At 38.0% G+C, this 144,179-nt stretch overlaps 1 long non-coding RNA gene across 4 annotated transcripts; it reads left to right on the forward strand.

The window, feature by feature from the left end:
* The first annotated feature begins 29,466 nt into the window (after positions 1 to 29,466).
* LOC109452868 (uncharacterized) lies at positions 29,467 to 98,334 on the forward strand. 4 transcript variants are annotated; one of them, XR_012493877.1, is made up of 9 exons: positions 29,467 to 29,836; positions 29,948 to 29,994; positions 33,430 to 33,483; positions 52,783 to 52,993; positions 54,375 to 54,617; positions 65,628 to 65,846; positions 78,237 to 78,389; positions 92,747 to 92,870; positions 93,093 to 98,334. It is a non-coding gene; the product is annotated as an uncharacterized LOC109452868 (long non-coding RNA). The 4 variants fall into 4 exon arrangements; XR_012493878.1 differs by lacking the exon at positions 52,783 to 52,993 and having other exon boundaries at positions 29,471 to 29,836; XR_012493879.1 differs by lacking the exons at positions 33,430 to 33,483; positions 52,783 to 52,993 and having other exon boundaries at positions 29,473 to 29,836; positions 54,378 to 54,617.
* Positions 98,335 to 144,179: the final 45,845 nt, after the last annotated feature.

The following is a 144,179-nucleotide window of genomic DNA, read 5'->3' on the forward strand; positions in this document are numbered from 1 at the left end:
TTTTAATTCCATTAGCATATTTAATCCTCACAACACGTCTTCGAGGCAGATACTATTATTATTTATATCTGAAAACATTTTTATAAGCCAGTAAAAACACTATACCAATGGTATGGTAAGTTATGTTGTAGACCCTTAGAAGAAAGATTCATTTGATATGAACCCCGAGAAGGAATTTATCTGCTGCAATGGAATCCCCATGGTCAACCAAGGGCCCAAATTTTGTGAATAACAAGAGTCTAGCAGCCATTTGCTGCCTGGGGTTCCTCACATAGTCTGTATACAGGTAAGAACTTCAGACTGAAGTCCTGGCTTCTTGCTCTATGTCCAGCTGGAGTCAATTATTATAAGGGAGTTCCCGGTTTTATCTTTTGACCAATGAACTAAGACCTGTCACATCCAATCAGAACTGCTCCATAATGTTCAATCAGGATGTAGAATGCTGACCAATCAAGGCTGCAAGATTTGAACCAATCAGAAGTGTACAAATTTGGATACCTCATTTACATAAAATGGACCTAATTGGGAACCTGGGTAGGAACTTTCACTTTAAAAGATGACTTTCCCTTTGTCTTGCTGGAGCACAATTTAGGTTACTAACTGCATGTGTACTCGTATCACTCCGGCTGCAGCTCCTTTTGCTCAAATAAATATTTATTCTTTATTACAGTATAAAATTAATTTTAGTTTATAATGTGTGCACTAAGTCTCATCTGCCTTTTATTTTCCTTGAATGCCCATCTGTTCTCTAGTTTTATGATGTAGGATAGAGACAAACAGAAACAGAGGAGGGAAAGGCAGAGGGAGAGATAAGAGAAAAGAGAAAGAACCAGGGAAGGGGAAGATCTTTAGGAAATTACTATTCCTAACTGATTACAGTTTGAGTATTTTTTTAAAACTTACCTTGAGAGAAAAAAAAGATAATTCTGTCATATAAGTGTATTATCCTAACTTGCTTTTGCCTAGGTTGAGACTAGTAGGTGCTGAATTAGAGATCCGGGAAGATTTAAAGCAGACTGAGAGTTTGTTTGTATTCTGCATCTGTCAATCAAGCTAGACTCAAAGCAAACTCTTTAATATAATATCATTCCCCTTCTGACTCACCGTCTTTGCACGGAATCAGGTACCAAGTCAAGGTAGTCGCTAACTTTCCACTTAGGAATATTTACCTGTTTGGGGAAAAATAGAATGAACATTTGAGACTCCCAAAGTACTATAGGAAGATGTCAATGAACAGCCCTTAAGATTAGAATGAATTCTACAGGGAAATTGTGATGGAATAGTCAATTTAGAAATTTGAATCTTGGACTTAGATTCAAAATTAAAAAAACAAAAACAAAACAAGTCCAAACCCTTGCAGAGGTAGGTATTTGCTTAAAGTTATTTTTAATCCTTAGCAACTGTGGGTCTAAGATTTTCACAAAATGAGAGGAAAGAAATTATGTGTAATTTTCTCATCTGAACTAGTCTCCTTTTGCCCACTGCTTTCCAAATTTCAGCTACTTAGCATGTCGGCCAAATCCTGCCGCAAACGTCACTTTAGAACAATCTCAATGGGAAACCACAGAGCCCCACTTCTTTAAAATTATGCACCTACAAATCCAGAATAATCAGAGGAAACATAAGACAGATTAAGTTTTACCTAAAGTGGAATTTAAGACATGCCACAAGTAATTGATTCTCTTTCTAGGATAAGTTAAGGACAAAGGCTTATTTGACTTTTTAAATGCAAGAGCAGACCACGATTTTAACATTAGGGTGACGTCAGAATAGTGAAGACCTTTTCTGGTATAATGGATCAATTTTTTTTTTGCTGCCATTGTATTGCTCCCTCTATTTTAGTGTTTGTCACTCTCTATTGCAATTCTTAATTTATATACCTGTCTCTACTATTAGATTACGAGGGAGTTCCTCGACAGTAGGAATCTTTTCTTACTCATGTTTGTAAAAGGTATTCTCAAAAGTGTTTGCCACAGTATGTAGTATATAGTAGGTAATCAACCAGTGCTTGTTGAATGTGTGAATGAATGAATGCATGCACACCAGGGCAAAAACAATACATTGTAATTAGACGTCCTGAATTCTATTTAAGCTCTGCCATTAATTAAGTTACTTTGTTGATTTCATGTTTCTTTTCCTTCAAAAGATGATCTGGAAAATTTCTTCCAGCAAACTTTCATTTCTGTAACAAGTGATTCACAGCATTTTATAAAATGTTAAGTGTGATGCACATATTGTGAACGAATAATACAAATTTTGGAATCTAACCACTATGTTTTGGAAACCTGGCTATCATGCACCCTCCAACTCCCCTTTTTTTCTCACTTTGCTAAATATTTTAACTGCTTTTCTTTCTGGCACATTTTGTTTCTTTTCCACTGATCTTAGAGGAAGAAAAGTGAGGAAAAGTCTTTGTATTGAGGATATTGAAAGTCAGAGAACTTTGTTCTTAATGCTGGTTTCTGGGGGCTTCAGTTCTCTGAGCTCATTTTCTACGCCAGCCTAAAATAACAATCTAGCCCCTTATGTGTATTATAATTCTACTACAATTTATGATAGTGAAGAGAAAAAAAAAACAGTGGGAGAAGATAGATGAAGTTGGATTTTCTTAGAAAATTTCAAACCACAGGTTGATTATTAGGTGATATCTATTTTTAAAATCATCTAGATTCTTACAACTGTGTATAGGTGACAATTACCCCAGAAATTTTCCATGCTTTTGAAAAGCTTATGTAATCACTTATGTAGCCATTGCAAAATTATCCCTTGATGTGAACTTAACCCAGAGGAAGAAATGTCCTTCTGCAGGCTTTCCCTCCTGCAGAGATGGAAGGGGGAAGGGATGTTAGTTGAAGATAGGAAGGGGGAGGAGGAGTTTGTGTAATGAGTGGAAAAAAATCATTGAAGAGTTTATAAACAGTTGCAGTGCATTGAGGTGATCACATTTGAGGCTGTGGAAAAAAGAAAAAATACTATAAACCTGATCATTTGTCCTCATTTCAGCAGAAAAGGAGATTGTCTATTTTGTGTCTCAGTCTTCTGTGTTTCAAAGATAGATGTCAAAATAAAAACAATGATATACTCACGGTATTTTCTGTCCTAATTTGCCAATTGAAAATCAGCTACCCCGAAAGCAGGATTTTGAATACTACAGATGAATTTATTCAGAACCTTCCTATTAGCTGCCATGTCAGAAAAGTTTGTTCTCCTTAATTGAAAGAGAGCCATAAAAGACTCAGTGAAAAATTTGTTACCAAAAAGGAGTTTCGGAGTCTCTGATTTGGAGAAGGGTTGATGGTCCATGGTCGGAAATCGAAGGCCGGAGAGATTTTTCAAAATTATCAAAAGCGAGTGTCAATACAGGAGTAGACATTAAGCTGTTATAAGAGAGCCTAGTTCAAGGATTTCAGAGCCAGTTGCTTGATGTTTCCCCCAGAAGAGTCTTAAAGCTTGAAAAGGAGACAAAGCCTTTAAATCCTTGTCCCCTTCGTGTGTGTGTGTGTGTGTGTGTGTGTGTGTGTGTGTGTGTGTGTGTGTGTTTGCTAAGTAATTTAAACAGAAAGACAAATAATGCCCCATTTCCCAGCTCTCCTGGATATTTTTCCCCTCTGGCAATTTCATGTGCAGCCTTTCTTTTTGCATGCTCAGGGCAGCTTGGCCTGCATAAGACAATAGATATGCAAGATAACAGGGCAGTTGCTCTCAGGCCTTGGCCTTTATCACGATTAACTGTTACACCAAAAAGCAAAACAGGGCAGCAGGGTTTTTCCATCACTGGCCTTTGCTGTTCCTGGGTGCCAGATGGCATTATATTCATGAAAAAAAAAAAAAATGCTGCAAGTTATAATGTTGACTAGGCGCTGTTACTTCCACTTGATCACACTGTTTGGGGCTCTCTTTGATGTACAAAACACTCCTAAGATAATGAAATGCTTTGGCAGCTGGCTAACGGCTGGGAAAGTGCAAACCCTGCACTGAACTCTTCCACCAGACTATTCAATGGCAAGGTAATGTCAGGCCCAAGCTGGAGAGGGAGCAAAGAGGCTAGTTGCCAGGCAGGCCCAGGACTCCTGGGCAAGCGACAGGACAGGGGCTGGTATTTTTCTCTCTTCAATAAAAGTGGTCTGTGCCTGTAGCAAATGAGAAATAAATCCATCAAGGCCAAGCTCAGGCTGATTTTGAACTGGCTGCTGGAATTTGCATAAGAACTGTGCACACAGGTAAGCAAAGACGGACTACCGATGTAGAGGTGATCTGAGGACTGTTGGCTTTTGTGTACAAAAACCAACCTCATCTTTATGCAAAAAAAAAAAAAAAAAGGAAAAGAAAGGTCTTATGAATTAAATTTGACTTTGCTGCTGCTAATCTTTTCACTGGCCTCATTCGCTGGGAAAATAGAGCATACATAATTGGATAGGGAGACATTTTCTTACCCCTCTCTCCCTTGGTGCTACTGCCAACTCCATGGAGGTACACCCTGGGTTCCAGCCCCTTTGGGAAGTCTTCCTATGCTTTTGCACCTTCTGCTCCACAATCCTACCTCAATCCCAACTGAATTGCTGACCACCAAAATTTCTCCCACCACCTAGACTCCTTTACCCAACCTAAGCAGAAATCCTCTCCATTTAAAATGCCTCCTGAAAAAAAAATGCCTCCTGATTCTCCAGTTTGCTCTTATTTATGTTGTTAGAATATAAACTTGAAGCAGAGAGACTCTACTTTTAGATCAAAGGTCAGGAAGGTACTGGCCAGCACATGGACCATATCCAGGCTGTCACCTAGTTTTGTACTGCCACCAAAGTAAGAAGAATTTTTATATTTTTAAATGATTGGGGAAAAACAAAACAAAACAATACAGAAGAAGAATATTTTGCGATACACAATAATTCTTTGAAATTCAAGTGTTAATGTCCCAAAGTCATGTTTTATCGGTACACTGCCATGCATTTATGTATTGTCTATGGCTGAGGAATTGAGTAGTTGCTGCAGAGACTTTAGATAGCCTGTGAAGCCTAAAATATTTGCTATCTGATCTTTTACAGAATAAGTTTGATCCTTGCCTCAAGCTTTTTGCAGAACCACAGAGTGGGTGCTTAATGCACTTTTCTGACCATTTCTAAAGTCTGAGAGTGTTTAGGTGGATGAGAAAGAAGTTCTCCACAATCCCAGTATTTCCATCACCTTTATCTGAAGTTGTTAGTGCTACCATTTGAGACGCTTTCCTTTTTTTCTAGCTTAAAATGGAACTAGTTTCTGAAGTTCTTGCTAAAGCTTCCTTTCTGCAGTCTGCTCTACAACAGTTGACTACTGTGCTGGTCTTGAAACAAGTAACTTCAGGTTTGAAATGTCCCAAGGGTATCTGTTCAACTTGAATGGAACTCTAAGGGGAAAAGTTAAGGTGGAAGGAATCTGACGATAAAGCTTCTTAGTGTGGCATTTTCACTTTCCAGGGTCCTTCTGCCAATCCACAGTGTTGTGCAGGTTTGTAGCTCAAGGTTGTATGCTTATCAATGGATCTGTCCATCTCGTAACTGGTGTCTTGTATTTCTGCTCAGAGTTCTGACCTTGTTCATTTGAACAGTGTGTTTAAAAAAAAAAAAAAGTCTTTGACCATGGTTTTGTTTCCTCCTCATCCTGTTTGTCAGGGGATATTGGGTGTGTGTTCTGTAGCTTCCTACCTACTCCACTTTATCTTATGGTGCTGGGGACATCTTATTGGCTTTCACAAGATTGTTGGCCACAGCTGTTCTGGGTCTATTAAACATGGAATCTTCCTTCATCAAAAGTTTGAGCGGTTGACTCTGTATGGTGGATTGTGGGTGACTATTCTTTTCTTTATACTTTTATATTGCATTTATTTTATATTAAAGAGAAAAAAAAAGGTAAAGGAAAGTCCTAAAAATACCAGTATGGTAGTAATCTTTACTTACTGATGAATGTCTCAATTCCTTCCTTCTATCTCTTCTTGAACTATGCCCAGATATGTACAGATAATATTTAAATCCATGAAACTAGATACATCAACTCTGTATATTATGATGTCATTTAAAAATTATATGTGAGAGAGATAGGCTCCATCTGAGGGTGTGTTGTGTTTGCATTGAAATAAAACAAACATAACCCAGACTTCCAATTTCTGGGACCAGCATCTAAGGGCAATAAGTAAAAAGACGAACAAACTAAAACAAAGACCTGAAATGATACTCATCAAATCATCAACAGTAGTTATTTTTTTCTGCAAGTAGATTTAGAGATAATGGGTACTTTTACTGTATGCTAAAATTGTTGGATTATTTAAAATATTTAATTGTGATGCTGTATTACATTTGTAATGACAAAAAAAATTTGAAACTAATTTAAGAGCTCCAATCCTACATATATTTTCCACAGACCTTTGACTATCCATTGTCCCCACCTACATCTGTTATTAATTAGCCCTTTACTCCCATCCTCTCCCACGGCAAGAAATCCTGACTCTCGGACTCCTAGATCACCCTTCATGCAACATTTGAAAAATGCTAGTAGTATTATGGCTCATCTGGGATGGGTAAAGGGAGTCAAACTTCCTTTATGGCTTTAGCTTTTTGGGTTATGCTTAGAAAGGCTTTTTTTTTTTCTTTTTCCTCTAAGGTTTTATATATATATATATATATATATATATATATATATATATATATATATGTATAAATATAAAGAGGGTGCCAAAAATATATACAAATTTTAAGAAAGGAAAACTGTATTAAAATTCTAATACTCAATATATACCAATAACAAAAGACGAATACAAGTCATGTGTGACTTCTGCAATTACAATAGGTGCTCAAAGTGGTTACCATCAGCGTCCAGACACTTCTGATTATAGTGAACTATTGCTTGAGCAATGTTGACCAAAGTGTCCACTTGTATATATATTTTTGGCACCCCTGGTATATAGAGCCCGCTATGTTTTCTTTCTAATATTTATATATATTGTGCTATGGTTTCTTTCTAATATTTTATTATTTGTGCTTATTATACAGTTTCTTACCCACTTGGAATTTATTTGTGTATAAATTGTGACATAAGAATTTGATGTAGGACGTTTTGACACCACCATTTTGTAATTGGCACAAATTAAAGCTGACAGTTACAAGTGCACATGGTAAAATAAGTTATTAACTAGTTGCTTCCAGAAGAATAAGTGTCCTTGGCAAATTTGTATTTGCAGTATTTGACTTTGGAAAAATTTGACTTGATAAAAATGATAGTCATAGAAGAAAACTAACAGTGGCAGAAGCTTTAATTAATGAGATTTGGTAAGGGTAAAACATTTTGCTATAAGCCATAAGATTTACATGAAAAAAAATCTTAGTCTCAGTGAAAATAATTTTTGATAAGATAAACATGGAAAAATGATAATTAGAGAAATGTTTTAATTATGTTTAGTCTGTGTTTAGCAAAAAAGAAAAAATAGTTTAATTTCAGAAAAAATTCCCAAGGAAAAGTAATCAGAATTGGTAAAATTATGATTATTAAAATTGTTTGTGTTGATAACACCAGAGCAAAAGGTTCTAAGGACCAAATCAGTGGAATCAAGATAATCCTTTTTCTGTGGAGATCATACTTAATCTTTCTAAATGAGTTTCTTATTATTCTGATGTCATTTATATAGGCATTGCTCAATCCTTACAAGTGGTTTGAAATGAACGTTTTTGATTTCCTGAATTCCCATATTTGGGTCTATGTCTGGACTCTGTTTTATTTCATTGATTTGCATGCCTAATGTGCCCTATTTTAATTATTGTGGATTTAAAGTAGTTAATAGTTGAGTAAGTCCCCTCTGCCCCCATTAGAATTATTTTTCAACATTTTCTAACATTTAATCTTCCAAGGACATTTAATATCAGCTAGTTAAATAGACGAGATATTTATTTAATAACTTGTTGACAAGTTGCATGACATAGACATTTTAATTTTAATCTCCTGCTTAACATTTTTCTTTTAATATTTTGGCTTACTCCTCTGTCATCTATCTATCTATCTATCTATCTATCTATCTATCTATCTATCTATCAATCATCTATTTATCTATCTATGTAATCTTTATATAGCTATATATCTGTATATGTAGGTATATACTGTATATTTAAGTATATGTGTGTATGTATCTGTGTTTGGTTTTTAGCTTTTAAATTAATCAAATTTATTTAATTTTTGGTTTCAAACTTCCTTTCTTATTTTGAACACTTAATGATCCTTTGTTGTTCATTTCTTTTGAAGATAATTTTAGTTGGTATATTATATTTAGTTTATTATCTATTTATGCCCCAAAATGATAAGGCCTGAAAATCCTAGCACTCTTGCTGCTCCAATATGGGATAATTTTGGTACCTACTTGGAAGTAAAAATAGCACTTTTGTTTTTTTCCTGAAATTCAATATATACTCTGAATGTTGATGAATAGCCAAGATGTGTAAATGTCCTTGCTAGCGGGATTTCCCTATGTCTTATTTTTTCTCTTTTCCAAAGAACAACAATCTATTATTTATCCTCTTCTTTGCTGTGTTCTCTATATTCTTGGATGAAACTCACAAGGAGCTTTTAAAAATCTACCTCTCCTCTGCTGTTAGTCGGTGACTTGAATTTACATCGTAATGTCTCTCCTAAGAGACACAATGCTATACTTTGCTAATTTCATACCATATAATGGATGTTTCTTTGAACTGTTATCTTATTTATGTATCATTTGTTTATGGTTTATTTTGGGGTTAATCATGTGGCTTTGGGTTCCAGTGGGGTTTTTGCAAACTACCTTTCATATACAAGTCCTATTCCATGGAGACAGAAATTAGGTCTAATTTCTAATTCCATCTTCGATGGATAAAATAATGTCTGATACATAGTAGGTAATCAGTAAACATTGTTGGTTGACTGACCTGTATACCTTTATTTCCAAACACAGCTTCCAAAGAATTCCAGGTTATCAGAATTAGCTACTCGTCTGCCCCGGATGTCATCATAACATATCAGCAGAAAATCTGTCATCCTCAAAGTCTCTGACTCTTCTTATTCCCAAACTCTGATATTGGTGCCCTCCCTATAATGCTTATGCTCAACACTTTTCAGTCATTTTGAGCTTTTTTCTCTCTCTTTGTCCCCCACATCTCCCTTCACATCCACCTGCAATTAGCCGCCAAATTTGTTGATTCTACTTTATAGTGTCTCCACACCGTTTAGTTCTTTCAGTTTGCACTGCAGTAGTTCAAGATCTTGTTCCCTCTTAGTTGGCTGTTACAATTTTCACCTAATTAGTATCTCCACTCTCTCATGTCACCAAAATCCATTTTAATTCTGCTTTTAAAACAATCATCCTTAAATAAGTTTGACCCCTGTCATTATGTTCCTATAATGATTTCTTGTTGCCTATAGAATATAGTTCAAACCCTCTAACCTGCTCCGCACATTCTTACAGAATGTGAAGGGCCCTAATCATTACATCCTGCCATCCATGTTTTTCTTTAGCCAGGGTTGTGTACTGTCATTCCCAGGACAAATCTCACAATCTCTTTGCTGCTGATCTCTGTTCCGTCTCCCTGTGCTCTTGTCACACAGGCTCTTTTCAGTTGATTGCCCTCTCCCACTGCAGTCTTTGCCAGCAGTGCCCTCCCCAGCTTATCTGCCAGCTGCACTTGGGAGTATAACTGTCACTCATTCTCCAGATCTCCCTCTAAAATCACTTTTCAAGGAAGCCTTCCATGATCCCTTCCCAGGCAGCCTTCCCCAGTTCCCACTCTTCCGCTAGTTAGATGAAACACTGTCATAGCTCTGGTACTAACAGACACACAGTTTATAATTATACACAGATTTGTGGGATCATTTGATTAAGGACTGTCTGCCCATCTTACTCTAAACTCTGTGAGTGAAGACATCTGGACCACTTTGCTCACCGTTGTCTCCCCTGTACCCATCACAGGGGCATACACTAAATACTTAGTGAATGAATACACCGATATCTATAAAAGTCTGGCCATGATCCTTCCCCATCTCCTCTCAGAAACTGTCCAGGACCCCCTACCCCTCGCCATTTTGAATTCATCTCTCTCTTTCCTCTAATCCCAACACACTTACCGCTTCTCCAGTAGGTGGTAGCTCCTAGAGAATAGTTATCTGTCTTATCCACACCATAGGTACCCCCTAGGAAGCCAGGAGAATAGTCAGGTTTTTGTTCAAGGATGACCACTAACACAAGGGTTTGCTTATCAGAGTGAGTAAGAAAGGGTTGCAAAAGTTGAAATGTTCATAAAATTTGAAATGTTTGGAGTATTGTATTGTGCTTCTAATGACACCAAAGTTTGAGTCGGAAGCCCATCTGAACCAGTGTCCTCTGATGATACCTTAATCTTAGCCAGTATTCACAAATGTGTGAGGATGTTAATTAGGGAGATGAAGGTGGAATATGTGATGAGTTCAGTGGAAATCCACTGAGTAAAAATCGATGCCCTAGTGCTGCCTGGTTAATGATAACTTCCTTCATTTTTATTTGGTTTTCTTTTGCACAGCTAACTTGATAACCTAGTTAATAAATTCTGGTGGATAATGACAATCAGGAAACAATGATTAACTAGTCTGTTTATGCTGTCAGCTGTACCTTAGCCAAGGACATAAATGCTCGTGGAAAAATTTGGCCTTTGTCTGTTTAAACCTGCTCTCACAAAGGAAAGGCAGTGCCTGAGTTTTACCAAGGCTGTAGGTTTATTGCTCTTAATTATACTCACAACAAAATGAGTTTTTCTTCAGCCTGGTTTTGCCAAGTATTCCATTTGGACTAATAGATGGTATATTTCAAAAAACCATCAAAAAGTGTTCAAAAAGTGATATAGCACAATTAGCTTTGGACTGCCACAGAGGGTTTTGAGAATTTCCTGGGGCCTATGTGTTAATTTGAAGTCACAGGAAAGAACATGGGAAGGAACAGGAAAAGCTGTGGTTACACTCAGAGCTACACAGGAGGTAAATATAAATGGCATCTTGCAGGGGTGCATTCTGGGTATTTTCTCATCTTAGCCATTATAAAGGAGGGGGGTGGGTAGGGTATAGGTTTTAATAACAGAATACATGTATCTTTCTTGCTCTTGAAGATTGTGAGAGAATTACTAAGCGATATTCATCTAAGAGTCAGAAAACGTATTACTCTAACCTTTGTGGGTGGCTCAAAGACACAAATTACTCAGTTTGGACTACATAGCACATAGTGTGTTTCTTAATTGTTTTCTTTGATAAAGAGAGGACTCTCCTGAAAGATAAGGGGCAGAAGAGGGAGAAGTCAAATTTCAATGCTCTAGAAGAAAAAGTAGAGGTCTTTGGGATTTCAGGTAACTTGCTCAGTGGGGAGTCAGGATCTAATAAATCAGAAAGAAAGACAATGAGATCGTAATCAGGTTCTGAGACTTTTGTAACTTGTGCATGTTTGCCAGTGTGGTCGTTCACTGTCCCCATCATGACTACCAGCAAAATGCTTAAAATGAAAATAATTTATGGGCAATGTGTCAGATATGGTGAATGAATGATTTCAACCAATTTTTATTGTGTGCCTATGCTATGCCATGGGTCCTTCCAGAGCTTGGGAATACAACAGTGAACATAGCAAAGATCTGCGCCTTCATTGAGCTGACATGCTAGTGGAAAGTCAGACAATGAAGGAAGTAAATACACTCTAGAGAGTATTAGATACTGATAAGAGCTACAGAGGAACAAAAGGGGGAAGAAGATGATGAAGGTGACGGTTACAATTTTAAATACGGAAGTCAAGAAATGTTTCATTGAGGTGACATTTAAGTAAATATTTGAAGGAAGGGTATAGAGCTAACCTTGTGGTTATCTGGGGGAAGGATGTCCTGGGCAGAGGAATACAAAGTGCATCCAAAGTGACATCCGAAATTAGGTTAGAAAAGGAACTTATTGGCTCAATGTATATGAAAACTCAAGGGCTCAGGCTGGCTTCAAGCATGGTTTGAAAAAGGAAAACATACTCTCTTTTCTGTTCTCCTTTGGTTTAATTCTTATATAGATTGGCCTTTTGTGGCTGCAGGATAGCTACAGTGTCTCTGGTTCTTACATCCTTGTACTTCAACTCTATGGGAAGGGTAAAGGTTTTTGTCTCAGCATTACCAGCAAAATCTCGTTTTGTCTCTTTTGCTCTGATTGGGTCATTGCCTATATGTAAACCAATATTGTGATCAGAGCAAATGCTGTGCGCTGAGTGTTTTATGCTCATGTTACTTGCTTTACTGAAATGGCATAGACAGAGAAAGTATACCAGGGGTGCCAAAAAAATGTATACAAGTGGACACTTTGGTCAACATTACTCAAGCAGCAATTCACCGTAATCAGAAGTGTCTGGATGCTGATAGTAACCACTTTGAGCACCTTTTGCAATTGCAGAAGTCAAACGTGACATATATTCATCTTTTGTTTTAGGTATATATTGAGTATTAGAATTTTAATACACTTTTCCTTTCTTAAAATGTGCATACACTTTTTTGGCATTCTCTGTATATGTGTCTTTTTTTTTTTTTTTGGTTGGGGGCATTCTCCTAAGGAAAATTGGGGAACCATGGGAAGGGCAAATGGCTGTTGGATAGTAAAAACAGTGAGAGCCCACTATACCATGTCTTTTAACTTAAATAAGATTATTTTAAAAAGATTTTATTGGGGAAAGGGAACAGGATTTCATTGGGGAACAGTGTGTACTTCCAGGACTTTTTTTCCAATTCAAGTTGTTCTTTTCAATCTTAGTTGTGGAGGGTGCCGTTCAGCTTCAAGTTGTTGTCCTTTCAGTCTTAGTTGTGGAGGGCGCAGCTCAGCTCCAGGTCCAGTTGCTGTAGCTAGTTGCAGGGGGCACAGCCCACCATCTCCTGCGGGAGTCGAACCGGCAACCTTGTGGTTGAGAGCCCACTGGCCCATGTGGGACTCGAACCAGCAGCCTTCGGAGTTAGGAGCATGGAGCTCCAACTGCCTGAGCCACTGGGCCGGCCCAAATAAGATCTTTGATAGAGCTTTATCTATCACAATCCAATTTCTTTTTCTCTAAAATGAAGAAGTTGAACTCATGAACTTTATGAGTTCTAATTTACAATCTATGACTAAGAGTATTTTTACAAAAGTCTTAAAAAAGTAGTATTATATTACCATATTACAAATATAATCCATTGAAGGAACGTAAACAAGTATATTCACCTTTCTTATGGATGTTGGTATTTGGCATAAGGGCTAGCATGAATTCTTGAGTATAGGCCTAAAACGCAAGTTTTTTAAAAGCTGGCATGATCAATCCCAGATGCCTTTGCACTCTAATTTACTATTTTCTCTACTTGATGAGCTATAGGAAGAGACAGACAAAGAAAGTGTGTGTATCAAGATTCTCTGATGGGCCAATTTCCAGCCTGGAGTTGGAAGACTCAGTTGAAAGACCAGCTCACCAAGCATATTTATCACAGCTTTCTGTATTTGAGACTGAGAGGGGAGAGTCTATGTACCCTTTTATGTTGGCCTCTGACCTTATGATAATGTGAGCATAGGATCTACTAAAGAGAGAAGACCCTTGGTATTTATTTCCTAGATTTATTTCCTATTTCAGGATTGCCCCACCCTTCCTTAGTGCTGGGTTGGAGGGAGAATGGCTGAAGAAAATGGCCCCTCCCAAATGCAGCATCTTGAGCCTCAGATTCTCCTAACACCTGGTATTTCTAAAAACAACAAGGGACCTCCATAAGTGTTTTGACTATATTTAATATCAGAGCTCAGCATTTTATATTAAACTTTATATTAAATTTGTGAATATGTGTGTCTGACACTTGGCCCTGCGTAAGAGAGACAGGTATCTCCTTCAAGCTTCCTGCATGATTTGGGCAACACCTAAAATACCTTTATGTACAATTTCCACATGTCTGAAAAAATACAATTAGGTGACCGACGACTTGCCTCTGTGAATATTCTCTTGAAAAGTTCCAGGCTTTTCAGCGCAGTGTACAAAGACTAAATCAGATTCAGAATATCATTCTTCTTCTATGACAGATTCAGGGATTTATGTACTTTTGGATTCCTTAATCAAATCAAGATAAATCCCTACCCAGTCTCAGAGGTCTTCAGGGCCCCATGAAGACCATTTGCTTTTCTCTAGACATCCTTTGTTTCAAGTTGGAAGGACAAAACTTCCGGACAAAGTGGGGTCCCTGAAACTCCCTCCTCATCAACTCAGATATTTTCCTTGTTGTGGATTTTACATAGTTGACTCATCAGAATGATATTTGTTTCTGAATATATTCCTAAAATAAAATATATGTAGTAAAATATTATAGTATACTGCGATCACATATTGTTTCCATACTCAGAGTGTTATTGTATGCTCTCATCCAATAAGAGCTGACCCAGCAAACTATACTATACGTGTTTGATCAGTGACAGCTATTCTGTACTTCCTGAGTTGAGTGTGTCTGCAATGTGTTGTTTCTTTCACTGTGGTCTCTCTTTCTGCCATTGTGTGTGTGTGTGTGTGTGTGTGTGTGTTCATGGCCAACAACAACAACAAAAGCAATAGCAATAGACTTCCTGCAAGGAAAGGTAGATATTTATAACAGATATTAAAATATAAGTTTTATCAAGAGAATGAGAAGAGAAGCCACAGACTGGGAAAAAATATTTGCAAAAGACACATCTGATAAAGGATTGTTATTTAAAACATGCAAAGAACTCTTAAAACTCAATAGTAGGACAATAAAAAACCTGATGAAGAAATGGGCAAAAAAGCCAAATAGACACTACACAAAAGATGATACACAGATGATATACAGATGATAAATAAGCATATGAAAAGATGCTCAACAGTATATGTCATTAGGGAATTGCAAATTAAAACAACACTGGGATATCACTACATACCTATTAGAACAGCCAAGATCAGGAACACGGCCAACAGCACATGCTGAGGAGGATGTGGAACAACAGGAACTGTCATTCATGGCTGGTGGAAATGCAAAGTGGTGCAGGCACTTTGGAAGACAGTTTGGAGGTTTCTTGCAAAACTAAATATGCTTTTAAAAATGTTTTAATTAAACTTATTGGGGTGATATTGGTTAGTAAAATTATATAGGTTTCAAACGTACATTTCTATAATACATCATCTCTATATTGCACTGTGTTCACCACCCAGAGTCAGTTCTCCTTCCATCACCATTATTTGATGCCCTTCCACAACCTTCCTCCCCCCTTACCCTTTGGAAACCACTAAATTAACACAAGATCCAGCAATTGCTCCTTGGTATGTACCAAATGAGCTAAAAACTTATCTCCACACAAAAGCTTGCAGATGGTTGTATATAGAAGACTTATTCATAATTACCATCAAGTTGGAAACAGCCAAACAAACATCTTCAGTAGGTGAAAGAATAAGTAAACAGCAGTATATCCACACAATGAAATATTATTCAGCACTAAAAAGAAATGAGCTATGAAGCCATAAAAAGACATGGAGGAATCTTAAATGCATATATATTACTTGAAAGAAGCCGGTGTGTAGTTACACACATGGTGCCAGGCAGAATGCTAAGCGTTTAAATGGATTGTCTCAATCCTCAAAAGAATACTAGGTAGCAGCACTTAGTACATCCTAGGCACTATTCCTATATATATTATATATATAATACATAATATATAACATATAACATATATATTATATATATATATATATATATATATATATATATATATATATATATATAATACTGATTTAATCGTGATGAGAACTTAATGAGATGGTGCCATTATCTCTCCTGTTTTACAGATGAGGAAACTAAGGCTTACAGAGACCGAATCACTTGCCCAGTATCACCTAGATGCTAGGTGGTATAGCCAGTAATTAAACGCCAGCACAGCATGACTCCAGAACAGTCTTTTAATCAGTGTTGTGTAGAGTTGCTCCATCATAATTTTATCTCAAAATATGTTCTAAAAATAAAGTGTATATAAAAATGTATTATCAGACACTGTGAATACATGTTTTTCCCCCATGTTCCTAGCGTACCATATTCTTGGCTAATGAGAACTGGCATACGGAGTGTACCACACACTCTTAATCAGTTTAAGTGATGTGTCCCACTGTGATTATGATTGTTAAAGTTTAGAAAAGCATGAGGCAAGTTTGGAGAGATGGCAGGAGAGGTAGGAGTCATCCAAAGTAGATAGTCATATCCAAAGACACTTTACAGATTATCATAATCTTGGTAAGTTTATATCATCTAGAAACTAGGAACTAGCCTCTGAGTCTGTATAAACTTGATTTGGTCACTCCCCTGGGAGGCTTAGCTTCTCTGGGATGGGTTCCTGGAGACCAGAACACTAATTTACCAAATATGCGATGAAAATTATAACCGTCAGGGGCACCAGGGCCTCTCGTCTTTGGGTAAGAACATGCTCTCCTTATAGACATACTCTATAGAAAGTTAAATTATAATTAAGTTGTTAGCTGAGTATGAGATCTGACTAAGGGAATGTTTTCTATGACACAAGTATTTCACGGTTCTGAAAGCTGGATGCATTCAAGTCCATTGCAGGGAGAAATCTCCCCTGAGGAGCAGCTAGCTTGGGCTCAAATAAAAAATAAAATGGCCAGTGTGCTCTCTGCCCTGGACAGAACTTGCCCATGTGAATTATTGGATGTGAATGACAAAAAAGTTTAAACCAAGATAGATGTTTATTTCTAAGTCATGTAAAAGTCTGGATTGATGTTAGGCCCAAGGCTGGCATAATGTTCCAATGTGTCAGAAATCCACGTTCCCTTTATATCTTGTTACTTCACCCCGCATAGCCTCGACCTAACTGTCCAAGATAATATAGTTGTGTTTCAGAAGGAGGCCAGAGAATGAGTTAGAAAAATAGCAAAGAGCACGCACACATGCTCCTCTTGAAGCAGGCTCCTGGAAACTGCCATATGACACTTGTGCGTATATCATATGGTCCAGGATTTAATCTCATGGTTACATCCTCCTGCAAGGAACTCTGGAAAATGTGTAGCCAAATGCTCTGCCAAAAATCAAAATCCCCTCAGTGTGGACAAAGTGGAGAAGGGATATTGGGGTGAGAGGTAAGGGCTCGTCATCCAAGACTGATCTCCCAGCGCTCATCAGGCCAGGAAGAGGGAGTGCTGTCGATCTACGAACACAGGTGTAGCTAATCCTGCTACTGCTTGCTCCACGCAGCTGCTCACCGAGGCTTACGCCCAGCTCCCACTCACTTAGAGAAGGCGCTGGGACTTCCCTCCCCTGAGCCCCTAAAGCTGGGCTGGAAGGGCAGTCCTGGGGGGACAGGTTCTTCCATTTCTGGAATTTGATACCTTTTATGAAAGAAAATCTAATAAGATTTCTGATTCTGGGACTTTATTCTTCTTTGAAAAACAAAACCTAAATTAAATACATAACTAGGATTCCCTCAGTGAATGAAACACCATTTAAATCTGCCTATTCGTCCCGATTCGTTCCTCCGAGGTGTTCTGGGTACCTTCCCTCGCTTCACTTTTTGCTTTCTCCTTGAGTCAGTTCTCTTTTCATTTTCTGTCTGAGCTAGTTCGGACTTGTGGCCTCTAATTTTGGCCTCTCACCCCTCCCTCCAAAATCCCTCTATACAAATACCAGAAAGTTCTTTCTGAAGTAGTAGAGTATTTGGGATAATAGTCTTCACAGTCTGACCCAGGTTTTCTTTTCCAGGCGGGCCTCTGACTATTCCCCAGCCTGGCCCCTAAGACCAGCCATACAAAATTCCTTGCTGTTCCCTAAATTCGCCAGTCCCACTTTTGTACCACTGCACAGATTTTCCCTCTTTCCAGAGCACTGCTGGTCCCACACGGAACTGCTTTTCATTCCAGTCAGTCAAACTACCTCTGGTTCCTGCAGCCTCTTTCCTTTGGGATCATGGGACCCTGGACATACCTTGATCTCGGTGCAATAGGTACACACTTCAGCTCACGTAATTTTTTTCTATTGACCAATGTCATTTACAGTTGGAATCCTCATTGTGCCCCTTGCTGCATACATACCTAAGCTCAGGAAAAGCAGAGAGCTTTCCTCATCTCTTCTCTGGGGCTATGGCTAACCTCATGTGACTTATATCACTCATACAGACCAAAAACATTTGGGTTAGGGAATGTGTCATTGGCTGTCACCTGTTTTTGCTGGCCTCCACTTGATGTCCGTTGTCCTCACTGTTCTTTTGGCTGTCAGTCCAGAAAGGTGGCGATAACATCACTCTCATTCCCGTCTTCGAAAGCTCCTCAGACTTAGCAAAATTCCCTGTCTTTGCACCCTTCTTGGGCACCCAGAAATACATGTTCTCAGGCTGTGTTTGGCAATGGGAATGTTTCGGGTACCAAGGGCTGCCTCTTTCTCAGTTACTCTCAGAAACGGTAGACCATTCTGTGAACTCAGTGAGGGTGTCTGAGGCTCAGTCCTTCTTGATGCAGTGTGCCTATATTTCTTCTCTGGGGTCTGAATGCCCCTACAGGGCTCTATGAGAGACTGAAGCACAGATTCCTGAATTCTTGGAGCTCTGAATTGCATTTGGAGGTCTTACCATTCTGTCCTCCTCTGCATATAGGCCCTTCTTTCAGGTCTGGCTGCGTGTAAGTTGCTCTGTTTGTTCTGACTTGTCCTTCTCCCCAGTCTGAGGAAATGCCATTCAGTAGTTGGTGAGATGGGTGGAGCACAGGAGGAGGTGTGTGGGAAGTCTAGTTCTAAACTTATCCTGTCCTATGGCCTGACTTCCCTCCACCCTGGGCTTTTGAAACTCAAACACTTGTGCTCTGCTTTTGCCATAATAGCCTTTTGGCAGTGAAATCCATATTGCTAAAATGGTGCAAGAGCAAGGAATTCTAAAGAAGAGATGGTTTTCATATTTCAAAATGTGATCATCCCACTGTAATCACATTATTTACAAAGAAATAATGTATTTTCATCCTTCACTGGTCTGTGAGCTTGTACGTTTCCTTTAGATTACCTTCCAAATCATGGCATAATCCTGGAGGAAAGATGGAAGAAGGACCCTGATTTGCCTGAGCTTAAGTTATCTAAGAGGCAGGATGAGGAGTCAACATGTAAATGAAATTGAGCAAGAGAAGAAAAAATTATGTGAGTTGAAATGTGTACGTAGTGCACTAAGATCCAGGTTATGTCTAGGGTCCCATGAAGGCTGAGTGCGGAGGAGAGAGTGGGAACTCAGTGTGTGGTGAATGCGGCAGGTACTTATATGCTCAATGCTAGCAGCTTCCATTCTCCCAGTGCCGGCAAGTGATAGGTGCAAGCCTGTCTTCTCAACAATCTTACAAGAACGGCACTGCCTTCATTTATATTTGAGGAAAGCAACCGAGGATCAAAGAGTTAACATCTTTTGTCCCAAATTGAACAACTAATGAGTAGCAAATGCAGAATTCTAACCCACATTTGTTTGATTCCCAAATCCTGAATTCTTTTCTCTGGCCACACTGTAATCAATTTTATTTAACTTATGAAGTGCTTATAGGCACAAGTTCCCACATATACTAATATATACATATGTATGTTTGCATATGCCTATGTATAAATGATGAAGTGTCTTATTTTCTAGGGAATTAAATGCATTTTCCAACCACTAGAAGGATAATTTAAATATATTCCCTTGCTCTGCTATTCTTAGAATTTTGGTGTTGATATGTTCAATGAGGCTTATTGATCCATCTAATATTTACTGCCTCATGTATCAATAAAAGCAGGATGTAATGTCATCATTTTACACTTGGAAACTTAACACTTGCAATCACGTTATGTTTCAGCCAAACAATGTATTTGTCATTTAAACCATTCAGGCAATGGTGGGGATGAAGGAAAAAAAAAAAATATGTTTGTCTGTGTTACATGGGGATAAATGCTTCTTTTTAGCATACTGCCTGGCAAGATGGTGGCAGTATTTTTTACAAATAGGATATGTAATTGTGTATATATTCCAAGCAGCTTGTTAATATTTTCCCCTAGGGTTAGACTTTCTCAGATGTCTAAAACACTCTGAGGGGTGAAAGGAATGCATACATTTTTACAAACAGACATTGTCCTTGTTTCCCAGGCAAACTCAATGCACCTTCTGTTGGGTAATTGGAATCCAAGAAGTAACATGGAGTGTTTTAACAAAATGTGTGTGAATGAGCTGTATTTATGATGGCATGGCAGAGATTTGGAAACCCAAACTATTTATGAGAGAAAGTGATTAAAAAGACACAATAAGAGATCAGAGTGTGTTGACTCAGTTGTAGAATTTGGTATTTAACACAGTAAACATAGGTAAATGTGAATAAATATTTCCAGAAGACTGGTCCCACACCCCTTCTATTCCTGGGGTAGAGTCCCATTGCATTTTATTGGTAATATATTTTCTTCTTTTTTGGGGTGGTGGTGGTAAACTGCACCATTAAAAATGTGCTATTAAAAAAGAAAAAAAAAGCACATCTCAGAGTGGTATTGTCTTTGTTTCTTTCTATTCTGGGTTAATTTGATAAGAAAGAGACAGGGAGCTGTGAATAAGCCTCACATTATTTTTTTTGAATAGTAATAGCCCCTTTTACAAAAGGCTGTGTGTGTGTGTGTGTGTGTGTAAATGTGTCTTAGAATACCTCAGCTCCTAGGGCTTTATAAACACAGTACCTTTACATTTGAGGCCACTATGCTGAACAGTGTCAAGAACTCAATGCCAAGGCCAAATGCCAGGCTGCCAGGAGGTCCGGTTGACTGGGTTGGGCTGTATAGTGTGGTAGCAGGAAGAGGAAAATGCAGCTTATGATTGACAAAGCTCTGTGAGCTTTCCATTTCCTCTCATATTTATTTTTGAAACAATTCTTTAATAATCATTTACTCATATGAATATATGCGTATAAATGCCTCCTGCCCTCTCCTCTTCCCAGTCATTCATTCCAGTTTTCCATTGGATTGATTGGTTGTCTTATCTCTCAAAATTCTCAGGTTACTTTTTCTTCCATGGGAGAACAGTGGGTTTTAGTCTTTTTGGAGTTATATATCTCTGAGAGTTCTATGGATAGTAAGATATTTCTCCTAAGAAAAATTCACAAATACTCAGGGAATGTTAGGGGTTCAGAGATTTCCAAAAAGTCATCCTTGGACTCCTGGTTAAGGAGCCCCATTCTCTATGATCTCCTGTTCCCATTTATCTCTAATGCTATCCCTCTGCTTCCTGTCCTGTCCTCTTATAACACCTTTCACTTGCAACTTGGCTGACTGCTCTGCGTCTGATGTGGATTGATCAAAGATGGGCTGTTTCTTTTGTATCATAAAGTGTCAGAGAGACAAGAGTGGGCAGGGTGAGTTCCTCCAGTCCTACAATCCCTTTGTAAGAGTCTTTCTTCCAGGCTATTCTGGAAGAAATTCCTAATACACTCTTGTTTCCACTTGGTGATGATGATACTCACACACAATAGTAGAAAATGATTATGGAGTTGTTTTTCCAGGAATGGCAAAAGATTTTGTATAATATTATAACACTCCTTAACATGGGTCCTCTTGAATTTATAGTATATATTTGCAAGGTAGCATCCCCATCAGATTGACTTTTTGGTGGTAGAGCTGCACAGAGTTGACTGGTTTCCACAGGAATCCTATCTCTGATTAGACGAGGTGGTAGAGCTGCACAGAGTTGACTGGTTTCCACAGGAATCCTATCTCTGATTAGACGACAGGTCTAGAACTGATGGGAAAAGCTAAATGTCTGGGTTTCTCAAACTAAGAAGTATCTTCAAAATATTGTAGATATTCAGGATCGTGTGCCCACCTACTCCAATTTGAAAAATGCTGATTGATGAAAATGCAGTCATATTTTAAGACACTTTTTCAGTTGCCAATTATAAATGAAAAAAATATCTTGTGTTAGGCAGAATATTGCCTCCGTCCACCCCACCCCACCCCACCCCCACCAACGGCATCCACCTGTTAATCTCCCGCCCCCGAGAATATGTTACCTTATGTGACCAAAGGGACTTTCGTTATACACCTTGAAACAGAGAGTATCCAGCTGGGCCCAATCCAATTACTGAATCATTATCCTTGGAGAAACTTTCCAGATTGTGGTCAGACAAAGAGATATGATAATGGAGGCAGGGTCAGAGAGATGCTACAGCGCTGGCTCTGATGACTGAAGAAGGAGGCCCCAAGCCAAAGAATGGGGGTGAGCTGTTGAAGCTGGAAAAGGTAAGAAACTAGATTTCCCCTGTTCACCCTCCAGAAAGAAGCCCAGCCTGGCTGATACTTTGATTTTAGCTCAGTAAAACCCATGTCAGACTTCTAACCTCCAGAACTATAAGATAATACATTTGTGTTGTTTTAACCCACTAAGTTTGTGGTAATTTGTAAAAGCAGCAATAGAAAACTAATACAGTTCTGTTGTTAAACAGTAAAAGAATCTAGAAACATGTCATTAATATGCAAAAATTTAAACATTTCATATAATTCATAAACCCTAAAAAGATATCTGTGGATCCTCCAAGAGTCCTTGGGTCCCAGAATGAGAAACCCTGCTGTATTTCAATATTTAAGAAGAAGTAGATGAGGGGATCTATAGATTATTTTCATTTGTGCTTTTCTTGGATGGCTTCATAAGTTCCTTAATTCATTGCTTCGAATTTGGTGGGGCTATTTTGTGAACTTGATATCTTCCCCCATGTGCCAAGCCACTTTCCCTTATATTGTTAAATTTCTCATCTCTCAGCAATCAGGTTACTAACAGTAGCCTATAAATGCTGTATCATGGCATCTCGTCATTCTTTAGTAATAACTAATAACTATTTTAGTAATAAGATTATAGTAATGCGTTTTCCAATCTCCAGAAGCTGTGTATTACTTTTTGCGTAATTCAAAGTTGTTCTGTTTAGGATTAAAATAGCAGATTGGTTTTCTGTAGTGAGATTCTTTTTATTTAATAAAAATATAGCTATTTTTTCTTAGTAATACCTTGAGCTGTAATTGTGTTATCTCTTGGAATATTTTATTTGTACCATGTGGAAAATATACCTCACTCAGACAGTGTTGTTGTCCATTCTGTCTAAATTTATTTGTAAACTTGTTAAAATACAGGAGGAAGGAAGAGAGAGAGAGAGAGAGAAGGGAATACGAGGTGAAGGAAGGATCTAGAGAGGTCATCTTTTTCTTCAGGCAGACTGCATCTAAGGGATTCTGAGCAGATTAATATCTATCCTAGGGATGGAAATGGAATTTTTCCCCTCTAAGGGAGCTCTAAATGTATTTCAGTCAGTTCATTTGCATGAGTCATTTACATTGATTTCCATGAACCATTCCTAGGTCTCTATTCCTCATATAACCCTTGACTTAACGAGATCGCTCTCTTTCTTGCTCTCCTCCCGCTACTTATTATTCATTCAATTCATACTGAATGTCTACTCTGGGAATCGTCATGAGGATCTCTGAGAAATAAAGTGCAGAGTCTTACCCCAAAGAACTCACAGTCTGAGGATGGCAGAGTTTGGGCCTTAGGGAAAGGTGACATGACTACACAAGAGATGTTTATAAGACATCACACAGTGAAGAGCAAATGAAGGATAATAATAGATAAGTGTGGGTAATGGTGATGTCAAAATGAGCATCTGCTGAGTACCAGTTACACAAGCCCTTTGTGGATGTTATCTGTTTTAATACTCAACAAATGTTTGGAAGACAGATAGTTTTATCCCCATTTATGTAACTACAGAATATTGAACTCAGTACTCCAACTGATTTATCTGAGTCTAAAATTCATGCTCATTTCAACTTGACACACTGTCTTGGATGTGCAATCACAGAAGGATTTCTCCTTGTGGATTTAAAGTATTCCTGGAGGATGGAGTGATTGTTACATTAATTTTTCAAGTGCCTACTATGTGACAGGTACTTGCTAGGACTATTTTCCCATTTTAAAAATGAGGAAACTGAGGCAGATAGTTTAAGCAACTTGCCTAAAGACACATATTAAGTAAGTGGTGGAGCCCGGATAGGGACCCAAGTGTTCTGATTACCTATATGACGCTGTCTTCTCAGCACTGTGCTGAGTACTGGGGATTTAATGTTGAATGGGACAGGAGGTCTTTTCACTCCTTTCAGAATAACATGGAGAGAAAACAATTCAGCAGGTTATACCATGAAACATGTTAACTATTTTGACTGGGGAAGTAGAGGGTTGTGGGGACATGGGAAAGTGTTTCTCACCTTGATGGGAAAAATAAGGAATCCTTCCCCAGGGAAATTAGTGGTAAGCCAACACATTGGGAGATGAGTAGAAGATGGCCAGGTGAAGAGGATAGGAACGCATGCGATTAGTCAACAAACCAGAGCCTCTAACCTTAGGTCTTCATTCAGATGTCACCTTCTCACCGAGGCCTTTCCTGATCACTCTAGTTAGCATTATACCACACTTTACCTTCCCGATTTCCTTCCTGGCATCTATTTTTCTCCATGTTGCCTATCGAAGTTACTACCTTTTATTGATTTATATATTTATTGGTTTTTATCATCTATTTCCTCCTACTAGAATATATGCTCCATTAAGGCAAGTTTTCCCCCCGCCCCTTGTTTTTTGTTCACTGCTATGTCTCAAAAACTTAGAATACTGCTTTTAACATAGTGGGCTCTCAGTAAATTCTTGATGAATGAATGGTGATATATCCACATATTTTTGCTCTCATGACTGCTGTCTCATGTATCAGAGGGGCTGTCACTCAGGTACTCTCACTGGAGGCATCCTGATGCCCTTCATATGTCACATTCTATTCCAGAAACTCAGAGAGCCACCAGGCCATGTGGTGGGCAGGCCCCTTCCATTAAGGTGCTCTTTATCTCCTAAAGTCTACATATCACAATAGAACTTTCTCTAGCTTTACGGGAAGAGACGATCTTGGTGTTTGTTTCCATCCATCACCTGCACATTCTCCTTTCCATTTTCTTTCCTGGAGAAACTTCTTTCTAGAGCTCCTTGCCTAGTCAGTCCCCTGAAGTTCTTCCTATGTCATGATGTTTGTTACACCAAAATTTAACAATGCCCTTTCTTATTTTTACTTACCTAGTAAGACCTGTTGCTTTTGATTGACTAAAAATGTTTAAACCTAAAAGGGTACTATCAAAAATATTTGGCAAGGCAGAGCTACCAAACATATCATGTTTTGTCGAAGTTCAGAGCTTCTATTATTTTCTTAGATAGTCTAGTTTACTTTATAGATGTGAATGGACAATTGGTACTTTGCTTGTCCTTTCACATCCTAGTGGAATAACTGAAGCAGAGAACCCAAGGCTTGTTTGCAAAGAGCTCAGGATTGCAAAGGAATCCAAAGACCTTAGAGGAAAGAGTAATTCAAAGACAAGAAAGAGAGAGAGAGAGAGAGAGAGAGAGAGAGAGAGAGAGAGAGACAGAGAGACAGAGAGACAGAGAGACAGAGAGAGAGAGAGAGAATATAATGTATTTATTAGTTGCCTGACCAGGAAACTGCAGAATGTGAATATTCCTTTACCCTTCCTGCATGGAAGTTTCAAAGAAATGTGAAATTTTGTTGCTCTGGTGATATACTACTAATGTGAAATGATTTTGGTTATGGTTACTGTGTCACTTTTGGAGATAGTTTGCATCACTGGTTAACCATGTTAACTCTACCCATATTATATCATTGTGGTCATCATGCCAGAAGAGAAACAGCATACTAGAAATCAAAACTAGTAATAAAACTACCAGATAACGTTAGTCTCTGAGTGCCTGATGTAACCTGAGCTTCTGCTCAGTGGTTGCCATACCTACAATAGGCTGAGAAGGTCAGAATAGCAAACTGTTCCCTGCTACTACTTCCCTGTTAAGCTCATTCCAGCCCTTGGCTAAAAAACAAGCTTGATTTAGAATTTTCCCAGCTGCAGAGGCATCAACTCAAGATTCCTTTTAGGTGGTCTGTTTCTTGTTTCTCCAATATTAATTCAGAAAAAAAAAAAAAAACAAAACAAAACCAGAAGATCTATTTATGAGTCTTTGAACCAACCAATTAGATGTTTTCCTTGGTATCTGAGCAGACAATTAACATGAATTCCTGAAGGCCAAATACGTAATTCTGAACGAAATATAGAAGTGGGTTTCGGGTTTCATAACTGTTGAATTTGTGGATAATAGTTTCCATGTGTTTCATCTGATGAATCAACGTACAGTCATTTCATAGTTTCATTAAAAACATTTTTTTTCCACTGTTTTGTTTTGCTATTACATATGTGTTTCTCTTCATCCCACATAAAATCTTCTATTCCCTAAGGGAATCCATGAATGAGAAAGAAGAGAGGACAAAGTCATAAAGTGTTGGGCTCAAAGTCAGTTGGGCCAAGTTCCAAGGCTCTTCACACATGAAGGAGCAACAAGGGTGGGGCACAGGTACAGCCAAAGCAAATGGTGGCTGAGTCACCCAGAGACTAGGGTTCCATGCTGGGATCAGAAGGCCACCGCAGTCTGGCGAGAAACTGCAATTCTTCTCTGAGGTCACGGGGATGTTTTAAACTACTCCTTCCAGTCACACAATAATGATATGACACCCAGCAACTCAACTTTGAAGAGTCTTCCTTTCAGCTCACGTATCTCACTGCCCTGTAAAGGTCATTTCATGAAGTGCTTGTGGTCCAGAATGGGACATGTTAAAGATCCGAATAGTACCAAGTAGCTTCCAGAGTTAGTTAATTAATTCAACATCGATGTGTGGAACACCTGTTAAGCACTGGTTTTGAGATTTTTTTTTTCCCCCTAGGAATTAGTGATAGATGTATGGGTCCCTGCTTCATGAAGCTTATATTCTAGTGGTGGGTGAGAGCGGTGAAAACAGATCAGCAGCAAAACCAATAAAAAAAAACAACAACTGACGATTTCCAATGGTAATATTTTACCAGGGAAATAGACCTGGGAGTTATGATTGAGAGTGAGGAAGATGAGGTGAGGGGGGCATGCCAGGCATAGGGAACAGAAAATGCGAAAACACAGTGGCAGACGGTGTGGCTTCCATCCTTTCTCCATCAGCCTCAAAGGGTTTCTGGGAATTATGGCAGAGGTTCTGACATCACCAGGGGGTGATGTTTGCTGTTTCAATTTGAAACACAACTGGTGTTTCAAATCAAGGGAAATCCAAGATTTGAAATCCAGGATTTGAAATAGAAGATTTATTGTCTCAATTTGAAACACAATTGATATTTCAAATCTAGGGAACTTGTGCTATCACCAGGGTGCTATTAGAATCTAGGGAAGTATAAGTGTTTCAAATCTAGGGAAATACAAGCCTTCTCAACAGCATAGCCTGGCCTCTTTTACCATTTCATCTCTCCTCTCAGCCTCTATCTGCTTTTAGAAAAAAATCCTGTCTTTAGGGACAGCTGCATACTCAGTCCCCAGGGAAATGCCGAATAAAGTGTTTGAGGAACTTCTGTAAATAACTGTGAGAAATGATACCATAAGTGCACTGGGTTTAAGTAAAAATGTCGCACTCTGCGATGATGAGTTTAGTACATTAAGCCAGTGATTCTCAACTGGGGTGATCCCCCCTTACCCCCAAGGGGACATTTGGCAATGTCTGGAGGCGATTCTGGTTGTTACTTGGGCAATGGGGCTAGTGAGTAGTGAGTGAGTAGAGGCCAGAGATTCCACTAGACGTTTGGCAGTACACAGGTCAGTCCCCACAACAAGGATTATCCCATCCTGTATTAAATGCTGAATCAAGGCTCCTGGAGTTCTTCCTACTAACATGAATCTAATCCTCCACAGCAGTCTCCAGTGTTGTGAAGGTGCAGAGTAGGTTGGGAGTTTCTGGAGAATTGTTAATCTTCTAGGTCCATTTTACTGGGGTTCAAAGACCAGCTCTGCATCTTATTAGATGTGTGACTAAATGTGTGTTTGAGAACTTGGGAAAATTACTGAACACTTTGTATCTCTGTTTCCTGACCTATAAAATGGAGATAATACAAGTTCCTAACTCATAAAGTTATTTTGAGGAAAAAAAAGTGACGTGGCACATTTGATTATAAACAGGGTCTGGCCTATAGGGATTACTCAATAAATGTTAAATATTGTTGTTTTCTGCTGCAGTGGCCTGGTTTCTGGGAATGGGATGGGCAAATAACAGAGGAGTAGGATGGAGGTCACTTGCATCAACATACCCTGCCCCACCAATTCATTTCCACCCTCTATAGATTAGCTGCTGCATGCCAGGCATTCTGCTGGGGATGTGGAGATGGATGACAAACACAGAGCGGATAACATTGTGGAAGTTTTCTCCTGGGTGCAGCAACAAGATGACCCCAGAGAAAATCATCAGACATATTTGTCTTTCACTTGAAAATAGTTTGGCTATTTGAAATGTGCATGTGTCATTCCACCACTGTCCACTGCAGCTGACCCTGAAGCATTATTTTAAACTGATTTTGAATTATCTTTGGTAGCTGGTAGAAGATTTATTAGACAGCTTCTCTAAGTGATAAATCACTAAGCGAGTGTATTAGATAGGTTTCTCCAGAGAAAACAGAACCAACAGGATGTGGGTATATATATAGAAAGAGATTTATTTTAAGGAATTGGCTCATGTGTTTATGGAGGTTAGAAAGTCTGAAATCTGCAGAGGATAGGCTAGCAGGCTGGAGACCCAGGGAGAGAGGATCTCCTAGGGGAAGTCCAAGGGTCATCCATTGGCAGAGGGCCCCTGTGCTTGGGGGGTAGGCCTGGCTTTTGTTCTATTCAGGCCTTCAACTGATTGGATGAGGCCCACCACTCTTATGAAGAGCAATCTGTTTGACTTGAAATCCACCAATTTAAATGTTCATCCCATCCAAACACACCTTACAGAAACAGCTAGAATAATTTTTGTCCACATATCTGGGCATCCTTGCCCAGCCAAGTTGACAAATATATTAACAATCACAGTGAATAAGGAAGTGTGGCCCATCACTGGTCGGTCAAGGAATAGTGTTTGAAACTGGCTTAACTCAGGAGTCGTGGCTACCTTTAACATGTCACCACCCACTGGTAAACCTTGTCTTTCAGTTGCACGTGTTACCTGGCAGAAGAAACCTTCATCACAAAGAGTAACAGTTTCTTCTTTCCAGAACAATTGAGATCCTCTGGTGTTCTTTCTGACAGACCAAGATCCTAACCTTTGATTAAAATTCTCCACCACATTTTTTTCTTTTTTCCTGTGACTTGTGTCAGGACTAGAAAGGAACAAATCTCTGTCTTTGGATATTTTCTTAGATTTCTGCCATCTTTTCAAAGCTTATTGATATGGGTAAATCAAAGCCAAACTGTTCTATTTAAACCTCCTAGTCACTAATAGTAGTGATTTAAGAGGCTCAACTCTTACAGGAAATTTGTCTGAGGAAACTGAGCAGAGATATAAAAAATAATCTCATTTGTTTATAATCAAATTTGTGCCTCTTTAATAAATTTTGTGTTAGAAGATGTTAAATATAGTTGCAGCTTCTGGTTCCTCCTACAACCGGGACACAAAAGCGTTTTATTCAACCACCCCTTCTAGTGACTGACTCCTTGCCAGGAACTCCCAACATGCACTGCAATCTGTTCACCTCTTGGCTGCTGGAACCCACCCACCTTCCTAAATTAATGCTAAAATGTATCTTCCAAATGCCAGTCCTCTGGCTGGTCCTTTAAGCAGCAGCTAACTCCAACCTAATTCCAAGTATATCAGGATCCCCTTACTATTCTCTAGGATACTTTCAGCAACAAAACAGGGAAACCAATGCGTGCCCCAAGTCAGCTGCTGAAAACAGTGCTGCAAGTGCGTATCCAAAACAGAATATCTGAATCGAATTAGTTTATTTGATATTCATTTTGAACTGAAGGACCCTTTAGAGGAAACTCCTTAATCTGCTCTCACTTTCTTCAACAGCTGTTGGATTATCCAGGAACAAGCCTTTTGGGGAGAAAATTTCCCAGGTCAGTTTTTTTTCTTGTTTTTCTTTCTATTTGGCCCTTGGATAGAATTAGCCACTTATTATTATGTTGGATAATAATAATATTATCCAACTTCTCAAGGAAACCTGTCTGCAAATTAGAAAAAATAGAATTCAAGGAGGAGAGGAAAATAGGGGGGAAACCTAACTCTCAAATGTTTCTTCTCTCTCCTTTGGAGATGCTGTGTAAATAAAGTGGCGAGAGTTAAGACGTATGGTTGTAGGAGGTGAACTTGAGAAAACCTAAGTGTATTCATTTGCTAGGGCTGCCATAACAAAGTATGGCAAAGTGGGTGGCTTAAACAATATACATTTATTGTGCCACAGATCTGAAGACAGAAGTCCAAGGTGAAAGTGTCAACGGGGTTGGTTCCTTCTAAGGGCCGTGAGGAAGAATTTGTTCCATTCTGGGCTCCTGGTGTCTGAGGATTTGTTGGCAGTCTTCGGCATCCCTTGGCTTGTAGATGCACCACCCTGATTTTTGCCTTCGTGTCCCCATTCTCTTGGTGTGCATGTCTGCCTCTGTGTCCAATTCCCCCCCCCTTTTATAAGGACACGGGCATATTGGATTGGGGCCCGTCCCAATGACCTCATCTTGGTCATCTGCAAAGACCCTATTTCCAAATAATGTCACACTCACAGATGATGGGCTTCAACATATTCTGAGGGGAAACAACTCAGCGCACAGCTCTGGGATTAGCTGGAGCCGGAACAGCCCCTTGTCTTTTTCTGTAGCAAACTTGAACATGGAGGTTTCAGGATGGTTAGTTGTATAGACCGCAACGTGAATGTTTTTGGTTGCTTAGCGTTTCCATCAAACCACCAATGCATATAGGCTGCTCTCTGCCACATGTCTGACATTGTGTTGTTTTCTTATATAAACATTTTTTTATTACTTTTTTCCCCTCAGTATAATTTTCTCCAAGAGTATGACTACGGACAATTTTGGAAAAGATTAACAAAATGAAACTTTCCATTTCAAGCATGAGAAATTGATCCAAAGCTTATAGTACTTAGGAGTGTAGAAAATAGGAATTGCTTTGGGCGGGGGGTCCTCTCTAGCTATTTTTCCAAAATCTTTTCACTCTGTTTGCCATCCCCCTTTCATGAACACATCTACAGAACCCTAAAGCACACACATGCATGCACATGCAGACACACACACACACACACACACACACACACACACACACACACACAGAGTAGTTTCCAGAAGTCCTTACCTGGGTCCTAAACCAGGCTACTTAAAGAAGGTATTGATTTTAATTTCTCTTACATGGTAGTACTTCTTTCATGTTCCACTTGTTTTTTATTTTTATTTTTTAATTACCGTCCACTAGCAGATGAGTGTCTATATTAGATGTCCAACCAACTGTATGTCAGCAGCAGAGCAAAGAGATAAACTGCTACTGGTTTCCCCCAGAGAAAACCACTTTATCTCAAGGAGCTGAACTGCCAGGTGGAGTTGAGTAAACTTTGGAGTTGCAATACCGTTGAGGCACAAAGTTCACCACCAACGTAAAACAGCCAACCCAGTTCTGCTTTTTAATGTGCTCTAAACTGACAGAACTGAGTAACATAAACAAGGGTGAAGCAATAGCTTCAGCAGAAAATAGGCCATCTTATATTGACAACTAATGACTGCACTGCTATTTTAGCTTCTGTAAGTGCAGAATGCAATTCTGTTTATTTCCCCCCAAAGTTTACGGGGAAATCAAGGCTGGCAATGGAAAAGCTATGTGGAAATTATAAGAAAGAAATTGTTTATTGCCTGCTAGGTCAACTGATTCAAGGGGTTATAGAGTTAAAAAGACCTTTTTAAGAGCAACCAATTCAACCTTCTTGCTTTCTTGGGTAAGGACCCTGAAACGGGTAAATTAAATGGCATTAGGCTGTATGGTTTAATGCAAAGTTAAGGGACTTGGGGTTCAAGTCTCTCATTTTGTGAAAAAGAGATATTAATATGTAGGTTATCAGCTATTATGGGGATTAAGTGAGAGAGCAGTGTTTGAGTTTCTAATGTGTCACATTGTCAGTTACCTTCCCTCCTTTGACCAGGATCACTCTGCTAATTAGTCCCAGAGAAGGGACTAGACATCGTTTCCTAGTTTGGTGCTTCACGTTTGTCCATATAATCTTAGCATTTGGAGGACAGGGTTCCTGAAATCCCCAAACAAATGAACACTATGGTTAAACTCAAAACCTCTTTTCAGATAGTTCTTTCCAAAGGAGTCACCAACAGCTATTACCAGAGCTGCTAATAATGAACCACAGGCAGTGACTGGATGGAAACTTTTCCAGACCTCTCCAGAGTGTTCCTTGCCAAAAATATTGTGAGAGGCAGCCAAAGCAAGGATGAGAAGGGAAAGCCAGGGGCCTGCAAAAAATCCACATGTGTGATTGTACATCTTGGCTTTTGGACAGACAGAGCTGTGAGACACCAAAGTGCTTTCCTCATAAGTGTATTATTCACAGATTCAAGATTTCATTGAGGATCCAAATTTAGAAAAGTAGACCAGTGCTCTGGGTCTTTCCAGCCATATTTACTGACTCAATAAATTCACTAGTGACTTTTCTGCAGCCTTCTCTGAATCACAATCTCTATTTTAACACCTTGATCTTACTAAGGAGTGACACTGTGGGTTTGGGAAGACAGTGTAGACACATGGAATAGGAAAGGGTGGTGTTTGAGCATAAATAACTTTGTTTTTGGTGTTCTGGTGCTTGCCATCTTTTCATGAAGACTGGAGAGTAACGAATGCTTATGTTAGATATGAAAATAGAAGAAAAACCTAGCAACCTCTAACTTCTCTTTAAAACACTGGTGAAGAAACGATGTGCTATGAGCCAGTGGAGGGCTGCTAAGTACAGGCTGCTTCTGTGGTCTGGTCATTTTCATTATTCAGTTCCACTCATCAGTTTGGATCAGTTAGAGTTGCTATGTCCTTGGAAGCTGCCCTTTTCTCAAGAAGGATGGGAATCCTGCCCCATGATGTTGTCAGAGTAAGGGCGGATAATTTTTCCCACCCAGTTTCAGAATGAGAGGTCAAAATGCGCAAGGGCAATGTGCATTCAAACACTCAGGCTACCGTGGCCACCAACACATTCTGAGGGTGTGAACTGTGTGGCAGTGGTTCAGTGGGCCCTTGTTAAACAAATGAATGACAGAAGAAGCTAATTCTGAAGACAGTTGCCCTTGATTTAAATGACTTACACCAACCTTGACTTGTTGGGCAGACACAGGTTTATTTACGGTATCCTGTTAAAGACCATCCTCCAAATCCAGGCACTAAACAAAACAAACCAAGATCGCCAAAGAAGCAAATGAGATGATTGGTTTCATTTAAATTTTTCAAAAGTTATGGAGGAATAAGTTGGACTCTTGTTGAAAATAAAGATATTCGTATCCCCATTGCAGGATTGTTGTGAAGATTAATGAGTCAATACATGCTTAGGACAGAGTCCATCAATAGTAAGTGCTCAATAAATAATTAGATATTTTGTTATTATTAATATTGTTTTGAGCTTGCTTTTGGAATAGATTTTCATTCTTTTTGTATACATATATGTATAATTCTGCATAAACGCACACACATTATTTCACATACCTATTTGTCTGCTATTTAGAGAAATCTTGTTTTTTTTCTTTATATTCATCTTCCCTTTCTTTTCTCCTTTGCGTCCCCTCTGTACCCCTCCCTGCCATTGAACTACTGGTAGTGACCTGACATATAATTCCACATTTCTCCCCTTGCTCGTATGATTATATATACACATTTTTCACTTATACCTATGTATGGGGGAGGTTTGGTTATTGTTCATTTTATGAGTATTGAATAATGCACATTTTCTTCTCATTATTATTGTTACTTTTTTAAACTTGAAGTGTAACTGTATTAAAAAAATCCCTCAAAAGCAGCTATTCAGCTGTAACTCATTTTTTGGAATGGCTGCATAATAATCCGTGTTGTGGATGAGCTCTAATCTGTTTAGACGTTCTCACTGATTAGCATTTACTTTGATCGCTAGCCTCCTCTCCATTTCTTGCCACTAGAAACACTCCAACATTAAGTGTCCTTTCACAAAGGCCCTTGTGCACTGGGGATCTGGGAGGTGTCAAGCAGAGAGATTGCAATGTTGAATAGCACATATATGTTTAATTTTTTATATGTGCTGCTAAATGGCTTGCCAAAATGGTTTTAAGACTTAAGTTTTTCTCAGCAATGTACGAGTACCCATTTCTCCACATACCTATCACCAATAGAAGTTATGGATTATTTCAACTTTTGCCAGTCTGATGGATATAAAAAGATACATCATTGTTACTTTACTTTGCATTTCCCTGACCATGATTTATTGTGAGCATATTTTCATTTGCTTGTTTGTCATTTGGATTTGTTCTTCTGTGAATTATCTATTCTGATTCTTTATTGATTTTTCCATGAGTTTGTCTGTTTTTGTTGATTTGTAAAAACAAAGCAAAACAAAATATTATCATTTATGGCATATGTATTTCTGAACCTATTTATCTACTGACCTTGTTATGGAATTTTCTTTTGCCAAAAGATTTTAAATTCTTATATGATCAAATATGTCTATCTTTTTTTTTAATATCTTCTGCATTTTGTCAAGAAATTCATTGGTCAAGAAAGGCTCCTTCCACCTGCAACTTATATATATATATATATATATATATATATATATATATATATATATATATATATATAATATGCTAGATTTTTTTGAAACTACTTTTTTTACAGTTGTCTTTAATCCAAGAAGTATTTATTTTTGTGGATGGCATAAGATTGGGGTTCAATTTTTAAAACACTACTGTTGAATAACTGTCATAAACAATTAAATACATATACGAATGTGTGCACATATGTATTCAGATACACATGAGTATATATCCATATACGTATGTGTGTATGTATGTATGTGTGTATATATACTGTGTTTCCCCCAATATAAGACCTAGCCGGACAGTCAGCTCTAATGCATCTTTTGGAGCAAAAATTAATATAAGACCCGGTGTATTATATTATATTATATTATATTATGACCCATTCTTATATTATAGTAAAATAAGACCGGGTCTTATATTAATTTTTGCTCCAAAAGATGCATTAGAGTTGATTGTCCTGCTAAGTTTTATTTTTGGGGAAACACAGTATATATACATATATAATGGGTATGTATGGTATGTGTGTGTGTATAAAATGTGTTTATTTACCTCCATATATGTATGTGTATGGATATATATCCATATATATGTATATGTGTATATAACCATATGTTCTTACATATGTATATATAATTATTGAGTCTTTATATAGTTTTACTGACTTCTATTACTACCTGCAGGCCCCATCAACCATTTGATTGAGGAGTCAAAGATAAATTTGAATTAGTTGTGGAGAAAGCTATGTTCAAGCCCCCATCAATCCAAAACCCTTCCTATCAAACATTTTAATCCGGTGACATTGTAATTCACATTCTCTTCTCAAAAGGAACTGCAATCTTTTCTCATGGACGTTTCTCTTGTACTGTCTACCTCATTCACCATTAGAGAAGTTTCTTCATGTTCAGTTACACTCGAAAGGTTTCACACATCTCCTCCCACTTACCCATTCTGTAAAAAGTGGCTAGAGAAGCAGCAGGCGACCAAGCTGGTTGTTAGAGAAGATAAGAAAGAGTTAATATATCCCTTTTTTTTCTTAATTTCTTTTACTCAAGTATGCTATTTGGCATCTTGGTATCTGAGACCCAACTTTACCTATAGCTACATTCAAATTTGAATATCAGTTTTGAATAATTGCTAGCAACAATTATGCCAGTAAAATTACAGAGCATTTCAGAAAAGCACAATTAGAGGTACTTAGAAACATACACTAATAATCTAGGTTCATTTCAACTTGAATTCTATTTAAAGTCATGGGGGATAAAAAGCAAGACATAATAATTTAGTTAGTTAATCTAAAATGTGACATGTCATAATGGTTCTCCTTTATCCTATGACAACATGTCTCATACTCATAAGTGACTAAAGGTCAGTGATATTTTTTGGGGGGTTTCCCTTTGATGACCTTTATAAAAAGTCCAAGGTAGAGCTCTAATTCATTTCATTCCTCTTCCCCCTCACTGCTCTTAAAGAAGTATTGGAGAAGTGTCATTTCTACAAATCAAATCTTGACTCAACGCCAAAAAGTTTTAAGGAACATAGTTCTTATTATGCAGATTGCCTAACCTAAGACAACTTTATAGGATTGTGTGTGTGTGTGTGTGTGTGTGTGTCATTCCACGTGAAATTTTATTCTATTAAGCATACCCTTTTTTCCTTTTCTGTACTTAAATAAGAAAATAGATTTGCTCCTTCTCATCACAGATATTTATAGAATCATAATTGTAAGGGACATTATAAGTCAGCCAACATTAGAAATCAGCTACTTTAAACTCTTGCTAAATACTCCTTTTTTTTTTGTTTAAAGCTGCCAGCTGGTTTAAGGGACGGCAAGATTCTGTGACTGGCTCATCTCTGTTTCATGTCCTGCTTCTGTCTTCCTCTGAACTTCGTTTAAAAGGCTTTGCCAAGAGGACTTTCCAGGGTTGGGGCTTTGGGCTTGAACATGTGTAAGAATTCACTTGTGCCTTACATTCTAGGAGGAGGTGATTTCAGCAGGGGATTTTTGCTTCAGGGAGAGACAGTGTATGAGTGTGTTTTTTCTTTTTTTCCTACTCAGCACAGCTGGTAGCAACTGACTGGTATGTGTTTTGAAGTCACGTGGCAAAGGGGGTTTCTGCCAACGTTTACTCATCCTGACACCCATTCACAGGATAACTTCAGTCAGTGTTGTTATCCAATTCTTTTGCCAGAAATGGAAAGTTATTCCTAGAGCAAAAGTTGCTTTCTTTGCAAATGCAGGAGGTTTCATGCTCAATAGGCCTATTTTATAATTGTTGCTTTTTTAAATATTAAATTCATTTAATTATTCAATTTTTACATCGTTTAAGTTGATTGCTTGGCTGATTATATCTGAAATCATTCTTCATTGGTACCACGTTCATTAGAGAATGACTTCATGGTACAAGGAAAGGAGTCATAGAGTTACTTTATACATTCCTACCCTACTGTAAACGGAAACGTTTTTCTCCTATTTGGGGCCCCTCCCTGTGGAAGGATGATACGTCTCTGCTATGTTGTATGTGGACAAAGAAGGCCACGTGACTTGCTTTGGCCAGTGAACTGAGAATGACAGTCACTTTCTATCAGACGCGTTTAGAGCCGATGTGGGGTCCATCATTCTGACTTTCACTCTGTCACCTGGCTGGCTATGTTCCAGATAGAGGCTGCCTTGTCAGCTGGGTCCTGCTGTAAACACAAAGTTGATCAAAGTCACAGCTGCCATGGGACATGAGCCAGAAATCAAGCTCTGTTATTGTGAGTTCCTGAGATCTGAAAGCCGTTTGTTACTGCGGTATTACCTAGCTCACCCTGACCAATGCAGAATGCCTACTAGAAAGAGCAGAAAGAGCCTAAGTTCAAATCCTGGTTCTGCCATTAAATAGTGATATGAAGTATCATTTATAAAGTGTCAGGGACTTTTACAACTTGAACCTTAGTTTCCTCAGGAATGGGTACAAGAATTGTCACCTTTTGAAGCTCACAGGATTGGTATGGGGTTAACATAGCATCATTTATGTTACAGTACACAGAAAAGGATCATGCCCTATATAAATGCCAGGCACTATTACAATTGTATTTTCCCACTTTAGTGAGTTGTATGCAATGATCTTTACCTCTTTTCACTTTCAAATGAAAGTTCTGAAGTGTATCATCCTCATAAAGTTTTCTAAGTAGTCAAGCACAGATACTTATATATACTTGTCAGATAATGGTACTTCTGGCTGTAGAGGGCCATTCATTTTAAGAATTCAGCTTTGAGAACAACACACAGGAAGCAATGCTGAGGCATGTGGACACTTGCCTGGGCAAGTCAATCAGCCTGATTATCTTTTCTGAACTACGAAGATCTCATGCTCTGGCCAAACTTCTTTCACTTCTTGAGAGAACATTATAAATGGTAGGGAATATATCATTTATTTTACTAAGAAGAGTTAGATAGTGAAAAGAATATTAGATGTAGAATAATATAGACCTGGCACATAGTACTCATTCAATAAGTATTTTTTGAAGTAATAAATGAATCAGCTCAAATGTCACCAAAAAATTTTTAGCTGTGTGATCTTGTGCAAGATACTTGATCTCTCTGAGCTTCTGTGTTCCTGCTTGTGACACAACAAAATAATAATCTCTACCTCACAGAGCTTTTTCTTTAAAGGATTAATGAAGTGATAGGTGTATGAGGTCTCTCAGAGTGCTTAGTAAGAATTTAATAAGTGTGAAAACTTAGTTTATTAACTATGTTAGGTCCTGGAGAGGGTGGCCAGCTTATAGAAAAAAGAGTGGGCTTTTGTGCTTGCTTGTAAGTTTCCATTAATGAGGTCTCTAGATTTCTTCTGAAAAAATCAATAGCATTTTGATGAGACCACGCTTTCTTTGCCACAGAAGCAATACCGTGAGTGCATCTGAGGAAAGCATTTTAAATGCTTTTGACACACAAAAGCTTCAAGGGCTCTGCCTTGGAAAAGCTTTCTTAACAAAAGGAACCACACGACCTCCCATTGCCTGGTTTCTAGATTGGTTTTCTGTTTCCTCTCAACTGTACTGTCTTTGTCTCTGGCAGGTAGCTGCCTCTTTAATATACTTGCAGGTCTTTGAAAGGACCTTCTCAGGTGTTCCTTAGTATCAAACTTAGGAACTTATATCTGCAACAATAAGGCAGATGACAAACTTTTAAGTGATCTGCATTGACAAAGGGCAAAGGACTGAATGTTTATTACACACCTGCTGCTTTTCCAGGTATTTACCATTCATTTACTTCTTGAAGCAACCCTGTGAGATGAGTGGCTTGCTTCATTTATTTACTTACTTATTTATTTTACAATGGTGATTTAAAAAATAAGAATACTAAGGTACAAAGAGGTTCATGAATTTGTCCAAAGTCACATAACCAGTAAGTGGTCAAGCTGGAAATTGAATGTCCACTTCCAAAACCATGTTCTTTGTCTCACATTACCCTGCCTCACTGCTTACTGACTGTTCATCACCTCAGTGCATGAATGCGACAAAGATGTCTGGCAGCTTGGTGTGTTGTGGGGAAAGCCTTGAGAGCCAGGGGACCTGGGATCGCAGCTGATAGTGTCATTTATTAATTTGGTGGCCTTGGGCATGTTCCTTATTGTCTCTGGGCTTCAAGGACTTCATTAGCAAAAATAAAAAACATTACCCTTTTCAGGCAATGTCAGTGTGAGAACTAGGGACAGTGTAAGTAGCATGAGAGTCTGGTGTAGAGGAGATGTTCAATCAGTGAGAACTACTGATGCTACCTATCATTACCGTTATCCTCAGTAAACAAATCCCTGGCTAGGGTACTTAATCAGACAGAGCTGTACTTGAGACATGTCAAAGGAGCAGTACAGAGACTGTGCATATTTGAAAGGGGGTGCAAGGAAGATGGGTTCTTGATTGAATAACAGGCAAGATCGAAGCATAGACAGTCACTAGATTGCAAATTTCATGATGGTAGGGATTGTATTTGCTTTTCTTTTTCTTGGCATTGTCTTTCTAGAACCAAGAACAATGGATTTGAGCACAAAGTAAGTGCTCAATAAAAGTGTGTTGAATGATTGAATGAAAGTTGGTCCTTAAAACATACATTCTGAAGGGACCTAGAGGAGATGGGAGGAAATGAAAAAGGTGATTTAAAAAGACACGCAGGTCAGAGCATTTACAGTATTTACGGGAGACAGAAAGTTCAATGACAGGGTTAGAGAAGAGTCGCAGTTGGGTGAGTACATTGGGAGGTCACAAAATGGGAGTTTCAAACACAGCATGGCACTCAGTAGTAGTATTGGACGCTGTTGAAAGTTAGAAAAAAGGCTCATTCAGTAATTAGGCGATGAAGAGACCAATGGTCGTCCTTATTATAAGATAATTACAGTACTAACTCATCTGGTTATTGTGAACATTACATAAAACATTACATACAAAAAGCTTGGCACAGTGCCTGGCACATACTGGGCACCCAGTACATTAGCTGTTATTAACATCAAATTATTATTTATCACTTTGTGACATTTCTGTGAGTAATGCTAGCAGAAGTCACGTCATGGATATAGAAGCCACAGACCAGAGAGACTTGGATGTTGATATTTGTGAAAAACCTGTATTAAGCACCATCCAGGCCCTTCAGAGGACACAGAGATGAAACTTCCTGTTACTGATTCTCCTAACACTGAGAAACTCCTCAGGACCCGATTACCAGGTGTAGAATAAACGTCTGCATGACAGGTATGATATCACTAGCCAGTTTTGTAAATTGATCCCGGGGACCCTTTCCCATGCCATCTCCTGAACCCAGGCAGTTCTCCTGCACCCAAATGCACATTCTGGGGACAAAGGGAGTAGGCAGGTCTGGGGCCTGGCCCTATCCAAACATGACTGAGCTACCTAAACCAACTGTTTAAATTCTGTGATCAATCGAAGAGTACAAGATTGGACCAAAATTTACTTTGAGTTTTTCCCCTGCTTTCAGCAGCATGGAGTCTTATGAGGAAGAACAGAGACATTGTAGACAAAATAAAGAGCAGTTTTAGAAGAAATGTTCCCTGCATAGCTGAGCATTGCGTTAGCAATTTTACAACCCACTATGAGAGTGCTTGAATAACTATAATACAAGGTAGAAAGTGATAAACACAGAGTACACAAGTGCTGTGGGAATTCAGAGGGATTATTGCAGCTAATTCAGGAAAGGCTTTGTGGAGGAGATGGGACGGGAACCGGTTTTCTCTCCAACATTTGATTTTGAAAATTTAAAATGGACAGAAAAATAGAAAGAATCACTAAATGAACACCTATATGCTTTTCAGTGGTATTCAACATTTAATAATATCTTGGTATTTGCTTTCCCTCAATGTATAAAAAAATATGCATACGTAGACATGTACATATAGTATACATATAACATATTTTTCAGAACCATTTGAGAGTAACTTACAGATATGATGGCACATCACTCCTAAATACTTAGGCATGCATCTCTTAAGAACAAGGGCTTTCTCCTACATAACCACATCATTATCACCAAAGAGAATGAGTCATAACTGAGCTCTGGGTTTTGGAGGAAAGGTAGCATTTGGATTTTTGACCACCAGCGACAGGGCCTCTTAGGCAGAGGGCACAGCGTGAGTCTAAGCCCAGATGTAGTGGCCTATTTTAATCCCATCATTTCACAAGAACCTACTCCTAGACCAGAAAGCTGAAGTGATTTGCAAAAGGCCACAGAAGCTAATTGGGAAGAGCTGGGACCAGAAGCCACATTTCCTGATTCCTTTTGCATTGCTCCTCACCCACTCCCCTTCCTGGCATAGTGCTAAATTTAGAACACGCCACTCTTGGTTTCTACACAGGGTTACCTTTCAATCAGTCTGTTAAAAAAGCTTTTGGGATGGCACCTTTCTGTGTGGGTTTCCAAGATGTTGCTAGTCTGAATTCTGCCAGTTCTCCTGGAAGATTACTGTTTAAGTAGGTGGAGAAATAGAAATAGAGATGACTAACTACATACTAGTAAGTCTTGGGCAAAGCCCGAGTAACGCCCCACATTCCTGGGAAAGAGCAGTGCTGTAACCTGTGCTTTGTTCCCCCATGACCTTTGTGGCCTGGGTGTCCCTTGCCCTCCTGCTGCTTCCTACAGGGAAAGAGGAACCAGTAGATACCAGTAGCTTGCTGGGCTGTGAATGATGACACTTGGGAGCTATCCTGCCTCCACTTCTAATTATCAGTGAGACTTTAAACAGAGGTTCTCAATCAGGGGTGACTTTGCCCCCCAGGGGATGTTTGACTATGTCTGGAGACATTTTTGGTTGTCACAGCTGCAGGGCTGCTAGTGGCATCTAGTTGGTAGAGCCCAGGGCTGCTCCTAAACATCCTATGACAAACGAAGCATTACTCAGTCCCAAATGTCCATAGCGCTGAGGATAAGACACAGGGTGAATGGTGAATGAGTTAGATATATCACTTTCTTCAGGCCTTAATATCCTCACTTTGAAATGGGGGCACTGGGGCTAGCTCAGTGGTTTTCAATCTTTTTTTTTTTTCCAAATTGGGGAATACTGGGGAACAGTGTGTTTTTCCAGGACCCATCAGCTCCATGTCAAGTCGTTTTTCAGTCTAGTTATGGGGGGCGCAGCACAGCTCCAAGTCAAGTCATTGTTTTCAATCTAGTTTTGGAAGGCGCAGCTCACTGGCCCATGTGGGAATCGAACCAGTGACCCTGGTGTTATGAGCATCACACTCTAACCACTGAGCAAACCAGCCGCCCCAATGGTTTTCAATCTTGAGAGTGTTTAGGAATCCCCTAGGCTTGTTAAGAAAGGCAGCTTTCTGGCCACATCTTTAGGGATTTTACAGTGCTCCACAGAGCAAACCTTGAGAAATGCCCCACTGGGTGGTTTCTGAGATCCTCTGGGCCCCCCTGTTTTCCAATTCTAAAAATGCAGACAACTAACAGATGTACTTAGAGTTCTTGCCAGAGTGAGTCCAGGACGAACTTGGAAACAAAAATGAACATTCTCCTTAAAATCTCCTCACACATACATATCCCTTCATGTCCATGGGCCGCACAGAATGGTGAGGTGTGAATGTGATGAGACTTGAGGTCAGCACCTTTCCACATTTTCTATAATTCTGTAGACATGTGGTAGTGCCAGTTCTGGAACAGCTGAGGTGACAGAGAGCGGGAGACCACACACACCTCTTTCAATTCAAGCATCGACTCCGCATATGTTATTTTAGGGGAAGGGCAAGGTTGGGTGTATTGCTCCTATTGGTGAAAGCATGACTCCAAATGTACTCGTGGCTGCCAATTATTGAACAACTTCTATGTGTTCTAGAGCACTGCTCGGAAGAAATTCCTATTGTCATTGTTTAGATGAGGAGACTGAGGTTTAGAGACATTTAGTAACTTGCTCACGAGCAATGGTAGTAAGTGGCAGAGTTCACTTATCAATCCAGGGCTTTTGATTCCAAAGCTCATCCTCTGTCATGATTCCTCCTGTGAGGACTAGAGGTGACTCCAGAAGGGCAGAGGCAGGGGACGTAGGAGGCCGCCAGACACAAGCACCTCCACATGGCGGCTGTCCCCAAACTCCTACATTTGTATGTTCTTTTTTTGCTTGGAACTTAATGTGGTTATATTGGCATAAAATGAAGTGCCTATTTATGTCCTCATTCCTTCGGTATCCAAACTTCTCTCCCAAGATCAGTGTCTTCTGAAGTAGGAGGATTTTTTTTTTTTTAATATATATGTTTTTCTCTAGATGCACTCATTTTTCTAAGGCCTCACATCAGAACTACTGAATTAGCATCTCTGGGAGTAGGGTATAGGGATGTTTATTTGTTCTGTAAGTGTCAACATTTTCACTAGTGATCACCGTTCTTTCTTTGGGTTAATATATTGTCTCCAGAAGGCTTCATTTCAAATGAAAACATGTTACATGGAAGAAGTGACACGGTGAGTCATTATCTCTGTCAACACGCTGGCAGGGGCAGGTATCAGGTTATATCTTGAGAGCAAGAAACCTACAGTAGGTAAGAATTGATGTGGAGATATATTTGGGAGAAATCTATCCATCCTGCCCAAAATGCGGTATAGCAACAGAATCCGGATGGACTCTTCAGTGGCGAGTTCCAGGTGGTCTTTTAGTACCATTGATACTGGGCAAATAGGGAATGAATTTTATAATAAGGTTTGGTTAGAAGTGTTGATTAGAAGGAGGAGTTGCCAAAGGCGAATTGTTTTATTTTATTAAAATACGTTGATGGTAAGGATATTACAATGTGTTTTAAAGGGATTTTACACTAACATAATAACTATATTGATAGTCTATTAGATGCATTTAAAAAAGAAATGGAAATCACAGCCTTTAATGTGGTTTTGCCACTAAAAGGATAATAGTATGTTTTACCCGCTTTCTTACTGGAGTGATCTCTTTGCAACTATGTTTATACTTGGGTAGAGCATGCTTTTTAGCTAAAACTGTCAGTGATGGATCTTTGTTATTTTCTTTCCAGTATTTAGATTCTTTTAACTGACAGCTCATCTCTTTCATTTTCTAGGTTCCCAGGGCCCTTTGTTCATATCTCTGTAGTAGCACTTACCATGTTGCATTGTACTTTATCTTTTAGGTTGGTGCAAATGTAATTGCGGTTTTTGCAATTTTTAACCTTTTAAACTGAAATTACTTTTGCACCAACCTAATACTATTCATTTGCCACATTATACAATGAGAAGCGCCTAAGGAACAGAAACGGGATATTATTCATTTTTGTATACCCATTGGATGGCACAGAGGAAGCATTTAATAAATGTTATCAAATGAAAAAAAATGAATGTATTGTTTTTCCAATATAAGCCAAGTTTTGCTTTGGTAGGCCCTCATTGACCATAAACTTAGAAATGTAAATGAAAATATTTTCTGTTTGTATAGGAAGGTAATACTATTGATCTGCTGTCACTATGAAATGACAACATGGAGTGGGTGATTTACTAGGAGTAATGATGAAATAGCAGAGGTCAAGCCCCACCTTTAGCCCAGGTTTCTTAGAGTCAAACATATTTCACACCAGTACCTTTTGCTGTTTTTATTGTTACTAGGTCTTTAATTTTCCTTTATCTCTATTTTTGAACACAAAGACAAAATGTATTTTTGCAGAAAATAGAAAATATAGACATGCCTCGGTTAGGGTTCTTTGGTTTTCAGTGGCAGAAACAAACATGACCTCATTTAGCCAAGAAAATAAAGTTTATTGAAAGGCTATAAGGAAGCGTCCAGAATTGACAGGAGGCAAAAGAACCAGTTTAGAAATAGGACAACAAGAAGGGCAGCTCTAGGCATTAATGGAGGAGGAATTTGATTGCTTAGTTCAGGTTCCGCTGTGGGATTGAATGGAATCTGACATTTTTCTGTCCCAACGTAACTCAGCTAAAATGTCTTATTCGCTCATCTTATGATGCATGATAGGTCCTTGGCTTACACTGACTGGGCTGGTGAGTGAAAAGATCTGGCCAAGGAACCATGAGAGACCTTTTTCCGCTTCCTTAATGACGAGCAAGGAAACTTAATTGTGATCCCATCAAGATACACACATGAGGAAGAGACGATTTTCCAAAAGGAAATTGAGGTAGCAGTGGAGAGCAGGAATGCATGCTGGTAGATAAAAAAAAAAAAAAAAAAAGATAATTATTTAAACTATTATCATGCCACCACATACAGATAGCAGTTGGTGTTTTTCGTTTTCTTTCCAGACACTATTTTAATCATAATGATAAGACCCAGATTAGGATCTTACTATATATAATTTTGTCTCTCTTTTAAAAAAATTAATATATGTCATGAGCATTTCCCCATTAAGCATTTTTCTGATTGCAGCATACAATTTCATCTTTTGGCCATTCCACCTACTCTCCAGGAAGACATTTTGACTATTTTCAGCTGTTGTAACACAATGACTCCAGGGCTTTGGAGTTCTGGAGAATTGTATTGAAATTCCGGCTCTACCATTCCCTAGTTAAGTGCTCGTAGGTAAACTAACTTCTGAGTCTCAGCTTTCCTTATTATAAAGTGGGAGAAATTCTAGTAAGTACCTTACAGATTTGGACATGCTGAGTTTGAAGTGATTGTGGGATATCCAAGAATATGGGGGTGGGGGGAGAGTTGTAGACTAGAGGTATAGATTTTTTTTTTTTAGAAAAAAACCTATTCTTAGGGGACATTTGAAGCCCTAGGAGGAGTTGAAGTCAGCCAAGAGGAGATGGTAGAGAGGGAAAGGCAGGGAGCCAAGGATTCAACCTGACCTGGGCACAGGACTATTGAGTGGGAGAGGGAAGGGAAGTGCAAAAGCCATCTGATAAGGAACAGATGGTAGCGGGGTGAAAGAAGGAGCATGAAAACAGTGTGGACGTGAAAGGACTTGTTCTAAGAAGAGAACAGAGGGAATAATCAGAGAGTAACCATAGAAAGAAGAAACAAGTGGGGTCAAGAATGGAGGAGGCAAGGGAGGCCCTGTCAGATGTAGTAGTGCAGGCACTCAGATAAGGTCTGAAAATGGCCGTTGGATTTGGCAACTAGGAGGTCTTTTGTATCCTTGGCTGGCACTGTTTTCATGGAGTGGAGGGTCAGAAGCTAGAGAAGGATATACAATAGTTATAGAGGGTACTTTCAAAACGTCAGTCTAAACAAGGAATGACGAAGGTTGGAGAAAAGCTAGAGGAGATCAATGGAAGAATTTTTCTTTTTAAATATGTAAGAGACTTAAATAAGGCTTTAGGCTGATGGAAAGAAGACAGTCAAGAGGGAGAGAGTATAGGCACAGTAAGAAAAAGGAATTCAGTCATCTGCACATTTATTTACTTACCAAGTTAGAATAAAGTTTCAACTATGCACTCAGATCTGTTCTATGCACTGTGGATACAGTAACAATCAAGACAGTTTAAGTCACTGCTTTCATTGGGAGTGTACTCTACTAGGAGAAAAAAGACGATACACCATGACAACAGCACAATGACGCCACCACGAAAGTAACTCAGGAAGAAAAAATTTGAGAAAAATTGTACTCAGAGCCTCAAAGTGAACTCACTCTTTAGTGATGAGTGGTTGCTATAGATTGCATATTCAGAGGTGGGCTCAGGAGGTGCCGCTTAATCTGCGGCCTATGTGACGTGAAACAGACAGTTGTGCAAAGATCAGTAATAAGAGATTCCAAGTAGAGGAAAGAGATAGCGCGATGGTTTTCAGAAGAGCTTGACATATCTGAGGAACAACAAGAAGGCCTGAGTAGTGGATCAGGAACAGAGCTGAGATGTGATCAGAAAAGAAGGGGCTGGCCAAATATTGAAGAACATTACAGGCCGTGGTTTTATTCTAAGAGGGACTAGAAGCCACTGGACGGGAATGATGCGATTCTATTTATGTTTCAAAAGGATCATTCTGGTTGCTGTGAGAATATAATTTAGGGGGCAGAGCAGAAGATGGAAGCCAGTCAAGACGTTATTGCTGTAGTCTAAACAGGAGATGGGGTAGCTCGGACTACCTCGGTGATGACAAGACATTGATGGATAAGACCATATTTCAGAACAGTCAAAGGCCATGCTGGTGGATTAGATATGGACAGGTGGCGTGTGAGGAAAAGAGGAATCAAGAAGGGCTCATTGCTGGAGGACTTGAGTGGATAGTGGCTTATTTTATTGAGATGGAAGAAAGTGGGGGCTATGTGTAAATTAAGATTATTATGCTTCAATAAAGCTGAATTTTATTTTATTTATTTATTTATTTATTTTTGAGTTTTGTCCTGGACATGATAAGGGGATGATTGATGGAGAAGTGACTTGGAGGAACTTTCATTGCCTCTCTTATCACTAGCCCCATAATTGCAGTTGTACTTCCAAGGCTCCAGGTTACTGAAAGCATTAAAAAACAAAACACAACATTTTGAAGTATTAATTTTTTGGTTTCACCCACTATTTACTGTGGTCATTTGTCCATCTTTCTGCTTTTTGGTTCCATGTTATGGCTTCTGACTCACCTGTCTGGTTCTGGAAAATCATGTATCTTTCTTCTGATTTATTACTCAGCGCCCCATCTGAATTTCTGCCGTGCATACTTCCTTGGTCTCAGCATTAGTCTCAGCTTCAAGCTACTCCAGATGTCATCACGTGTTCCTTAACCTGGTTTGCCATTTCACAGAACCAGACTAAACGGAACTTGCTATCCAGAATCTCCTGATGTCTCCCATGTATGGCAGGAGATTTCAGCCATTTATATATAATCTGTTAAACTACTAGATAAATTCAGTTAATATCTTATACATTTTGTTATTGCTATTCTTAAGAAAATTCCCCTTTGTTACAATTACCAGTTTAAACCCATTCCCGGTTAGGGTTCTTATAAAAATGTCTGGATTTAGGTTTTTATTAAACTGGTACGTGGATACACCCATATCGTAAGTCACCATCTTCTCTTACTTAAACTGCTGAAAAAGTCTCCTAACTGGTCTTTCTTTGTCTAGCCAATTCATTCTCCCCAATATAGCTAGGGTAATTTCTGCAAAGTAAACTGGATCCTAGCAGTCCCCTGCTTATGATTTTATTGGATAAAACTTGCGGACCTTTGGCAGAGATATTGGGAATCACCAATGGTCCATGTGCTTCCTACATTATCTAGACTCTCTTGCAGTTAGTTGAGTCTTTGTGACTAGTTCTGGACAGCAGGAGATGAGTGTGTCTCTTTTGGGTCAAAGCATTTAAGAGCTGGTGTGCCAGTACCACACACTCTCTTCCCTTGTTGTTGTGACTCTGAAAGCCACATGTTGGAATGGCAACATCAAAAGATGGCAAGATCCTGGGTGTCTGAGTTAGCCCAAGGAGAAGAACTTCCCTGAAACAGCATATGACCTGCATTAGAATTTACTTGACAGGGAAATAAATCTTTGTTGGTTAAGCCACTGAGCTTTAGGGTTCTATTTCTGCAGCACAGCCTAGCCACTGGAGTAATGCACATGGCTAGCAAAGCCCTGCAGACTCTAACTCCAGCCCTTGTCTCCAGCTTGTTCAACTCTGCAGGCAAGCGGGAAGACTTTCACTTCCTCCAAGGTATGATGCTTTCTTCTGCCTCTGTTTTTTTTCCATTGCTGGGCAGTGTTTGCCTCTTCCCCTTCCCACCTCCAACACATTTTTTTTTGGCTAAGTCTTACTCATCCTCAGGTCACAAGCCTCACCATCACTTCCTCAGGGAAACCCCCATAGCTTTCCATCAGCTTTCTCCTTATACATCATTGCAATTACTTGTATTTAGCCAAATCCATCTGCTGTGCTTTGCCAACATGCAGACACTGTCCTTACGTGTCCCTGATCACTGGGCCCTACACAGCGCCTGCCATTTTAGGAATGACTCAATAAATATCTGTTGAGTGATGGAATGATTGATTGAATGAATGATTGGCAAGAGACAAATAAATGTGAATGGGATAAAGGTTACAAAAAAGGGAGATGTGACATACGAGATCCAGTTTGTGCAGAAACTAAGCTTGGCCATGGTTGGGGCATTCTGCATAGCCATGTAAAATACTGATTCTAACTGATCCTTCTCATCTATGCTCTGTGATACCATGTGAGTTATTTGAATAAAAATGAAATCTTTCCTCATTAGAAATCCCTGGTGGCTTTCTACTGCATGTACGGTAATGTTCAAATACCTCAGCATGATATAGGAGTCAATTAAAGACTGGCCCCTACTTTCCTCATCTCCTAACACTGCCTTCATTCGTCCCATACATATTTCGCTTCAGTCAAAGCAAATACCTCATCCTCTGTGAAATGTGTGAAGCTCCCATCTTGCTGCCCAGCTAACTCATATTTTAAGACTCAGCTTAAATGTCACTTGCTCTGTAGAGAATGCTTCAAGCTTCCCAATGTTAGATACTCAGTATTTGGGGCTCTGATAATGCTGTGTCTTTTTGTAACACTTAGAGCATAGTTGTTTGTTTCTGTGTGTGTCCCTCTCACTAAAAAGGGAGATCCTCTGGATAGGGGCTATGTGCAAATCACTCATCTTTTATTTCCTCTTGCAGTGCCTTGCCAAAAGGGAAGCTTTAGGAATGCTTGTTGAGTGAGTGAATGAATGAATGAACAGGAACAAAGCTGGAACATTAAAATGAATAAATTTCTTGTTTTGTTTTTTTGTTTTAAAATATTTTCTTGAGTGAGTACATAGGGATGGAAATGGGTGAAAAATAGCTTCTTTAAAAATCTATTTTCCACTTTTATTTTTCTCTTAGGACCAACTAGGTTTCAGAGAGCTACATAATATGTACAGTATAGTTCATACTCCATGGCTATTTATGGTGTGGTAACAAAATTTATCCAGAATGCACGTACCTTTGATTTCTGACAAATAGAAAATAGCTTTTCCAAATTATCTTAAAATGAATGCTCTGCGTATATTTTAAAATCTGAGCTTTTCTTTTAAAAGTCTGTTTTCCTTCTGGGACACATAAACACATTTTTCCTATGTTGGGAGAAGGATGTGTTTGACTTACATTTTTCTTGTCTTCCAATTTTAAGTATTTTTTGAATTGTCTTTTTAAAATTTTGTATAGTCATTCAGCCCTGAGCCCTGGGAAAGTCCCGTTTCCCCTTCCTCATTGAGGATATTATTGTGAAAGATTATTAGTCTTAACAACTCTCCAAGATTGTGTCACTGGCCTAGAATACTAGATTGATAAAAACAAACAAACAAACAAAAAAAAACAAAAAAACTCAGATCTCAGTAAATTGACTACTTTTTTGTTTTAATTCTTTTTTTTCAGTTACAGTTGACGTTCAATATTATATTAGTTTTAGGTGTACAGCATAGTGGTTAGACATTTATATAATTTACGAAGTAATCCCCCCATTGGTCTAGTACCCCTGACACCCTACATCGTTATTACAATATTATTGACTATATTCCCTATGCTGTACTTTACATCCCTGTGACTATTTTGTAACTGCCTATTTGTACTTCTTAATCCCTTCCTCTTTTCTCCCCAGCCCCCTAACCACTCTCCCACCTGGCAAGCATCAGTTTGTTCTTTGTATCTGTGAGTTTGTAATTGAATTGACTTCTTAAGAGCCTATTGAAATGCTCATGTAAACACCCAGGATAGTAGATCTGGTTTGTTCCTATAGCACATCCGTCTTGTACCCTTGTTGCTCCTCCCGCTGCTCCCCACCCTATAGTTGCTGGGAAGGCTTTGAAAAGTAGCTACTCAATCACTGGAGCAGACAGTCTAGTAATAAATAATGCTTTGAGCCACACCATGCGTAGCTCAAGAGCTTCAGTTGGGGGAAGGGGCATGAGAGTTTTTAAAGGAGAAAGATTCTTTCTCTTCCAGATCAGTCTAGTGTATTCAGCAAGATCATAAAAAAAATAAACATAAAGATGTCAGTCAGCAAGGAAGGTGGCTGGTTTCAGTTATGCGTGGTCTAGAACTGTCAAACCTGACATATTCCACTTTAACTTGGCTAAAAGATTTCTAACATCATCTCCAGAACTGTCAAAAACAATTTGTGTGTGTGTGTACGCGCACACATGTAGGTGGTTCTGTACATATATATTTTTATCCTGCAGGGACAATTGCGTTTTGGCTTACAGGTATAAAGTTCTGTTTTCCTCTGTCAGGTGACCATGGGTTTTGTCATACTCAGCAGGCTTTTTGTCTAATGCATTGACACCTTAATGAAACACAAAAGGTAGATTCATCAAAGGAGACAAGATTACATGAATCATAAATGGAGAACATCACGGAGGCTCGCAACAGTAATAATAAATTGCAGCTATTGTCCGCAGAAACTTGCTTTTCTAAGGTACTTTTGATAATTACCTGTCATTGTTTTAGTAGCAACACCCACTACTTGAATTGATGAATTTTATTTATACCGCATGAAATTCTTATATTTGCCTCTTGAAGTGCATTCTTTTCCCAGGCATGACTAGGGCAGGTGTTATTTTATTTTTCCAGGAGGGGAACGTGGCATTGTTGAATTTGACACATGTAAGCATTGCTCTCTGTTTGAAGGGAAGAAAAAAAACAAAACAAAACAAAAGGCAACAAAGAAACCTCAGCCTTAATAGGGAAACACAAGGAGAGAACTGTAGCTTGGATGGTTTGGGGGCAAGGTGTGTGTGTGTCTCCAGCACAAGGGCACTTATTCCTCTCTCTGAGGTTGTCTTAACTCATGATATCTGTCAGGTGACATGTTGAAGCTTCAATGAAATATCTGTACAAAGAGCAAGAGGGGAGATGGGAAAAATGGAGTCTGAAAGTATATGTTAGGAAGGTAGAAACTTCAAGGATTATATAGTTTGCCTTTATTTAAAGAATGTCCTAATATAAATGAATTTAATAAAACTACAAGCACTTAAAAGAGAATGGATAGCCCATTGGTTCCGTTCTTTAGGTTTAACTCAGAACTAGAGGTGGGGGGATTAGTTGCACAGGACAATGTGGTAGGAACCCCCATATTTACATCAGAGAAGGAGAAAGCCCCAAATCAGGAGATTGTGCCCTGGTATCAATGCTACTGTGTGGTTTGGGACAACTAGTCTGGTTGGGCCTCAAATTCCTTATTTATTAAATGAAAAAGTTGGGCCAGATCCTATCCAGCTTTAAAATTCATTTTTAAAAAAATCTTAGTATCTCTAACTCTTCATACAGTGTTTGACATAAACTGGGGATCAGCCTGTGTTTACTAAATGAATAAAGAAATGAATGAGTGTTTCTCTTAGACGTAATTTACCTCTATAGGTCCCTTGTTCAGTCCATTAAATAGATGGATTTCAGAATTACTAGGGTCATCAGTAAGGAGAACACATTTAATAAAGGCATATTTTCTGATTTCTTACTATGTGTGGAAGGCGGCCTCTGAGATGGGCTCCAGCGACTGCCACCTCCTAGTCTTCATGTCCCTGTGCAGTCCTTTCCTCTTGAGTGTACAATCAACTCACTTCTAATAAGTAGAATATAGCAGAAATGATGGGTTGTCACTTCTGAGATCAGGCTACCAAAAAACGGTGATCTCTCTCTCTCTCTCTCTCTCTCTCTCTGAGGAAGCTGGCTGCCAGTGTTGTGAGCGGCCCTGTGAGAGGCCCACATGGCAGAGAACTGATACATCCACACACCATCCAGCAGACTTGAGACTGCCATTAGTCACATGAGTAAGCTTGGAGGGGGATCCTTCCCTAATCAAGCCTTAAGATGATTGCAGCCTCGCAACAGACTCTGAGCCATGCCCAGATTTCTGACCCACAGAAACTGAGAGATGGTAAATGTTTGTTATTTTAAACTGATAAGTTTTGACGTAGTTTGTTACACAGCAATGGTTGACTAATATGATACGTGGCAGAAAGAACCTAAGTCAGACAATTTAAGGTGCATATAATCTAAATAGAGATATGACAAATATACCAATAATTATCATGCACAATTGTAATAGTAATAATAACCAATTCCCATACAGAGCTTACAATTGACCCCAAACTGATATATGCACATATGACGTCTGACAATTAAGTTCATGAACTCATCCTAGAAGTTCAGCCTCATTGCTGAGTATCAATACAGTCACCTTCGAAGTACTCCCCTTGGGAAGCTATGCACCGACGCCAGTGCGAAGTCCACCCTTGAGAGCAATTTTGGAACTTTCTGGAATGGCCATCAGAGCTGTCATTGTATTTGACCTTTGATGTCTTGAATGTCATCAAAATGTCTTCCTTTCAATAGTTTCTTTATCTTCTGGTAAAGAAAGAAGTCACTGAGGGCCAGGTCAGGTGAGTAGGGTGTGTGTTCCAATACAGTTATGTGTTTACTGGCTAAAAACTCCCTCACAGATAGTGCTGTGTGAGCTGGTGCATTGTCGTGATGCAAGAGCCATGAATTGGTGGTGAAAAGTTCAGGTCGTCTAACTTTTTCACGCAGCTTTTTCAGCACTTCCAAATAGTAAACTTGGTTAAGTGTTTGTCCAGTTGGTACAAATTCATAATTAATAATCCCTCTGTTATCAAAAAAGCTTAGCAACATCGTTGCAACAAGTTCACAAACTTAATTGTCACACGATGTGTGTACAAACATATGTACACACATATAAATATATATACACATATAAAAATATATATGTACATGAATATATATCATATATAAATATATATTAACCCACTTAAATATATACAACAACACTCTGAAGTACGTGACATAACTATGCTCATTTTGCTGATGAAGACATGGATTCACAGAAAAGTTAAGTAAATTGCCCAAGGTCACACAGCTAGTTAAGGCAGGAAACAGTAGGCCAAAAGCTTAAACCCAATTTCCAGATGGCCTCCTTGTTAGCACTAAGCTGTAGTGTACCCATAAATGACATAACGGGAGTATCATGCAAACATAAGGGGCTCAGAAAGCGTGATTGCATCCAAGTTGGGGGATAACAATAGGATTTAATGGAGGAGGTGAATCATGAGATGGGAGGGATTAAACACAGTGACATAGAAGCATGATATATGAACAGAGTTCCCTGTTGCAATGGACTGAATGTTTATGTTCTCCCCAAATTCATTTTATATTTTACTAAGTGTATATGACTGTTGCTAAAATTGCCGCTAACATTCATTCATTCTTTTGGTAATCATTTCTTTATTTATTTGTGCCAGCAGTGTGAACACATCGCATATCATTCAGTTCCACTTTGCCCAGCACAGACATGAAGTCAGCCTGCAGGGTGAGAGTAAGCTGTAGCTGCCCGTTTTCTTGCTGGGTGTGGACTCCCTGCTGAAGAGGTTTCAAGGCTCCCATTCTACCATCTGGGATCCCAAGAGTTCAACTCAGATGCAGAGACTCATTTTCAGAGGTGTTGCATTTGCATAATTTTACAGCTGGGGATATCAGTAGCTCAGGTAAATCAAATAACTTTGCACCTCTGCACAAATAAAAATGTGTTCCCTTTCCCTAGGCCCTCATCATCATTTTATAACCATTCCTTAGGTTCTGGCTTTTTCTCAGACCTCCTCCCCCTCTTGCATCTCATGCTCAGAAATAACTTTGGCTTTGTAGCCGTTTCACTCTGCCCTACCTCCCTGTGATTCCACAGGAATACAAGGCTTAGCAATCATGGTGGAGAAAGGCGGGAGTCTCAATCTTGGGTGACTGGGCTCGAATCCTGTTTCTGGATCTTCAGAAGCCAAGTGATTGATGTCTCCTGACCGGCCAGCAGTGGTAGCCTCCTAACTTGTCTCCTTGTACTCTTTCCTACTTTTAATTTTTCTCTACATGCAGTGGACAGAGTATTCACTCAAAATAATTAATTTACTATTTTTTAAGTTTAAAAACAATGTGTGAATATAGGTTAAAAAAAAGGAGTTAAATTCAAAGTACATGTAATGAAATTCTCTCTACTAAGTCAGACCCATGTCCCCAAGGACCTCTTCCTGTAAGCAACCACATTTACCAGTTTATTATACATTTTTCAGAGATAGTTTCTGTATATAAGATGTATGCACATATATTTGATGAATTTTTTCTTCTATACACAAATGTTTTTAATATATAAATTTGATCATGACATACAACAGACACTCTCCATTAACCCTAGGAAAATATCCAAAAATTTTAACATGACCTTCAAGCCCCTGCACGGTCTGGCGTGTCCTTCACTGTACATCCTTTTCTTATGCCTCTTCATTTTCTGTTTTTTACACAAGACTTACATCAGGTCTGCGAACATCTAATCTCTCACATCGGGTTCTTTGTACATGTTTCTATCTTTGACTAGAATAACTTTCTGCCTGGAATGGACATTGTGGTTGACTTTTCCGCATATATCTCATCTATGTTCAGCAGCCATATAACTTAGATGGAACAGTCCCATTCTAGAGTTGAAGGTGACACAAATCCCGTCCTCCTTACCGAAAGATTGGTCCAGGTAACCAAGACCTAAGTCAACCAAGAGGCTTCCACTGGTTAGAAGGACTGGTTAGGAGCAGCCTGATCAGCACGCAGAGGCCACTCTCTCGGTCTCTCTGCGAATGTGAACAAAAACTGGTTCTTGTTGGAGCACATCAGGATAGAAACCAGGAGACTGATACCAATATACACAATTTGGCAGAACTGTTAGAATCTTAGAGACACAAAGCCAGAGCCTTGATCAAATTGTGCGGAAGCTCTACCAATAAATACTTTATAGTGCCTTGAGCAAATTTGCATTGGGATTTATTTGACTTATGGACAACTGAAAACATCTGAATACACTGACCTTGTTATAGCTGGCAAACTCTTGCCCAGTCTCAAAGCCTCATAAATGTTACCTCCTCAGAGAGGCTTTTTCTGACTTTCCCAGACTAGATTGGGTCTTCCTTTAATCTGTTTTCCTTCAGTATTCTTGTCACAATCGTAATGAACTACAATTTATTTATTTATTTGTTTGTTTGTTTGTTTGTTTGTTTGTTTATGTCCCTCTCTCAGAGGACCATAAATTCAATGAAGTTGGGGCTATGTCTGGCTGCTTCACTGCTCCAGCCCCAGGTCCCTGGCATGTATCTCACACTTAGTAAATGCTCACTAAATATTTGTTGGATAAAAAGGGAATGAATGGTAGAATTGATTGTGAAGAACTTGATCATTCACAGTGATTTTTAAATTAAAGTTAGTAGTATTCCCATAGCTCAAACTGGAGTTTTTGGAATCTTTGGACAAACTTGGGCAATGTATCCTGAGTCCCCAGGAACTTTTACTGGCTATGATTTCCATCACTGACTCTCTGTGGAGAAGATAGGTGGGTGACAGTTCAGAGCCCCATTTCAATGCAGGTAGGACTCCTGGCTTAGAAACCTGGATCTTTCATATGCTGGGTTTCCGGTCTTGGGAAAGTTACTCAGCTTCTTTTAAGCCTCAATTTATCTTTAAAATGAGGATTATAATAGTGTCTGCCTCATAGGGTCATTGTGAGAATTAAATGATATAATGCATATAATGTACCAATCTCAATAATAAGTACTTGTATATAGTATTTCCTGCCACACAGTAAATACTTATAAACATATTATGTGATACATATAACTACTTGCTACTATTGTTAGAATTTAGAGTTGGACCTCAATTTCTAAGGCTGCAAAATAAGGTTTCTTTTAACTTTACTACAGGGTTTAGAGGGGCTTTACTTATGAATGATTTAGCATACATAGGATTGACCTAATGCTGGATTAAAAAAAAAAAAAAAAATATTTCTGCTTGTTTCAGATTCTTGTTTCACCCCATGATTTTGAACAGGGATTTTTCTCAGAAAAGATAATGGATTTGAAGGAGTACTTATATTGATTTACTGTTGGTTGTCTGTTGAAATGTAAATAGCCCTGAGTGTGCCACTCACTAGGGCAGGCTAGTGCTTTTCATAATGGACAAAATAGCCTTGTTTTACTTTAATAACCTGCTTGTGGTCAAACCAGTCATGGGATTCCTTAAACACAGCAGAATGCCTGCTATTGTCATTTGCGTATCAGTGACGAGACATCTCTCTGCTGTTGCTATTACACAGCACTGCCACTTCCCTAATTTGGGAATTGTACTAAGGAGTTGAAATGTGAAATGCACACATCTGTCTCCTTAATACAGACACACATATCCTAACCATGTAGCAGCTGCTGATGCAATCACACAAGTTACCAATTATATATTCGTAGAAGTTAGAAGGCTTAGAAATAGATCGTCCACTACCAATATCTTATGGACATGTCAGGTCAGACAATTAAGTTTGCGAACTCATCCTAGAAAAAGTGCTACATACCTCATTGCTGAGTATCACTATGGTCACCTTCGAAGTACTCCCCTTGGGAAGCTATGCACCGACGCCAGCACCTAGTTCCCTCTTCAAAGCAATTTTGGAACTCTTTTTCTGGAATAGTCATCAGAGCTGTCGTCGTGTTACCCTTCATGTCCTGAATGTCATCAAAATGTCTTCCTTTCAATATTTCCTTTATCTTCAGGTAAAGAAAGAAGTCCCTGGGGGCCAGATCAGGTGAGTAAGGAGGGTGTTCCAATACAGTTATTTGTTTACTGGCTAAAAACTCCCTCACAGACAGTGCCGTGTGAGCTGGTGCATTGTCGTGATGCAAGAGCCATGAATTGTTGGTGAAAAGTTCAGGTCATCTAACTTTTTCACGCAGCTTTTCCAGCACTTCCAAATAGTAAACTTGGTTAACTGTTTGTCCAGTTGGTAAAAATTCATAATGAATAATCCCTCTGATATCAGAAAAGGTTAACAACATTGTTGCAACAAGTTTGCGAACCTAATTGTCAGAACTTGTATATGTGTATCTTTCTCCTACAGAAGTATGCTATGATTAATCATTTTTGGATGCATTAGGCGAGGTAGTCTTAACTAATAATGAAAAAATAACATTACTTACTCAGGAAACTCTTTGACTTTAAAACTCAGAGGAAAGAACCCAATACTTGTTTTCTCTGCTTATTACCCCATTCTCACCTATCTGTTTTCCCAGAGTTAGAAAGAGACCTTTCATTTTACTGATTTGGAAATAAATATGCATGTGAGTCTATTGCCCAAGGGCTATTGAGGGCAAAGTGGTTGGACACAGAATTTTGTGATTGTCGACTGACTGACGCCTAGGGCTTCACAGGAAGTGAGGACTGTTTACTCAGTGATTGTCTCTACTCTGACAAGCCCTAGTGTAATGCTTTTAATAATCTCTTTAGGTGACCTTAATGGCTGCTGAAGCATTAAACAGCAGTTTGACTACAGAGCCACAATTCATTTGGGCATGGATTTGTTCCTCAGACCAGTTCACTGGCACTGCAGAGCCGAGGATACACTCTCCGACACTGTGTCATACTAGTTGTAGTTGTGCTCCATACTGTGAAAAAAATCAAGTATGGTAAATATCCATGTATTAGATTTCTTTTTTTTTAATCGAAATTGGTTATCAATAGTGTGCTCTTCCCTAGAAAAATGCAAGGAACACACATATACACACACAAACACATGAAATAACAGTATTTATATCTTTTATAGGCTTGACACTCATCCAGATTCTATCTGGGAATTAAGTCACCTAACTCCTTTCCACAGCAATCCAATGAGACATATGCTACTATTGTCCATTTTTTTCTGTTGAGCAAGTGAGGCAGGGAGAGGTCTAGTATGGTGCCCATGGCAGGAGTATAAATGTGAAATATACACCTCTATCTCTTTCATACAGACATAGACATACTAACAGGAGGCAATACTGCTGGGGCAGTTAACCGGTTGATCTATTATATATGTGTAGAAGTTGTAATGGTAAGAAATGAAATAAATTGTCCACCCCCAGTATCTTACTATATAGATGGTAGATGGTAGAGATGTTAATGATAATAACACTGAGTGTTTTCTAGGCCAGGCCAGGCACTCTGTTAAGGGCTGCATGTGTATTATCTCATTCATTCCTCACAACAGCCCAAGGAGAGAGTTATTATGCTTATTTCAGAGCAACAAAAGTTAAATGCTTTTTCCCAAATCTAGGAAGCAGCAGAGCAGGGATTTAAACTCCTGAACTTGTGTGAAAACCACTAATCAGTAGTGCCTCTAGATGGAAAAACTCTTTGGTCAGGTGTCAGGGAGAATGGTGTGGGTCTCCTGCAGGGCAGGCGGCAAGGACAGTGAACTCACTTGTTGGGTTTCTGCTCCCTCTACCAAACCTTGCAATCTTTCCAGTCCTTCATTCTCATGTCCCTTGCCTCAGCTGCACACTTTCTTTTCCAATATTCCCTTTCTTTAAGAGCTAGCTAGCTCAGGCTTGTTAGCAGATGGCCAGTCTGAGAACCTACTTCACAACCATACATAGTGGGTGCAAATGAGTTAATATGTTCCAGATACTTCCATATTTTTTGGCATAGAATCGAACCAGTATAATCACAATCTGTCATCCTTCACAGGCAGCAGTCATTTTTTATTCGTTCACTAAACATTGAGTGGCTGTGATGGCCGGGCACTGTGTTAGGCCTACATTAGTACTTGTGACAGGAGTATTTGGGAAATGCAGTGTCCAGTTCATTGGAGTGACTTAAATGGAGGAAGTCTTGGGCATGTTGGCAGGCATGCTTTTTGGCTCCTCTCAAGTCACGTTAACTCAATGGACGTTGACTCTGCTTATCTAAAGGGCTGGTCTCATTGGCACCATGTTTGAAAAAAGTGATGGAGTTTTATTCCATTGTGGAAAAAAAAAAGAAAGAGCTTGTTTGGGGGCAGATGAACTTTTTCAGACGTAGAAGGTGCCATTTTTCTGACCTGAAACATAAAAGATATGAAATGGAACTGAGCTGACATGACATCATGAAGTTCAGCTTCAAAAGAGAACTTTACATTAGTTTTCATAATGTGATTGGGATATTTTTATAATTTTTTTGTTGTTAATTTGTCTTAATAACTGTGTTTTCCTTTTGCCCATTTGTACGCCATTAGAGAGGCTGTTTTCTCTGGTCAGGCCTTGCCACTGCTGTACTGTCATTTTTTTTTTTTCCTAATAGAACTTTATTTCATACAGGATGACCATGATCTGTAAGTACTTTGTTGGGAGGCCTCCCTGACCCTAGAAGAGGCAATTTATGGTGACACAAGTAAGTCAGAAGACTCAGAGCTAAATCACGCAGGATTTTTAGATCTAATGAAGACTCCGTCAGGCTTGATTTGGATCTAGTTAATGAAGGTCTGATCAAATCTGCTGTCTTCATAACATTGTGAGTCTTTTGGGCCACTAAATGATTTTCCTTGTTTTTCTGCACAGAGACAAGGCTGAGGTCGAGTTGTCAATGGAAGCATTTGTGTGTCACAAGTCATCAGGAGTCATGTGTTTGGTAGAGCACTTGCTAAGTCATCTTAGATAGGCTGTTTAATCTTTTTTGGTTTTGTTGCTCCATCTGTGAAAGCATGATAACACACACTGGACTTCTAAGGAAAGTGTTATTTGGAAGGATATAGAAGGTATGTTACTTGAGAAGTTTTGAGAGAGAACTTTGCCTCACTTTTTGCTAGAGAGATTGTAATCTTTAGATCGTAAACTTCATGGCAAGACAGTGTGAGCTCAAGTTCTTGCCAAGGAAATACCACATCTGAGGGTAGACAGGGTCATTCCTGGTATTTCATGCATTTGGGAGTGACCTCTGACATGGGCTTGCTTGTCAGCGCTGTAGTTCCTCCAGGGGGAAAAGCGAAATCGTGAGAATACCATTTGAGAGTTCAAATTAAACTCACCCACAATTAAAAAAGGCAGATTCTTATGTGCCTAGCTTTGAATTAGAAATCACCAATAACACCTTGGCAGTTTTGTTCTGTCGCTTTGGGGGACCCTTTTCATACATGTGAGTCAAACTCAGTGGAAACCCTATTTCCCGTCACCTTCTTGCTTACCTACCCCTCTCCTTCTCCCTCCTCCACCCTTTGGAACTACTCAGATGAGACCTGTTGCTTTCATCTGTGTGAATTTCCCATTGGCAGTGACCCAACTCTCAAAATCATTCTATTTCCCCAAAGGGAAGCACCAGATGCTCAGTCTGTGATCCATGTGCAGTGTGCTGGTGGGTCTTGCCTGGGCTTGTCCAAGTGTCCTCCTCACAAAAATGTAAATAGAGGTGCTGCCACTCTGCCCAGGGGTGATGGGTGGGACTTCATGCTGTAACAAATCCAGACAAAGGCAGGAAATGTAGCTCTCTTCCCCGTAGAGCTGGTTCTTGCCATGGAGGATGGGCTTCCTCACTATACAGATCGAGGGTGTTAAGTTGTGGTGTCTGAACAATGAGGGTTCTTATGGTTAAAAAGCCACTTTCAAGGAGCTGTGACAACTCGTCAATCTGTGTTACTCCACACTTCAAAATTTCCCAGCAATGTCATATCTGCCAGTATCAAGGGGAAATGTTTATGTGGTTAAACTTTAAAGCAACAGTTACATTCATTGTGTATTGTTTATAACAACCAAAACCTGGAATGGACTTAAATGTCCAACAAGAAGAATTTGGTTAAATAAATCACAGTGTCTATCTGTATATGTCTCTGCCACATACACCTATTTCTACTATTAAAAACGAGGGTGTAAAACTGTGGGTTTTAAATTTTAGATTGTAGATTTCCTTGGAGAGCTTAATGAAAGCTATCAGCTATCATCCCAGAAAAATGCTTCTATACTCAACATTTTCATGTAATATCAAGGGATTTCAACATAAACTTGTCTGTCACTCAAAGTTTAAGAACACAGTATAAAGAATTTAGTAGAAATCATAATTAATAATTCTGGTATATGAAGTAGTGTAACAAACAGATTGTAAAAGAATAAAATCGCATTTTGTTTTTTAAAAAAACAACTATAATGTGTCGAGAGGGAAAATGTTTCTTTCGGCTCTTTTAGGGTCCCTGTGAGACAGGTTAGTTAGTATGATTGCTAGGTAGATAGGTAGGTCCCCGGTAAAATAAAGAAAAGACAGCCATATCCTAAAACTTCAGGTTTTTTTTTGTTTGTTTGTTTTTTAAACAGGACTTTATTGGGGAACAGTGTGTACTTCCAGGCCTTTTTTTCAAGTCAAGTTGTTGTCCTTTCAATCTCAGTTGTGGAGGGTGCTGTTCAGCTTCAAGTTGTTGTTCTTTCAGTCTTAGTTGTGGAGGGCACAGCTCAGCTCCAGGTCCAGTTGCCGTTGCTAGTTGCAGGGGGCACAGCCCACCATCCCTTGCGGGAGTCGAGGAATTGAACTGGCAACCTTGCGGTTGAGAGCCCACGCTCCAATCAACTGAGCCATCTGGGAGGCAGCTCAGCTCAAGGTGCCATGTTCAACCTTAGTTGCAGGGGGCAGAGCCCACCATTCCTTGTGGGACTCAAGGAGTTGAATTGGCAACCTTGTGGTTGAGAGCCCACTGGCCCATGTGGGAATTGAACTGGCAGCCTTCAGAGTTAGGAGCTTGGAGCTCTAACTGCCTGAACCACCGGGCCAGCCCAAAACTTCAGGTTTTGAAATGACTCCTTTGCTCCAGGACATAATGTTACAAGGCCTTGAGGTTAATCATAAAATTCATTTTGGCCCAACAAATGGAGCAGATCTGATAGATAAGAGTGGGTTACTTTGCTAGTTTCTCCAGGATGGGCAAGCAGAACAAACCTGGTAGATGAATTTCATTAGAAGGCGCCAGTTCCCTTCTTCAAACAGTTCCCTCTCCACAGAGCTCCCCTTCCCCAAACAGGCAAAGGAAAGGCATAAAAGTAGGAACTTTTGCATCAGTCACGGGCACCCCCCATTCGGGGACCCCCTCCCACTCGGGAGCTGCAACCTCTTCTCCTGCCTCTAACAAACTATCCTCTTTTTAAAACTTTTTGCCTCTCCCTATTCCATGTGTCCCTTGTTCGGCTTCACGAGACACCATCCCAGCCCGCACTCAGAAACTGCCAGCAGATCCAACATCACCTACATCACCTGGATGGTTCTGAAAATTAAACTGACAAGGACAGATAAACAGGAGAAAGGCAGACACATTTATTTAGTATAAGTTTTACATGACACGGGAGCCTTCCTAAGGAAATGAAGACCCAAAGAAACAATTAGACTTGAGTGTTTTATGTTAGATTTGATTTGTACACAGTGTGGAAGAATATACAGGTGAAGGAGAATGAGGTGATTGCAATAAACTGGGGGAAACTGAGCAAGGTCTGTTTGTTCAGATTCTTCTTGGGTTCCCTTTGTCTTCGGAGATAAAGACTCGCCTATCCTCCAGGTATAGAGAGGGTTTTATGACCTGTCTCAGGGGAGAATAGTGAAAGAGAGAAGGTCAGAATGACTTTCCTGCTTCTACTGTTTTCTCAAACCTCTTCAGCTTAAAATATTCAATATGCCAAGGAGTCATATTTTGGGGTGGTGTGTCCTGAATCCCATCATGTGTAAAGAAAAGATTTTGAAAGGCTGAACGTGTAGATGCTAACAACAGCTGCTCTGAAAGATGGTATTACGGTCTCTCGGTGCGCTTATTTGCATCTTCTAACTTTTCTATAAGGGTATACAAATTGCTTTTACAAGAAGAAATATGTTTGTTGAAATTAAAAAAAAAAAAAAAAAAGGTATAATCAGTTTCAGCAAGTACATTAGAAACCTGGGGACACTTTCAGCACTCTTCTTTATTCACCAAATGATGAAGTGCTAGAATGAATGGACATTAGAATGAAGGGACTCTATTTCTGAGTGAGATTTAATTAGGGCCAAATGAAATGGTATCAGATTGATGAACTTCTTTTCAACATGAAATACAAAGATAAAAAATATTTAAAAGGTTTAAATGAATCAGAACCAATTTAAAAGTGCTAGGACCACACATAGAGACCTAGAAAAGCCAGCCTTTAGGTAACTCTTAGCTTGTCATCAACAGCATTTCCGCTCCTGGAATGGCCTCTGGAGTCCCTATAGTATCTCAATGATTTAAGAGATTATGGGCCTGTAATGCCTTTTTATTTCACCCTAGGAAGCATCTTGGAGAACTTGCTCCAGCTTTGCAGACCTTGCTCTCTCAATTTGAAAGTGAGGTTTGCATATTCTCCAAAGGAACAAGACAAACAAACAGAGAAATAAAAACTCATAGACACAGACAACAGTATAGTGGTTACCAGAGGGTAAGGGAGGGAGGCAAGGTGGTAGAAGAGGGAAAAGGGGACCAAATATATGGTGATGGAAGGAGAACTGACTCCGGGCGGTGAACACGACGCCATATATATAGATGATGTATTATAGAAATGTACACTTGAAACCTATTTAACTTTACTAACCAATGTCACTTCAATAAATTTAATAAAAATAAAAAAAGAAAAGAGAAATTAATTTTGGGCCTGTGGGAATATTTACCCCTTTCTTGGGTAGCTGGGCACCCTCCTCTTCCTTTGGGGAGTTTCTCTCTCCCACTCTCATTTGCTGTGACTTCAGTGAGGTCGACATTACCCTCCAGCTCCAGAATGAACCCATGACTCAGGCCTGGTTAATTAGAGCATCTTCCCGCACAGGCCCCAGAAATTGGTTCAGGGATGGGCATATGGATCCTGTCAATGAGATACAAAGAAGGGGCGTTTGATAGAGATTCTCCAGCCAAGGTTTCTCAGCTGGAAACGTGTCAGCCTGGAATTACTGTGAACGAGCCTGCAGAAGAATGAAGGCAAACAGCGCAGCAGAACCACAAGATGAAAGAAGGTGGAAGGGGGTTGGGGTTGGACATCAAGTCTTGGAGCTTCATCTGACCCCTCAGATCCCTATGTGACTGAACCAAACTTACCACTCGAGTTTTCAATTATTTGTGGCAGTAACTCCCCTGCCCCCATCCTTTTGTTGTTGCTGTCGTTTAACCCAGTTTATGTTGGGTTTGTTTCACTTCCAAACAAATGGATCCTGATTAATATAACTGGTTTAATAATAATAACAACACTTATTTAGCGCTTCTCAAGTAACAGACCTTGAGTAAATCCTTGATATGCCTTCTCTTATTTAATTCTTACAATAATTTATTTTAAGAAAGGAAACTGAGGTTCACGAAGGTTAAGTAACTTGCGTAAGGTCCCTAAGCAATTAGGAATACATCCAGATTCAAACCCAGATATGTCTAAAACCCTGTGTTCTCAGCAGAATACTCTCGATTGAGCAGTGATACCTGATGAAAATTGAGCCTGATAGCTGGTAGGTTGTTCATCCTGAGCATTCATTTTTAATTGCAATTTACAAAGGGATGCACTGAGGATAACAAATGAATATTTATTAAGCATGGCCAATTTTAGGGGTTAAACTCTCTTTACCTTCAGTTTTCTTGTCAGTGTGCTCCACGTCCCCCCCTCCGCCCATTATTATTTTATTTTACTTTCTGAGTGCTAGGCAGTGTTTAACAGAAGAATCACATCTGTCTTCATTTATAGTTTAAGAGTCTGGGGGCAGCTGACCTGATGCACAGCCTACAAGTCCTCGGGGGCCCTCTTCGGAGACAAGCGAGCAGACCTGAAGATAAAGCACGCGTCCTTTAAGAATCAAGGAGGAGCTATGGGCTACTTTGGTGATATATAAACCAGAGTGGGCTTTCTTTTCGTTAATAAAATGAAAATCAGGAGTTTATCAGTTCTGCATCACTTCTTTCTCAGGTAAGATTTACTTACACTTTAGCTAACAGAAAAATTTGAAGAAAACAAGGTAAACACAGGCATGGGAAGCACCGAATATGGTTTTGACTCTCGCTCTGCGGTTCACGCTGTACTCATAACATCCTGTTCTTCTCTGCTGACTGTGATGTGGTAGATAGCGGTCCCGCCCCAGACTGTTAACAGCTGAGCTCATTTTTCACAAAGATGCTGCTCTGTGAGAAGGAGGAAATGGGCCGCTGTTGCCCTCCCCCTTTGTCACTATTTTGGTTAAGGATGGGTGCTCCCCATTTCTTTGAGAATTTGCTTTCTGTCTTCTCTAAAATTAGGTCTTTAATTCCTTTGGGATATTTGACAAACTTAAATTTTACTGGAAGCCCACAGAGTATTAGTGAGTGGGAAATGTCTCAAAAAAAGTCATTTGTTTAGGGGAAATCTGCTCTGTTGAACTCTGTAGCTAGAGTCAGGAAAGGAAGAGTGGCTTTTGTGGAAAGGTGTGATGAAACCTGATACTGAGAAAAAACAATATAAGTGAAGTCCTCTGCCTTCCCAGGGAGTGAGATTTCTGGTTTCTGATTCACCCCTTCAGGAGGGAGCTGGCAGGGTAGAAGGTGACTTTTCGTATAATATATTTATTAGCTTCTAAATGAACTTATGTTTAAAAATCATATCTGTTACAAAGACATAAGTGGAATAAGGAATAAAATCTCACTTCTGTGGCCAGGGAGCTCATGAAAATTAGTTCGTTGCATTTAGACATTCTGAAGCCATAACTAGAATAGGAATGGCTTCTGGTCAGCTACAAAGGAAGGTGCTTCCCTTCTGTCTTCTCCACTGAGTTACAAAGTCACTGTTTTGTTATTCAGGGGATAAGCAACAACAGTGAAATGTTTTGTAGTATATGTGGTGCCAAACTGAGCACTAGTCAGGTGTGTTTTCCGGGTGGCTTTAGTTAGAGAGCGTAACGTGGATCCTGCGATTGTGCTTCTCATCAGGCAGCTCCAAAACTTGCTGCATCACTGGAATCACGAAGACGCTTTAAAAAGGATAGAGATTGTCTGTGAAACCCAGACCTGAGGTCAGGGCCTGCCCATCTGTAGTTTTTTATAGGTGATGCTTATAATTAAACAGGAGCCACCGTTGTAGTCTTCCCTCACTGGGGTAGATAAATTAATCACATTATCAACTTGTCAAAGGGGATCTGCTGATATGTCCTATAGGAGAGACCAGCTTTCAATTAGGGGCAGAATGGAAGGGAAAGATTGGAGGGACATGGCAGAAGCAAGACTGGGTTGATATGGGCAGCATGGAGGCATCACACAAGAAGGCCCAATGTGGGGCGAAGAGGATTCTTACAATGGTTGTCTGAATGGGTTTTGAAGATTGGTTTGTTAAAAGAACAGAGTGGCAAAGTCCACTTGGCCTCTCTGAAATGAAAACAAAAACCTTGTTTCTGTCTGGCTGTAGCACCCACTATTTGTATGCTATTGTTCAAAGTAGGAAATCAGAGAGATGTATTCAAACCCCATTCCTTTCAAAGAAATATATGAAAGAGAGGAAATCTAAATACAGACACTTCAATGCAACGTGCATGGAGGTGGTAGTTTAGTTTCCCTTTTCCACCTGGGAAAGCATATCACTTGCCTATTTACTCACTCAGTCATTTAATTAACCATCGAGTACTGAGTAAAACCAATACTTATCAGGCATGGTGCCAGATGGTGGGGAATAAATAAATAAAACATGGTCTCTGCCCTCTAGGTGATCATGGTTCCATGCGCACATAAGAAATTATGTAGAAGAGGAAATGATCAGGTGTCTTTCAGCAGGAGAAATAGTGTGTCAGGGAAATCTTAGAGAAGGAGATGCTTGGCCAACGTGTTTAAGAATGAAAGGGAGATTCACCTGCAAAATGGACCCAGTCTTCTTAGTAATAAATCCAGATTCTTGATACAATACCTTGAATGAACGCAAAAGGGCCCGGTGGGTCTGTAGAAGTCTATGAAATTTGCTGTTATGCTGTGAGAGGAGGACATGGTGGGACATAATCTGGTGATTTGGCAGCATTCAAATCATGCAAGGTCTTGAATGTCTCTGGTTTTGTTCTAAGGAAAAGAACTTGGCACAACACAAATATCTGAACCTATAAACACACAGCAAAAGAGAACAGAGGCTGCTCAAAGACATGGATGGGTACACATAAACTCTTGCTTTCATTATGTACATTCCTTGGGATTAGGGTTGTAGGAATCTACCTCTCAGGTAAACTGGGTACATATTAATGTGCAACTCACAACTTTTAGAGAACTGCTATATTTTTTTCCTTAGCTGCAGAATATGTTTTAAAAAACATGAAAATTGTTTCTAGCTTTAATTTTTAATTGCCTTAATTTGAGAGACCATTAGTCATGGAGGTGTTTCCATAGCAAATGTGTGTGGGATGTCCTAGGTTTGTTGGCAATGGCTCAAGGGAACTTATATCATTAAATTGGGAAGAGGCTTGGCAAGATGGCGAGAAAATTCATGGCACTGTTCCCATAGCATGAGGCCCCCTTGTAAGGGCAAGATAAATGAAAGGCAAAGCTTAAAAGAGAAGTGCTGGAATGAAAGCCAGTAACAAGAGGAAGATAAAAATGGAATCCCAGTTCAGTGTGAATAATGGGAATGCAAATGGTGCTGCTAAAAGAGGATGGAACATTGCTTTTCAAAAAGGCAAAGCAAAGGAAAATTGTAGTAGCAAAAGCATTTTGCACGGTGAAATTGTACACTGTGTATGCTTCTCAGAAGCAAAGCCACCTACTCTGATTTTTCCCAGCATGATGCTGTGAATTTGGTGAGTCATTTTATGAAGGTTTACTATGAAGCTCCAATCTGCATGTTTTTTTAAATAATACATTTGGATTAAATCTTTCTTTTCCCAGCAGCTGCCGACTTATGCTCCCATTTTATAGCCAAATATCTTATCTGGGCTACAAAATAATACAGTTAAAAAAATTAATGCATTTATGGAATGATCTCTAAGATTTATGGCTAAGTTAAAAAAAAAAAACCATGGTGGAAAGAAGTGCTTATGGTATCCTGCTATTTATCTAAGAAGTAGGTAATCTGAATGTAAATTTGCTTTCATTAAAAAAAAATCTCAGGAAAAAGATATTTATGGGCAAGTGAGGAAATAAGGTGGAGGGGACAAGATTAGGAGTTAGATGTCTCTGAATATATTTTGTTTTTGTTTTGGATTCAAAAACATGTAAATATTTAACATGATTATAAAACAAAACTAATCATGAGACAAAACAATCTCTAAAAATTGAAAGCAAAATAACACAAATGAACCTGAGTCTCAAATTAATGGTATAATCACAAAGGAATTAATTCAAGTGACAAAGTAATTTATCTATAAATGAACCCTAAAAAACAAAAAAGAATTGTCAAAAAAAAAAATTAAACTGTTTTTCTTAATTTTTTGTTGTTGAAGATAGTATTGTTATTATTTTGGCTGCTTCTTTTCTCCTCCCTCCCTCCCTCCCTCCCTCCCTCCCTCCCTCCCTCCCTCCCTCCCTTCCTCCTTTCCTTCCTTCCTTCCTTCCTTCCTTCCTTCCTTCCTCTCTCTCTTTTTTTTTTTTTTTTGGGGGGGGGTTGGTGGTAACTGTCGTGTTAACAACAAATGAGCAATTATGTTAGTGTTGGGAATTAAGATTTTCAGCATGGAAGAAGGTAATTTAAATGTAAGATCAAAGAGATTAAGTAAAAACCCTGTAGTCTTGAATTGATATTGTATTTGTCAATTGAAGTTGCAATGCATTTTAATACTTACTATCTATCTATCTATCTATCTATCTATCTATCTATCTATCTATCTATCTATCTATCTAGAGTCCATAGCTCTACTCACTGAAAAAGACCTGGAAACAATGACCACTCAATAAAAATGAACACTCCTCATGTTCATTAACTAGGTTCAGAACCCATATTGTGCTCTCTCAATACTGTTCCCCATAAAAAGAACCAGGCCTCCTTGAAAGAGAACTGATTTGAGATCTGGGACAGGAAATGTGTAACAACCAATGTGGAATAATTTATCAAACCAAAGGAGCAGGGATGCTATCAATGACTTTGGGGTTATGACTAAAATACTCTGGAGCCAACTAGAAATGGCTTTCTGTAGCCAAAGATGGGACAATTTGAGAGTCAATAAAACAATAACAGTAATGGATTGAAGCACATTCATTATGTTTAAACCTGTAGTGGTTCTAAAACACACACATGTGAGGGCACAGCCAAGCAATTCCCCTTAAGTCCCCCAAAGCATTGGTCTTCTTTAGAGGATTCTAGGTAACTAACTCATAAATTTGAAAGCTAATAAGTGAAGGGAAAGAATCAAACATTTTCCCTGTATTCCTATGCACACTATGCCCCTGGGTAATCAAATAGAAAATAGCTCCTGATTCAATCAGCAAAATGAAGATGAAGTTATTAGACAATTGGGGAAATGTGAGCATTGATTGGATAGTTAGTAATATTATGGGCTTAACTCTTAGTTATATTTAGTTATGATAATGAATTGTCATTACCTTTTAAAAAGTTATCTCTGAAATATATGTGCATACATATTTAATATATATCGTATGTAGTTATATATGATATATATAATATATGCATATATGTTTACAGATGAAATGTTGTGACATCTTAGTTTTGCTTTGCAATAATCCAATGGATGTGAGGGGAAGGATAAGGGTATAAATAAAATAAGATTGACCATGAGTTGAAAATTGTTAAAGCTGAGTAAATGGGGCTTTATCTTATTCTTTTTTCTTTTGTATGTATTTGAAAATCTCCATATAACAAGTTTTGAAAAATCAATTTCTTTGTTCGTCTCTCTTTTCCTGTAACCTGGTAATGCTGCTTCCCAGTGTATTTTTATGCTCGCGTGGCAAGTACTCAGTGACTGTTTGCTGCAGTCATGCTCCTGGTGGTGAAGGTGTCCCTGTAGCATTGTTTAAGGGTCTTATTCTGGATGAAAGTTGGACAGATAGAGAAATGAATTCTAGGCATTGATTCAGGTCAGTTATTTGGTAACTCTTTTGGGGCAGTCATAAGTTTTCAAACTTAGACATCTGATGTTTGGAGTTCTAAAAGAGATTCCGGTCTTAAAGTGAGGATACTGGCCTTCTTATATTGGAGCGGTATTTCCTTGAATCACAAGAAAACAGTTTTCCAACTAAATTGCTCGTGAAAAATTGACATGATGTAGTCTCATGACTGATTATATCCTCAAGTGCAAGGAGACTCATCATTAATTATTTTACCATAAAGGAGCTGAGCTCATGACTATCTCTGTTTAGTAGGTATCTGTAGTTTTTCCCAGCGAAACCCAATGTTTCAATACGTTGGATTGTCACTCTGGGATATTTGTTTTCATTCTGAAGGTTTTAATCTGTATAAGTTTTCAATTCTAATACATTTTCTTATATTAATTCATTGATGTTTTTTCTTCTCAGTTTATTATTATTAGTTTTTTTTTTTTTGATACGGTAATTCAGATCTCTGTACTTCTGGATTGATTTTATAATTGACTTTTGTTTTCCTTCTGTCCTATTTTCTAGCTCTATAATTTTGATCTAATTTCTGGGCAATTTCTACTTTATGTTCCTAATCCTTCTATTTACTTAAAAAATTTCTGTTTATGCAGAAAGGATCTTTATCTTTCTGATGGTTTCTTGAAAAAAACAGCATCTTTGTCTTCTTTCATTTGTGTCATTGGATACAAAATCTTTTTATATTTCTCTGAAACTGTAACTTCTTTGAAATGTCTTCTGCTCCCTGAATTAACTCTGTTTCCTCCAAGTTCTGCTTACTTGTTATTTATTTATTTATTTTTTGTATTTGTTTTTCACATTAGAGTCTTTTTTCAAATATCCCGTGACCCTTGGCTGGCTAGTCACATTTAAGAAAGAGGCTCTAAATAGCTGATTGAATGTTGTGTGCACGAGGCTGGGTCTTATTTACTGCTGGGCTTCCAAGTAACTAAGAGTAAAACCAGTGATGTACTGGGAGAGCCCAAGAGTAATATTAAAAACATTTAACAATTGGTAAGACGTGGGCATCATTCAATCAGAGAAGGTGCTCATTCAGAATACACTGTAATAAATGACTCATTGAAGAACACTGTGTGTACAAGCTGGATTCAACCACATCAGTGGGTCTTTCTCTTGGATGGTTTCCTCAGAGAGGACTTCTCCAGTGTGTTGTCTGGAGTGAGACAGGGATAGTAATCCTCCTGCCAGGGTTGGAGGGGTCCCAGAGTCCTTTCTGTAGACCGCCATTTAACCTCTCAGCTGTGCTCTGTGTCCCTGAAACACAATTTCTCCGATTCAGATTCTTCCAAATCTGTTAGTATCCTATCTTCTTCTGGTGGGTTAGAGGCACTACTTACCTGGCTGTCAGTAGAGAGGAGGACATTTGATGGTGAGGGAGGAGAGGGTCTAACTGCTTCTTATTCAGACTTTTTTCTAAGATTCCTTTATTCAATATCACCCTTCACCCTTACCTTCAGAGATTCCTAAAGCATTTTGGGTTTCTTCTGCACAAATCATCTTGTTTCCTATTAGCATCCCTCTCTTTAGGCTTAATGTTTAGCTTTCTCTGATCTATTAAATCAGTTACAACTTACCCAACTGTTTTTTTTTCTCTCTCTGTCTTTTTTACATACCTTATTTGCTATCATTTCCCCTCCAATTCTCTTTGCTATTATTTGTTTAAAGTGTGTGTGCGTATGTGTGTGCTTAATTTCCTTTTAAGATTATAGTAACATTTCAAAAGGAGATCAAATAAATATGTACATTTAACCCACTGTGTTTAACCAGAAGTTTTACATTGAAATTCTTCAGATGTATCTTTAAACATAATTAATTTTTGACAGTAACTAGAGTTCATCAGCTTTTATATGCGCTCTGAAAACAAAATGAGAATGTTAATGATTTTTCCTTTCCTTGTACTTCAACTCCCAATTTGGGGTTATCTGAAATTTTAATTCTAAATTATAATACAAATAATAATTTTTTAATCTGATGAATAAAAAGAATTTAAACTTAACAGTGTATTTTATCTTTATTTTTTCTTGTCACCATACTTTCTTATATCCCAGATCTTTCCTTATTTCGGGATCTTAGTTTTGCTCATGTACATGTTTGAATAACTTGTTCACATTTCAGTAGAAGTTGGTCCAGAGTGGAAGAGCTTGTCTCCAGTGATCCTGGGGGCAGAAGAAGACATTCTGCTAGGATGAGGTGTGAGCCTCCAGCTGGCTTCTGGGGCATCACCAGCTACCTGGGACAATGAACCACCCCATCTCTGGTCTCAGAGCCCACACTCGTCTGTTTTAGCCTTTGGGCAATTGATGCTCTCTCTTGCTCAGCATATTTAGGAGTTGGGGCTGGCTGACAAACCCAGTTCCTCTAAATGCACTGCCCCAATTAATCACTGTGGCAATTGCTCCCTCACCACCTTCTACCTGAAGTTCCTTGTTCCTCTTAATCAGTCTCATCTCCACAATACATCTCTCCTCTCTGGTGTTCTCTGGTCTCATCTCACCTAGACTTGAATCCTATTTGTTATATATCTTTAAAGATTATCTCACATCTTTGGTGTTGACATGAGTCTTGTTTCCCAGGGCTGTCTTATATACGCTTATTTATTTGTTTGTTTGTTTATTTATGTATTTATTTAACATAAGGACCCTGCTAAGCAGCTTGTCTACTATTGCTATGTTGTTTCAAGAAGAAAATTTGATTTGGTGTTCTTTCCTTTAGTCTTGTCTTTTTCTTTCTTTCTTTCTTTCTTTCTTTCTTTCTTTCTTTCTTTCTTTCTTTCTTTCTTTCTTTCTTTTTTTTAAAATCTGGTTTTCCTTTGTTTTGTTAGCATAGTTCAACCTGAAGGTAAAAGTCTGTCTTTTTAGCCAGCCACAGATTAAAAATAAACAAAACGCAATAAAACCTTAACTCTGATATTTATCTACTATGTATACTCTCCCGAGTGGCAAATAATAGATTTCTATATAGATTCCTCACTGGTTTTAGGGCATCTGTAAAGACACAGTAATATGAAAGAGAGCCAAAAAACTACAATGGAAGCAGTGTTGTCCAAAACAGTTTTCTTTAAATGTACATATATCCTAAAAGGACTCTGTGTGTCCCTTCAGGGAAACGGACACATTCTCTTCCCACGTTTTATCTTGTCAATCACCCCATTTTCTAGAACTGCGTTATTAAATATTCTTGTTTGAAACTTAAATCAATGTAAAGAATAGTGTTTTTTAGAAAGTTACTATTTTCTATAAAATGCATAATTTAAAAAAAAATATTTCTGTGCTCTTTAAGGTAAATTGTTCTTGTTTATTGATGCCAATTACAACTTTCACCATGGAATTCCATCTCTGAAATTACAATGTAAAACCTTAGAATATAAGTTAATTTATAAAATTTCATTTTAGGTATTTTTATCATTGGAGGTAAAGTTACTGCTATTGTATTGTGTGTAATATATGCACGTCATAAACTGTGGTTTACCTACATTAATGGAATGCTGTTAGGTTGAAAGAATGATGACTCTTCTTTCAAACTCATCTCGAAAATACTCACAATTTCAATATTATCGCTCATGGAAATTCAGGAAACATGATCAGTATATAAACAACAGTAGTTTATTAAAAAAGAAAAAGATCTGTACATGTTTAATGTTTTTAAAAATTTGAAGTCTGTATTTTTGGGAGTATGGTTGTACCAACCTCTAAAGATATATCTGATTTCTGGGATCTCTTTTAGATCATTTTTCTCTTAATACATATGATTCATGTACTAATACCCATGTGATTCACATGTACTTATAGATTTTACCTGGTGCCTCCTTTGCTATGTGTATTATCTTTATTCCAGATCTCTCTGTCCCTGCAATACACATTGAGTCTTTTTTTAGATTTTGGAGCAAGTCATGAAAGTGGGAACCAGAAGGAACAGGGTATTGTGCTGCTACAAAAGACTAACAAGGTCATCTATTCCAAATTTGTCATTGTTTACATGAGAAAACAGGTGTAGAAAAAGAAATGCCTGGTTAAATTCCCACAGCTGGCTAGCACTAAGCAGGAATGTGCATCTTTAGGAGGAGGGGTAGGTTTTTGGCATCTCTCACTCCTCTCGCTGCTTTGGGCCAGATGAGTCAAGTTAAGATGATGCCAAATTTTAGGAGCTCTAAAATGTTCTTAGCTCTAGAACGTGGATAACACATATCAAATTTTTACCTTGATTTTGAAGAAATTTACAGTTAAGTTTTGTGTTTTTGCATTGCCTTTTTTTCTTAATCATCTGAACTTGTAATATTTGAGCATACGAAATATAAAGTTGCTAAGGTAAACGCTGAATACCCTCAATGTGGAATGTACATGAATGACACCTTGGAAAAAAATGTTTCTTGCCAAAGACTAAGTATAATAATATAATATTTATTTTGAGTTCTTGAAAGAGTTCTGGTCTGTTCAAGTTAGGCTTTTATGTTTAAACACTAAACCATATTCTGTATAAAATCAAACAAACCCACAAGTAGACTGCAAAGAATCTGGAGTATTCGACTGGGCTTTGTGTAAAAGCCTCTTTTAGGGGTTGAATTAACAAACACATATTTTTTCTGTTATCCATATAACACAAGTAGTGGAAAGTTAGATTATTATTTAGTTGATAGTTTTTGCCTTAAGCCTATTATTTTATTGGTGTGTGTGTGAGAGACAGAGAGAGAGAGAGAGAGAGAGAGAGAGAGAGAGAGAGAGAGAGAGTTTTTAAAAGCAAACCATGACCTCTCTGGTAATTAGCACACTTACAAAAAAGTAAAGGGCTTACTGAAGTTTGATTTAAAGAAAAAACATGGAATGAAGAAACCTGAATTTACTTCCAACTTCTGTAGTTATACTTGTGTGAGGTTGAACAAGTCTCTTGCTTTCTCTGGGTCTTAGTTTTCTCATCTGTGAAATGAGGAAGAAGACAATTTAATTTCAAAACACCTTCCTAACTCTAAAGTTTGATAATTCTCTGAAATAAAATGAGTGTTCATACTTCACTCATCTTCACCAAGAAATAGTAATATTTAATACCCATAAGTGTCAGAAAGATTTGTTACATCACTCTCTTCTTGGAAAGGAACACAAGAGAAAGTAGCCTTTCTTACTTGATATGCCCAGAGATAATTTTAGAAATGTAGAAATAAGTTTTTCTTTATCAGCGTAGCAGCTTTATCTTCTTTGGGATTTATTGGCAACTTATAGCCACAATGTCAGTCAGACCTTTTTTTCCCTAAAATATTCTCATTATATAATAAAAATTTTAAATTAATTATTTTCTCTGAGAGGAATATTATAGTTAATGCTCACCTATACATTTCTTTGATTATTTAATTATCTGTTTTCACACCAGACTGTAAGGTCCATGAAAGCAGAGATCATTTCTGTTTGGTTCACAATTTAATCCTAGAATTTAGTGTAGTGCATGACGCCTAAGTGTCCAATGGAGGTTGGTTCAATAGGCTGACCAGGATGGTTCTAAATCAGATGCCATAGATCATCTTGCAAGCATCCAAAAAATTTTCCAAAAAGAAATTACATGACTCACATATAGTCTTTCTGAGTTCTCTGGATTGTGTTGTTGATGAGGAAGCATTTTCTTAGTTACTGGTGTTTTCTTTAGGAGGAGAATAGAGATGGTGGTGATCTGGCATGACAAATTTTCCACAGCCATGAGGTGTTAGAGAGTATTCAGATGTTATCGACTTCTGCTATTTGTTATCTCTGGAGAAAGGCTGTTAGTAAACCAGGTTTAAGCAGCCAGTGATGATGCCCCTCCCCTACCTCCATGCAAATTTTTATGACTCTTCATATAGATCCGTAACTTTAATTTGGCAAAGTACTCACCTAAGCATATGACTCACTGTTCTCCACAAAGATAGTGTGACTCCAGCAAGCCTGGGCAAGACCAGAGTCAGGGCAAAACCAACAGATGCTGAATGGGCCTACTGAGGACACCCTGGCAAGAAGAGTAAATGTGGACTGAGCTTCAGTCCTTACATGCTGGTTATTGTGCACAAGTGACGTCGCAGCTCGGTTAGATCAGTGATGTTGATTGGTTCTACAATTTTCCTTCATCAGTCATACCTGTAACTATTGGAGCTTGGATGCTCAATGGAAAGCAATGCAATTATACTTTTAAGAATTTTGCAAATATTAAGCTTAGGTAGCATTAAAAGAAAAATCATCTCAATCTTCCTTTCTTTTTTCCTTCTTTATTTCTTCTCTCCTTTCCTCCTTCCCTCTCTCCCTTCTTCCTTTCCTTCCTCTCTTCCTCCTTCCCTTTCTCCTTTCTTCCCTTTCTCCCTCCATCCCTTCATTTTCACAGAGAGGTGGTATGCTATAGTGAAAAGGCTTAGATTTTCGAGTCAGGTAGTTGTTATTTAATCTTGACTCTACCATTTTCTATCAACTCATTTTAACTTTTCTGAGGCTCAGTGTCCTCATGTGTAAAAAGGCAGATAATATTTACATCACAGGGCTATAGTGAAGATTAAGTAATATAATAACATTAGTTATAGTTTATTAAACATCAAATATGTGGATTCTCTAATTTAATCTTCACCACAACTTTGTGAGTAAAATGGTACATGGTGAGTGATATATAAATAACACGATAATGAAAATGTTGGATGTGCTCTATAACATGTCTTTTGTACATTTAGTTATTTAACTGTCAGGTGTCATTATTCATGCCATTAGCTGCCATACTCCCTGCCACCAAAGTGAAACTCATCATTCATTCATTCATTCAAAATATGTCCTTTGAGTACCTGCCATGTACCAGGTATTGTGTGTGTGTTGTGGGGGGAAATAGGGAACAAAAAAATAAGATACAGTTTCTAACTTCAAAAGGGTTATAATTTAGTAGAGGTTGTAAATCAATAAATGGACAATTATAACCAATTGATGAGTCTATTGACAGCAAGTAATACAGAGTGGATGTTATAGGAGGGACCCCCTAATTCCATCTCAAGGGGTTCAGGGAGGGTTTCTTAGGGGAAATCACATCTATGCTGAGACCTAAGGTATAAATAAAATTGGGGTTAGAGGTTGGAGTGTGTTGTAAGGAACTATGTGCAAAGGTACTAAGATGGGATGGACTGTGATGTTCGAGAAATCGAAGGCAGTTCATGCTGGAATTTGAAGGGATTGCTGGTAGGAGTTCAGGCTGGGGGCTGAGCAGGGCTGCTAGGTCATGGAAAGACTTGGCGCCCATCTAGCAGAGGTTGTCTAATCTCAGGCTACCTTTTACCTATTACTGAGTCCTTGGTTCTTCTTTCCCTCAGCTTTCTTTGGAAGAAGGGCCTGCTGTCCTGCTGACCTCCCGGACTCCTGATCTGAGTGAGCATACAGTTATGGGCTTACCCCTGATCCTCAAGTAATCTTTTAAGCTGTGTTCTTGGTCCTGAAAAAGAAAGGCTTATCTTACTAGTCACAAGGTACGGCATTCTTAGTCAGTTGACTATCTCTAAATATCACCCCTCCCCTAATCTGAGGGGTATTGGGCTATGGGGCAAGGAGATTCTTATCAAGGGAAGGGTCTCTTCTGATCAGCACTTTGCAGCCTGGGGGCCCTTTTAGCAGGCCCAGGAATCCCAGGCTGTGCTGACTGAACATCAACTCTCACACCACTGGGCTGCTCTGAATACAAATGACTTCTGGAAAACCTGAGCAAGCCAGACTCTGTTCCATGATAACCTAATTACCATTTCACTTGTCCTGGGAGTGGGGAGATAAATGATATATAGATCAATAAGCTGGGTGGAGGCCTGATTCACTTATTGACTCACAGTTTATCTTTGAGCTTGTGCTACAGAAAATACTATCCCTGTAGCGAGGCCTGTCTGAGTGCTAAGAAAAGTCTGAGACGTGCTTGAGGCCCAGAGCTAGGAGAGCAAACATCCCTCCTTTCCTTTGTGTGAGCAGTCAAATGCTAATTAACTCTGAGTAAGGAGACCATATCCTTCACTGTCCAGACCTGGACATTTGAAGAGTGGAAGAGGCTGCTGCTAATTACTGTGCTGTAATGGGGCTGTGCTCACCAGGAACTCTCTGTTGGTCTGATGACTGCTCCTAAATTCCTGGTGTCTGTACTTAGGGGTGAGAACATAGGGCCATATCATTTCTGGGTTTTATTCTGGCATTTTTTTCATGCTCCCAAAAGCAGTTTTTGGAACATTCCCCCTTTTGTGAAATCCTCATGTGTCTGAGAGGTCATTATTAGCCATTCTAATACAAGACAGTTGATTTCTAATCCAAACAAGGAGTGGAGTGGTAAAAATGGAAAAGAAAGATAATCCTGAAGAGGAAAACTTGAGCTGTATCTTTTGCCTCTTATAGTCCTTCATTAACTTTAATGTGGAGGTAAAGACATTATTTGCTTTGAAGTATTGGCCCATAAATTGCGTATTATATATTATTGGCTTTGATTATACCAGACCCTATGGGTAGGGATAATTATGAATGCTATTATTCTCTGTCCAGATAGGTAACAAGGAAGAACGTATCTTACATGAAACTCACAGGTGAGAGAGCAAGGAGGCACTTTCTTGATTTATGAATTGTTTTCTTCTAAACAGGTTTTTTTTTATAAAATAATAAGTAAAATGTCAGGATGCCGTGAAGCCAACGCCATCTTAGAAGCAGTATTTTTCTCGATCTTAAATTAAGCAGCTTGTGGGAGAATTTGATGACCAAGTATTACTTTCATTTTTCTCTCCTTCCTCCATTATAATGATATTAAAAACTACAATTTTTAGCATTAACTCCCAAAGCAGAAGTTCTCAAATCAGGGGTATTTTGCCCCTCAGGGGCTATTTAGTTATATTTGAACATATTCTTGCTCTTGTCACAGCGTGGGTAGGGTGCTATTGGCATCTAGTAGACAGACCAGAAATGCTGCTAAACAGCCTACAAAGCAGGAGACAGCGCCTCCTGCCCCAGGCAAATCAATTATCTGACCCCAAATGTCAATAGTGCAAAATTGAGAAACTGCTCTATAGCATCCTAATCATTTGTTTATTTATTCATTAAATACTTATTTATTGAACACCTACTATGTGCCAGGCATTGCAGTGCTGAGGATATAGCAGTGAACAAATAGGAAAAATTCCTACTCTTGCTTGGTTTTCATTTGTTTGATGTCCTCAGTTTTCTTTTCTTTTCAACCTTGGCTTCTATAAATATGTCATTTAGAAGAATCCCAATGGTATATAACCTACTCTGTAATTTGCTGAGATGTGAATGTGATTTTAATGTGATAAGAGTGTGATATGCAAGAGCAATGATCATCTCTGAAGAGTGGTGCCAGCCAGCAACCGAGAATATAAAGTCAAGTGAATGTGTGTTGTAGCACAGACACCCCACCCCCTACCTAAATCCTCTTGATGATTATAAGAGCTCTCTACTCCCGTGTTTAGCTCCACTATTTATTTTTGCATATTCATTTTCCCCAAAAGCAAACCTAATTAGGATCTAGCTTCTACCTCCTTGTGTCAGTCTGTTCCAGCTGCTATAACAAATACCATAAACTGGGTGGCTTATAAGCAACAGAAATTGGAGGCTGGGAAGTCCAAGATCAGTGCTGGCAGATTCAGTGTCTGGTGAGGGCCAGCTTTCTGATTTATAGGTGACCATTTATTTTCTCTCTGTGTGCTCACATGACTGAAGAGGTGAGTCTCTTTTATAAGGACTCTAATCCCATTCACGAGAGCTCCACCCTCATGACCCAATCACCTCCCAAGGCCCTATCTCCAAATGCCATCATATTGGAGATGAGGTTTCAACATGAAATTTAGGGGACATAACATTTAGTCTACAGCACCCCTTCTTCTTTCATAACATAACTCACCTACACTCATGTTTTCATGCTACTGCTCAGCTCTCCAGTCTGCCTGGAATGCCCTCCCTCCTCACTCCCACTTCACAGTGTTGACCTTGGGAAGTCCTACTCATTCTGCAAGGCTCACTCACCTTAAGCATCACTTTTGTTCCCCTTCCCATATTTCTAGGGTAAGTACTATATCATATACGCTCCACTGTTCCTCCTTGCAATTAAATTGTACATTCCTTTAGCGTAGGGAGAAAAAGACTCAAAAGCAAAGTTTCCGTCCTTGAGCAAGCTGTTCTAACCAGCAAATTGTCTATTGTTACCTCATCGTAAAGCTTCCCCACCCTCTCAATTCCAAATTATTGAATTTCTGTCACGAATTTGCTGTGTAATTCTGTATAGTTTATTTAACTTCTCTGAGTTGTCATTTTATCAACTCAAATTCTATCAAGTAATATTCTAACTATAGAGAATGTATCAAAGAAATGTATCAAATTCTTTGAGTTCTCCAGAGCAAAATTAGAGATGCAATAAATTGTCATTCATTAAAGATTATATATTTTTTGTTATCAAACATTGCATTCAGACACCAACAAAGTAAAACTATATCCAAAGAAAATGTCCCCTCCTTATACATGTCTAAAATTTGAAGCCATTTATAATATAACAAAACTTTGCCATGTAAGATTTTTTCTTGTGCACAAGATCATCATTCATCTTTTTCTCTAATTTGTCCTTAAATTTTTGAAAGATTAACAATTCTCCTCTTGCTATTTTATTTAGTTCTTTCCCCCATCATATGAAATGAGTTTCATGTCAGAGAAGTGAGGAGGTAAAAGTTTAAAATTATATGTCCTTGATCATGATCTGAAGCTTTCTTATATTATTACAACATTTACTGTCACAACCTGGGATAAAGAAGTGAAGAAAACAAGGAGGCTTTAGAAGAAAAGTGATGTAGAAATGAATGCCAGTTACTTTATTTACGTTATTGCTCCACGTTTTGGAATTAAAATTATTTTAAAAAATCATTTTGGTAAGATGTGTAAACGGGTGTCAGTGAATAATTGTAGGAGAAAGCAATGCAAGAGGATTTCAATCAGGATATCTCTCAGTCACAACACTTTTGTGTAGTATGACACGTCGATAGAATATCTCCATGCATGAAAATCTGGCGTTTAGATACTTCAGGTGAGATGGGTATGAAGAGAGAAAACTAGAATTTATTGATTACATTTTCTGTGCTATGTGTTTATATAGTTTATTTCATTTAACCCTTCCAGCAACTCAGTGTAGTATATTTACTTACTTTTGAGTTAAACAAACGAGCTGGCTATACAGTTACTTATGAGTAGAGCCAAAATTAAAACCTAAAATTCTCTGACTCAAACACCATACCACACAGATGTCCTCTTATGTAGAAAATAAATGTCCTGGCCTCAAGCAGTTTAGAATCCAGAAAAAAAAAATGCAAATGTGTCTGTAAAAAGCAGAATTGGTAGACTACATATTTATCTTAAGTATTGTAAAAATATCTCCATCTACATGATTATTAATGCAAAGGTCCAGCCTCACTGCTAATAGAACACTTGCTTTGAGTTGTTTTGCTCTTGGCACTAACTAGTGCAGAAACACAGTTATTATTTTGCTAATAAGCTAATACTGATCTTACAAGGTTTCTATGAGGATTAAGGAGACGTTTGGTTCATGCTTAATTCTCAAAAATGATGTTTTTGACCATTTGTGGCAGCCATTATTATTGGCATGCATTTTGATACATTTTGATAGATCTTGGAGGTTTTTGGTGGGGATGGGGCTGTGGTCCTGGGTGAAGCCTCTGCACTCACTGACCAGCGGTGCTGGTCAGCCTGATATATGCACCAGAGTGCTAAGTAATTGGGCGTGGGGAGGAGAGATGCCAGGGCTGAGGAGATACTAGAAAGAAGGAATCAAGCGTTTCACTACAAGTACTTTGCAATATCCAGTCAAGGAAATGGCAGGAATCTATGGGGAAAAAGTATAGGAGAGGGTCTGGGATGGGAGACGCATATTTGTCTCTCTCAGATAGAACATCTTCAGCAAGGCAGTTTTTGGGCCGGTGGTCACAACATTTTCCTCTTGCGTGGGATCTCTTTTGAAGAACTAACCCTACGAAACACAAAATCTCAAAATAATGGAGCATATTTTTCTCTCCCTATTTCATCCTTTAATGTAATACATTTAAAAAAGAAGTAGTTTCGCATAAACCCGATTAACTCTGAAGAAATAATCCATCCAATCCAACCCAGATGGAAATAAAGGGAATAATCAGGCTCCCATTATGCAAAGTGGTGCTCAGTTAATTTATTGCATCACACTGAATAATAAGCTGTTAGTTTCCACATTACTTTTTTCACATTAGATCAGATAGCTTATTACTGCTGGAGCTTATTTCATATGGCATAAAATTTGGATATATTACAATGGAGTAGATATTAGTCCATTATAAGAGACAGACTTAAGTACTTCATTTATAGGATCTCTCCATTTGGGAAATGGCCAGGGAGAAGGAGAAATGCAAACAAGGTAATGGACAGAGGGGGATTGGTGTGTGCTGCCCGTTGACCAGCTGTGCTCTAGGGGCTGCTGGTTGCCATGCAGGGGCCTGTGCCTTGGAGAAAAGCAACGTTTCCAGAGAAAACCAACATTTGAAAAAAATCCGAAGAGAGTTTATGTTCCTTTTCAGGGAAGTGTTGACATTTTAATTACTTTCTGTTTTCTTTGGAGCTACATTTGAAAATTGGAAGCAAGTTAGAAAAATAAAAATTGGCTTTATTAGAAATCAGATGAATTGACATGCAGCCATGAGCTGGAGAAAGTCCAGATTCAGCTCTTGACAAACTCAAGTCTCCAGCAGGACCCAGAAAGTAAAAAAAACAAAACTCAGCCATTGAAAAACCAACCAGAAGGATTCCTACTTGGGGCTTATCATCTCTGAGAGCAGACCGTGCCTCTGTGAAATCTAATCTTTTCCGGCCACGGGGCCCCTGTGCTTTACTTCTGTAATTTTTTTTTTCCCTTTAAACTTCGGTCTCACAGGGGTTGTGAGGATAAGTACGACAGGGATGCAAAGCAAAAGGAGAATGATCATGGAGACTCGGAATGAGTCGGCGAAATTGGTGGGTTTAGAATTATTTAGTTTTGGGTATAATTTGATACTTTTGGTATTTTATAAAAGAAAACTGCCTGTGGAAGTCAGGGCGGAGCCAGAGTAAATGGCTTAAAGAGATCTGATATATTTGTACCCTCTCTTCCTGCACCTGGAGTTGCTGAGAATTGAATAAATACTTAGCAAAACCAGGTTATCTACACGTGTTCCAGGATCAGCAAAGCTAAAAATAGTAATTTGGTACAAGATTGAAATAAAAAAATGCCAACAACTCCAACCAGCATGTCTGCGGTGCCCAAAAAGGTGGCACCTGAGGACATAGGCCCTTCCTGTCCCTTCCTCACCTCCCCCAGCCTTATTATACTCTGGGGACAATGTGAAAACTGCACTCAGCTTAGACCAGTCGATTCAGTAATAAGTGGATCAAAATGAGTCCCTAAAAATATCTAATATCTACTGTGTGCCAGGTGCTTTAAATACCCTATGCAATTTTTCAGAAAAGCCTGTAAGGAGGTATTATCTCTTCTGTAGATGTTATTTCTATTTTACAAATGAGAACACTGAGGTTAAGGCAAGATAAGTAAATTTGTAAGTTATACAAACTTTTCTTATACAACATTTCAAACATATGTGAAAGAAGATAAAATAGTGTAATGAAATTCTCTCTGTGTTTATTTTACATCCCCGTACTGGGTCAGCCTTCTTCATGAACATCTGCTGCACCCCATTATTTTGAAGCAAATCCCAGACATCATGTCATTTCATCTGCATATCTTGCAATGTGTCTCTAAGAGATAAGGTTCTTTAATCCAAAATAACCGCAATACATTTACTACACCTGAAAACATTAACACTAACTCCTAATATCAAATAGGCAGTCAGTGTTTACCTATCCCCAATTGTCTTACAATCTTTTCTAAACAGTCTGTTTGAATCCAGATCCAAACAAGTCCATACATTGTGATTGTCTGATGTGCCTTTAAGATCTCTTTCAATCTGTAGGTCCCCTCTTCCTCTCTAATTTTTTCTTTTCTTTTAATTTTTGGTGAAGATATGGGATTATTTTCCCTGAAGATTTTCTAACAGTCTGAATTTTCTTGATTGCATTTCCTGAGGTGTTTTCCAGTGTATGTGTCCTCTTGTTCCTTGTACTTCCTATGCATATACAGTTAGAGCTAGAGATTTTATCAGACTCTAGTTCCATGTTTTGGGCAAGACTAAGCCCTAAGTTATGGTATATGGTTCCATAAGTGGAAATGCATGTGTGTGTGTAATGTAGATTGAGGACTTTTTGCTTGGATCCATGCATATTTCAGCTATTGCAAAGTTGTGATATCCTTATTTTATCATTTAAAAAGAATAGGTCTTATTTGTTTTTAGAGCCACTTTATATTCACAGCAAAATTGAGTGGAAAGCACACAGAGTTCCCGTATGTCTCTGCCCACCCCGTCTTGGCATCCCAACCTCTTCCACTTTCAACACCCTGCACAGACAGAGCAGTACATTGTCACAATGAATGAACCTACACTGACTGGTCATTATCCGTCAGAGTCCATAGTTTACATTAGGGTTCACTCTTAGTGTTGTACATCCCATAGCTTTTGAAAAATATATAATGGTATATATTGGTCAATGATTTCTTTTTCATTTATTTCCCGGTATACTTCTATGAGGAGAAATCCCCCCCTCATTGTCTCTGGGGAGGTGAAGAAAAGTTCATATAAAAAACCCAGGATAAATTATTTCCCTTTATCTACCAGTATGCAGAATAGTGAGTTGCTTCTCTCTGGTATCCTCTAAAGTGAACGTAAGTCATTTTTATTTTATTGTAATATCACTAAGAATTCATGTATTTAAACATAATTGATGTGTTTCAATGCACTGTCGTATATATGCATGTATATATAGATATACATATATATGTATATCTATATATACATACATATGTATATCTATATATACATACATATATATATATATATATATATATATATATATAAACTTGATGATAAACTTCTAGGTCACCAATGTCTATGAATCTACATTAATTTGGTGTCTTAATTGGAAGAAAGTAATCCTTAAGGTGATTTAAAATTTTGTCTTAAAACACTCTTTCATTTACTAACTCCTATAAAGATTCTCCTTAGTCTCCGAGGATAGTAGAAAACCTTGCTTTATTGCTACAAAAACAGAAGCTGCTATTTATATAGACATAAGAGCAGGAAAAAAGAAGGAAGGAGGCAGGAAGAAAAGAAAAACAGAGTAAGCAAATGAGTAATAAAAACTAAGTTGATTAATTGATAGGCTACTGCATAGTCTGGGGAAATAATTGCAGTTAATTTACTTCTATGGTATGATGTGGCATTATTATGAAGTGGTTAAGCTTGAGGGCTTGAGGTTCAGACTGCTTGGGTCAAAGCTCCAGTTCTGGGACTTTCCAGTTGTGTCTGATTGCCCAAGTCCCTTCTCTGTGCCTTAGGTTCTCCATCAGTGCAATAGAAATAAAACAGCATTGGCTTATAGGGATAAAATAAGTGACTATATATGAAGTGCTTCGATTGCTCATAGTAAATACTAACTGATTTTGTGGTAGTGATAATGATAATTTGTTGAGTAACTACTAGGGGCATCCGATATACACATATATACAAATACATATACATATACATATACATATACATATACATATACATGATGCCAAAAAATGTATACACAATTTAAGAAAGGAAAAAAACTAGTAAAATTGTAATACTCAATATATACAGATAACAAAAGATGGATACAAGTCACATTTGACTTCTGCAATTTCAAGAGGTGATTAAAGTTCTGATTACAGAGAACTACTGCTTGAGCAATGTTGACCAAAGTGTCCACTTGTATACCTTTTTTGGCACCCCAGTGTGTGTGTGTGTATATATATAAATTTTACCATTTGAAAAATCTATCACCATTATTTATTACTTATTCTAGCACAGTAACTGGCATAGGGAAGACACAATATACCTTTTTTTGAATGTGAATTGAGCAATATTATTAGGTGTATTTGACCCATGTTAGGTTTTACTAACATTTGCAAAGAACTTTAATAAGACAAAGGAGGATACAGCACTCAGAACTTTAGCATCCAGTGGGAAAAACTTAGTGGACAAATCCCAGTAAAGATGTTTAAGCACTGAAGTGATCTGTGAGGTATTAGTGAGTCCCACAATTCTAGTATTGCCCAAACAAATCAATATCAATATTCACCATAGTTTTTTCCTAACATAGGAAAAGAAAGAAAGAAAGAAGGAAAGGAAGGAAGGAAGGAAGGAAGGAAGGAAGGAAGGAAGGAAGGAAGGAAGGAAGGAAGGGAAAGAAAGGAAGAAAGGAAGGAAGGAAGAAAGAAAAAGAGAAATAATTTTCATATCACTCCTCCAACCACGGAAATGATTTTAATTATCAGTTCATTTGTTGGCAGACTCTTCTGGCAGATGTACCTGCAACTTGGAAAGATAACAAATGAACCAATTCCTTACTCCAGAGTTGACACTGATGGTGCTTGCTGAATTTGCTCTCAGAAAAGAATCCTGGGCAACAATACATCTGGCACTCTGTTCAGGCATTTGTCACGTCGTTGACATGCTCAGCCTCCATTGTCCACACCACCCTGACAGCAAGTTCTTTATATTTCAAAGAAATTGCAGTTTGAATTAATATAATTAGAATGTAACTGCTATTCACTGCACAAACTCTTCATTTCCAGGAGTACAGATCTGATAGTACGTCTGTGCTCAAAATCTTCCCAGTGATGGCTGGAGGGGAGCAAGCAGATGATAAAATGACAGAATATGCACTATTTTATCAGCCTCTTTAAGTACCAACCAATGGAAATACAGGAGGAGAAGAAAACTGTCCTATCTCTGGCAAGTCAAAATAGAAATGTCTTCCAAGTTTACCAGGCTGTACAACACTTTTGTAAAATATGCCATATAGGGTATCTGAAGTAAGAGAAAGAAATGAAATAGGAAACATTACATATCTTCCCAGAGAAAATTATATGAAGTACAGTGGATAATTCATGGGTAGGATTAGAGAATTAAAAGGTGGTTGGATAACTTCATGCATTCTTTACTGCTTCGCTTTGAATGGTCTATATCACTAACCAAACAATTATTACTAAGTAAACAACTTGAGTGCTAGATTCTTGAATTTCATTCTTTGCTATTGCTACGTTTGTGCAAATACTTGATTATTGATATGGTGGAAGCTGACATCATCATCTTTACTTTAGAAATAAGATTGATTTACTGTCTCTCAAATCAGTTGACATTCCTGAATGACTCATTTGAAGGAAACGACGACCTGACATCTCCATATGTGGGCTGTTGTTCATAGCCTCTCCTCTGAAGGATATAAAATTTATCCTTGTGCATATTGGGGACTGAATGTTTGTATTCCTCTAAAATTTTATATCCCCCAAAGTTATGATATTTGGAGGTGAAGCCTTTGGGAGATAATTAGGTTTAAAGGGGTTCATGGGGTCCCCATGATGGGATTAGTGTCCTTATAAGAAGAGGAAGAGATACCGGACCCCTCTCTCTCTCTCTCTCTCTCTCTCTCTCTCTCTCCCTCCCTCCCTCCCTCTATTCCTCCCTCCCTTCCTCCCATGTAAGGACACAGTGAGAGGCAGCCATCTGCAATCCAGAAAGAGAGCCCTTACCAGGAACCGAATGGACTGGCACCTTGATTTTGGACTTCCCAGCCTCTAAAACTGTGAGAAATAAATTATTGTTGTTTAAGCCACCCAGACTGTGGTATTTTGTTATGGTGGACTGAGCTGGCAGTGCATAGGAGTTCATTGGTTTAATGAGCTCTGGTAAGGGATAATCTTTTCATTTTTTTGCTTTTCTTAGAAGCACCTATTGATCTTTACCTAAAATTCTGTGTCAGAAATTACAATGGGTAATGTTGTACAAAAATAGGGCCAAGGTTTGTGAGTGACAAAAGGGGTTCAAGAGATGAATACTAGTGACCCTTTTACTTTTAAACCAAATACATTATGTTAAAGAGCTGCCCAGCCTTGATTCTCTTTATAAAGGCTTTTCCAGTCAGCATCTTGGAAAAGTCTGGTGCGATTACTTGCCTGGAGGTTCTCCTATGGAATGTCTTCTTCACTTTCCCTAATCTGGGGGGATTATGTACCATTTTTCATTAAGTATCCCAGTACTTTTCAGAATTAGGCAGGCTTCAGATTCATGTTTATGTATGTGTGTATGATGGTGGGCAGGTGTAAGGGGAGTACTTGTTAAGATGTTGATGCCTGGATCCCCCCAGATCCACTGAATCAGAATTTTCAGCTGTGGTGCTCAAATTGTATAAGTTGAAAAATCAGTCTGAGTGCTTCTAATACACACTGAACTTGACACCCATAGTCCAATGTTCTCTTTCACTGATACAAATGTTCAAGATTACTGCTTAGGTGGATCTGTCTATGGTTGATATGTGTGATTTTAAAAAATGCATATATTTAATTTGTATAAATGGAAATCCATTTAAGATGTTTGGGCCAGTAGTTATTTGAGGGGATTATCAGAATATCTGTTAGACCTCCTCCCCATTTGTGACATTTCCCCTTTGCCATAATTACCCATGTTTAATTAGTTCCTCAGTCTGTCTGTCCTGTCTGGGTTAGAAAAAAATTAGTGGCCTTAAGAGAATTCTCAGGGTGGGGGTAGGGAATGGATTGGTGAGGAGGGATTTTCTATCCCTCGTTTGACCAATAAATTGTGGGATGACTTGTCATGTGAAAAAGAGCTTGATTTGTCCAAAGAAGGGAATAGTGATTCCCAGGACCCAGCCTGTCTCTAACACCCCAGAAGACTTTATTCTGGGGGGCGGGGGGGCAGAGTTATTTCACAGTTTCAGGCAATTTACTTTCCAAACACATGCAACAGAGATTTATATTTTAATGTAAAAAATCTTTTAATAGAGTAAATAAATATGTCTCCCTCCAATGCATTTGTTTTATTATTCTGGATGTTTAATAATAGAATTGTGTGTCTAAACACATGTTTAGACATTTAAATATATGCACACAGGGAAAATATCAAGCTTGCAGGAAAGGCCCAGCCTCCAAACACGGACGCTCAATGGAATTTGCCTCTGTGCCACCCCAGAGGACTTTTTTCTTTTTCTGAGGTTTTCCCAATAAACTAATTGGTGATAAACTAAATGTCGTGAATATATAACAAATATTTTCCAAATAATTTTTTTTTTCAATTGTAAAAGAAGTACATACCCATGGAAGAGACTATGGGAGGAAAAGAGAAGTGTAGAAAAAAAATAAGAGGGAGAAAGTTTTGGCTAGAGTGCTAATTTTAGAATCAGAGAGATATGGATTAGAATCCAGCCTTATTAGTTGTATTCCCTTTAGTACAGTACTTCACATTCTGAGCCAGTCTTCTCATCTGTGAAATGGGAATAATGTTTCTCTCCCATGGGCATGGTAAGAATTTACTAAAATCCATTCCATAGAAGACTTAGCAAAATGCTAACAATAGAAGTTCCTAACACAATACATCTGAGCTCACAGTACTGTATTGCAGGTAACACAGCGTGGTGGTTACTAGCACATGTTTTTCAGGCAAGCAGACTTGATTTTGAATCCCTTTTGATTTTAGGCAGAATTACTGATAATTGGCATTCCCAGCACTAAGTACATAGTATTTTAAATACTTTGTTGAGCTCTCTTAAATTAATACTGTTATTATCATGAAATAGATTTCACTTATGTCTGTTTTTTATGATTTATGAACTGAAATCCTCTAATCCTTGCCTTAAGCTTGCAAGCACTCTTCCTAGTTTGTTAGAGTTATAAAACAAATACCCTCAAAAACAATTAACATTCACAAGAAAATAGAAGTCTTTGAGGCAATGTTTCCTTTTATTATCATATTTTTCTCTTTTCTGAAAACCAATGAAAAATGGCAGTTGTATATATAAAACAGTAGTTAGCCTTTATATGGATGATATTTTCCTAAAAGCTTAGAAGTATTTCACATTTGCAGGAAAACACTGTGTTCCCAAGTTGGATCTGATTAAATTTCAAATCTATGTTAACATCTCATTATTTTTCAAAAAAGTGAACGCGACACTTAACGGAAAATGCTCAGTGTCTGCCAGCTCTGTTTTTGTGGGTTCCTTCCCAAGGCTGTCTTGGGACCCAGGAGGGCTGGGTCGCAGCTACATCCTTGTTAAAACAGTTACCCTGCGTGAATGCTGGCCCTTAGTTTTTCCTTCCTTTCCCCTCTCCCATCCCGACATTGTTTCAGCTACCAGCCCCTTAATATTTTCTCTGAAGCAAGGAAAAGGGAAGGGCAAAAATGACTTTGAAAGAATAACATTTCTTTCTATGGACTTAAATAGAACACTCAACGCAAAACATCCTGTGTTTTCTTTTAATTGATGACACTCTGACTATAGTAATGGGTGAACTGAAAACCAAGTCTTGCTGTTCAGATAGGCATTGTTTTAGTCACATATTGCCCTACTGAGGGAAAGTCGTTTGACTATTAAAATTTCAACCTGGCCCCTTCCCCTGCACACTCCAGGCCTTCTTATCTCACTATGCCTTTCTTCACTCTATTTACTTATCACCTTCTAACATGTGTTTACTATGTTTTTTTTTTTTGTTTATTCCCTAACTCCCTTGGCCATAACAGATGCCCGTGACAGTAAGGATCTTTTTCTGTTTCTCTCACTGTGGAATTCTTTGTTCTTAAACCAGCACCTGGCACAAAGTAGCCACTTAATAAATATTTGCAGCATAAATGAATGCACTAGTTTCTTCCTCAGTGTCGTTTCCCATATGGCCATGGGGAAAAGAACTGGTAAAAATATGAGACAGAATCCTATAAACATAATATGTTTATACCTAGTAGATATGTTTGGAGTTTACATATCTTAGTTGGTGAGGAAGAGTACAGCTAGATAAAAGAGAGACCTCTCCTCGTCACTCTCTATCCTCTTTCTTTGTTTTTTTTTCTTTAAAGCTTGACTCACCTGCCCCTCAATAGGATACACATTTCTTTGCTCATCATCTACCACCCCTTACTAGAATGTAAGCTTTTTAAGAGCAGGATCTTATGTATTTTGTTCACTGCTACAGCTCCCTGCTTAGAACACTGTATGACACAGAATGATCACTCAGCACACACATGTTGACTAAGTGACTGCTTGGATGAGCATGGTTGTCATAAGCTCTCCCTGCCTGGCCCTGATTCCATCAGCTAGAGCATGACTGAACACCAAGCTCTTGGTACTGCGGAGGTAAACGATGGGTGGGGAGATGAGAAAGGAAAAAAAATGACCAAGCTGACACTAAGTTTCCCACTCATAGTGAAAAAGACACCCCACTCATTACATATGTAGTATAGTGTGAGCCCAGGGATGGTGGTTTTGGTCCAGGACTGTACACTTATTTTCAGAATAAACTGAAAGAATTTCTTGATGTCACATTTTTATTATCTGTAAAATCAAAACGGTGTTTTGATGGCTATAGTGGAAGGATAGAAAGGGCCTGACATGTGATAGGTGGTCAATAAATGTTAGATATCATCATCATCATTATCATCATCCAGGGTTTGGGAAACTACAGCCAAATCCAGCCTTCAACCTGCTTCTGTACAAACAATTTTATTGGAATGTAGCCATGCTCATTCATTTTTATTTATTTTTTTATTGTCTAAGACTCTTTGTCACTACAACAACAGAACTGAGTAGTTACAAGAGACTATATGGTTTCCAAAGCCTGAAATATTTACTCTCTGGCTCTTTACAGAAAAAGTTTGTGAACCTTGATCTAGAATGTGGTCAATCAACACTACAACTAAATCTAAGTTCAGCAAAGTGTGCTCCGTGGACCAGTGTGGTCCACACCCTGTTTACTACTGATCCATGACAAGGTAAGTACGGAAAATAAGAGTAAGTGTTTAGAACCTTCTATAACAATTTGATGCTCTGTTGCTGTCCAACTGTGTGATTTTGGTTTATACAAAAGTGTTCGTTTGTGATATACTGGAAATTAAAATAAAAAAATCTCTGGCTCTTCCCACTGGAATACAATCTAGTGTTTTGTAATAAGATTTTGTTGGATTGGTAACTTAGACACATTCATGTCGTTTCAGATGAGAGCACCTTGCGGGGGCCCATCAGATGGGAGTAACGGACAGGTCCTGAGATTGCAAGTGACCTGGGAAGGTTGACGAGTGAGCCCATTAATAACGTCATGCAAATGGATTTTCTATGCAGATGGATGGGCCAGCTACAGTTCATGTATCAGCTCATATAGTTGTAATGTGTTGCTTCATATCTGAGAGAAGGCAGCCGCCTCAGGGTATTATGTGTGTCTTACGTACATATATTAATTAATTCCTTTTGAGATAAAGGTATTTTAAGTTGATAATTCATCTTCTCTGAATAGGAAGCCAATGACTTTCCTGGAAATCTAGCAAAACAACAATTCTATGACCAGCCTTGTTTTGTTGCATGTGTGTTTAAAAAAAGCGGACTGACTTTTTCCTTTTCTGTTGTAGAATCGGTTCCAAATCGCAAAGGCTGCCAGAAAAAACAGACAAACTCTCAGGAACAACAATACCCATTATGTGTGCAGTAGGAGCTGCCAGACTTTGATTACTGGCCAGACATTAACCCCTTTCGTGTCTTATGGGGGAAACACCAAGTCTGAATCTAGACACTTCCAGGATTTTAAGTCACTCATGGTGTGCAAGACCAGGGGATTTATAATGACTGACGCAAAAAAGGGCTATTATGAGACAGAAGTGCAAGTTCAAGGCCACGTCTCCTCGCTTCCTGAATTCTGCTGTGACTCATTCTGGCAAGCGAACATACACTTGATTACCTCTGCTTTTCCCTTTGTAGGCTGCTGGTCATGGGTGAAAGGTACAGTGCTCTTGCTATCTCCCCTCCTGTGTTTTCAGCTAGATGTCACAAGAAAAGGGGCAAATTCAGCACGCACAGAAGAATGAATACCTGTGGGTTCCTTGAGACCACCTTTACAGTAAAGCTGCTAGAAAGGAGAATTCCTGCAAATGCTCCTAGGATCAGTTTTTCCTCCTGTTATATACCCTGTAGGTCAGCAGACTGTGTTCCATTTTGAGAGCTCAGATAATCAGAGAGCGATGCAATTTATAGTGAGAGGATGATGGTGTGTGTGTGTGTGTGTGTGTGTGTGTGTGTGTGTGTGTAGTGTTCTTTTACTTTACTCTTTAATACATAATTATTGATCATCTACTATCAGGTGGCTGGGGACACCAAGTTAATCACAATCACAACAATAGGTACCATTTATTGAGAGCTTATTGCATGTCAGTATTATGTTAAACATTTTACCTACACAAATTTTAATTCACTTAATTTTTTAAAAAAACCTGTATGAAATCCTCATTTTGTTTGTGTTATGTGCCATTGAGTTGGCTCTGACTCCTTGCAACCTTATGATTGAGTGGTGTCCACACTGTCCTGTCCTCACAGCCCTGCTCAGCTCCTGTAGACTCAGCCTATGGCTTCTTTTACCTGAGTCAGTCCATCTCATATTTGGTCTTCCTCTTTTCCTGCTGAATGCTATTCTTTCCAGCATTATTGTCTTTTCCAAAGGAACCTGCCTTCTCGTGATGTGCCTGAAGTAGGACAGCTTCAGTTTTGTCATTTTTGCCTTTAGTGATATTTCGGGCTTCATTTGCTCTGGGACGCACTTGTTTGTCTTTCTGGCGGTCCCTGGTATCCACAGAGCGCTCCTCCAGCACCATATTTCACATGAATCCCTTTTTTTCTGCTCTCAGACTTCTTTACTGTCAAGCTTTTGTATCTGTACATAGTAATTGGGAATATGAGGTTGTGGATGATCTTAGCTTTGGTCTCTAATGGCACATCTTTGCTCTTAATGATCTTTCCTAATTCTTCCATTGCTGCCCTCCTGAGTCTCAGCCTTCTCTTTATATCTTAGCTGCAGTCTCCATTTAAATTGATGACTGAACCAAGATAAGCAAAATCTTTAACAATTTTGATATCTTTATTTTCTATGGTAAAGTTCTGTATTTCTTCTGTAGTTAAGATTTTTGTCTTCTTGATGTTCAAATACAGCCCTGCTTTGGTGCTTTCTTCTTTTACTTTCATTAGAAATCATTTCAAATCATTGCTACTTTCTGCCTATAAGATGGTGTCATCTGCATATCTTGTTATTAATATTTCTTATTTTATTTTATTTTTTAAAAGTTTATTGGGATGACAATGGTTAGTAAATTTACATAGGTTTCAGGTATACAATTCTGTATTACATCATCTATGTATCACATTGTGTGTTCACCACCCATAGTCAGTTATCCTCTCATCACCATATATTTGATCCCTTTTACCCTCATCTACCATTCCCCTCCCCTCTTACCCGCTGGTAACCACTAAATTATTGTCTGTGTCTATGAGTTTTTGTTTCTTTGTATGTCTTGGTCCTTTGTTGTTTTCAGCTTTATATCCCACATATCAATGAAGTCATATGGTTCTCAACTTTTTCTGTCTGACTTATTTTGCTTAGCATAATAATTTCAAGATCCATCCATGTTGTCACAAATGGCACTATTTCATCTTTTCTTATGGCAGAGTAGTATTCCATTTCTTCCACCAATTTTCACCCCTTTTACCTCTGAGTCTAGCCCAGTTTTTCACATGATATGTTCATACAAATTAGGGCAATAAAAAGCACCCTTGTCTGACACCTTTGCCTACAGGAAACCATTCTGACTCTCCAGACTCTGTCCTGACTGTGGCTTCTGGTGCACAGTACATACACATCAGGACAATCTAGGGCTGAGGCGCACCATTCCTTTCAGGGCAGCCCGTAGCTTTGCATGGTTGATGCAGTCACAGGCTTTCCTGTAGTCTGTAAAACATAGACTAATAACTTTCTTCTGAAATTCTTTGGAGCACTCCAGTATCCATATTACATATTACATATTAGTAAATTGTGTCCCAGGAAACTCAAAGGCAAAGGACGGTTAATGTCAGAAGTAAGATTTACATCCAGATCTGTTTGATACAAAACCTTATTCATTATGATGAATTACCTTCCTAAAGATGAATAAAAAATAAAAAGCCATTTACTTAATTTCTTGGAATTCACATTCTGGTTGCAAGAAAAGTATGTGAATGGAAAGACTGTAATACAGCTATATACAAAATACCACAATTAACTAATTCTGTTGGAGGGCAGGAGAAATTGGATAGAGGAAGGCCCCACAAAGAAAGTGGTACTTAAGCCATGCCTCTGTGGAATGGGATGAGAGAGAGACAGAGAGACAGAGAGACAGAGAGACAGAGAGAGAGAGAGAGAGAGAGAGAGAGAGAGAGAGAGAGAGAGAGAGAGATATTCAGTTGGGTGTGCTTGTTGAATAGGAAGAGACGTGGACTTACTCAGAGGCAAACAGACCTTTGGCTTACAGAGTAATTCTATGATGCACAATAAAGGAACTTGGCAGTGCGTAATTCTTCAAGTTTGCTTCTCTATTTACCCTGTCCATATCTGTGTCTCCTTTATTCTTCATGGCATTACCATGCCTTACTAAAAGGGGACACAGGGAGAAAATGGTCTTAGCCTGGGTGAATTACAGGTGATGATGATTGTCATGGAAACCACAGAAAAGAGAGACAAAGTTAACTCAGTTCCTCTGCTCACTGTAATGGTAGGATGAAGGTATCTACCAGCCCTAGAAGTGAAAATGAAGGCTTTGGCTATGTCTTAATATTACATGGAGAGAAAACAACTGATATAATTGGTTCTCTTCAATTGTACTGTTTCATCGTGAAGGTCATAGCTGCCTAGTTCTGTCACCAGACATAGGGAGGCAGATAAAGAAAGGAAAGCAGCATTCACAGACAACCCTACATGAAGATGACTGTGATAGAGGTAGTGCTCTATCAGAAAACTGGGAAATAAAGTGACCACCGCACCTATCCAGTCCCAGCCAGCAATCTGGCACAAAGGGAAGGAAACAATGACCTTAAAGTCAGAAGAGGGTAAAGGGGGTCAAATACATGGTGATGGAAGGAGAACTGACTCTGGTGGTGAGCACGCAATGTGATTATAGATGTTGTATTATAAAATTGTACCCTTGAAACCTATGTAATTTTGCTAACCATTGTCACCCTAATAAATTTAATTTAAAAAAAAGTCAGGATGTTTCTGAGCCTTGGGTTATTCTGTTTAGGACAAAAGACAAGCACTGAATAGAGATGCCATGACTGATGGTATTGTTGGCAACCACAACATCACAATCCTTTGAAGTTTCACTTTGAGGAACTGAGATCTAGTTTTGAAATTTTGGGATTTAAGATTTCAGAATGGAATAATCACTGGACTTTTCGTTTGCAGCAATTCTGGGTTTTGTGCATATTTTTAAAAGGGATACTGGACGTTCCTATATTCATTACAAAGTCCTCCCAACCTCCACATCTTCCTGTAAAATGCCTCTGCTCCAGTCTTTAAATACATCCTGTGACTGAATATGATTATAGCATATTTACATTCATCCTTGTCTATTGTATCAAACGATCATGAAAAAAAAATGCCCATCATTAAAACTCCAACGTGATTAGATTGGCATGGGGAATGGGTTTGGAGCTGGCATGGGAGAGAGCATCTGACTCTGGGATTTCATGACATCCAAAACAATAGGACAGCTGCTTTCCCATAAACAGATTATTATTATTATTTCTACCTAGACAGCTTGATAGCAGCCATTATCTTCTTTCTGGGTGTCTTATCAAGTTCCAGCTGTGTGCAGCATGGGTGATAAGGAATGAGAAATGTCACCCATGGGATTGCCAAGGATTGTTTCTATGCACTGCTGTTCAGCAGCAGCCAATCCCTTACAACTGAAAAGTAGTCCTATTGTTCACGCTGGGCAGTTGCTATTCTGACTACACCAAGAGAGCAGAAAGAGGATGTAGTTGCCATTGGATGAAAGATTGAAATTTCATTACACTCAGCCAAAGTTCAAGCAGTCCTGATCTTGAAAAGCAGAATCATTATGGAATATCTTTGAAGACAGAGATGATGAGGGAAGGAAAGGAGAATGAAATGAGCTCAGAGCTTTATAGAACTATGAGGGAGTGTAAAAACGGAAAAGAGAGAGAGAAAGGTATAATGCTTTCAATCATTGGCTTTTAAAATGCCAGCCATACAAGCCACAAAGGAATCGAGTAACATCGCATAACCATTACTTGTCATCCAATTGTTTAATGTAAGAACTCCATCTTACATAATACTCATCAGAAAATAGTTAATTTCCTGGATTTCTGTTTGTCTCTGTTTTACACAAAGTTCTTGAATAAAATTAATCGGTTGATATTGAAAAATTTCCTTTGAGAAAATAAACGTCTTCTTTTAGATGTAGATGTACTGGCTCTAAATATTTGAGGAAGATAAATATAATCTTATTGTATTTTTATTTTGGTATCTCAGCTTTTCCTAGGGAAAAGACGCATTAAGAAAAAAACACACAAGCAAACTTAATTAATTAATTAACTAATTCATTAAGCATATGACTAACCTATACTATATTCCTCCCTAAAGTGTTCAGAGTGCTTTAGCTTCTTTACACAGAGTTTTAGGGTTATGTCGATATTATAATGTAAGCTGCTTGGAAGTGAGCCAAATAAATTTTTTCCAACATCTTAAATCACTGTTCTGAAATTCAAATTTCAAATGAATAAAATACTTTGCTCTTAAAACAACAACTTCCAAAATTATATTGTAATCATGAAATCATTATGATGAGGAATGGGAGGAGGTTGGGTAAGCGAAAACCAGAGAGAAGACACAAAGGAAGGAAGGAAGATGTGGGAAGGGAGGAAGGGCCTCTAACTCCCTTTTGGAGTGTGATCTCCAGGAGGGCAAGGACCTGCTCTTGATGTTTCTACAATGCCTTAGACAGAGTAAATACTCAGAGGAGATTTGTTAAATGAATTAGTAAGAGGTATGTAGAAACAAAAAATGGTTTCAGTGCTAAGATATCCAAAGGAGCAGTCTCCTCACTAAACAATTTTAGGTTTTCATCTATTAATGATTTATTATGAAGCCTAAAGCTTCTCCAATTTTAATACACATATGAATTAACTGGGGATCTTGTTAAAATCCAGATTTTGATCCAGTAGACCTGAGATAGGATTTGAGATTCTGCAGGCCTATCAAGCTCCCGGGGGACACTGATGCCGCTGGTCCATGGGATATACTTTGAGTAGCAGTGTGCTAGAGGGGCTAGGGCTGGGAGCCATGGGCTTGAGCTCCAGTGTCAGACATTAAGTATCTGTGTTTTTAGGCTAATTGATTAGTTTCTGAACCTCAATTTTCCTATCTATATAATGAGTGGACTGGATTCACTTAATTTACAGGGTTCTCATAGCCTTAATATTTTAAAATGGAAAGAAGGAATGGAAGGAAGGAAGGAAGGAAGGAAGGAAGGAAGGAAGGAAGGAAGGAAGGAAGGAAGGAAGGAAGGAAAAAACATACATTTTAAACATAAAATATCTCTTAGTTAATATTGATATTTTCAATTCAAATTCAGGACTATAGGTCTTTAATTTAACCCCTTTTGTATTTAGTCTCCCACATTGGAAAATCCTAGTTCTCAAGGGCAGAGGGTAGAATAAAATTCAAATATCCCATAATTACTGTTGACTTTATCTCAGATTAATACAAGGCTCAGAAAAATACAAATACGTTAATTGAGAACAGCTGAAATGTTTCTGTGTGTAGGGTCTCCTCATTTTCTCCCTGGTTTTAATAGTTGTACTGTATCTACATTGTCAGATAGCCATTACATACCATACACTCCCTTTTAGTCATTATTCAGTCTTAGGTTTACACATAATTATTTGCTTAATGCTCATGAGCAGATTTTATGTCAATGTCTCTGTAGTCATCTTGTTTGTCTAAAGCTTGTTCTCTAGTAGACTCCTCAGAGAGAAAACGAGATAAATATTTCCTGAATTCTTGAATGCTGGTAGTCATTTGTCTGTGCTTTTTATACTTAAAAGTCAGTTTTGCTGAATATAAAATCCTTGGTTCACATTTATTTTCTTTGAATGCCTTATATATGTTATTCCAATTTTGTCTGGCATAAAGTGTTATAAAGTCTGATGATAACCTAACTGTGTTTGTTATATAAATTGCATATTACTTTTGCCTAGATGCCTAAAGGATTTTTACACCCCCCCTCACATTTTTAAAACTCCATTAATTTTACTAAATTATGTCTTGGTGTTGGTTGTTCTGGATGAATATTCTCAGATACATGGTGTACTGTTTCAATATGTAATTTAAATTCTTTTTTTTCTTTTAATTTCAGAAAAATTTCCTTCAATTATGATTTTTAGTATGTTTTCTTCCCTCACTTTGATTTCATTATGAAGACTTGCTGTTATCTATGTGTTGGATCTCCTCTGCCTTCAATTTGTTCGTTTTCTTGAATTGTTTCTAGCTCTTTTAACTTCCTTTTCATTTTAAAAATTCTTATTCTTTGCAACATCTATCTATTTCTCTTAAGATATTATTTGTACATTTATTATCTTGTGTTCTTTCTAATAAAGACTTAATTTCTGAAATATTTTTCTTGTATTTTTAATGCTCTGAATTCTGTCTTCTCATTTCTAAAATTAAAATAAAATTTTATTTTTTAAAATGTTTTAATATCTTTCAGATTCTTTCCCTTAACACCTTTTAAATTATTTTGAAATTAAAGACTATAATCTTGGTGTATTCTGTGAACACGTTTCTGATGTGCTTTCATTGTCTGAAGTGATGTCATTCTACTCTTTTTTCTTTTCTGTTTTTTTGTCATACAGTAACTGATTTGTTACTCATTTTTATGTGAAACAAGTTTCTGAATATTTAGGAGGCATGGTTCAGGGTAGCATTGATACCTTGACAGAGCTCCCTCTTTTGTTTCCATGAAGTGTTAAAAAAATTAACTGTTTGCTTTCTGACTTTTCCTGGCTCTGGATTTCTCTTTCCTTTGTCTCTATTGTCCTTATCCTAATCAATTCTGAATCCACTCTCAGGAGTCTGGGCCAAGTTCTATTCTGGAAGGGAAAACTGGATGGTCAGTTTCATAAATTTATTGGGACCGAACTATTTCTAGTCCCTTCTGTTCTCACTGTAGGCTTCTTGCATTCATTTTTTATTAGAGTGGGAGAAACGCCTGTCAGTTTCAATTGCTATTCTCAGATTGGGCTTTTGCACTTTCGAGTAAATATCTGTTGGCTATTTTCATTTTTAAATATTTTCATTAAAAATATGGTTGACATACAATATTATATTAGTTTCAGGTGTACACAATAGTTATTCAACATTTATATCTAAAGAAGTGATCACCATGATAAATTCAGCAACCATCTGACACCATACCATGCTATCACAATATTATTGACACTTAAGTTTGTGAACTAATCCTAGAAAACGTTCTACATACCTCATTGCTGAATATCACTATGGTCACCTTCCAAGTACTCCCCTTGGGAAGCTATGTACCGACGCCAGTGCCGAGTCCACCCTTCAGAGCAATTTTGGAATTCTTTTATCATCAGAGCTTTTGTTATATTACCCTTGATGTCCTGAATGTCATCAAAAAGTCTTCCTTTCAATAGTTTCTTTATCTTTGGGTAAAGGAAGAAGTCATTGGGGGCCCAATCAGGTGATTAGGGAGGGTGTTCCAATACAGTTATTTGTTTACTGACTAAAAACTCCCTCACAGTGCCATGTGAGCTGGTGCATTGTTGTGATGCAAGAGCCATGATTCTTGGCAAAAAGTGCAGGTCATTTTCATCTAACTTTTCACGCAGCCTTTTCAGCACTTCCAAATAGTAAACTTGGTTAACTGTTTGTCCAGTTGATACAAATTCATAATGAATAATCCCTCTGATATCAGAAAAAGTTAGCAATATCATTGCAACAAGGTCTCAAACTTAATTGTCAGACCTTGGACATTACATCCCCATGACTTGTTTTACACCTGGAAATTTGAACCACTTATTACCCTTCACCTTCCCCCTCTTTTTAATTTTTCAGTTGCAGTTGACATTCAGTATTATTTTATATTAATTTCAGGTGTACAGCATAGTGGATAGACATTTATATAACTTAAGAAATGATACCTTGACTGTCTAGTACTCACTTGGCACTGTATATAGTCATTACCATATTGTTGATTATATTCCCTGTGTTTTATTTTGCATTCCCATGACTACTTTGTAACAACAAATTTGTACTTAATTTTTTCCGATTTTTCACCCATGACCCACCCCGACCCTCTCCCTCCTAGCAATCATCAATATGTTCCCTGTATCTATGAGTCTGTTTCTGTTCTGTTTGTTTATTTTGTTCTTTAGATTTCACATATAAGCAAAATCATAGTGCATCTGTCTTTCACTGTCTGACATACTCCATTCAGCACAATACCCTCCAATCCATCCATGCCACCACACATGGCAAGAACCCATTTCCTTTTCTGGTCAAGCAGTATTCCATTGTACATACAGAGGTGTGATCAAAAGATACAGTGAATGTTTAAGTTAAAAGAAATTATTACAGTAGAAGACACATAACCATTAATCCCCCTCACTTCCATTGCTCTTGCCACTTTCTGAAGCAGTTCTGGAAGTCCTCTGTCATGAGGGTCTTTACTTCATCCTGTATCATGACAATGTTTCATGTCACACATTGCTTCCAGTATGGCAATTTCTGTCAAATAAAAACATTATGGTGTGTCCTCATCCACCTTTTTCACCAGATCTGGCAGCATGTCACTTCTGGCTCTTCCCCAAAGTCAAAATGATTCAGGACATTGAGGCAGCCACACAGCGCAACTAAAGACACTCATGAAAGAGGACTTCCAGAACTGCTTCAGAAAGTGGCAAGAATGATGGGATAAGTGTGTTCAAAGGGAGGGGAGTATTTTTAGGGGGGGTTAATGGCAATGTGTCTTTTACTGTAATAGTTTTTTTTTTTTTTTTAATTTAAACATTCACTGTATTTTTTTTTTTTTCACACCTCGTGTGTATCACGTACTCTTTATCCATTCTGTTGATGGACATCCAGGCTGCCTCCAACATCTTGGCCATTGTAAACAATGCTGCAATGAACATACCGATGCACACATCCTCTCGAAGTAGCGTTTTGGGTTACTTCATATAAATACCAAGAAGTGGGATTACTGGGTCTTTCTTTGTCTCTTGTTATAGCCTTTGTTCCAAAACCTATTTTGTTTGGAATAAGTATTGCTACCCAGCTTTTTTGTTTGTTTGTTTGTTTCTATTTTCACGAAATAACTTTTTCCATCCCTTTATTTTCAGTCTCTCTGTGTCTTTCAATCTGAAGTGAGTCTATTGTAGGCAGCATATGTAAGGGTTTTGTTTTCTTATCTGTTCATCCACCCTATGTTTTTGATTGGAGAATTTAGTCCACTTACATTGAAAGCAATTATTGATAGTAGTTATTGCCATTTTATTATTCATATTTTTCATTTTTTTTCCATCTTAAAGAAGTCCCTCTAACATTCCTTGTAATACTGTTTTGGTGGTGATGAACTCCCTTAGCTTCTTTTAATTTTTTTTGTCTGGGAAGCTCCTTATCTGTCCTTTGATTTTAAATGATAGTCTTGCTGTGTACAGTATACTTGGCTGTAGGTCCTTGTTTTTTCATCACTTTGAATATTTCATGCCAATCCCTGTGGCCTGCAAAATTTCTGTTGAGAAATCAGCTGACAGTCTTATGGGAGCCCCCTTATAAATTACTAGTTGCCTTTCTTTTGCTGCTTTTAGGATTCTCTCTTTGTCTTAACTTCTGCCATTTTAATTATAATGAGTCTTGGCGTGGGCCTGTTTGGGTTCATCTTGTTTTGGACTTTCTGTTCTTTCTGGGTTTGTATGTCTATTTCCTTCACCAGGTTAGGAAAATTTTCAGTCATTATTTCTTCAAATATGTTCTCAATCCCTTGCTTTCTCTCCTCCTTCTGCAACCTATGTGATGTGAATGTTGTTACGCTTGAAGTTTCCCAGAGGTCCCTTAATATATCCTCATTTTTATTTATTTATTTTTTGATTCTCTATCCTTTTTGCTATTCTGATTGGGTGTTTTCTACACCCTTGCCATCCAAATCACTGATTCAATATTCTGCTTCATCTAGTCTGCTGATGATTCCTTCCAGTGCATTCTTCATTTCAGTTATTATATTCTTTACTTCTGACTAGTTCTTTTTTTTATTTTTTCTATGTGATTTTTTATGCTTAGTATATCATTGTTGAAGTTCTCACTAAGTTACTTGAGCAACCTTATAACTATTTTTTTGAACTCTGTATCTGGTAAGTTGTTTGCCTCCATTTTGTTTAGTTCTTTTTCTGCAGTTTTCTCCTGTTCTCTCGTTTGGGACATGTTTCTTTGTCTCGCCATTTTGGCTGCCTCTCTGTGTTTATTTTTATGTATTAGGTAGGGCTATTATGTCTCCCAGTCTTGATGGGTGGCCATATGTAATAGGGCTCCTGTGGGGCCCAGAGGCACAGTCTCCCTGGTCACCTGCTCCGAGTTATCCAGGAGTGTCCCTTATGTGGGCTGTGTGTTCCCTCCTGTTATAGTTGAGTCTTGATTGCTGTTAGCCTGTCAGTGGGTGGTACTGACTCTTAGTCTAAGTGGCTGTGTGGTTTGGCCACATTCAAGCTTATGGGTTGCTGTGCAGGGAGCTTACCTTTTGGAGCAGGATGTCCCCCTGTGAGCTCTGATGCCTGCTGAGACTGCCTTTTGTGTTGCCACTTGTGGGGATAATTGGGTGGTGCTCTGCTGTAGTCTGAAATTAACCTCCAAGTATGTTGGGGGTCTCTTGGTTCTGGGGTCTCTTGGGAGGGGCTCTGGTGCAGGCTCAGGTCATCCACTGCCTGTGACTGGCTAGGGTATACCTGGTAGAAGCTACTGTGTTTCCCCAAATATAAGACCTAGCCGTACCATCAAGTCTAATGTGTCTTTTGGAGCAAAAATTAATATAAGACCCGTTCTTATTTTACTATAATATAAGACTGGGTATAATATAGTATAATATAATATAATATAATATAATATAATATAATATAATATAATATAATATAATATAATATAATACCTGGTCTTATTTTACTATAATATAAGACCGGGTCTATAATATAATATAATATAATATAATATAATATAATATAATATAATATAATATAATATAATATAATATAATATACCAGGTCTTATATTAATTTTTTGCTCCAAAAGACGCATTAGAGCTAATGGTCCAGCTCGGCCTTATTTTTGGGGAAACATGGTATTAATACAAAGGAATCCATGGTTGGTCGCTACCTATGCTATATTTGGAGGCCTGTGGGAGAGGCCACGCTGGGAACTGAGGATGGCTACCACCAGTACCAGGCCTGAGGTACCTTCGCAAAAAGTCTGGACACTCAGAGGCCTGCTGCCACTACTGGCTCCCATAAGTTTCAGCCACTGATTAAGCCTCCTGTGGTAACACAAGTTTGGTGAGGCAGGGACTCAGTGAGTCCGCAGGATGGAGCAGCAGAGCTCACCAGGCCAACATGTGAGATCAATAAGATTCACATTTGGCCTGTGGGGGTGGGCTCAACACAGGAAAGATGGCGCCCATCTTCTGGCCGCACTGAGAACCGTCTCACACCAGGAAAATGAGGACTGTCTCTTCAGTCTGCGCCTCAAAGTTACATAACTCAGTCTCTTTCCACTTGTCTCCGACGCTCCCAGACTCACCGTCCCTCTGCTGTGGCCCAAGGTGAGTGCCTGCGAGCGAGTAAGTCTGTGTGCGGGCTGTTTAAGAGGATGTCTGGTTTGCCTGCAGCCTTCTGTCCCACCTGGACCATCAGAATCCCGATTTTCACAGCCAGATATTGTGGCGCTCCTCCTCCTGGCACCAGTACTCTGGGCTGGGGAGGCTGTGGTCACTTGCTCCTCCATGGGGAACTTCTGTAGCCAAGTTATTCCTTTTAATTTTCATCCACCACATGGACATTTAGGGCTGGCCTATTCACATCTGTCCCTCCTACTAGTCTCAACATGGCTTCTTTATATTCTTAGTTATAAAATGTCCGTTCAACTAGACTTCAGATGGTTCGCCAGGTTGATTTTTCTATAATTTAGTTTTAAATTTAATGTGTTCATGGGATGAGGCAAGCACAGGGTTTATCTAATCCTCCGTCTTGGATCTCCTGATCCTGTTGGCTATTTTTTCTATTCTGTTCTCATGTTCATTAGAGGCTCTATTGCTTTGCTCTGCTTTTTCTCACTCAAGTAGCAGGTCTTGTGTATTTTGGTGGCTAGTTCTCATTTACTTGTATTTTGGGTTTTCTGGAGATACCTTGTCACTTAGTTTTATTGTAAATTTTGTTTTGTTTTGTTTTGCTGACTAATGTTTCTATTTGATCTTATGTGGGAATTTGGAAAGATTAAAAAATTATATCACTGCTGCCATCACCCCAGAATCCTTCCTAATTATTTGTTCTCCTTTTTCTATAGTTGGTTTTTCTATTCGTTTTGGTACTTGTGTTTGATCCTGGCTGGAAGCTTACCTTTGACGGGTTATTTTTCTAAGCCTCAGTTGCCTTATTGTTCTTAAATTGATTTTTCAAAAAGTCTAGCCAATGGTAGACAGCTTTTAGGGAAGTCCACAGATGCTCGAGTCATTGGAGGCCATCACTGAACCCCCAGCACAGGTACCGTGGTCCAGCCTGCTGGGGTGGCCACTGCCTTGGAGGTTTTTGTTTGAAAGAGTCAAGCTGGTAAATAAATCAGATCTTTGTCTTTTATTATCTAATAGAAACCTCACCTAGAATTACAATTTTTTTCATAGCAGCTCTTTTCTTTGAGGTGTCATTCTTATTTGCCTCCAAGACATTTTTGAAATGAGAAAAAGAGAATGGTTAAAATGAAATTGCATTTTCACCTAGTATTTATATTTTTAAGCCATCAGATTGTCTATTTAATGATGTTAAGAGGTTAAACATATAATTAAATTATTATCATCAGAGGTTGAGCCATGGATTCTTATTTTTGACTATTTACTTGCCTTGGCTGATAATGTAGGTACTGGGCTCAGACAGTTTGTCTCTGAAATGTGTATGATAGCCCAAGTATCTAGTGAACACTGCGTGGCCCCTGACCAATGATTAAAGCTTCACCCAACACTTACAATGAGTCTTACAAAGCAGAAAATTTCGTGTTCTACTTAATTTTAAGTGCTATACTTATTTTGACCATATCTTATAACTGTTCCAGTTCTATCACATTTTTATAGTATGAAAGACTGTTGCTATTGTGACATTATAACAGCTTCCATTTATTGAGAGCTTACTATGTGAGAGCCAACATTTTAAGTGTTTTACTTGGTTTAACTCATTTAATCTTCACGAAAGCCCATTGAGATGAGATCTGTTATTATCCCCACTTTACAGACAAGGGAACAGAAGCACAGAAAGATTAAGTAAATTGCCCAAAGTCAAACAGCCAGTAAGTGACAGGGCTGGATTTTTAGCTCAAACCATTTGAGTAGAAAATTCCTATACTATACAAAATTATATTTCTTGTACTATAAACTTTTCTTTAAGTCAGACACCAAGAAAAACGACATGTATCAGTCTAGCCACAGAATGCTACATCATCAAAAATTGTATATGTTTACAAGCAGTCTAGGTAATATGAATTCCCTTGCAGAAATTTTCTAGTAATCAGTCTCTAGTAGGAGGTTTCCCTGTGTGCTGGACATGTTGAAGATGTAAAATAAGTAGAAGAAATACTCCCTTTTAATGGACATGAAGATTTATAGAAGTAAGTGATGTTGTTGGTGGGTTGGGAGGATAGAGTTGGTTCTATAAGGTCTGAAGGCCATAGTTGGAAGGCGATAGATAGTAGTTCTTGAAATTACTTCATTTCAAGACACTGCCATCCAACTTTTAACTGGGTCTGCTAGTCCTTGAAACATAGGCAGCAGGTTTGCCTCTGACCTCAGTGCTTCAAAATGAGAAGCACTAAGCCCCAAATTTCTTCTCACAGTCCTATTGTCCATATCTCGTAGTTTCCATGTACTTCTATGTCAGCCCAGATCTAGAAGTCAAAGGTTTCACAGGTTTCCACTAGGAAGCCAGTCTATATCAGTTATGGGTTGAATTATGCACTGTAAAAATGTATATGTTGCTATCCTAACTCCTAATGCCTCAGAATGAGAGCTTATTTGTAAGTAGAGTTGTAAATGCAGTTCAGTTAAGATGAGGTCATGCAGGAATGGGTGGGTTCCTAATCCAATATGATTGATGTTCTTATACAAAGAAGAAATTTGGACACAGACACAGAGAAAACACTTTGTGAAGATGAAAGCAGAGATCAGGGTGATGCTTCTACACACCAAGGAACACCAATGATTGTCAGCAAACCTCCAGAAGTTAGGGAACAGGCATGGAACAGATCCTTTCCTCACTGCCCTCAGAAGAAACCAATCCTGCTAACACCTTGATCTTGGATATCTAACTTCCAAAGCTATGACCATACATTTCTGTTTTTTAGCCATTTGGTTTGTGGTACTTTGTTATAGCAGCCTTAGAGAAAGAACACACCCCCAAACATTTCCTGAATTGGTTACATTTTACAGAAGATATTGGAGGTAGGCCTATCACAGGAATGGATCACCACACACAGCCCACAGCATCCTCGCACTTAACTTGCTCCATCTTGCCCTTTACTTTTTCTCCTTCTCATCTCTTCCATCCTGGTTAATCTCTAAATACATAGCTTCAAATTTGTCTCACTTGTTTTTTTCAGAGTAGCTTTTCCCTTTCTCTGCAGTTATGGCAAGAACCAACATCGGTCCTGGGGTTCAGTTTCTAGCTCAACCATTCATCAAGGTACATGTCACCCACAAACAGCCCATTCACTTGGAGAAATTCTTGTGCCAAATGTTATAGTAAGAACATTTTCTAGATGGCCTGGTTTCAAATCTTGGCTCTGCTACTTACTTGGTGTGTGAACTTAAACGAGTTACTTTAGTTCTTTAATGATAATAATAATAATAATAATAATACTCCATTATGCTTGTCTTAAGTGTGGTGCCCACCTCAAACAGACTTTGAGGCAGACATTTGAATACAGATGATGCCTTGGGAAGGCTCTCAGGAATAGCACAGTAAGGGAGTGAGAGGGGCAGGATGGGGCAGAGAGAAGTTGCCCTGTGACTCAACCGGTGCTTCAGCTCTTCTCATGGGGACTGTGGAGCTGGATGGCCTTCCAGAGTAGTCTCATATTAGAGCAAGGGGGCTGAGCCTTTTTTCCCTCTCACTGCAAAACTAGTTATTGGAAGTGCGCTACCTCCCAGTGAGGGATCATAACCTTTGGTGAGACACTTCCTTTGACTGAAAGCAGTTTGTTGAGAGCAACTTGTCTCTGGGCAGACAGTTGCAACACTCTCTTGGTAGCTGCAGAATCAGTATCTTGGCTGCCTGTCAATGCTTCGGGCAGTTTGCAGGTGACACATCACAGACTTTACTACAGAGTAATCGTGAGCATGAAATAAGTTAATAAGTTAGCAATGTTTAACTTTATGTAGATACATATAATTCACAAAATCATTTCACATGGACTTTGATTCTCATAGAGGGCTTGTAGGTGAGTGAAATCGATAGTTCATCTAAAATGTTCTCTAAGAGAAGTATGAAGCTCAGAGCAATTATGTTACTTCCCCAGGGCCACTCAGTTAGTAGGAACCTGGCCCTCCTTATTTTCAATTTCCAGCTCCTTATTTGCAGCCACAGCTAATTTTGATGCCACAGCACCCATGTGTAGGCTTAGTCTCACCAGCCCTAATCTTAGGACAGACTGTTTTAGGGACTCACGATGTCCTAGGCTAATGGCAGGATTCACCATTAATGATTCTGTGGCTGGCCTGGCCCTGCCTTGAGCCATGATGAGGCTGCAAAGATGGCTGACGGGATGAAGGCATTTCATCAGGGAAGGGTGCCCATCTGGATGTAAGAACCCTTGGGAGATGGCCTTTACCTTAGTGGATTCTCTGTGTTACTGGATGTGTCTGGCCTCCCACTTCAAAGACTTGATTTTGTGTTGTTTATGAGTAGAGAAGGCTTTCAGGGGAAGAATACCCTTAATAAACACAGAAACGACTAATGTATAACTAGAATTCTACTTTTTATAGTTACTCCAAATACTAGAAACCTCAGAGTAACACATTTTCTCCCTCTAACTAAACTAATCAAGTATTTGCTTGTTGAGCATAACATCAGAGCAAAGGGAGTTGGGTGAGCTTAAGAAACATACCTCAACTACTATTGCTGGGAGCCCTTTTCTTTTCTGTAGGACTACCACCTACCTGCTTTAATGTTTCTGTCTGGAGACCAAAGGCCCCTCAGCCTGGGTAGGGCTGTACACAAATTATCGTCTTTGTCTCTGGGACTCTCATTTTCCTATGTTCCATGGTTGACCAACTCCCCTTTTTAGATCATCACATTAATAACTAATGACTTTACAGGGAAGGCCACTCTAGCCAGATGGCCATTCTGACTCCTTGGAGAGATTCTGCATGTCTCTGTGCTGATTTTATAGCTTAACTCTCAGAGGGTAATTCTATGTTCCTTATTTAGAGAGGCAGCAGAGTAAGCGAAGTGTTCAGAGCAAAGGCTCTGAAATTAGGTTGCCTAGGTCTGCATCCTAGTTTGCATTTTGCTAACATTGTGGTCTGGGACTGGTTGCTTTCACTGGATACACATTTATCTACATGATGGAGGTGGTAATAGTACAGCTTTCGTAGGGTTGTTTAAGGATTTAGTGAAGTAATTCGTATAAACCACTTGGAAGGATGTCTCGCAAAAAGCAATGGCTAATTAATTTTAACTAATGACACGTAGCTTATAAACATTGCTTACAAACTAATAATCAGAGTGAAAATTTATTGAGTAGTTATATAATCCAGGCACTGTTATAACCCTTTTACACAAATGTCATGTAAACCTTTCAAAACTCAGTAGGATGGAAAATATTTTGAGTCTATTTTATAGATAAGGAAATGGAGACAGAGAGGTTAGAAACCACAGCCAAGAGGTGGAGCAGGTGACCTGCAGGAATCAAGATTATCATCTCTGTGAATCACCTGCGTGTTCCAGTCCTGCAAGTGAACCAACACTGCCTCCTGCGCTAGAATCCTTTCCTTGCTGTCATGGTTCCTTAAACGAGTGCCCTGCAATGCTCTTCCAATCCCACAAGGGAAAGACAGATCTTTCATGTCACCAGGAAGCTGGAGCTCTGTTACTTACTGATCCATGTTTCTGTTTCTTCAGCTTTCTTCTCCCATGATCTAAGCAGTCCTGTGTCCCACGTCCTCTTCATCCCAGCCTACCCAACCTGCCAGGGCCCTTCTGGCTCAGTGTTGAAGTCCCCTGATAGCAGCTGCTGCACTAGCCTTTACCTGCTCCCTGCTGCAGTTCCCCAGAGTATAATATACTACCTGTCTGAATGGACTTCCTTCAAACACAGGCAACTAGGGTGCCCCTTCTTCTGCCTCAGTGCCTGCCCCTGCCACATTACAAGGTAGGGCATGGCCATGGGTCTCAGTCTCCCTGGTATTGCCTTTTGGGTGGTCCTTAACTAGGGAAAGCCCATTTCAGTCTTGGAATATAATTATTAAAGGTATAACTGGAACTGAACCTGTGTCTCCTCGCTCTACATTTCTCATTGTGGGTGAGGTTGAAAGATGATGGCTGGGGCCAGTTGTTTGGGAGTAGACTGCATGGATGGATGTAGGACCTGGAGTCTGAGGCCTAATGCTTCTGTTCAACATAGTAAAGGATCCTGGGAGGCAAAGGACTAAGCCATGTTCCCCTCAAAACAGAGGAGGCTCAAACCTCAGTGGTGGCTTATAGGATCAGAGAAGCAAGAGGTAGGGATTGAGACTGAATTACATAGGGAGAACTCAAAGTTAGCTGAGGACTGTTCAGAGGGCATGCAGGTCAAGAATGGGTGAGAGGGAGTTCTAGATGACTCTCTCAATTATCATTGTTCTGTGTGGTGCATGCAGTGGGAGGCTCAAGCAAACTTAAAGGGCCCGTGGCTCATGGGACAGGCACAGATTCTTTACTTTTTTTCACCCTCCATCACCTCATCATTTTAAGTCTTAAGTGCAGGTATGGTGTTTATGTCTAGAAAAGACTTTCCTAGGGCTTCCCAATCTGTTACATATTGCTGAGTCCTATTGTCAAAGAGAAAAGAGAGACTTTTCTTTTTGTGATTGATGAAAGTATGTAATTAGGCTCTGATACTGTCAGGGTTTTTGTATTGCTCTTGGGCAGCTCTGCACGATTGGGCACTCTGTGCTGTTGCCTCAGGTTCTGCATTAACCACCCTTAGAAAGTGTTGAATTGTTTTATGTCCACGTACTTTTGTCTATGCTGTCCCCTCTACCTCTTTTACCCTTCCCTCTCTTTAAGACACCACTGGAACATTGTGCTCTGACTTTGTGCTTCCTTGTGTGTGTGTATGCCTCTATTGAAATAATAATATTGAATGCTAATTATACATTAAGCACAATCAATTTATGAGTTAAGTATTATTATCTTTGTATAACAGATTAAAAACTGAGACTTGAGCTAAGTTTTCATTCTCCCAAGGTAATCTGCATAAGCAAAGTTCAAACTCAGACATCTGACTGTAGAACCCACTTTAACCAGTATTTAAGCTGTCTGCATTCATTCATCCATCTTTCAAATAATCATTGAGAGCTTCCTATACACAAGGAAACTCTTAGCCCCGAGAGTACAAAGTGAACAAAACAGGTGAAATCTCTACCTTCATGGAGTTTGTATTCTGTTAGGGGAGACTGACAGTAAATGCATGTATAAATATATAATGCAATTCCAGGAAGTTGTAAGTACAGTGCAGAAAAATAATACAAAAAAGAAGAGAATAGAGTTGATATTTTAAGTGGCAGAGTAATGGAAGGCTGATCTGAGGAGGGTATATATGGGCAGAAACCTGAATAAATGACATTATTTTCTGCACCATGAAACATGTGATCTCTTTTTTAAAGACAGGACTTGGTTTATTTATGTCTCCCCAACATGCTTCCAGATTTATAGTACCCAAAAGATGATTGTGTGATGAAAAGAGAAATATGATTGTGAACACCAAACAACGAGCTAGAAAGTCATGCCTGAAGTAGCAAGTGATTAATGAGAGTATTTTCCTGGGGGTTTAATTGGAGGAGACTGCAATGAGCAAATGTTTCTCTTAACTCCTTGCATTTCAAGGCCCAATGACTTTCTGACCAAGAAATTCATGCTATCCCTTCTCCCCACTATTTTCTGTGGCATGCATTTTCATTGGCTAAATATATTTCAATTCTCAAGCCACAGTAGGGAGACTTGGTCCGGTTTCTTTTCTCACAGAAACTTTCAGACAGGAATAATTGTACCTGTCTACTGAATATTCCTGTAATTACCTACAACACCAAAGGTCTTGAAAGCTGAAGTGATCAAAAGGGGATTGTATTCCGAAACTGTACTTGTCAAGGTAGTACATTTGAGACTTAAGTCAAGTATACCTTAATGATTTCATTACCTCACACCAACTCCTAAAAATAATTTTCTTTTATTCCCAAATGCCAAATAAGGGAGAAACAGAGGCTCTTGCATATTCTTTGTAATTAGAAGGTAATGGAGGACTTGGACATTCATTGAGCTTTTCACTTATATTCTTTGTCTCCTAGGTATTAAGATGTTACAAACAAATAAGCAACTCTGTCTGTCCAAACTAATAAAAAAGCTAAAGTCTACCTCTGCGAAGGTAGGCAGTTTCAGGAAGGTAAACTGTGTTTGGACAGACCTAATGGAATGACACACGGAAAAAAAAAATAAGAGAGTTATTTGCAATTTTCATTTAATTAAACTCTTGCATTTACATATTTTGTACGCGCTTCCTGCTGAAACTGTGTAGATTCTAACAGGGTCACAAGCAAATTGGAGAGAGAGAGTCGAGGGGCACAAGGCAGGGGATGAAGGTAGGAATGGAGTGACATGCAAAGCACTTGGACTGGCCAGATGTATTGAACTCTGGGGTGGCAGTATTCATGTAAGATGTTGGCAATAGTTAGGTAGTATACTTCTAAATATCTCGATGAGTCTTGAAGTCAATATTTTCCCTTCCTTTTTCTCTTTTTCAACATCTCTGCTTTACTGCCCCACATGCTGAAACACACCCAGTCAGATGCCAGACTAGGGCTATCTCAGGCTCTAAAATTACCTAATGTGCCATTGATTAAAACCATCACTCGGAGCCCATCCAGAAGTCTACCTCAGGGAGTTCAAAATAAGTACGTGGTTCTCTTTATAGACTGACATGTAAATTATGAATTTGCCTTTTAATGAAAGACATTTTAATATTTTATTTCTTAGTCTGGCAAGATATAATACCTTCAGGATGAGAAGCGTTAGTTCTCATTCCAGAAGCCATGGCAGACATTATTTATCAATTTCTGTATTCCCTGTCTTTGGTTCTGCTCTGGACTTCAGAATAACTTACAAAACAGTGCTCCAGGGGGCAACTGCCAATTTTTTGGAGTAGGATTGTAATTGAAGCCTCCTCACCATCTTTGCAATATATGACGTTATGTTTCACCTTTATGTGTGTGTGTGTATGTATACATATATATAGACATATATATATATGTAAAAATATATATGGAGATTACATGACATTATGTTTTATTTTAACATACAATAACATACCATAAACATGACATTATGTTTTGCCTTTATATCTATATCTATATCTATATCTATATCTATATCTATATCTATATCTATATCATCTATATCTATATCTATATCTATCTATAGATATATATATGTATATATATATATGTATATATATATATATGAAGATTCTCACATATTGTCCTTTGTGTATGATATACCCTAGAAAACAATATGTTTAAAATTAATAAAAACATTAAGTTTGCCTCATTAAATAAGACTGAATAATTGCCATTGACTGCTTGGGTGAACCAGTCTTAAAATATAGTATTTTGTTTACACCAAAAACCTATGTATTAGAATAGTTATCAGCAACAACTTTTTAATGTTGAGAGCTACTATTTAATACATTTCAGAAAATGCAAACTAACCAGCTTTGGAGTTGAGCAAGGGCAACGGTTAGCTCCAAGACACAAAAGTGGTTAAAAACAGGAAGAGTTGGAGGGAATACAGAGAAAAGCATGAGGGTCTAAATAAAACACTTCTTACCTCCCCTGTAGGCCCCTTCTCTCTCACTGCTTTTCTCCCTCTCTCTTTTTCTTTTTCTCTCTCAAGTACACACATAAATAAAACAATCATATTAGTACTTATGACCATGAATTGTAACCTGCATATGTGGAGAGTCTTCACTCATCAGCTTTATTTGTGTCAAATTGTTTTGAGGTTTTACTGAAAAAGGCAGAATGGGAAAGCTGAAAAGGATTTTGGGATCAAAGAGGCCTTTTGTGTGAGTCTTGGTGTGCCATTGGTGCTTGCATGTAGAAATTTGGGGAAATAATTTACCATGTCAAAGTCTTGGTTTCTTCAGGAAAATGGCTGCATGGTAATAATACTTATCTTTCAGGGTTTTTATGAGGTTTAAATGAGTGAACTCTCACAACACTTTAAACTGTAATGTACTGACAAACGTAGGCTATTTTGATAAATGGTATGTGGAGTACTTATAAAAATGCAAAACACATGGTCAATATCTATTGCTATACATCAATATTATTATGACCATTCATTTTCAACTTTGAGTTAAAGTTCTAAAATACAGAGTGTTCTATGTATTGAGTTTCTTATAGAAGCAGTGTCATTGAACGTAGGTAATGCTTTATCGTATTTCGATTTCTTCTGAATTTTCTGGCTTTTGATGACTTTACATATAAATCAATGTAGATTCAGCAGCAGCTGCTATTGGACCTTTACCCCCAGATGTGTAAAACACTGTGGTCATCGTTTGTTGGGATGGGCGGGATAGTTATAGCGACAGTCAATGAACTTCAGGAAACTGAGCAGTGTCATGTCCTCATGCGTGTCTCCAATTAAGTTGGGATTTCAACTTGGTGCTTTTGTGATTTAACAATAGCCAAATGCATTGCAATCAGTTTATTCAATGTTTATTTTATGCTAGTGGGCTGAATTGACTAAACAAACACTCAAGATCTTCCCACAGGAAAACTGAGTCCCTCATTGTACTCTTTCTCAATTATTTTTTCTTTAAAGTATTTTTAACACAACTAGCTTTCAGTGTGCTAATGAAAACAGAGCTTAGTTGCAAAGCAACAGAACTGAGAAGGACCTTCCTCGGTCCTTTAAAAGGATCCTCACAAAACTCTTTTTCCTTAGCACTGGGGAGGACTGCTTTCTGGAAAAATTCACCTGTGTCTACATTATTTTGCTGAGGGATCCTGAATTTACTGTCCTGATGCCAACATTTTTTTTCTTGTGTTTTTTATGGTTTTCCTGCTGACTCCCTGCCTGTATGTCTTAACCACGATTGTTTGATTGGCTTTTGACTGGTGCTCCCCAGGAATTACCCCTGAGCATTCTTGGGGTGGCATTCCACTGTGTCCCCGTGTGTGGCCAGAGAGTATCACAGCGTTCAGATGGATTGTGCTGGTACCAGAAGATAAGGAAGCTGTGCCAGTCTTTGTCTTTCCCTGCACATTTCTCTTGGAAGGAAACCCTGGATGACCTGCCAGCGTAAGAGAAGGCACTGTGTTCAAGCCTCAATGTCACTTATTAAAGAAGGTCAATGTCCATGGCTCACCTTGAATTCACCTCCTGCTCTTCCAGTACCAATACTGGGCTTGTTTCACTGCACCCCCCTCTGTGAACCTAGATTAACAGAGAAGGCCTTAGCTAACTTAAGCACTATTTCAGAGTGTTTTTTGGCTGTTGTGCTTTTCACTGTGCTTTTTAGACATGGGAATATCAGAATGAGGAGAGAAAGGGTAGAGCTGTGCGATCTTCTTCCACAGACACCCCTCCCCCCTTTCAGCTTCTTTCCTGCTCCCAAGTCCATGGTGGGAATGGAAAACATTATTTCTCATGTTGGTGAAAAATGGCACCTTAGAGTTCAGCTGTTACACCTTACACTAAGTGCGTGGACTTACATCTCTCTCAGGCAAAGAGGACCAGTAGCTACTGATTTTTGTTTAATTTTAACAAATGTTTCCTATTTATAAAAAGTACATAGATAAGTAACTACTTCCTTCTGGCACCAAAGCCATTAGCTAAACATGACAGTAGCAATAGAAATTTGATACAAAGATTTATGTCTATGTGGGTAACCCAAGTACAAATAAAGGAGAGGTAAAGTTCAACGTCCTGAATGGTCAGTAAATTGCGTATGTCATCATCACACACAGCACAAATAACCAGCTTTGCCAGGTCTCTTGCTGATCTCAACGTGTGCCAAGCAGATTGTTTTTGCATCAGGACCTACTCTGTGCTCTTCGTTCTATCTGGATACTTTCTATCCAGCCATTTTTCTGTATAACTTCCTCTTTCTCTGTTTACAGGTTTCTGTTCAAATATTATGTCAGCAGATCAGCTGCTTCTAAGCACCTTATATAAAATGGCATTTTCTTGTCATCCTTAATCCATGTCTTTCCCTCTTACTCAGTTTATTTTTCTTCTTGGCATGGATTGCCCCCTGACTTACTATACAGGAAATGGCTTATCCATTTTCTGCCTCCCACTACTAGAGTATAACTCTTTTGTTCTTTGCTGAATTCTAAGAGTCTAGAACACTGCCTGGCACATCATAGGCTCTAGCTAGTGTCTGTTGAATGAATGAATAAATGTAGCCTGGAGGCATTATCTCCCAACCTCACAAGACGAGCATTATCTATGGCACAGCTCCAGGTCTGGCGTGGAGCTGTGTACTTGAGGTACTACTAATTTGGAAGAAATTAGTAGTAGCCGTAACTACAACACATTCAGTGCCTGCCATTTTCTGGTCACATTTTATGTCATATAATTTTATCTTTATAGGAATTTTATGACAGGAGCTTTATCCCCATTAGAGAGATGAGTAAAATGTAGATCGGGGAGGTCTAACAGCCTGGCCAAGCCCACACAGCTAGTAAGAGGGGAGCCATGACACCAAATTACATCCTTGTGAGTCTAAGGCCAAGGCTATGCCATGTCACCAGTCCAGCTCTCAGAATAAGAGCAAGTGTGGCAAGATGTTACACAAATTACTGAGGAGCGCTCAGCCTAATGATCACTAACTAAGCACTAATTTAGTTAACTAGCTAACAAAGACCTGCTTTGAATTCTAGTTCTGCCCCTGAAAAGAATAAGGCATCAAGGCATCTCTCTCTCTCTCTCTTTTAAAATTACCTTTACTTAGGTATAGTCAATATATAATAAAATATACCCATTTTAAGTGTACAGTTTTAATGAGTTTTGACAAATTAACACACTGTGTAACCACCAGCACAATCAAGATATAAAATATTCTGTCACCCAGAGAAGTTCCCTTGTATCCTTCCATAGTCAAACCTTCACCCCCCCCCCCCACTCCCATCCCCAAGCACCCAACAACTACTGATATGCTTTGGATCTCTATAGATTAGTTTGTATGCCCTAGAACTTCACGTAAATATAATCAGGCAGTATGTGCTATTTTGTACTGTTTCTTCTTCTCAGCATAATGTTTTTTGAGATTCATCCGTGTTGTTGTGTGTACAAGTAATTCATTTTTATTGTTGAATTGTATGAAATTTATTTGTCGATTCTCCTGTTGATGGGTATTTAATTGTTTCCAGTCTCAGCTGTTATAAATGAAACTGTGTGAACATCTATGTGCAAGTCTTTGTGTGGACATAATTTTTATTTCTCTTTGATAAATACTTAGGAATGGAATTACTAGGTTGTCCATGTAAACATGGTAAATCTATGCTGAGCTTAACATACAACTGCCAAAATGTTTTCAAAAGTGGTTGTACCATCAGACGTTTCTTGCTGTTGGGTTGCTCATTTACAAAACAAAGTTGTTTGACTAGATGATTTCTAAACTCCCTTCCAACATTTTGGGACTCTTCTGATCCCTGACTGTCTTGAGGTGCTAGACGTTGTTATTCTGATCCCTGACTGTCTTGAGGTGCTAGACTTTGTTATTCACTTTTTTCTTTTGCACATCTTAATTTCTATATATTTATCTTGTTCCTATTAGTGTTGTTGATGATGATGGTGATAACGAGAGAAAGCTACCTTTTTTTTTTTTTTTTGAGAAACTATGTGTCTGGCATAACAGTAAGTGTTTTACCTGAATTTTTTTTTCATTTAATCCTCATAATAAACATTTGCAATAAGTACTATTTTTACAATCTGTCTTTGTGACAAAGAAACAGAAAATTAAGTAACTTCCCCAAGTAAACATGCTATTAAATATTAGAGTTAAGAAGAAAACTTGTGTCTGTAGCCCTGATCACTTCTAAATTCTCAATTTCCTAGTTCTTACTCTGGTTTCTTGGTTCCTACATCTTCATCTTTTATGCAACCCTGAAGTCTGCCTGGCTGTGTTCCGGACCTCCATGTTCTCAATCTTCTTTTTTTTTACTTTTTTTTAATTTACCAGTTTTTCTTTCACACCCTGGCTTCACATCAGTGTTTAATGACCCAGAAACTTTCCAGAAGGCAGCAACACCACCAAAATAATAATAATAATAATAATAATAATAATAATAATAAATAAATAAATAAATTTAGAGAGTGAGGCAGATTTAAGATAATCTTACTTACGGCAGCTCCATTAAGTTTTCATTACCAGTCAGAATGGGGTTTCTCGAATCAGCATAATGCCAATAAGTATGGTTTTGAAAAAAATGCTTAACTAATAAGATATCTTGTCTACATTTCATCTGAACCCAGTCATTTCAAAGCATCATAGAGGTCATTGTCAATTTTGCACTGGACAGTTAGCATCCTCCTTCTCATCAAGTGATGAAATTACCATGTTAGCTCTTTGCGGGAATCAGAATATATTACTGGCTCTTCATGCTTTCTGTGCAGTCATCATTAGGCATAACAAGGACTCAGATATTGAGCACTCTCATTTATCTTAGTGAAGTATTGTGTGAATATCATAAGCATTTCCCATTCAATTATTTTTCAGTATAGTCTTATCGGGCAAAAGCCAAGACTGTATCAATCTCCCTCTACATATGCCCTTGTAACATCTATGCTATGTTATGTGGCTTGTGAGTAAACCATTTCTCACCTCCCTATTATTGCCAGTGCTAATCAACCAATACCATTAAAAACATTTACTGACTTTAAAGAATCCAGCTTACTGATGGGAGTTCTGAAATTGCTTTTCTTGAAGAAACCTCTGCTCTAACTCTGTCTAGAGACTTGAGGAGTTAACTCAAATCCTCACTCTCACGTGAGCCTCTATTCTGACTACTTTATTTTCACTCTTCTTATTCTTTGAATTTTTAGATCATTTATAGTCACCCCTGTACATTTTAAAAATAAATTGTATGTTGTAGTTTATCACTTGAGTTTTACTTTTAGAGAAGCATTGTAGCATACAAGAAAAAGTATGAGCACTTACTTCAGACAACTACTGGCTTTACCACTGAAAACAATGTGACTATGGGCAAATTCCATATCCTCTGTAGGTTCCACTTTCCTCATTTTTAAAAAGCACGTAGTTGTGCTCACAAATTTTGGTAATAGTAGCTGCCATATGAGGTTTTTGCAAGCAATAAATGATATAATGTATGAAAATAAGCATGGGGTAAATGCTAAACAAATGGTAGTCCCTCATCCTTTTCACCTTATGCAGATTTTAAATTTCCCGAGGCAGAGCCATGTCTTATGCCTCTGGACATACCGAATCCACTTACTCATTTAATAAAAAGTTATCTAGCTCCTCCTATGTACTAAGCAATGAGCACAGTACTGTGAATAGAGTCATGAACAAATCAACCATCCCTTTCCTTGTGGACTTACCATCTAGCAAAGAATATAGACATGTAGTAAATACATATATAATTACATATTTTCACAAACATTTGGAGCATATGGAGGAACAAGGAGTCCTCCATGCATTTAATAAAATCAAGAATGTAAAGCAATTTATTCCTAAACTCTTGCTGGAGAATAGAAAAACCATATTTATGATGGTGCCTCCTCTCACTCCCTGTCCTTCATATTTGTACTTACTTCTTTTGCATTTACTTCATAACTATTTTGGAATTGGAACAACAGAGGCATATTATAGATAGGATCTAGATTTTCTCTTTTTTTCCAACCATGTTACTATCATAATTGTTTCAAAGTATTCTATGGTAAGAAATATCTTTTTTTTTTTTTAATTAAAGTTTATTGGGGTGACAATCTTTAGTAAAGTTACATAGGCTTCAGTTGTACAATTCTGTAATACATCATCTATATATCACATTGTGTGTTCAACACCCAGAGTCAGTTCTCCTTCCATCACCATATATTTGACCCCTTTACCCTCATCTACTACCCTCCTCCCTCCTTACCCTCTGGTAACCACTAAACTATTGTCTGTGTCTATGAGTTTTTGTTTCTTCATTTGTTTGTCCTGTTCTTTAGTTGTTTTCAGTTTTATATACCACATATCAGTTAAACCATATGGTTCTTGACTTTTTCTGTCTGACATTTCGCTGAGCATTATAATCTCAAGATACTTCATTGTCACGAATGGTACCATTTCATCTTTTCTTATGGCGGGATAGTATTCCATTGTGTATACATACGACATTTTCTCCATGTTTCAGAGTTTTTATAGTTTTTTGGCTACTTTTGGAATCTGAAGCTTTCTGACTGACAGATATTGTCATTATTGTATTCATAATTATTATCAAATATTGCTTGAGTGTCTACCATGGGTTAAATAAGTACTGCTTTAGGTAACTAGAATGACTTTGCATTGAAGAAACATAATTTAGGTAGGGAATCAACACACATGCATGTCATTGGAAAGATAAATTGTAATTCAAAACAAGTCTATTTTAAGGGAAGTCTAAGAACTACTAAAATTACTAGCTAAAATACAAAATACTTTCATAAAAGCATTGAAGATCTAACCTGAAATAGTAAGGAATTATTTAAGAGCTAGGATTTGGAGAGATGAGCAGATCACTGCTTTGGCCCTGAGGACATTTGCCAATGTAGTTTAAATTAAGCTGTCAAATATGGCTGTGGGCTTGAAGGGCTCAGTACAAAGGGGAGAGGAAGTAAGAGTTCAGAGTTTACTCTTGTCAAATCCATAGTACATGTAGTGTTTGGTCCTTCTCCTCAGGCACCAGATCTGGTCACCACTATACATGATGTTGGGCAGATGGGTAAGTAGGAGCCAAATGAAGTCGGAGACCTAGACTGCAGCCTGTCAGCATCAGAGTGATTGTTGTGAGGATAGAAGAGGAAATCTAACAGTGAACAGTGAGCCAGACCAAGTGCTCAGACCCAAGGGAACAGGTTCAGAATGGAGAGTGGGAGGCAGAACCTACATTTTTGTAGCTGAGGTCTGAGCAGCTGGATCTTTTAAGGCCAGTGAGCTGTGCTAAACATACAATAGAAATCAATAATGAAGGAAAAGATTATTCAACATGTGGGGCTTGTGTTATTAGCAATGTTTGATGAAAAGTTAAATTTCAGTCCCCACTTCAACTCCCTCCCTCAATTCCAGCCTTACTAAAGAGTTAAATGTAAAATGTCCAGCTGTTACCACAAAAGAAAAGAAAGGAAATAAAAGCTGAAATAAACATATGTTACTATGTATTTTTGAACAAGGAACATTTTCTACATTTTAAAACCAGTGGTAAATATCAAAAGAAAAGATTAAGAAAAATATTATAATTCTATCAACAGCAAAAGAACAAACAAACAAACAAAAAACCAAAAAACAAAAACATGTTGAAAAACCAAAAAAAAAAAGGGAATTTATTTGCAGTAAATATAACAAGGATTAATATTCTAATACAGAAAGAACATACTAAACCTGAATTAAAATGTTAAGATTCTAATAGGGAGTAAAGAGATATGTATAAAAAATAAATATAACTAGATAATAAATTAAAAAGATATGATAGTATAATACTATTAGATACTATTTATTGAACGTTTACTATACACTAGACACCATGCTATGTACTTTGCATATATTATTTCATTTAATCCCCATAATCTTATAGACCATGTCCTATTACGAGGCCTAGTTTATAGATGAGTAAATAGGTAGAGAGAGGCCAAGTGGCCCTGGGGCTAAGTTTTATGTCTCAATTCTTTTGTATTCATCAAATTTGGCCTGTTGTTATTCTCATTTTTATCAAAGAGACAGTCAATAAAAATTTATTATTTATGATAGTATATAGGAACAGTTTCAGACTCATTTCACTTATATAGTATTATCTTTAGCAGACTCTAGCGTATTAGAGATAATACAAACAAATAAAGATATTTCAAATTATTGAATTATAATAAAATATCATAAAAATGTCAAGTTTTCTATGTAATTTATAGAATCTAATAAACAATCCTATAGAATTTTAGGATTAGAGCCTTAAAATTTATTTGGAACCTTAGGCAAAAATATAGGGCAAAAATTTTAGAGAAGTTGCAATGAGAAAAAAATCTTGCGTGTGCAGGGTTTTTAAAAATTTAACTTTTTTTCCTCTTTTTTTTTTTGGCTCCTAAAGGCTGATTTTGATTTTCAATTAACTTTATAAAGGACTATATGCATTGCAAGAATTTGGTAAATGTATGTGAGAGAAGATAATTTAAGAAGATTTTGTTTATTGAAGCTGACAAAAAGAAACAAGACTTGAAAACCAATTGATTCCAACATCTGTCATGTTTGGACAGAGTGTTTAAACCACAGTTTGAATACAAATTGAGTTTTGGCTGGCAAACAGGTTTGTATTTCAGAAATGGTTTACCTCAAGAACATTTTGAGGATAAATTCTTTTTACCTTTTCCAAACATTTATGCTAATTCAAGCATGAGCAAGTTTAAAAGCAGAGAGGAGAAACTCTTGGAAAGGGAAGGATTGAAGATACTGGTGAGAAAATTGTGCCACTATTATCCCAGCATGAAGCCTTGAATATTTGATTTCTCCTTTCCCTTTATCACTCTTATCAACTCAGTCAACCAGTCTTATAAATTTTTTCTGTACAATGTCTCTAAAATTATTCCCTTTTTTTTTTTTTTCCCATTTGCATTGCTAGCATCTTAATTTAGGCCTTACTGCCTTAGTCCTAGACTATTATAATGATTTCTCGTTTCCTTCTCTTACCTTCAATCTGTCTCAAACAGGCCACCAGACATTTTTTTTTAAAGACCACCTTCTTCAGATCACTCTCCTGCACAGCATTTTTATTTATTTATTGTTTTTAATGGCCTCTAAATTTGAGCTCCTTAGCCGATATTACATATTCCCACATCTCATTAGTGGCTCCATACACATGATCTAATTTGCCTGCCTTTGTGGCATTGCTTGCAACATTCCTGGATGGTGAGACATTCCCACTTACTACCTACTTAACACTTTCCAAGCATATTTACATTTTTCTAGCTGCATGGTTTTATTTGGATAATTACCAGTTTTCTCAAATTTGGTTTTCCAATAATATATTTTAGGAATATATTATAACATATTTATAATATATTTTAGAAGATATAGGAGTTGTCATAAAGTTTGTCTACATTTTTGTTCCTGGGTGTTGCATTTTTCTCCCCTTTTGAATAGACTTTATTTTTTTAGGGCACTTTTAGGTTCACAGCAAAATTGAGTATAAAGTACAGAGAGCTCCCATATAGCCCTTACTCCACGCCCCCCTCACCCCCCCAGCCTTTCCTAGTAACAACATCCTGAATCAGAGTGGTACATTTGTTACAATTGATAAACCTACACTGATATATCATTATTACCCAAAGTTCATAGTTTACATTAGTGTTCACTCGTGGTGTTGAACATTTTGTGGGTTTGGACATATATGTAATGGTATGTGTATCTACCATTATAGTATTATACAGATAGTTCCACCACCCTAAAAATCCTCTGTGATCTGTTTATTCATTCTTCCCTCTCCCATGACCTCTTGCAACCCTGGATCTTTTTACTGTCTCCATGGTTTTGCCTTTTCCAGGATGTCATATAGTTGGAATCACACAGTATGCAACCTTTTAAGACTGGCTTCTTTTACTTTTACTAGTAATAAGCCTTTAAGTTTCTTCCATATTTTTTCATAGCTTGATAGATGATTTCTTTTTATTGTTGAATGGTATTCCATTGCTTGGAATATTTATATTTATCCATTCATCTACTGAAGGGCCTCTTGGTTGCTTCCAAGTTTTGGCAATTATGAATAAAGATTCTGTGAACATCCATGTACAGAACAAAATCTTTGCCCATTTGCAGGTATAAATAATATTTACCTGTATTACTCCTGTCCTATACACAATGTCCCATTTTTAGCTAGGAATTATGACACACAAAAAAAAATTAAAAAAAAAAAAAAAAAAAAAAAAAAAGCACACATTGACAAGAGGCAAAGTAGCTACAAAACTCAAATATGACCCAGATGTTGTAAATATCAGATGGGGTATTTAGAATTACTATGATTATTATGTTAAAGGCTCTGGTGAAAAAGGCAAATAAAAATCATATACCAGTGGGAAATTTCACTAGAGAAGTGAAAACTATAAGAAATAATCAAATTAAAGTCATAGGTAACAGAGATGATGATTGCCATTGACAGGGTTATCAGAAGACTAGACATAGACAAGGAAAGAATTAGTGAGCTTGAAGATAGGTCAGTATATATTACCCAAAGTGAAATACAAATAGAGGCAAGTAAAAAATAAAATTTAAAAAAGAAACAAATATAACATCTAAAAGCTCTGGTGCCATATCAGATTGTCTAACACATGTGCAATAGAAATCTAGGAGAAAGGGAGAAAATGTGGAAGAAACAAAAACTTGAAGAGTAAGAAGTGTAGCAGGTCATCAGTGTCATCAGAAACTATGTAAGTCAGAAGACAGTGAAGTAATACATTTTAAGCATTGGGGAAAAGAACAAGTCAATACAGAATTCGTTATCCAGCAAAATATCCTTCAAAAACAAAGGGGAATTACAGTCTTTCTACAGAAACAGACTCATAGATACAGAGAACAAACTGATGGTTGCCAGAAGAAAGGTGGGCTGAGGATCTGAGTGAAAAAGGTGAAGGATTAAGAAATAAAAATTGGTAGTTACAATAGTGCCACGTAGGTACTAGACTAATCAGATGCATAAATTATATAAATGTTTAATAACTGTGCTACATACCTGAAATTAATATAAAATAATATTGAATGTCAACTGTAACTGAAAAAAATTTAAAAAGTGGGGAAAACATTCAAAGTAGTAAGGTAATACCTTATGATAATTTGAGATTAATCATAATTCTTAAGCCATTTAATCAAGTCTTTCATTTGGACACTTTCCTAAGCCAATCACAACACAAATGTACATATTAGAAGGGAAAACTTTTGATAAATTATATATTGGCATAAAATACCTTGTTTTAATGCTGTATTGTACTTAATATGTGATCGAGCATTCAGTAAATAGGTATTCAATAAATGCTATTGAATGAATGAAATAAAAGAACAAACTGATGGTTGTCAGATGGCAGGAAGGTATGGGAATGGGTAAAAACATGAAGGGAGTAAGTGGTACAAATATCCAGTTATAAAATAAGTAAGTCATGGGGACATAATGTACAGTATAGGGAGTATAGTCGATAGTATTGTAATAATTTTGTATGGTGACAGATGGTTAGTAGATATGTCAGTGATCACTTTGTAAGGCATGTAAATGTTGAATAACTATGTTGTACACCTGAAACTCATATTGTATGTCAATTCTAATAAAAGAACCCACCAGTAATATGTGTGGACATCGTATACCCCTGATGCCAAAAATAATAATAATAATAATAATAAAATAAAATAATAATAACTTTAATCTAATCATGAAAAGACATCCAAATTCAGTAATGTACTACAAAATTTCTGACTAATATTCTTCAAAAGTGTCAAAGTCATGAAAAAGAAAAGATTGGATGACTAAATGGATGTGGAGATACAGGGAAAAAAACTGATGGTTGCTAGAGGGAAGGAGGAGGTTTGGGGATGGAGGGAAAGATGAAGGGATTAGAAAGTACAAACTGGTAGTCACAAACTAGACATGGAGATGTGAAATACAAAAAAAAAAGAATGGAATACTGAGAAACAGTTGTAGATAGTAGGAGACTGAAGAGATGTGATAATTAATGCAATGTGGGCTTCTGGAATATTAGTGAAAAAAACTGATGACATCTTGATAAAGCCTGTAGTTTAGTTAATATGATCATACTAATGCTAATTTATTAGTTTTGATAAATAACTATATGGTTATGTAAGATGTTAAATAAAAGGAAGTTGATGGAAAACTATACGGAGCTCTCTGTACTATGTTTTCAACACTCAGTAAATCTACAATAATTCCAAATACAGTTTATCAAAACTTAAATAACAATTAGGTTAGACATATTCTCTTTGTGGTCACCTTACTGTATTCAGTATAGAATTTTTGTCATTCTGCTTTTTTATTTGATTTTCATTTTAGATCACTTTTCCTTTTATACTCTCTTTGAAGATCTGTCCACAATAGTTTTATATTATAGAGATTTTTAAGGACTTTGTACCTTGACATTACCTTGGCATTCTGTACAAATGAAATGCAGATTTACATTTGAAGAAAAATAAGATAAAAACAGAGCTATGTCACGAGTATATTGAAAAAATACATTACTTATTTGTGTTAGAGGATATGTGAGGCAAAGAAACTATCTTTAACATGAAACTTGATAATGACAATGCCAGTGGGAAAATATTTTTGCAATATTTCCCTCCTATGAGCACATGTGCAATTTGTTTTGCAATATAGGCAGCAGCAGACCTGTAGAACAAGGGAAGAAATTAATATAGGATTAATATAGTCAAACGCATGATCTGTGATACATCCATGGAAAAGCCAGATGTTTATTTTAATAAAATATAGAACCAACATAAAATAAGAAGTGATTATTAAGAATTCCAGCCCAGAAAGAAATGAGAGCAATTCTCAAATAAGGTTTTCATTTGGCTTTTATACATACATATTTATTGTGCCTCAATTTTCATAAAATACACATAAAGAGTAGAGTCAAAATTTGGCAACTAAATATCCAACATTTACTTACTTGTTCCTCTGGGTCATGTTTGATAGTCTATTGTTTTGATGGCTGACAGGAAATATTCCACTTTATCTAACCTCGCCAAATACATATACAGGATTTGGAGTTAGACTGAATTTGAATGTAGGCTTGTGCAAGGTGCTTAACATTCTCGAACCTCATCTTCAAATGAGGAAGATATTTAGACAATTTGCTAGAATCGTTAGTAATTACAGGTAGAACAACTAGCATGATGCTCAACATTCAGTACATGATGGGGGTTAATCTTATCAAGAGAACAATATGGTGGAAATAACTTGGATTGGCAGTCTAGGCAACTTTTTTCGGGTTCTGATTGGAGGACTGACTTCTAAGGGATCTTAGGTGATTTGTGCCACCTTTCTGGACTTCAATTTCCTTTATCTCTAAAATGAGGAAGTTGGACTAGATCAGCTATTTAAACAATTTTATAGCAACCCAACCCTTTGTGTAAATGAAATCTTAGACAAAAGGTTAGTGTTTAAAAGTGATAAAAACAGAGCTGGTGGGGTTGAACTAAGGGAGTGAAGCAGGAGCCAACCCTTCAAACTCCCCTCTCACCGCCTCCCAGGTGGAGGCACCTCCTAGGAAGTCTTGGACTCAGCAGAGCATAGCGATAGATAATTGCCAAGATTCTTTGGGACAAGTCTTTCTGCTCTATTGATGTTTGTGCAGTGTATCAGCTAGATGATTTTCTATTAAACCAATTGTTTATTTTGTCTCTCTCAGAATAAACCCAAACAGCAGTCTTTGTAGCAGTAGTAATAGACGGACAAATCCATTTCAATGATTAAATAAATTTAGTGACCCAATCCATTGCACAGAACTCATTTATATTGAAGATGGAATCAATATACCGTAACAGTTTGACATGTACTCCAGCACTTCATTTCCATCAGAAACGTGTCATCAACTTCAACAGGTCAAAATAGAATTCCCAAAGTGAATAAGGTTAATTAAAGTTTTGTGGAATATCCTCATTTCTAAATCAGATTTAATTAACTGTATACTAGACTCTGTTCTCATTTTATCTTTAAATATCTCTTTGTGGGACAGGTCATTATTGTCATTTTATAGTTGTGGAAAGTATAACTTATCTTTAAGGGACTTATCTGAAGTCACATTGGCTAAGTGGCAAGGCCAATATTTGAGCCCAGATTTCTTGATTTCGTATCCAGTCCTCTTTATACTAAGCCATTTTAAAAGCCAGTAAAAGTTCAGGCAGAACAATGCACAATCTTTTTTTTTTTTTCTTTCTTCTTCTTTTTTTAATTGAGAGTGTGTTCTTAACTGTTCTGCTTGAGAATTGTAAGTAATTCAGAGAAGCTCTCTGAGTCATCTGATGACACACAGTTCATAAGTATTCAGGGCATCCTGGAGTTTTCAAAGGCATAATGGATAAATATTCCTCATGTTTCAAATTATAGTGCAAACATTTGTGTTCTGGTATTAATATTTATTGATTTTTTTGAAGTTCAATGAATAGTTCTCATGCTAATTCCTAAATCTTCAGAAAAAGCTTGCATTCATAAATAACAAATTGTGTCATTATCCACATCTGGTCTCATTTTCTATAGGTTTAAGAATTTTCTACTTATTATGGGAGCCAAAAGAAATGGCTACTAACCACGTCTCTATCGAATTCTGGCTCATTTTCTAACTTAATTCTATATTTGCAAATGAAAGGCTCATCCAAAATAAATAAGGGACCTACTAAACTGCAGTGATTAACATGCAATGAGTCTCAGATTCCATTTACTTATGGAAATCAAGTAAAATCCAACACTTTAGTAATATTGTTGTGATGTCAGCCGCCCGATTCGGCTGTTATAACTGCAGGAGTTACTACTTTAATATCACATTGGCTCCTCATTAACATGAACCATGCCAAAGCAGTATGAAAATTAGCAATTTTCATTTTTTAAAAGAGACAATATTAACTTCTTCTGCTGCTTAAATTTGTTTTATGTGTGTTGGAGTGGGGGTGGCACTAAGATATGTGAAGTGGAGTTATATTTTAAATTAACCACAAGTGCTTTTGCAAAGTATGTGTATATTTAGAAATTAAATCTAAGGTATATTTTTAAAATAAAAAAAAATGAATTCTTTATTATTATTATTAATTAATTTGTTTTTATTATATCTTTGTTAGCTACCTGAGAACCTTTTCTGGAACAAAGTGGATTAGAAAAAAGCAAGCAAACAAATAAGTGAAACATTCATACTTCATTATTTCTAAATTATATTTACTTACGGAAGCCATATTAAAAATATGTTTTGAATGGATAATTTAAAAATGCTATTATCTATTAATTATGTGGCCAAATTCCCTTTTTAAAATTTCTAAATTCTATATTCTATTTTATTATCTATAAAATATTCTATTTTATTATCATTTCAAATTGTGTAATACTTTACAGTTTCTAAGGCACTTCAACACAGAGTAGTATCACTTCATCTTCACATAATCTTGTAATTTGATCAGAGCAAATAGCTGTATCTTCATTTTACAGATGAGGAAATTGTTTTTGTTTTTTTTTCACACTTTAACATTAAACGACGTTCCCTGGGTCACACAAATTCATTTCCATTGTTCACTATCAATATGACCTTGGAAAAATTACTACTCTATAACTCAGTTTTGATACCTGTCAAATGGGAATAGCAAGTAGATACGTATTGAAAGATTGTTGTGGGTGATAGATGAGGGTAAAGGGGATCAAATATATGGTGGTGGAAGGAGAACTGACTCTGGGTGGTGAACACAAAATGTGATTTTTAGATGATGTAATGCAGAATTGTACACCTGAAATCTATGTAACTTTGCTAACAATTGTCACCCCAGTAAACTTTAATTAAAAAAAAAAAAGAAAGATTGTTGTGAGGAATAAGTGAGATAATCCCCAAAAAGTTGTCTAGTGCTTAGAACATGACAAGTATCTATAAATGTTAGCTGTTGCTATTATTATTGCTTTTGAAAAGAAAAACAGTAAAGACTTTACAGAAATGTATTGAAACTGCCATAATACTATATATAGTAAACACCTGTATAATGTTAAAAGTCAGCAAGCTTTCTTTAGATTGATTTGTTTGCTTATAATCACTTCTTGTTACCTTGTTATTCATAGAGTTCATTTTCTTTCTTGACAATGTACATCTTTCAGTAGTTATTTCATGAGGGCCTCTGAGTAGTAAAGTTGTTTATATTTTTTTGCATCTGAGAAACAATTTTGCCTTCATTCCTAAATGAGGGTTTAGCTGCAGGGAGACTGATTGTTGCCAGTGACAATGTCCACTAATTGTCATTTCTTAGTCTGCCATCTGTCTTTTCTCTCTGGTAGATCCTTTCTTTATTCTTGCTGCTTTGTACTTTCATTATTATGCACTGAGTAGGGACTTACATTTACGTTTGATATTAGGCAACCACTTTGAGTCAAAAACTCATATATACTTGTACATGGAAGTTAATATCACGTAAAATATTCTTTCCCACCATTTCTTTTATTATCTTCTTCTGGAACTCCTATTAAGTATAATGTTAGAACTTATTCTATACTTCATTCTCTTAACTTCTCAACAATGTGTTTCCATCACTTAATTTTTCATTTAAATATTTCACCTGCACTATGGGTAATATTTTTCAGATGTATTTTTAAGCTAGCTGTACCTAATTTAATTATTTTTCTAGAATTTCTACTTGTCTCTTTTAATTTGCCTACCATTTTCCTTTTAAAAATAATATTTTATTATTTTTTTAAATCTTATTTTCTATTCCTTTCTTTATCTCCTTGGAGAATTAAACATACTCATTTTAAGACTATATTCTGTTTACTGTACTCTGAAATTCCTTTGGTGTAATTTCTCTTGTGTGTTTCTTTGGATTTTCTTTCATTTGGTTCCCTTTTGGCATGATAGGTTTTGTGTGTGAGCACATTTTGGCTTGGATGATGCTACATGGGTATCCTATGTGTGCCCTAAGTTGTGTTGAATTTCAGCAGGAGTGATGTATAAGTGCCTTTTGGGAACCCTAGGGAAGACAACAGACTCAGACCAGTGTTTGCTCATGTTCTGGGCTTGGAATTTCCATATTCTTTGGTAATGTAGGAAATCGGGTCCTATGGGTGATATAAGCTCAAGGATGCAGAGTTGGTTGGTGTACTATCTTTTTCTTGATGGCCTTGGATGGACCCTATTCCTGCTTGCCTTGAGGAAACTTGATTGGTATGGTGTACTGGAATCAATGCTGTATGGTGCCTTGCACAAAATAGGTACCAAACAAATGCTTGTTGAATGAAAGTTTACAGAATTAGGCTTCATCAACATAACTTTTATAGGCCAAAACCGCTTAGAATTTACTGGGTTTAGTTGTTTCTTATGTTTACTTACATTCTATGTGTCCTTAAAAAATTGTGTTTGTTTATATAAAAGCTTCTTGATAACAATTATATCTTTTATTAAATTATTTTCAAATTAAAAAAATATCGAAGCTGAAAACGACACTACAAATTAAAGTTTACAGACCTTTCTGTTCTCTTCTTCTTACCCATTCCCATCCCTTTAAAAACAATTTACAAGTTTTCAGAACCATGAAGTTTTCTATAATTCAAATGTGTAGCATTGTTTTATACAAATTACTTAAAATCAAGCCTGATGTTAAGTTTGAAAATAAATAGTCTGGCAAAATAACCTGAACATCTTCAACATTTTTAATAATCGTTTGCTGGAACTTATAAAGGAACAAGATAGTTTTGCAAAGGGAAATTAAACACAGAAACTTATTTTTATTGAGGGTAACCTTGATAATGTTTCAATATAATTATGGCTGCTAGTACAGGGCATAGGTAAAAAGTAGCTGAAAAGAAAAAAGCCAGTATAACTACAGAAAATTTAACTAGTTTATTGTTTTAAAGATTTTCATTAAAATGTATCTAGCATACAATATTATATTAGTTTCAGGTGTATACCATAGTTATTCAACATTTATATACCTAAAGAAGTGATTACCATAAGTTCAGCAACCATCTGACACTGTACTATGCTATCACAATATTATTAACTATATTCCCTATGCTGTACATTACATCCCCACAACTTGTTTGTTTTATACCTGGATAGATATACCATGTTTCCCCAAAAATAAGACCTAGCCAGACCATCAGCTCTAATGTGTCTTTTGGAGCAAAAATTAATATAAGACCGGGTATTGTATTGTATTGTATTGCATTGCATTGCATTGCATTGCATTGCATTGCATTGTATTGTACTATATTATACCAGGTCTTATAGTAAAATAAGATTGGTCTTATATTAGTTTTTGCTCCAAAAGACGCATTAGAGCTGATGGTCTGGCTAGGTCTTATTTTCGGGGAAACAGTATAAACCTCATTCCCCTTCACCTTTCCACCCCTTTTAAAAATTCTCAATTACAGTTGACATTCAATATTGTTTTGTATTAGTTTTAAATATATAGCATTGTGGTTAGATATTTGTATAATTTAGGAAGTAATCCCCCTAACTAGTCTAGTACTCACCTGGCACTATACATAGTTATTACAATATTATTGACTATATTCCCTATGCTTTACTTCACATCCCATGACTATTTTGTAATTAACAATTTGTACTTTTTAATGCTTTCATCTTTTCCACCCTATTCCCCAACCCCCTCCCATCTATCACCCCAATAAATCTAGTATCCATTTAACAGCACACATAGTTATTACAATATTATTGATGACATTCCTTATGCTATACCCTACATCCCCATGACTACTTTGTAACAACGAATTTGTACTTCTTAATCCCTTCCCCCTTTTCACCCATTCCCAATCCCCCTCCTGTCTGGCAACCATCAATGTGTTCTTGGTATCTATGAACTCTTTCTGTTTTGTTTATTTTGCTATTTAGATTCCACATATAAGCAAAATCACATTGCATCTGTCTTTCACTATCTGACATACTTCACTCAGCACAATACCCTCCAGGTGTTGTGCTGCTGTAGATGGCAACAACCCATTCCCTTCCATGGCCAAGCAATATTCCATTTTGTATGTGTACCACCTCCTCTTTATCCATTCATCCATCGATGGACACCCAGGCTGCCTTCACATCTTGACCACTGTAAACAATGATGTAATGAACATATGGATGCATACGTCCCCTAAAAATAATGTTTTGGGTTTCTTTGGATAATTACCCAGAAGTGGGATTATTGGGTCCTTCTTTGTCACTTGTTATAGCCTTTGTTTTAAAGTCTATTTTGTCTGGCATAAGTATTTCTACCACAGCTCTTGTTTGTTTCCATTTTCATAAAATATCTTTTCCCCATCCCTTGACTTTCAGTCTGTGTGTCTTTGGATCTGAGGTGAGTTTCTTGTAGGTAGCATATGTAAGGGTCTTGTTGTCTATCCATTCGGTGACCCTGTCTTTTGATTGGAACATTTAATCTATGTATATTTAAAGTAATTGTTGATAGATATGTAGTTATTGCCCTTTTTATTTATTTATTTATTTATTTATTTGTTTGTTTGTTTATTTATTTATTTTCTTAAAGAAGTCCCTCTAAGATTACTTGTAATAGTGGTTTCATGGTGAGGAATTTCTTAAGCTTTTTCTTCTCTGGGAAGCTCTTTATCTATCCTTTGATTCTAAATGATAGCTTTGCTGGGTAGAGTTATCTTGGTTGTAGGTCCTTGCTTTTCATACCTTTGAATATTTTCAGCCAAACCCTTTTGGCCTGCAAAGTTTATGTTGAGAAATCAGCTTATAGTCTTATGGGAGCTCCCTTGTAGGTTACTAACTGTGTACTCTTGCTGCTTTTAAGATTCTATCTTTGTCTTATAACTTTTGACATTTTAATTATGATATATCTTGGTGTAGGCCTCTTTGGGTTCATCTTGTTTGGGACTCTTTGTGCTTTCTGGGTTTGTATGTCTATTTCTTTCATCAGGTAAGGGAAGATTTCCATCATTATTTCTTCAAATAGGTTTTCAATTCCTTGCTGTTTCTTTTCTCCTTCTGTCACCTCTGTGATGTGAATGTTGGTACACTTGATGTTGTCCCAGAGGCCCCTTAAACTATCCTCATTTTTTTTTAAATTATTTTTGCTGTTCTCATTGGGTGTTTTCTGCTATCTTATCTTATAAATCTCTGATTTGATCCTCTACTTCCTCTAATCTACTGTGGATTCCCTCTAATCATTTTTCATTTCAGTTATTGTATTCTTTATTTTTGATTGGTTCTTTTTTATGTTTTCTATCTCCATTTTAATGTTTTCTATCTCTTTGTTGAAGTTCTCCCTGAGATCTTTGAGCATCCTTATAACTAATGTTTGGAACTCTGCATCTGGTAGATTGCTTGTCCCCATTTTGTTTAGTTCTTTTTCTGGAGCTTTGCTCGGTTCTTTTAATTGGGACTTATTTCTTTGTCTCCCCATTTTGGCCATCTCCCTATGTATTAGGTAAGGCTGCTATGTCTTTCGGTCTTAGTAGAATGACCTTATATAATAGATTTCCTGTGAGATGCAGTCTCCTTGATCACCAGAGCAGGTGCTCCAGGCATGTCCCTTGTGTGGATTACACGTGCCCTCCTATTTGTATTTGAGACTTGATTGCTACCTGCACATCAGTGGGAGGGGTTGACCTTCAGGCTGATTTTTTATGAGGACTGGCTGTAACTACAGTGGAAGAGTTGTGGTGTAGGGGCTGACTCTCCATAGCAGAGTTTGCTTTAGTGGAGTGTTGGTGGCTACGCAGTCTGCCCATTGGGGATGATGCTATTCTTAGAGGTAGCTGGGTGATGCTCCAGCTCAGTCCAGAGCTGGTCACTAGGACTGCAAGCCCCAGCACTTCCTGGAAGGGGACCTGCAGTCCAAGATCAGCTACAATCTGTGCTTTACCGGGGCTACCTGGCATGAGCCACAAAGCAATCCACAGATGACCACCACCCATGCTTGGAAGTGTCTTGAGAGGCCAAGCTGTGAACCATAGCCAACTATAGCTAGTGCTGGGCTTAGGGCTGTTCAGCCAGAGGTAGGGGACATGCCAAAGTCAAATGCTGCTTTTTGGGTTTTGTGAACCTTTGAGAGATTTTAGGAAAGTCTATAGCATGAGCCAAAGCAGACTGTTTATACAGAAAAGCCATTGGAAGCAGCCTGGGTATGCCTGAAAGTTGGGTGGGGTGGGGTCTTGAAATCACTAGGGCAGGACAGATGAAAGCTGATAGCTAGTTTGATGGAGACTCAGGTATGGGTCTGCCTGTGTCTGCACGCAGGGAGGGACAGGGCTCAACAAAGAAACAATGGCTTCACCAGCTCCTCTGTCTGAGGGGAAGCTGCCCCTCTAGTCCTCACTCTGAAGCTAGACAATTCAGCTCCTCCCTATGGCTCCTCTCTGGCACCTTTTGAGCTATTGCCCCAGTGCTGGAGCTCAGAGTGAGTGCTGAGTAAGTCCATACACAGGCCCTTTAATAGGAGCACCTGAAAGTGCAACTGTCCTCCCTATCACTCAGTCACAATCTCTGCTGGCTTTTATAGTCAGAAATTATGGGGACTTCTTTCCTAGCACTGAAACGCTGGCCTGGAGAGGGACTGGGACCCCTTGCTCCTCAGGGGGGAACCTCCACTGCTGAGATATCCCTCTCAATTTTTAATCGTAACACGAGGGTGTGGGACCAGCCTGTTTTGTATCTCAGCTGCTCCTACTAGTCTCAAGGTGGCTTCTTCTGTTTGTCTATAGTTGTAGGGCTTTGGAGTAGCTAGACTTCAGGAGATTCTCAATAATGGTCATTCTGTGGTTTAATTGTATTATAATTGATGTGGTCCTGAGAGGAGGTAAGCACAGAGTTTTGCTACTTGACAATCTTGACCAGAAATTTAATTAGTCTAGTAATGCAGCTGTTCCACTGCTCTCTTTAAGCTTGTAGCATTTGCATTCTGATATACAAGCTCACAAAACAAGTAAGCACTTAGTTTTGAGTCCCACTCTTGACAGTGTAAAAATATAACAGCCTTTGTCTTTAAAGAGTATTAACAACCTTTTTTTTTTTTTTTTTTTTTTTTTAGCTGTGTTGTTATTAAGCAAATATGCCATTAACTATTTATTTTTACTGGGTTCTGCTAGATATAGGTCATTGACTGTACATCAGACAGCTAAGGGGTAAAGAGGAAAGATGGAGTTTGGCAATATAAGAACTAAAATCCTGCCTTAGTTTTGCTGGTTAAAAGCTGTAAGAGCTTGGGTGTTAAAGTTCTTTATTATGTTTCTTTCTCTCATGAAAAATTGGCATAATAAGGTCTCTGCCACAGAGTTATGGTAAGGATTAGATGAGATAATTGGCAAACTCTAAAGCATTGGTTACTTCTCTGAACTTGGATGACTATGCCTATCATAGCACTTATTTATTTATTTATTTTTTTAGTTCTCCTCAGTTAGGCTGAATATTGTGAAGAATTGGGATGAAATATTTTAGTTTTCTTGTAAAACTAAATATTTTAGTTTTTTGTGTCTCCTAGCAATAGATCTAGGTGAATAATTATGGGACATTTGCTATTTACATCATTCTACATTTTTATAAATATCATTCTACATTTATCTTATATTATAGCTGGCTTGTTTAGTGCAACATTCCAGGCTGTCCTGCTCTTATGAATTCTCCATCTGACCATCAATGCTATTCATTATCTTGCCATTCTTTATGGTACTGGGAGATTCAATATTCATGCCACTTTAGTCTCTATTCAAATAATTAACAGAAAATGTTGAATATGATGGATCCTATGTTAGAATTCTAGAGCTGGTCAGTAGTATCCTAGCACCTAATGTCTTGTTATTCTCGTTTAAAATTTTCAGTTATAGTTGACATTCAATATTATATTAGTTTCAGGTGTACAGCATAGTGGTTAGACATTTAGATAACTTACAAAGTGATCTCCCAATAAATCTAGTACCCACCTGACCCCACATATAGTTATTACAATATTATTGACTATATTCTTTAAGCTGTGCTTTACATTTCCATGACTATTTTGTAACTGCCAATTTGTGTTTCTTAACACGTTGCATACGGATCACGAGAATCTTCACGAGGGATTTAAACCCCGCCGTATGCAACGTGTTAATTCTTTCACCTTTTTCACCCAGACCCCAAACCCCCAACCCCCTCCCATCTGGAAACCATTAGTGTATTCTCTGTATTTACGAGTTTGTTTGTGTATTATTTGTTTATTTTGCTTTTTAGACTCCACATATAAGTAAAATCATATGGTGTTTGTCTTTCTCTGTTTGACCTATTTCACTTAGCATAATACCTTCTAGGTCTATCCATATTGTTGCAAATGGTAAGATTCATTCTTTTCATGACCAAGTGATATTCTATGTCATATATATATACCACTTCTTTATACATTTATCTTCTGATTGGAGCATTTAATACATTTATATTTAAAGTAATTATTGATTGGTATATAATTATCCCACTTTATTTTTTTTTTCTGATTGTTTTTGTAGTTCTCTGTTCCTTTCTTATTGTCTTGCTGTCTTCTGTTGTATATTGATGACTTTCTGTAGTGTTATGTTTGGATTCCTTTTTCTTTATTTCTTATATATATCTCCTGCAGATTTTTGGTTTTTGGTTACGATGGGCTTCATGTATACCAAACTATGTTTATAACAGTCTAATTTAAGTTGATGGTTGCTTAAGTTTGAACACATTCTAAAATCACTACCGTTTTTACTTACTCCTTCCATGTTTATGTCTTTTTCATGTTTTACTTCCTTTGTGTGTATGTATTTGTGTGTATCCCTTAATTTACTGTTGTAATTACATATGGTCTTCCTATTTTTGTCTTCTAATCTTAGTACTAGCTTTAGTGTTCTTCGATCCATGGCTCTTATTATGTGTTTGCCTTTGTTAGTAAGATTTTTTTTTCTTTGTTATGTTTCTTTATTCATATTTTCAGTTTTTTCTTCTTTTCATCCTTAAAGAAATTCCTTTAACGTTTCTTGTAACACTGGTTAGGTAGTGATAAACTCCTTTAGCTTTTTCTTGTCTGGGAAGCTCTTTATCTGTCCTTTGAGTCTAAATGATAGCTTTGCTGGGTAGAGTAATCTTGGTTGTAGGTCTTGCTTTTCATCACTTTGAATATTTCATGCCAATCACTTCTGGCCTGTAAATTTTCTGTTGAGAATTCAGCTGATAATCTTCAGGGAGCTCCCTTGTAAGTAACTAACTGTTTTTCATTTGCTGCTTTTGAGATTCTCTCTTTTTCTCTAACCTTTGGCATTTTAATTATATTGTGTAATGGTGTGAGACTTTTGGGGCTCAATTTGTTTGGGACTCTCTGCACTTCCTGGACTTGTATATTCATTTCCTTTGCCAGGTCAGGAAAGTTTTCAGTCATTATTTCTTCAAGTAGTTTTTCAATTACTTGCTCTTTCTCTTTGCCTTTTAGTATACCAAATGATGCAAATGTTGTTACACTTGATATTGTCCCAGAAGTCCCTTAAACTATCCTCATTTTTTTTTTTTTTTTTTTTTTGAGTTTTTTTCCTGTCCTTATTGGGTGTTTTTGGCTTCTTTGTCTTCCAAATTGCTGATTCAAGCCTTTATGTCATCTAATCTGCTATTGCTTCCATACAATGTATTCTTAATTTCTGACTGGTTCTTTTTAATATTTTCTATCTCCTTTTTTTAATGCATTTCATATTTTTGTTGAAGTTCTCCCTGAGATCATCTATTCTTCCTCTAAGTTCATTGAACATCCTTATACAGTATTTTTAAGTCTCTGTCAGGCAGATTGCTTGTCTCCATTTTGTTTAGTTTTTTTCTGGAGTTTTCTCCTTTAATTTAGGACATGTTTCTTTGTCTCTTCATTTTGACTGCTTCCCTGTGTTTGTTTCTATATATCAGGTAGATGTACTACATCTCCAGTCTTGGCAGAGTGGCCTTATGTAGTAGGTATCTCATAGGGCCCAGTGGCTGAGTCTCCCTTTTTGCTGGGTGCTCTGGAGTTGTTCATTTTACGAGTTGTCTATGCTTTCTTGTTGTAGTTGAGCCTTGATGGCTGTTGGCACATTAATGGGTGTGATTGACCTTCATGCTGTCTGGCTGTGACTATAGTGGACGTGCTATTGCGTGGGGGCTGATCGCATGGGGCAGTATTTGCTTTAGCAGGGTTCTAATGCTTGCTGAGTCCATCCTTTGGGTGTGTCATTTGTGGAGATAATTGGGTAGTGTTCTGTTGTGGTCTGAAGCTGGCCACCAGGTGTGTTGGTTTGGGGGCCTATGGGGAGGGGCTCTGGTGCAAGCCAAGGTCAGCCACTGCTGATATCTGGCCCAAGGCCACCTGGTAGGAGATGCAAGGTGATCTATTTTTGGTAGTTACCTGTGCTGAGGTTGGAAGTACCTAGGAGAGGCTATGCTGTGAACCGAGGTCAGCTATCACTAGGGCTGGGGGTTGCTTAGAAAGACGTACAGGGCATGTCAGGCCTGCCACTGCTTGTTTGGGGTTTGTGAATCTTTGATAGTTTTTTTGCAAGTCTGCAGTGTGGGCCCAGGATGGCTTGTGTGGATTAGCCTCTGAAAGAGGTTTCAGCTGGGTGCAAATTGGGTGGGGCAGGATGTCAGAGAATCACCAGGATGGGGACACTCAGATTTGGTGCCTGCCTGTACCTGCAGGCTGTGTGGATGAAGGACTCAACGAGGGAACAATGGTTCCCCTGGCACCAGAGAGAACTGCCCTCCCAGCCCTCACACTGACGCCAGACAATTCGGTTCCTTCCCATAGGTCTCTGGTGCTTTTTGTGTTGTTTTCCCTTCTCTGGAGCTCAGAGTGCTTGAATTTGTTGGTGAGTAAGTCTGTGTGTTGTCCCTTTGAGAGATCCCCCTGGGGTTCCAGCAGTCCTCTGTCTCACTGCATGCAATCTCCACTGATTTTCACAGCTAGCTGTTGTGGGGACTCCTCTTCCTGGCACTGGTGCTCTGGGCTAGGGAGCCCTGCGGGGCTGGGATTCCTCACTTCTCAGTGGGAACCTCTGCAGCTGAGATATCCCTCCAGTTTCTTAACTGCTACACGTGGGTGTGAGAACAGCCCATTTTGGGTCTCTACCCCTCCTACTAGTCTCAATGTGGCTTCCTCTTTATATTCTTACTTATAGGAGTACTGTTCAGCTAGTCTTCAGGTAGTTCTCAAGGGTGATTGTTCTATAAGTTTGTTGTGATGTTGTTGTGGTCATGGGAGGAGGTGAGCACAGCATTTACCTACTCTGCCATCTTGCTGGGAAGTACCATCTTTATCCTGGTTTTTTTTTTTTTTTTCATAAAACACCAAAATAAAGCCATGTTCGCCAAATAGCTCAGTTGCAGATAAAATTTAAGTATAAGATTCCATCTACTGTCTTACATCTTCTCCCTCACAAATGTTTTACATAATTTCTTCATTGAAAGCAATGTGAAGTAATCTTTTATGGAAACTTTTGTTAACTATTAGTCTGATACTTTCATCATTGAACATCCAACAAATAATTCAGAGGTTAAGTGGGTTAAATACATTTTATTTTTTAATGAGAACTATAAAAACATTGTTACTTTCCATTGGTTACACCAGAACCCCTGCATTAATAATTACAAAGCAAAATTTCTATTTGACATTGCTCCAAGAAAAAGTATTCCATTATTTGTAGTGAAGAAATATATAATCGCATCTTCTGGAATCTCATAATACATGATTTAAAGTTGACTGTAGAAAACTAACCATTAATAATTAACATTAACTGAATCCATACATGTGCCAGCTGTTTTTCTAGGTGATATATATATATATATATATATATATATATATATATATATATATATTATATATAACATATATGTATATAAATTAATATATTTTTTCTTCAGAACAACTCTATGAAGGAAATATTATTATTTATCTGGTTTACAGATAAGACTCTGAATCACAGACAGGTCAAATAACTTGTATAGGGTTAAACAGTTATAAGTTGTAAGGCTTACTGGCTTCTAGAAAATTCTCAAGTATACACTCATTGCCACAAATTCTAACTACTGTCCTATCCTAACATATGGTCATATCCTTCTTAAAAAGGATCATCATACCTTTCATTCTAATACACCCAAATCTCTTTCTGTGTGTATCTTTGGATGGATGGGCAGATATCCTGGGCTTAAGAGTACAAATGATGGAATTTCTGGTGGGTGGAGAAGAAAAAAATTATGATCTCTGCCCATCTTGTAATCTAATTTGTTTCTGATAGGCTTAGAAAGGAATTGGGGATGAAAAAAGGCCTATCATTATCTTCTTTATTACGGTCATCATCATTATCTTCATTGTGATAGGAAGTGTTCTATCCCTTTTTTAGTATCCCTCTTGGTCCACAAATAAGTACTTGGCTGTCTTGATTGTATTAGGAAGATAATATGGGTATTTACCTTCACTACCACCTACACCCAGCTTCACTCCTTCTTCCCTGGGGAGGGGTGAATCATATGCCTCGAGGATGGCTGAACTCAATGGAGAGTCCCATGGGACCTGCCCTTCTTTAGTTTGAGATCTTGTCTATTTTGTGCCCTAATCTTGTTGCTATTCAGAAGGTGAATTTATTAGCCATGGTTTCTACATGCTGTCTCTGGGTGGGTAACACTATTTTAGGGTTAGAGGAATGTAGAATTCCTTTTGTTCAAGGTTCTAAGCTGAAATTCTAAACCCCAAAGTAATGGTGGTACTATGACCCATTTGACTCCTCTTTCAGTGATGAATATTTATTGAGTACCTGCTATGTGCCATACAATATATACTCTAGGTGCTGGGAATTCCACAGTGAAGAAAACTGGCAGTGACCTTGCTGACAAAAAACTTCTGTTCTAATCAGAGGAGACAGAGAAACAAAAAATAATATAAAATGTCAGATAGTGATGAAGGATAGGAAAAAAATAAAGTCAGTGAAGGAGAAGAGAGGGTATACAGTGTGAGGGGGATGTTGCTATTTCATATGGAGTGGTCAAGGAAAATCTCTGTGATCATGTGACATTTCAGCAGAGTGAGGAAATGAAATGTGTGGCTACCCAATGTAAGTATTTTCTATGTAGAGGGAAAAACATGCTCAAAGGCTTTGAGGCATGCTTGTTGACATTTTTTTTTTTTTTTTTTTTAAGAAATACAGGGAGAACAGTGTGGCTTAAGCAGAGTAAAGGAAATGGGAAAATATAGGCGATAAGTTTAGAGAGGATGTAGGAAATAGTTCATTTCAATCCTCAAAAGCCAAGGTAAAGAATTTGAATTTTCCTTTGTGACGGATGGGAAATCAGAGGATTTTGAGCAGTAGAATAGTATGAACTGACTTGTGCTTTAAAAAGATGGTTCTGAATTTCATATGAAATAGAGACTCTGGAGAAACTATGGACATAGGGAAAGCGGTTAGGTGGAAAGTGGCAAGTGTAATCGTACAGTTGAGAGATGAATGTAGCCTAATTCGGGGAGTTAGCAGTGGAGGTGGTAAGACTTGCTGTATCCTGGATGTACAAGGTGTGACCAGAAAATACACTGAATGTTTAAATTAAAAAAAAATTATTACAGTAAAAGATACATTGCCATTAATCCCCTCAAAATACTCCCCCTTGCTTCGAACACACTCATCCCATCATTCTTGGCACTTTCTGTAGCAGTTCTGGAAGTCCTCTTTCATGAGTCTCTTTGGTTGCGCTGTTGTTGCTGCCTTGATGTCCTGAATGGATTAAAAATGTTTACCTTTCATGGTCATTTTGACTGTGGGGAAGAGCCAGAAGTTGCATGGTGCCAGATTCATTGAATAAGGTGGATG

Source organism: Rhinolophus sinicus, linkage group LG02, assembly GCF_036562045.2.
Source record: "Rhinolophus sinicus isolate RSC01 linkage group LG02, ASM3656204v1, whole genome shotgun sequence".
In the NCBI taxonomy this organism is placed as follows: Eukaryota; Metazoa; Chordata; class Mammalia; order Chiroptera; family Rhinolophidae; genus Rhinolophus; species Rhinolophus sinicus.